This window comes from Myotis daubentonii, chromosome 12, assembly GCF_963259705.1.
Source record: "Myotis daubentonii chromosome 12, mMyoDau2.1, whole genome shotgun sequence".
Classification (NCBI taxonomy): domain Eukaryota; kingdom Metazoa; phylum Chordata; class Mammalia; order Chiroptera; family Vespertilionidae; genus Myotis; species Myotis daubentonii.
In genome coordinates, this window is record NC_081851.1 from 71,434,058 (window position 1) to 71,578,236 (window position 144,179).

Consider the following 144,179-nt stretch of genomic DNA (forward strand, 5'->3'; position numbering starts at 1 on the left):
AGACTGAAAGGTCCCAGATTCGATTCCGGTCAAGGGCATGTACCTTGGTTGCAGGCACATCCCCAGTAGCGGGTGTGCGGGAGGCAGCTGATCGATGCTTCTCTCTCATCGATGTTTCTAACTCTCTATCCCTCTCCCTTCCTCTCTGTAAAAAAGCAATAAAATATATATTTTTTTAAAAAAATGACCACAACACCAGATTTATATAGGCAAAAATCACAAAGGTATTGATTACATCTCAGGGTTAGGAATGAGGAACCTGGTTAACAGAAAAGCAGTTTGTTACAGAAGCTAGATTGAACCTATTAGTTATCTACAAAGATTAATTATAGTTTCTGGTCTTGAGACCACTAAGTTGACAAAAACACATTATCTGGAGCCATAGGGTCTTGGGACCACCGAGTCAACGGAAACACATTATCTGGAGCCACTGGGGTAATTTAGAGTAATTGTGCTGTCCTGGTCTCCAGGTCCAGAGGAATGTATTTTCTAAAACCAGTATGACCACAACCAATGGGGCATTCAAATTACAATCAATAGTGTATTCAATCAAATGGGATGATTTATATAATTCAGAAAATCAAAATAACTTTTCTATTATTTTAGCAAGCAAATGATGACAGAAGCCAAGTCAGCAGGGTTAAAATATTAAACAGCAATTCCCACCAAGCATGGTTGCCACCATGCTTCAGTATAAGTAGTCATTTCTGATGTTTTAAACCCTGAGATTGCAAAAGTCTTTAACATATTCATTAATATTCTTTCTTCTCGGGGAAAATCACCAGGGCTTAATACAGTTTAATTCTAATAAGCATATAATTTGGATTTTGGATATGCATGTCATTACACTTGATACTGATTAAAATACAAAGATGAGTAAGTTTTGGACCTTGCATCCTATGGACTGACTGTGTGTTTATGGGAATAGATGTGTTAAAAAAACATAAATCTGATACAAAGCAGAATGACCTTCATTCTCCAGAAGATATACATACCGTAGGCTGTGGACATTTCTAATTAAGAACAATTTTATGGACCAAGGGTGTCTGAGAAACTTCATGAAACAACTAGTATTAATGTACAGCTTAAAGAATTAGTGAGATACTTTGATTTGAGACAAGAAAAAGATAGAGAGATACACACAAACACATACACCCATCTATATTTATATATTGTCAACATAAAGAGATGTCCAGACTTGTAGAGTATTGTTATGAGTGTAGTTGAACTAAACTGTCAACATAAGTGGGGAAGCAAGATCTCAAATGCTCCAGAGAATAACAGTTTCTGCATTTGAAATTACTGAGAGAACCTAAGGAAGATTACATGAAGGTGAGAGAAAGCAACTCAGGGATTAGATTACAGGATAGTTAATAAGATTATGCTCTCTTTTGAGGGTTAATACTCCCTTCAAGCGGTCTTCCTTCTGGTATTTCAAAGGTGTGTTAACCTAAATACACAAGAACAAGGAACAGAGCTAGCTTAAAACCTTTCACTAAAGGACTTATATGCCTGGGGTGTGACTACCAACCATGACCTGCCTAGTTAGGAATTTATGATCAGATCACCCTGTGAGATTCCTTTCCATAGAACCCCTATTTTCATGCACAATAATCTGTATTTAATTTTATAGTCTACTTCAATTGCCAAGATATATATGTATGTATATACATACATACATACATACATACATACATACATACATACGTCAGAGACAGACAGATTCTTTGTGTAAGGAGAAATTGTTCTCTAGAATTGAGAATGAGCTTGATATGCCTCCTCCCTTGTCCTAAAATGACACAGTTATAGCCTGTGGCTGCAACACAGTGGTGATAAATGCATCAAAGGCTCATATTGCTTCTACTACATGTTCTCAGGTAGCCATGTCATCTCCATTATATTAAAAAAACAACAACATTTAGCATGGACCTGTAATGTAAATGATTGGCAACTCACTAAGTATTGAAGTGCATTTGGCAGAAAACTTCAAACTGCAATGATTCACAGCAGATTTGGAATCTAGTCAGAAACACTTAGTTAAATCAATGAGTGATTGCCTACCTCTGTTTTTCAGTAGCTTTAGTCATGCTATCCAGTGGATGTCTCTTCCTGGGGGGGGAGGGGAGAGGAGACCCTGTTAAATCAAAACCCAGCTCAAGACACATTCTTCTAATTGGTAAGAATAGTACAGGGTTGATTCAAGCAATTAATGTTGAGAACTCTACATAATGCACACTTGCTATATTTATTTTAAGATGGGATCCTATGCTTTGCTCATAGGTACCAGGATGTGTATACTCATTGACACTGTCTCACATTCACTCCCTACATAGCTTACTTGGTACCTTTTCTTCATACATACACTATGAATGGAAGTTCAGCAGAGACTGGCTAAATGTGGTTATGCTAATGAGGATAATCATAAGATTAATATCCAATGGCCCTTCATTCTTATGGGGTAAATGTTTTATGTGCCCTTCTCACAACATTGCAAAATATTCCCAGGTTAGTAACTGTGTCAAGTTCAGCTACATTTTTTGACTCCGGGTAATGAGAGGTTTGCTTTCTAAGACAGCCTTCTGTAACAATACCCATTCAATACTTTTGTATTCTTCTCACACAATTCAGAAAGAAATATAGAATGATAGAATATGGAAATATAATATCCATTTTGCAGTAGTCATCATTCACCATAAACCATTCTTCTCACATTAGAAAGAAATAAATGCTAACGATAAAGATGACATCTTAGATTAGTTTCCCCTACTCCACTGTATCCTACAATATCAGAAAGTATCTATACAAAATTTGTCAAATTAAATGATCTGCTTTTTACTCACAGCTGAAGAGCGACTCTAACTTTAAATAATTAAATACGTTATGATTGGTTATAAGAACAAGTACCATTTTGTTTTTACTGGCATCTGTAATTTCAGAAAAGGATTTTAAACCCCAAAATGCCATTAATGACAACAAAATACTTATTTTTACACCCCATATCCAGGAAGAGAACCTTTTATTTGATAAAGAAGAAAGGGCAATAGAGGAAAAGTCAGGGTCATTTGTTGAGGGACAAGGGAAAAGCAAAATCCTGAATCTGCTATTTTTCACTCCTCAAGCTCTGCCAGAGGTTTTGGCCCAGCAGGTTTCATGGAGACATCATGAGACGCATTCAGAGTTCAAGGCCTAGCCTTCCTCAGTTGCATTTCCCTTTCCAGCCTTGAACCTGCTGACTGCTGGAAGAGGGGCGTGGAGGGTAGTTTGCACATGGTATTCAGCAAGGTGTCACTGAGTGTACTAGGAAGTAAGAGCCCAGCCGCCAGATCCCAGTTAAGGAGGAATTTCTACTAGGTCCCAAGGCATGGCATGCACCAGGAATGGAGACCTTGGATTCAAGATTAGAAAAGACCATATGGCATAGTCCACTCCCTTCCGTTCCTTTTCTATATTAACTTACCCTGCACCTGGCTCTGTAGCACTTGTTTCCTCTTTCAAACTAGTGCAATAAGGCAGGGAGGATTTTATAATCATTAGGAAGAAAGTTTGAATTAAGCTTTTATTCTACATTTCTTTTGCTCTAAAGTCCAACCTTCTATGCAATTTGTCAATTCGAAAGACAAAGACAACTAATCCTTCTAAGAGAAATCATCAGGATTTCTTAAGCATAGAAATGACTGCGAGAGCGGAAAAAAGGGATTTTGCATGAAAGTTAATTTTATGAGATTGCAGCATAAATTGTGGCCTGGCAGTTCCTTCTGCCTTTAATGGAACTGGCAGCAGGCGCCAGGACGTAGGCAGACCCTGTATAATGAGCAGCAAAGACAAATCAGTGTGAAGGACAGGGAGAAGGGCAGTACCGCTTCCCTCCTGGAAGATTAAAAATAGTAAAATATTGCAACCAGAATTTATCTAAAGGGAGATATTATCACAGAAAAAGGAAAAAAAAAAAAAAGAAGAAGAAGAAGGTTTTAAGAGAAAACTACAGCCCAGTGTGTGATGAACAGAGCCAGAGAGCCTGGTGCTGCCATTTGATAAAAGTCTGTGAGGGTTGACCACTCTCCATCTTAAGACCTGGTGGCAGGTAGATTTTGACATTATAATTTTGAAATGGGACCATTTTCTAAAGCACAATTTCAGTAAAATGAGCACGTTGCTCCTCCTGCACTGTTAAATGCCAGCAAGAGACTCACATGGGCTGAATAAATGAACGTTTTTATTGTGAGAGGCCAAGAGCCAGATTGTGCAGTCAACCAAGCAGGTGACTTCCTCAGAAAGTGCTGTCCAGAGGGGCCAGGCATGGGAAGGGCCTGCTCGGAGCTCTCTATCCACAGGAGCCCTATCAGAGCAATTTCCAAAATTACACAGGGCCCGCAGCTCCTAATCTCCTGGTAGAACAGCCATATTATCCTGAGGACTCGCAATAACAGGAATTATATGCAATTTTCTGATAATGACTCCATTAATGTGAGTCACTGCTGACAATACAATTTGTTAAATATCGCTGGATTTCTAACTCTTACTTCCTGTCACTCTGAAATTCATCTTCCTCACCCCTGCCGTCATCGCAATGATTGCCATTGTCATCACCTTCTTCATCATCACATCAGCATCATTGTCATCATCATCATCATCATCATCATCATCATCATCGGAACAGCTATCGATGTGTTCAGGTTCACCAATATTACTTTTTCTTAATTTCATGAACATTTTGAAAGAAAGGAAAAAGCATGTCTATCTAGTCAAAGTATCAGTTTTGTAGTCAATGTGTTTGATTCTTTCTTTGGGAAACCAAGACCCCAAATTAATTAAATTTGGACCAAATATAGCTTCACTTTAAATTGTCTTTTATATCAAGGGAAACTCTCTTGACAATTAGGTGCTTCAAATGAGTTCCTGTAAATACCTGTTATTGGTCCATCCTAATACACCTGGATGTAGACCTGGACCTCCACAGCTCACGGTCTGATTTACTAATTGAGAGCAGCAACTGCACCTACTGCTTTGAAGCTGAATTAATTAACCCAAACAAATTAAATTGTTTTTGAGCCATTCAAGGGAGTGACACCAAAGGCAGATTTGGCTGAGGAAAGGGCTAGTTAACTTATTTTAACCCTAAAGGTCAGCTTTTCTATGAAGCAGATTATTAGAAAGTCTTCAAAGGTTGGAAGAAAGTAACAAAGCTGTCTTACCTTCCCACCCAAACATGTAATCTGTAACCTCTGCAATAAATATGTCATGTCTTCAACCAACTTTCCTTTGGTGATGAAAGCTTCTCCCAGGGCACACACCTCAGTCTAAAGAATTGCATTTTGACCTGTCAAATTTGCTCCACCCACAGGGTGTTTTGTTCTGTACATGAAACAACCTCTTGAGAGTCTCATTCCCTTATCACTGGTGACGCCACCCTGGTCCTTGTGACATTCCTGGATTATTCCACTTGTCTCCAGAGTGGACCAAGAGCCTGGACTTCTTCCTCCTTCTAGTTTAAGGTAGAGAATAAGCCAAACTAAGCCACACAAAGCATTTTCAAGTCGTTACTACCTGGCTCAAGAAAACACCAGGGCTCTCAGTGCCTGGTAACATCGTTCTACCCTCCTGCTCTTGCTCCTGGCTCTTTTGGAAGCTGGACTGAGAATCTCACAATTCGGTAGATCTTCCTCCAGGCTGGTGTGGACATGCTATCTTTGCTCCCATGAGATCAGGACCTCCCTGTCCTGCCTGCCATCTGGAATCTCTTTAGCTCTGTCCTGCCTTGTCTACCATATGAAATACACACAGAGAGAATGGTCCATTCCTACCTTTCTCCACAGGAAGCATTAGATACTTTGGAGACATAAAAGAATGAGGAACAAGGGAAGATTATCAAGCAGATAAATCATTCCTTTCTTTCTTAGGAGTTTGCTTCTTTTTAATTCTAAACCACCAATTGCCTTTCTGATAAATATCTGAATGAGAGAGAGTTAGCTCCTCACAGAAATGTATTTGGGAACTGGAGTTTAAAATTGTCTTCATTTTTTTTTCTTCTTTTTGAGATTCAGTTTGAGAAATGGCCCTCTAAAGAATATCTCCGGATATTTTTGTACAACGCCTATCAAAGGTTGATGTTCTTCATTAGCATTCATCTTTTTAAAAAACTTGTCATAATAAGTATCTCCCTTAATTTGTCGAAAAGTGTCTTTTGAAGACACTTTATTTTATTACTTAATATATTTTATTTGCTTTTTGTTTTTAGGTCAGAAAGTTTAGCTCAGATTTTATTTTCATTTTCAGTAGCTTCTAACCCACAGTTTTTAAGTTATCTCCAAACCCCACCCTATTTCTTTCATTACTTAGCTCTTTCTAGTATGCTGTGTTTGCATCCTTGTAATCCATCTGAAGTTGTTTCTTGAAGTCTCTATGAGGAAGCTAAATGATAAATACTTCCCCGTGCAGATGTTTATTATTTCTTCTTTCTTTTTGACTGCAGGTCAATATTGTTCTTGTTGAAAGAAGAAGAAACCCCGTGCAGGCTTCCTGAAAAGCCATTAAACAGTCGGGGATTCTTTGTAGTAAATGTGCTCTGGTTTCCAAGCCCTCCCACCTCCTCAGGACTTTGCCTGCTGTGGGTGGCCCTCTGCTCTGCTACCTGGACTCTCTCTTTCCTGGATCTGTTCCATTCCTATACCAATATGCACTGACCTCCTTACATATACAGATAAATGAAGCACTTCAGCTAGACTCACTCCCTGTCCAGTGACTGCCCACTTTCTCTCTGTTCCCTCTCAGGGTCCTGTTGGCTCTTACTGCATGCTTTGGGTCATGTTCTTCACTCCCAGGGCTATCAACTCCCTCTAATCTGGCTTCCACCACATCCTCCCTGAAACAGTTCTTGCACAGTCACTGGTACCTTCCATGCTGGAAGAGAGCTTTCCCCTCTCCACCTTACTCAACCTCTCATCCTCTCTTGAAAGATTCACCCATCTTAGCTCTTTTGACAAGCCTCTTCTGCTTTTTCTTCTGCTTCACTAATCCCTCCTTCTGGGCCTCTTTTGCTGGCACCCCCTCCTCTGTTTCTAAATGTTGGTGTCTTGAATTTTAGTCCTGGATAGGTCTTCATTTTCTGTACTCTCTCTTACATTATTTAAATCAGTGGTCCTCAACCTTCCTAATGCCACGACCCTTTAATACAGTTCCTCATGTTGTGGTGACCCCCAATTTCATTGTTACAAATTGAACATAATTAAAGCATAGTGATTAATCACAAAGACAATATGTAATTATATATGTGTTTTCCAATGGTCTTAGGCGACCCCTGTGAAAGGGTCATTCGACCCCCAAAGGGGTCGCAACCCACAGGTTGAGAACCGCTGATTTAAATTGTTATCATGTATGTATTTATCACTTATGCTGATACATTTCAAATGTATATCTTTATCTCAGATGGCAAGTTTGCATTTCTAACAACTATACTGTATTTAAGTATCTTTTTTAAATCACTCCCTCCTAGTTATCTCATAGATATCTTAAATTCAGCACCCAGCCCAGTGCTAGCAAGTTGATTACATTATTTTATGTAGTTTATTCAAAACTTCTGAGATATGATATTAAAATTTTTAGATGCAAAAATTTCCATTTCTTAGATGCAAAAAAATGAGACTTTGAGTAACAGAAATGCTCATCCACAGCTGGTAGGATTAAAAAAATTGTTTGACTTATTAAAAAGTTATTTTTTTCTCAGATACAGAATTTCAATTTATTTAAAAAAGTCAAGCATACATCTACCACATAGTCCATGCCGGGGTCCAACCCCAGCGGGTCCAGGGGTCCCCAAGGGTGTGGACGGAGTCGGCGAAGAAGGAATGACACAGAGACAGCGTTCAGTTGATCAGCAGCCTAGCCAGGATCTCCAGCCAGGATCTCCAGCCAAGTTCTGGTCTGGATCTTCAGAGAGGTTCTGGTTAGGATCTCCAGCCAGGTTCTGTACAGGTTCTCCAGCCAGGTTGAGTCACCGGGTTCTAGTCAGGCTCTCCTGCCAATCTCAGCAGTCAGGTTCAGTCCAGGATCTTTTGCCATGTTCTCCCGCTAGGCTCTGTCTCTCTTGGTCCTGTCTTCCAAGCCCTGTGTCCTTAGTTCTGAGTTCTGAGTTCTGTCTCTTTTTGTCTTGTTGCATCTGTATTTATACCAGTTGATTCTAATCCTGTCAATTTCTATTACAAAGGTTAGGGCGTTTCTTATCTCCATTCCAGGGAGAAAAGATTATGTAGTTTAAGCATGATTGTTTGTAGTTAAAGGGATTAATTACCCGCCTGGCACTTAGTTGAGGGGTTTTATTCCCTCCCTAACTTCAGGGGAAAATCCCTACCTGGGGATTCAACCTTTCTCGGAGAGGTGACCTTGGTTAAAACACAGCGCCAAGAAGGTGAGCAAACATATTAAGAACCGTATGCCATATATGCCAGGTCCCTTGAAACAGCAAGGATGGACCGGCTCCCGGCAAGTCCAGCCATTCCATTTGTAGATAATTACCCAAAAGATATGAGAAATCTATGCAAAAATTTATATATAAACATTTATAGAATCTTTATTCAGAACAACCCCAAACTGGAAACAACCCAAATGCCTGTCAATAGATAATGGATAAATCAAAATGTGTATTTGTAAAACACAATGCTACTCAAAAATAAAAAGGAAAGAAATATTGATACACAGTAACATTGATGAATCTCAAAATCAGTATGCTAAGTGAAGGTGCCTGATTTAAAAATATATACTATAAGATTCTATTTATTAACAATTCTAGCCCTGGACAGTTTGGCTCAGTGGATACAGCCTTGGTCCATTGACTGAGGGGTCCATGGTTCAATTCCAGTCAAGGCACCTACCTTGGTTGCAGGCTCGATCCCAGACACTAGTCAGAGTGAGTGAAGGAGGCAACCAGTTCATGTATCTCTCTCACATTGATGTTTTTCTCTCTGTGTCTCTTCCTCTCCTTTCCACTCTCTCTAAAAATCAATGGAGAAATATCCTTGGGTGAGGATTAACAATAATAATAATAATAATAATAACATTCTAGAAAATACAAACTAATCTGCAATTATTGAAAGTAGATCTGTGGTTGCTTAGAGCCAAAGGTGGAGAAAGGGATGGATTGAAAAGAAGCACAAAGAAATTTGGGAGGTAGAGGCAATGTTCTGCATCTTGTTTGTGACACTGCCTTCATTGCATATATATTTCAGTGGTTTCATGGAGATATATATATATATCTGTCAAAACTCATCAAAATTTAAACTCGTAATGGGTACAGTCTACTCTATATAAATCATATGTCAATAAAGTTGTTTAAAAGAAACCCTAAAGCTTTGAGAGTCTGAATAACTTGATTAAAGTTTCATAGCTTCATAACAGACTTAGAATCACAAAGCTCATGCTCTAAGCTACTCTGGATTACTGCCTTGAAATTATGAATTATGATGTAATTATTACTTTTCTCAAAAATGCTCTTGACTTTTTGACATAAGAAAATACTGGTATAAATTAACTGTAGACTTATTCAAAGCAATGTGAACATAAATCATATTTGTGTCTGAAGGCAACATACATATGCTAAAAGCATGGTAGATGCATGTATGTGTGTCATATGAATGCTGATTTCTAAACCATGTTCTTGACTAATTTATTAATGCCAAATGTTGTTATAATACCTTCCTATTCTACCTCTATTAAGAATTGACCTAATTTCCTGCCTCTTGACTCTGGGTGGATTTGTGACAGTTCCAACCCAAAGAGTGCAGTAGAAACAATGCTAGGTGACTTCTAAGGGTTCGTCGTAAGAGATGATGCAGCTTCTGCCTCATCTCATGGACTATTTATCTTTGGAGTTTCAACCTGCCATGGAAGAAGTCCGTTAGCAATGAGGTTGCTAGGTTATAAAGAAGGCAGGCCATATGGAGAGGCCATATGTAGACACACTGGCTGGCATTCCAGTGATTCAAGTCATCCCAGCCCCGGCACCAGTCATATAAGGAAACAGTCCTTCAGATGATTCTCATCCTCAGCTATAGTCTTCCCATCAGAGGCCACAGGTACCACGGAGAAGAGATCAGTCATTCTACTGAGCCTTGTTCTTCCTAATTTTTGATTTACAAAACCTGTGGCTATAAAAAATAAATATTTTAAGCTTCTAAGTTAATTAGGATAAACTTAGAGCTTGAATTTAGTACCATGAGTGGGGTTCTGCTGTTGTAAAAACTTAAAACATATGGTATTGGCTTTGGAACTTGGCACCCGGTATTAGATGAAAAGTCCTTTAATGTTAGTTATGCAAATTAGTATGTTAGTTAAATCAAGAAGGAACTTGAAAACTTTTCATAAACTCTACAAGGGTTTCAGAAAGTTTGGAAGTCAAGGCTGTCAGGACATGGAGGACATTGTCATTGGAGGATTGATTGTAAATAAAAGGACCTTTCTTCTGTAGTGACAGAAATTTTAGCAAAACTATCACCTGTGTTGATGTGAAAAATATAACATTTACCTGTATGAACTGATGGATCATGTAAGAAAATTTCCAGGCAGTTTTTGAAAGTAGCTACTGATGAACTGTGTATAAGAAGATACGTAGAGGAGAGAGAGGGATGAGCAAAAAAAGAAACTATTTAGTATTTTCAAGCAAAGTGTAGAGAAAATATAAAAAACTCAGGACGTGCTGGATTCAAAAACAAAACTATGTTAACTCCCTGTCTTTCTCAGCAAAAGCTTTTATGAATACTTTCCTTTTAAAAGCAGTTTTAAGTTCACAGCAATATTGAGTAGAAGGTATAAACATGCCCCAAATGCCTTATCCTCCCTCAGATCTATTGCCTCCCCGATTATCAGCATTCACCGCTGAGTGGGACATTTGTTACAACTGATGAGCCTACATTGATTTATCATTATCACCCAGAGTCCATAGTTTACATTAGGGTTCACTCTTGGTCTTATACAGTCTATAGATTTGGCCAAATGTAATGGGTTGTATCTATCATTATTGTGTCAGACACAGTAGTTTTTCAATATGTTAAGCTTTTTATTTGTTATTAGCACAGAGTAGTGAATTCCCAGCTTCTAACATGCCAGATCGAAAACAGGAGGTCTCTGGAGTCCAAAACTTTTGTGAGTTTTTTCAAAGTAAGAAAAAGAGCTCAGGGGAAAAGAAAACGCAGGGTGCTCTCAAAAACATGGCTTAGAATAAAGATGAAACAAGTGCGTAACTGTACAACCCTTTGTTAAAATCTCAGAAAGCTTTGAGAAAATGCTTCATAAACCCTTTCAACAAATTAAATGGACTTTCTAAGGGTCTTTAGGGCACCCCTTTGTTTACCTTCTTTTAATAATAGACATTTGAAGAACCATGGAGACATTATACCACAACTCACAGGAAGCCCGAGGCAAGAGAAGGACTTAATTGTGGCTATGAGTTTAATTTAATGGAGTGGATTATAAATTGATACACAGAAAATCCACATGATTTTTAAGGGTATTTTTCATTAGCCTGGACCAAAAGAGACAAAGACAGTACAAGATGCAAAAGAAGACTTTTGACACCACTGCTCTCAACCTTTTATAGACAAGAGGAAGGCAGAGGAACCCATTTATTCATAAACATAGGCTAGTTCTTTTTAAAATAAAAAATAAATGACCCAGAGGATAAAAGCAAGAGGCCTCAGAGGAAAAAGAAAACAAAAGGATCTAAGCTTTAGAACTGAGAGTCAGAGCAAATAGCTTCTTGCAGGTAGGAATGCACCTTAATCAAGGAACTGGGCAACGTGTGCCCAGCTGGGTTTCAGAATCGCTTTGAAAAAGTAACTGCTGTGTGCATCCATAGTGCCTATGGCAATTATCTAGGCCGAATCCTGCCACTGTATTTTTTATGTGAATGTGTAGGATAATTTTTTTAAAGTTTTTCAAATCAAGAGATATAGTTACCATATCCAAAACATCTTGTTGCACCTTGATCTTACTTAAATGACAAAATTCTTGATTTTGCAATAGGATGAGACTTCGGGATCTTGGAGGGAGGGTATCAAAAATAAACAAAGGCATACATTAGTTAACACTAGATTGCCCAAGGAAGTCATTTTGACTGCTTTTTAATTTCAATTAGAAAAACAATTGTGTATATAAGGACACAATGTCTTAGAATTTTGTGACTTTTTGTACAACATATAAATGCGTTTATTAATAATTGTAGTTACCACCCCCTCCTTCATTTCCGGTATATATATATGTGTTATACCTATATTGCCCAAAAGCAGTCATTTTGACTGCTTGGGAAATTTTAAATAATCAAATGACTCTTATTATTGAATTGAGTAAATTTCTTATATGACCAGTTCGGCTCTGTATTGAAATAACAGTTTTCATTTTTTTTTTCGATTACCATCACATGATAACATACAAGTACATGATAAGTTGTCGATACTTGATAAGTTGCAGTTGCTCAATAAGCTAAACTAGTACTTGTTATTCGAATCTTTATGCAGTGATACTTGTTCTAATAAGTTGTTTATTTTATTTCTTTTGCACCCTAAATCCATGAAAGAAATGTCGAATAGAAGTGAGTTATTGGAAAAGCTAAGGAGCATAAGTGAAGAGTGCTCCGATATTATTCTTTCACAATGCAGTCATTTTGACTGCTTTTGGGCAATATAGGTATATACTAAGTTTCAGTCTTTCTACTGTTAAAGGGGTTAAGACAGATTTTCATTCAGTTACTATTGGAATGAGGGGAAAGAGATGAGCTCCATTCCACTGTGGGCAGAGCTGACTGGGTGTTGTTAAACTCCCTGGCGGCCTCTGCTCTCTCAGGCAGGTGTCTCAGTGGAGGGCTGGGGTCATGGAGGGACTCAGCCGCATGCTGCTAGAAGCCAAGCTCCAGTGAGGTCTCTCTTGGTGCAGAGGTTTGAATGGGGTTGTGCTGCGCCGAGAGTCTATAGTTCTCAGGGGGTGAGTGTATTTTGTATGTGAGAGAAATATAAATAATTTATGGCCAGAGGTCAGACTGGCAACTTTAAAACATAGCCTGCAACTCCTCTGATCCTCATACTATCAAGAAAGGGTTCTAATCTAATTACCTTTCTCTGGAACCTGGGAGAGCTTGTGACTGTTTGACTAATAGAATATGGCAGAAGTGGTGCTATGGATGTCCATGACCAGCCCATAAAAGCCTTTGTTCATTGGGCCAGTCAAACTTGGAGATCTAATCTTCCGTGTTAGAAGAATGTGGACAGTAATTCCCAGAAGAAGGGAAGATTGGATAGATTAGAGATATGGAATGATTACTAGGTACCACTAAGGGACCAGCTGAGGTTCAACTAATATTGTTATAATGAATGAAAGCTGATTGAATAAATGAGTTAATGAGCGGGTCTCTTCATAGTAGATAAAGCTGTATCTAAATTGGAAAAGCATTAGAATAAAAATAAATTTAAATAATTTATGATCAATTCCTGCATAATAAATTTAAAACATGACAAGATAATGAATCTTAAGTTAGGGTAATTAATGGTCACGTGAGGAACTCTGAAGCTATTAAAATTTTTCTACTGAAAAGGAAAAAGGCCAATTGCCAGGAACAGAATAAAATTTGATTCGTGATCATTATTACCGCCCTTGAAGTATTTGTTGTGTGAATGGAAAGTTCACTGTAATTTAACATGCCTGTTTGGCAAGCCTTCTGAGGAGAGCACTTTCATGCAACATACGCCTAAATGTTAGATATTATTTAAAAGCCTATTATACAAATGAGAAAATTGGCCCAAGAAAAAGAATGTAGGTTTAAAACAGGTTTTCATACGTCTTTATGATTTTTAAAAAGTGTTTTCTGTCTAACCGCTTCACATTCTGTTTTTTACATGTAACAGTTATTTTAACAATTGATGAATTTAACTTTGGAAACTTACATCCTAAAAAGACAGTTGATTAAACTTTCCTCAGATAGTTCCACAGATTATACCCTGGACATTCTATGTCTTCACCCAAATATCACCTTCCCAATGCGATCCCCTTGGCTGCTCCATTCTTCCTGTATCCCTCATTCTGGGCATTCTTATTCTCCCTTAACCTGATGTAATTGTTTTTCAGAGCTCTGATCACCTTTTAACATACTGTATATTTTAGATGGTTTTTTTTTTTCTCTCCTGGATCCAGAAAATAAAGTTTTCAAATCAAGTGTGTTTACCTTATTTTGTTCACTGATGTGCCCCTGTAATTTCTAGAAAAGTACATGAGACACAGCAGGTGTTTGGGATGCATTTGCTGGAAGGATGCATGTGTGCATGGTTTGTGTGCCATGTGTACCATGGTGAACACGAGGATAGCGCCCCTGCTGGCAGGAAAATTACCCTGCAACAGGGGAAAAATAAGTAGAGGTGATTATGCCCTATGTTTCAGTAGGTTACTTAGCTCAGCTAACTCTTTCTCGGGTCTTTAGGAACTAGTCGCTGTTTGCTTCATCTCCGACTATTGCCTTGCTTTTCTCCAATGTTCCTATTTACTTGGCCTGATCTTTCACTCTTATCTCCTCCATAATATCTTAAAGAAAATATTAAGTAATTAAATTTGAAAGAAAAACCTCTCTTTTAATAAAGACAAAGCATAGAACAGGGAGTATCTGTCAGTATTTTTTTTCTCTCTGCACATTTGCAAACTCTTCATTTACCTTTGCAATCTAGTGCGGCTTAAATCCTCATTTACCAGAGCCATTCCCTTCCCCCTGGGCACTCAGCTACCTTCTACCTTCATCAGTCTTCAATGGGCCTGTTTACTCACGGGGACTTATGTCTGCACCCTGACCCCAAACACACTTTCACTGTTACAGTAATGTTTAGTGAGTAACACTGTTTTCAACTCTTAGATATCACCCTCAAACAGCAAAAAACATTGTAAAAAATCCAGAAAACTAGATATCTGCTTTACTCCAAATTTATAAATGCTTATTTACTATGGATCTAACTGCTCAGATGAACATTTGAGAGTACGTGAAGTTAATACAAGAGAATGTTCACTTGGGAAAATAAAATTGGAGATGGAGATCAGTTAGACTGAGGACATTTAAAGAAAAACAAGTAAAGCTTTCAATACAAATTATGACCTCAATTTCTGCAAGACCTTCAGAAATATAAAAGTTGATCGGAGTAAGAAGTTTTGTTAGTCAACCAGAATGTGCCAGACACATGGGTGCTTGTTCTCTCTCTCTCCCTTACACACACACACACACACACACACACACACACACACACACACATATCACAAAGAAAAAGACAGTACACATGTTACACACAATAGCAAGATTACAGAAGATACTTTTAAAAAATATATATATTTTATTTATTTTTTACAGAGAAGAAGGGAGAGGGATAGAGAGTTAGAAACATCAATGAGAGAGAAACATTGATCAGTTGCCTCCTGCACACTCCCTACTGGGGATGTGCCCGCAACCAAGGTACATGCCCTTGATTAGAATCGAACCTGGGACCCTTGAGTCTGCAGGCTGACACTCTATATCCACTGAGCCAAACAGGTTAGTTTACTCTATATCCACTGAGCCAAACAGGTTGTTTACTCTTTTTAAAAAAACCTTTATTGTGGGAAGTATTACAATGTCCCCTTATTTCTCCATTGATCCCTTCTAGCCTTCCCCTGCCCCAGGCTTCTATTGTCTGTGTTATGCATATAACTAAATCCCTTTAAGTGATAAAGACAGTGCCAAAAGTAAAACAAAACAAAAACAAATGAACAAACAAAAAAACGGTAACTCATAGCCTGGAGAGTTCTTTGGGTTGGTGGCACAGTTTCACAATAAGGTATTTTATTTTAATTTAATTGTATCATACTTCATTAATATAAATCTCTATTTTAGTTGTTAGTTATCTTATATTATACAGTTTTGATTCTAATTTCTCTCACTGTCATACTATTTTTGCATTTATATATTATCAACTTTTAGTTTGCATAATGCATTCTAGTATTTATTATATTTTTACAACATATGCTTAAAGGTGATTTTACCTTCCTTTATTCTCACATTCTCATTGATTATCTTTTTCAAATGAAAATAAAATTTTGTTTACCCACTTAAAACAAAATAAAAATCAGCAAGTAAAAAATACACGTAGTATTTTAATGGGACTGTGCTCAAGTTTTAAAATACTTCAAATCTAAATTAGAGAAATCTCCAATATAATAATAATTAGCCTAAACAAAATCACATCCCAGTGCAAAATCATTTGGTAAAATTTAACCACTATTGACAGCAAAAATTCATCTTGAAAATGCACATTACTTATATAAAGTGATAAAGTTGATGTACATTAAATCATGAATCTTTATCTTAACATATTGAATAAAATTCTAGACATTTCTATTTAAAATAGACACATAAAGATTATTTCTAGTCTCATAATTTTTATTTAGTTCTTGAAAATAATTTATTAGGATAAAACATGGAAATGAGGGTAAATATTTTAAAAAGGTTTTAAATAGCACAATATATCAAATTGATATAAAAATGAGCTAAAATGCATTGGGTTTTACAAGGAGTTAAATATGTCAGGAAATTCATAAGATACATATTCCAAATCAATGATCTGCTAGAAGCAAAATGAAATTGATATTTCTTTTATGTTAGCAACAATAATGTAAAAATACATAAAAGAAGTCTTAATAAGATACATGAGAATTATATAAGTGCAACTATAAAATAGCACTGCAAGTTACCAAAGGCCTAAGTACCTGATATAGTCATTTAATTTAATGGGGAAAAAAGCATATAATACCTTTACATTTTGCCTGAAATCCTTTGTGAAAATGAGGCAGAGAATACTTAAGTAATGTAATTATTATAATTAATTATGTATTTTTTGTCCTTTTAAAAAAGAATTTGTATTATTCACAGGTAGGACATTCATATTCTTTCCTCCATGAGTTAATGTTTGGAATTTTCCTTTCCTTATTCTTCCTGTTGTTTCTTTTCATTTCTTATTATACTTTTGATCCTTCCAATGATTCCCTGGTTTTAAAATGCATGGCCTTCTCTTGTTGAATAGTTCCAATCCCCTTTTGTTTCTTCAAACTGATGTTCAGGGCTCTCTACTGTCTTTTTGAATATAGTGTAGATAATCTTTTAGTGAAGTTTAGCTCTGATCCATTTTTTAATTGTTATTCTTCTGTGCTGCAAAATGTTTCCTTGTTCCCCAATTGTAATTGGCTTTAGTGTTAATTTGCACACGTTTCTTACAAACTCCGTTACTTGTGAATGTTTTAGTTTGTTTATATCAGGCGATGCTGGCCCTAGTGCAGTTCAATCACAATAGGCTGTTAATACTTCAGAAATCTTTTATTAATCTTTTCCAGATTTTTTTCGTGTCTTCTTCTAACCAAGGTAGCAGCCCTTTGGCAGCTAATTCAAGGCCATTGCTGAGACTATCGCTCAGGCTAGAGCCAAAATAACTATAAAGGATAAATAAATTCATTATTAGGTTCTTCAAATATAGTTGGACAATCACTACAAAATGAAGCTCCCGATAAAAAAGAGGCCATAAATAATTCATTAACCACATATACTTTAAACATTTATGCAAGTTAAAATTCAGGAGTATTTGAATGATAATGCTAGCAGAGAAAATTTGATGACAATCATTTTGTTAAAAAAGTGAATTCACATTAAGAGGAAAATAAGAAACAGAGATAGAATAAAAATAAGATTAAAACATAGCTTTTAGAGGTGCTAACAAAACCAAGCAAAAAGAACAAATAATAGCAAAACACAAAACCAGTTATCAGATCTGATGAATATAAAACTAGGAATCTTAGATATAAAAAAAAAAATATGGCTTTGAATGCAGGAATGGTGCCCTGAGAATACTAGCATGCCAATTAAGAAAACAACAAAACAAAAAAACCCACGAAACAACTCTTAGACACAGACAACACAGTATGCTGATTAGAAAGGGGGAGGGAGGTAGAAGAGGGTAAAGGCAGATAAATGGTAACTGAAGGAGCTTGACTTTGGAGGGTGAACACACAATACAATATACAGATGGTATATTACAGAATTGTACACCCAAAACCTATATAATCTTGTTAACCAATATCATCCTAATAAATTCAATAAGAAATCAATTAAAAAGAAACAAATACGTGCCATAAAAAACCAACTCTTAAAAAAGAGTTTCTGGAATGTGACCAAAATAAGACACCTAAGACCAAACGATTTGGAAGAGGAGAGAAGAGATGGTGATGCTGCCTGTGCATCATCAGAGCGTTCTGCAAATATAGTTTCTAGTTCGTATTTTTAAAGAAAATGGCCAAGATTTAGTGGGTGGTCTTTACAAGTATACTAACAAGGAATCCTAATTATAATATGCTATTTAATTTCATCAAAATCATTATTAATTTTGCCCTAATGCATGACTGTACTGAGCACAGATGGTTCCCTCAGAAACAGAGATAAAGAGGAATGAAATAAATCCACTTGTATAAACGTCATTCTTTAACTATATTACTAAGTAAAGTGAATGCATGCATAAATTAATAGATCACAGAGAGTTCTAAAGTGCCTGTCTTTCACGCATAGTTGTAGAATATATCATCATTAAGATTGTTACCGTCAACTTGTTTTAGAAATAAAAAAAAAATCTAAACAGCTTTTTCTGAAAGACCTATGGCAAAGGCCAAGAAAATAAAGGTGGCATGCTGGACTAGCCTAAAAAATAGAATAAATGGACAGTCTTAATGCTTCCGCTGGGAGACAGCCAGCAAAGCACCCTGTGATGCCTCCTCAGGACAATGTTTTCATTAGTAACAATGCAAGTATACCTGAGGGCAGCTACCTGGGGCATACAGCTCCAGAAGCCCTGGAAGTATTTCAACAAGTCTTAAAGGCAGGAGAAAAGAAGGAGAGGATGGACCATGACACTCACAGAATCCACAGGAAACCAAAGCACCCTGGGCCTAGTTTCCTCCACTGTGACGGAAGCTGCTGTTGGCGTAGAGACAGCATCTCCTCCACCTCGTGTCCCACTCCATGCCTAGCACAGTGTGTTGGTGGCAAAAGGGTAAGTGCGCCACACATGTTGACGGAACTCGCTAGGTGCTTTAGAATGACCGTGGTAATCTATGATGTGTGCTCCTCTAAGTTTTGTTGTAAATGCAAAGTAAATGAAATGCCAAGAGTTTTTAACACACTTGGTTCCAGGCCCTGAAATAAAATACAAAAGGTGGCAAGTTAAGCTGATTGAAACAAACATAAATCTTCAAAATGGCTTAGAAAAAAATCCAGTGCATGAACTATGCTGCCATAAACATTTTTAAAGAATGTTACATAAAATAATATAGATCCCAAGTAGTACATGCCCACTGAATATAACTTTAAAAATGATTTATATGAATATATCCAACAAAGACCAAAATAGAATTAAGAACTGAATATAACTTTAAAATGATTTATATGAGTATAATAACAAAGACCAAAATAGAATTAAGAGAAGTGGAAAGGAATCATTCACGCTTTGAGCAACTATGATGTGCCCGGCACTTTATATGTTACTAATAGTCTAGAATCAGGAAAGCCTAGGTTTGAGCCTTGGCTCTGCCATTACTAGCTGAACATTTCCTAAATGTCATGGCCTAAGGATGCACCAGTGAATAAGACTAACACAGTCCTGCCCCCTTTAGGTTTACAATTCCAAGAATTTAATCATACAACCCTAGCTGGTTTGGCTAGGTGGCTAGAGCATCAGCCTGCAGACCAAAGGGTCCTGGGTTTGATTCTGGTCAAGGGCACATACCTTAGTTGCAGGTTTCTCCCTGGTCTTGGTCCTGGTCAGGGCTCCTGCGGGAGGCAACTGATTGATGTGTTTCTCTCACATCGATATTTCTCTCTGTCTTTCCCTCTCTGTTCTACTCTCTCTAAAAATCAATGGAAAAATATCCTCGGGTGAAGATTAAAAAACATTTTAATCATAGAAAATATATTTGTTGCCCATCCATCATATGCCCAATACAATTTTACGCAATGATGTAACAGCAATGAATAAGAAAGGACAGGCTCATGTTCTCATGAGCTTACATTCTAGTGTAGGATAAAAGCTTATTTATATATTTCTTCTCATACCATCATTATCTATCATAGCACTATCATCTCTACTCTTTCTGGTTCTCTCTAGGATATTTAAAATTAAAAAAATTAATTACTTATTCTGATCTCTATGAGGAACTTAAATAAGTATCTGATACAAGATAAAGATTTCCTAAAAATGGAGATTATGCCATTATTTTACTTGCAGAAATATTTTGTCACTGTTATTCACTAATAAATTCAATGATAAGGTTTATGTCAGGCAGTATAGAGGAAAAATACCCTTTGGTTGAGCAGCAGTATATTGAGCATGTAATGTATATGGAACTGAAGGTTTTGTGGAATTTGTGGAACATAGTTTTAGTGATGAATATTATTCTCCATGTCCATTGCATACTTAGTTATTGAAATCCGCTCAAATCATTTAATAAATTGGTTGCTACAATTAGTACCAGTTCAAATTCCAGAAATAATTTGAAACAAAACTTAACATATTCTAGTAGAGATACAGTGAGCTCTAAGTAAATGAAGTTTAGGTGTATCAGATACTTGTCCCAGGTCCCTGGTATCTGATCTCTTCTGTATCATGCACACATTTCACTAATATTAGTTAATGAACACCTTCTTAAAGTTTAATGGGGAATGTAAGCAAGGCCACAGGCAATGACTATAGTGTGAACCTGCTCAGTCTCACAGGGGAGCAGGTCAATGTCAACATGACTTCTGGGGCCCATTGCCTTCCCAACATCTTGTCCATGTTCTTGCTCATGTTTAATTTCCATAGCTTCAGCAACTCTATAAATAATTTTGCCTGAATATGACCTGGAATTAAAAAAAACAAAACACTTTTTTTTTTAACAGACCAGCTTTTGGCTTTCTACACAATTTCCCTGGCATCCAACTCAGAATGTGTTCCTTGTTTTGACTTGACTCCTTTCACTTGGGAATTGTCAGTTTATGCTGTGTTCTCATACCTATTTATTTAGGCTTCACCATCATTCCTGGCCTAATGAACTTCTTATTTTTATATGTGCTTCCCTCCCCCTTATTTTTCCTTCAAGATTAGCCGAGTAGTTAACACTTCATAATTCTTATTATTTTCAAAAAACAGTATGTAGCCACTTCTCCAAAACTACTTAGTTAGTGCTAAAGATTTAGTTTTAATCATCATAGATAATAGTTTCACCATTTTATTGAACTATCTGATTTTTATTCAGGTGGTATGTACTAGTATTTTTTATGTTTGCTTTAAATGAGACATGAGACTTACAATGCTTTGAAGAGAGAATAAACAAATAAAAAACAAATAAATTAATGATTTTTAAGTTCCAATTATTTGAAGTTTTCAGCACATAACTTCAAAATAACATTGATTTTGTTAGGCCCTCTGAATTTTATAACTCTTATGTGGCTGCTTCATTAAAGAATTTTGAAGTTGGTATATCATGCACATCACAGAATTTTCTCTTCTGAAAAGGGGCAGAGAAGGAGAAATCAGAGGATGTTCAGTCCTTATAGGATGAGAGGGAAGTGTATTAAGGAGTGAAGGAGACACAGAACCCTGAGGTTGAAGAAAGTGAAGGACAGCTGTCAGGGGCTTCCCATTTCTGTGGAAGCTCAACACACATTAGGACTTGCCTTAAAATCAGAGTAGGCAAGCTGTACTTTTTCTTGAAAATTCCTCTTTCCCTTCTTTTTTTTTTTAATATATATTTTATTGATTTTTTACAGAGAGGAAGGGAGAGAGATAGAGAGCTAGAAACATCGATGAGAGAGACATCGATCAGCTGCCTCCTGCACATCCCCTACTGGGGATGTGCCCGCAACCCAGGCACATGCCCTTGACCGGAATCGAACCTGGGACCTTTCAGTCCGCAAGCCGACGCTCTATCCACTGAGCCAAACTCGTTTCGGCCTCTTTCCCTTCTTGCTTCAATCCTCTCCATGCTTAAAGAGCCTTTTTAAATATAACATGCTATTTAAATCCTCCTTGACTTCCCTTTCTCCTCCAAATAGGCTCAATCCTTCAACCAATTGAATGCAGTACAATGTTGTCAGTGTTTCCTGCCGTAGAGATAATGCTGTGTTTTATTCTGTTATATAAGTTTGTGCTTCTCCAACATAAGGGGATTTGGTAAACAGACTCATATCCATTGAACTCGTTAGCTATTGTGTACCATAACAGTCACATATTGCATAGTGCCCTCACAGAAGCCTGGTGGAGTATGTAAAAGACTTCCATTATGTTTCATGACACCCTGTTTTTCTTTTATAATAATTTGCAAAATCAGATTTAGTTGGGGATTATTTTAAATACCACTGTCCTCAGCTAAATTCCAAGAGAGCAGGCACTGTGTTTTGTTTACCTCCCCAGTATCCAGAGCAGGGCTAGTCCTACCAACCAGTCAATAAATATCTGCTGAAGGAATGCGTCGATCAATAAAAAAGTATTTTATGCCTAGTTTATAAGCGAGAAAACCCAGTTTCAGTAAAAGTAAATAACTCAAGGTCACTTAACAAGTAGTAGCAGGATTGTGACCAGACTCACAACTATTGATTCCCATTCCTATGAAATCTCAGCCAGATTTTATGGCCTTTAACAGTCTCCAGTGAGGGAGAGTCATGGAGTTCTTAAAACAGAAGAGGGTCAAGTCACACAGGTGTTATCTATTGAGTCTCATTGGGAAGACATTATTTCATCATTCACTTCTTCATTCAGAAATATTATTCATGCATTTAATTAACTGCTTCTCTGATTTTTATGGAGATCCCGTGGGCTGATGTTGGTCTAGTAATTCAGTGTGACGTCCCCATGACAACAGACATCTCCTTATCTCTCCTATTTCAGAAACTGTTCATTCTCCTTCAAATTGCTTCTCCTGACTGTCCACGAGATGTAATGTTGATTTTTCCAGGCTGCCTATGTGTTTACCGAAAACTGTATTTCCAAACATCCCTTGAATGTAGGGGTGGCCCTGAGACCGATTTTTGTGAATAAGATGTAAGTAGAAATGTTTCATGGGACAAAGGTAGAGAGAGGTGACCTGCTTTTCTTTTTCTCTTCATCTGTCCTGCCGGGATTCAGTTCTGAGTTCTAGTATCCATCCTGGATCGTGATCCTACTGCAAGCCTGGAGGTAGGCTGAGCCCATACTGGCAAACATGCAGTCCCTGGCTGCCTTGGAACTTCTTTTACTAAAGAGCAAAAATAATTGCTGTCTTATTTAAGCCATTAATCTACTGTTCTCTGTTTTTTGTTGTTGTTTTTTTTAAACTTATAACCAAATGTAATCCTAAAGGGTCCTTTTCTGAAGTAAAGGTTATTCAATATTAGCTGTTATTCTGGCATCAAGAGACATCAAAAGAGAAATTGCATATGCCAATAAAATTAGTCTTTCAGTTGAGTCGATTTTAAGGCAAGGATTGCTATAAATAAGTTATAATTCATAAAATAGAGCTCTGATAATAACAAATTTGATATATGGGAGTCTTTCATTCCCATTTAAGATCATTTATCCCATCTTTTAGTGTAGCATAAATTATCTATATAATAAAAGCCTAAGCAACCGTTACGGCAGAATAACTAGAACAACTGGTTGCTTGGGCCTAAGCCGGCAGGCAGACATCCCCTAAGGGGTCCTGGACTGTGAGAGGGTGCAGGCTGGGCTGAGGAACCCCACCCCCCAGTGCTTGAATTTTGTGCATTGGGCCTATAGTCTATATACATAAAAGCTTAAGCGACCAAATGACCGAACTACTGGTCGACTGGTTGCTATGATGTGCACTGGCCACCAGGGGGCAGATGCTCAACACAGGAGCTCCCCCTGATGGTCAGTGTGCTCCCACAGTGGAGCACGGATCAGCTGACCTCTGGGTGCCAGATGCTGTACTCATGGCTGGCGAGCGCCACTGCAGCAGCGTGAGCCTCTCCTGCCTCTGCAGCAGTGCTACTGAGTGGCAGCGGCAGCGCACACAATGGGGCCTGGATGAGAGCTGGCAGTGCTGTGCCTGGCCTGGGCACAGGCTCCTCCCTGGCCGCCTGCTGCTTCGCCCACTACTACATTCCTTTGGGTATGTCGGACTGCTGGTTTTGGCCCGATCCCCACAGTCCCACATCCCCTGAGGCGTCCTGGCTTGTGAGAGTACAGGCCAGGCTGAGGGACCCCACTGGTGCACCAATCCATGCACCAGGCCTCTAGTATATTATAAAAATGATCTCATAACTAAATATGCAAAGAAGAAAATTCAATTTTAAAAATGAAAGTAGAGAAAGTCCTATTAGATAATTATAAAGTAATATGGAGTGAAATAGTCTTTAAAAGGCAAGAGAATATGTCATCCAATTTTGAAGAATAAAGGCATGTGATTATAAATTCTCTTCTGTGCAAAATAAGTATGTCACATTGAAGATATCACAGGCAGTTAATAGTTGGGTCATGTTTACATTTCCTATTCTTATTGCCTCCAATTCAAAAGGTACCCTTAGTTGAGCCTGCGCTGGAAAGAAGTGCCCCCTCTACCACAGTTGTCTACAAGGCAGGCCTCAGATACTGGCTCCTTGGAACAGGCTGAGGTGCTCAGGGCCAATGATCCCAGAGCCATCTTTGGGGGCAACTTAAGGAGTGATATCCAAAAGGATCTGATTCTCCAGTTCTCCTGAGTTTGGTTACTTGCATTCTCCTGGTTTCAGAAACTACCCGCCTGCTTCCTATTCGCTGCCTGTGGACTCCTTTCCCTGTAGGCAGACTGTTACCTGACCTCCCCTCATCCCAGTGAGGAGGCCCTTCCTTCCTGGCCGCTGTTGTTCATGCTTCATATCCGCTTGGATAGTTCGGAAACATATGTGACATCTAACCCGGTTTCCTTTGCCAAATTACTTTCTTGGAGGGCTTGTTCTTAAAATGTGAGCTAAGTAGATTCAGAAGGTGCCTGTCAAGGGCCTATTCTGTGCCAGGTGCTGTACGAGGTGCTGTTGGGGTCTCTCAGGTCTGTTCAGTCTAAGCAGCTCAGAGGGGGGTGCAATCCTTTCCTAAAACCAATCAACCCAATGTTTACCTCCCTTCTAAGTGCTTGGAAATTATTTTTAAATAATGTGGGGGTTTTTATGCTGAAACCAGTTTGGCTCACTGGATAGAGTGTCGGCCTGCGGACTGAAGGGTCCCAGGTTCGATTCCAGTAAAGGGCATGTACCTGGGTTGCGGGCACATCCCCAGTAGGAGAAGTGCGGGAGGCAGCTGATGGATGTTTCTCTCTCATCGATGTTTCTAACTCTCTATCTCTCTCCCTTCCTCTCTGTAAAAAATCAATAAAATATATTAAAAAATAATAATAATAGCCGAAACCGGTTTGGCTCAGTGGATAGAGCGTCGGCCTGCGGACTGAAAGGTCCCAGGTTCGATTCCGGTCAAGGGCATGTACCTGGAAGGTGTGCAGGAGGCGGCTGATCGATGTTTCTCTCCCATCGATGTTTCTCTCTCATCGATGTTTCTGACTCTCTATCTCTCTCCCTTCCTCTCTGTAAAAAAATCAATAAAAATATGTTTTAAAAAATAATAATAATAATGTGTTTTTTAATAATTAAAATTATTTTTAAATAAGTAAAAAAATTAATTAATAATTAAAATATATTTTATTTTTTAATTTTTTTTAAAAATATATTTTATTGATTTTTCACAGAGCGGAAGGGAGAGGGATAGAGAGTTATAAACATCGATGAGAGAGGAACATCAATCAGCTGCCTCCTGCACACCTTCCACTGGGGATGTGCCCGCAACCAAGGTACATGCCCTTGGCCGGAATCGACCCTGGGGCCTTTCAGTCCGCAGGCCGACGCTCTTCCCACCGAGCCAAACTGGTTAGGGCTAAAATTTATTTTTAAATTAAAAAAAAAAACACCACAATATCAGGAGGAAATGCCTGTGATCGCCCCACCTATTGATGAGAGCTCAGCAACTGGCCATGGAAGCAGGGACTGACGCTAACACCGGTGCTGGCCACTGGTTACCTTGGTCAAGGCCTGATAGTGATTCCCAGTGAAGTAAGCACCTCTCTCGTCCTCTGAGAACAAGGAAATTTGTTTCTATTTCACTACAGGTTTTAAATATTCAAGGAAGAATAAAAGGATTAAACGTAAAGTCTTCCCACTCAGGAAAAAAGAAAAGACGTTTTTCCTACTTTTGTGAGTATAATAGTGCTTATTTTTAAGGCCTTAATTTGCTTTTTCATAATAATTAGTTAGTAATTAGTGAACAAAACAGTAATGTACTATGGGTATGATTTATAAAGGCTTAAATGACAAACTCTAACTAGGATAATTTCAATCCTGATGTGTTGTTAAATAACAATATATTCTAAATGAGTAAACTTGAAAGAAGTCAGCCATTGGGGAGTATTGGCCACCTGATAATTAAACTTGATCTGACATGGACATCAAAACCAATTATATGTACTAAACAGAAAGAGACAGGTCAACTCCGCAGAGAGATGAAATGAACTTGGACAGATGGACAAAATGCAAATCATGATGGGTTTCTTAATGAAAAAGAAATGCAATGCAGTTTAAAGCCCTATCAAAAATCTGGATAGCGATTCCTAGTGTACAAATTACTGGGGAAAAAATGGAAACAAGATGGATTGTCGTATTTCCAACAACCGGGAAAACCATTCCCCTAGAGAATTTAGAAGTTTCCTAGGCAATGAGGTTAAGGAGAAAATTACTTCTATAGTGTATTTATATTAGTTTGCTAGGGCTACCATATCTAAGTACCACAGACTGGGGCACTTAAACAACAGACATGTACTTCCTCAAAGTCCTGGAGACTGGGAAGTCGCCGCTAACATGTCCTCAGGGTTGGTTTCTTCTAAGACCTTTCTCTTGACTTGTACATGACAGTCTCCTTCTAGTACCCTCACTTGGCCTTTTCTCTGTGCATGCCTGGCGTCTCTTCATCTTCTTCCAAGGACCCAGTTATATTGATTAAGACCCCACCCACATGACCTCATTTACCTCTTTAAAGACCCTCTCTCCAAATGCACTCACATTCTGAGGTTCTGAGGGTTGAGACTTCCACATTCAAATTCTGATGGACACATTTCTCCCCATAACGATATTCAATGCACCGATTTGAGACTATTAAAGAGGAAAAAATATCAAGCAATAGAAACGGTTAGAGAGGAAATAAATTGAGTACCTTGCCAGAGGGGGGTCCTGATCTGCTGATGGTGACTGACCATCCAGGTGTGCCTGCTCTTAGCACTGAAAGTCCTATATCCTGGGAAAATCCTCAAACCAGCAGCCCTGGTAACCAGGGTCATGTGTTGGATACCCTGTGGCCACTGTTGATTGGTAAGGTTCTATTTAGTGACCTAGGAAGTATGGTGGTATAGTAAACAAGAGCAGTCTTGGGTTCTTAAAATTTTACCGGGAATATGAATTCCACTCAGGTAGGCAGGCAGGCCCCCATACACCATAAAATAGGAATTCAGGTCACGGGGCATTAAGAGATCTCTAGTTTGTAGTAAGAGGGACACATTCTTACTTGCCAGTAAACATCTCTCACTGATAAATTCCGTCACTCAAATGGAGTCTCCCTTTTTTCTTCTTATTTTTTTTAAATTAAGGGAGAACAGTATTCTTTTTCAAATTCTAAGGATGACCATAAGCCCTAATTTTTCTAGGACAGTAGTACCATTTTACCTGTGGATTCAGCAGAATTACTAGTAAGTACCCTTTCATCTTCAAAGGTTCCTATTCACAGGATAAAATACATAAAATACAACTTATATTGCTCAGATTTCTCCTGGCCTCGGCACGTCTTTGTTTTTCTTTTCATAGCACACCAGTTCCTGAGCTAGCCACTCACAGCCCATATGTCCCTTGTTTCTCTGGGTCGCTTTACTTCTATGTCTGACTAAAGCACTGAAGACAGGACTCACACAGTTTGTTCTGGACCCTTCTAATTAAGCAGATCTTATATTGTATTAAAAAAGGAGGAAGCATAATTTGTCCGTCATTTAAGAATCAGGACATAGGAGCTTGCGGTTTAAGTAGGGGGAAAATAGTGAATTTAAAATAATGCAAGTAAGTTACATATGCTGGCAAATGTGTTTAATAATCATGGAATCTTAAAGGGCTTCAGGAATCATCTACTGGAATCCTAAATCCTCTCTTTTTGTAGAAGGGTAAGCTGCGGCTTGGAGACAGGAAGTGATTTGCCATAGGGTCTAGGCCAGCCGTGGGCAAACTACAGCCCGCGGGCTGGATCCTGCCCGTTTGAAATGAATAAAACTAAAAAAAAAAAAAAAAAAAAAAAAAAGACCGTACCCTTTTATGTAATGATGTTTACTTTGAATTTATATTAGTTCACACAAACACTCCATCCATGCTTTTGTTCCGGCCCTCTGGTCCAGTTTAAGAACCCATTGTGGCCCTCAAGTCAGAAAGTTTGCCCACCCCTGGTTTAGGGTATAACCTAAATTGATCCAGTTAAAGATTCACAACCACCAATGAATTAGATATTTCCATTACCTAAGTCAGGCATTTTACCATTGATGATAACATATTTTTAATGCAAAATTATTTTGTGTACCTTTGAAAAATTATAAAGTAGATGTAAGTAAAAGAAATTGTAAAAAGTATAAGTCCATTTGCTTCCTGGAAATAATCACAGAATTATTTCCCTTATGATTCCTGTTTAAAGTATTTGAGCTGTGTGTGTGTGTGTGTGTGTGTGTGTGTGTGTGAATATGCGCATTTGTGTTTATGTGTGTATGCATAAAATTATACTTCCATTCGTGTATTCATGCAAATTGAGAGTACTTCATTTTATGATATATATTAGCAATAACCTTAAATATATATCATGAGCATTTAAGCATTTTCCCTGCAATGTTGTATTTAATAGTCACGTTATTTCATTATGTGATATGCCAACATTTATTCAACCATTATGATGTTACCATTGAAGATTTGATTGTTTTTCTTTTTTTTTTTCTATATAGGCAATGTTGCTAGAAAAACCCTTATGGTGGTATTTGTAAATTATTACTTATATTTTTATTACTGGTCCCTTGAAATATATATATATGTGTGTATATGAAATATATATAGCTGAGTGTGCACATTGTTAGTCTTTTCAAAAATGTGTCACATAGGGCCACTCAAGAAAGTTGTGCTGATTTATGTACCTGCGGTGGTATGTAGCATTTCTGGGTTCCTCCAAACCTTGACAACATTGGCAGTTATCTTTTCTTGGTCTTTGACAACTTGATAGAGAAAAGTAGTGCATTATGGTTTTAATTTGCATTCATTTTCCTATGATTGTAGTTGTGCAGTTTGTACAAGTTTATAGGTCTTTTTTGGAATGCCTGTTTCTATTTTTTAACCTTTTCCTCCTTTTGGGTTACTTATATATTTTAACACTTAGCAATAGATCTTTATAATAATACAAAAATGTATTAACATAATACCAGTTGAAAATATGCTGTGAGATTTTTTTTACATAGAAAATAATATTTTCCCACTTTATTTCAACTATCTGTTTCCCTTAATTTGAAGAACTTTCAGAAAGTGTTATTATATCGTTTATTATTTTATGTTGTTCACTACATCCTGAATATTATTGAAATACTCATCCTATACTGGTAAATGCATTGTTATTGATTGATTCATTCATTGTTGCATTTATATATTATTTCATCTATAAATTTACATGTGAATATGGTATGGGGTAGGGATGCTATTATATTCTAAACATTAGCTGTTTATGTCGATAATAATCGTTAGAATAATTCACCTTTTCTGTTATTTGAGATGACCATTTATCAATTACTTCAATTGCTAAAATACTACAATGTGTTTGAATATATTCTGCAACAATTTCAGTACCCTACACACTTTTCTTTAAAAAATTATTTCTATATTGTTTCATGCTCCTTCTTCCTGATGACATTTTTCATCACTTCATTATGTGCCAATACAAAAATTAAGCAGTTTTTAAAGACTTCTATTAATAGAAAAAATTAAGGTGGGAGAGGTAAAACCATTTCAAGGTTAAATCTTTATGCAAGGACACTCTATGCCACTCTGTTTGGAAAACATCTTTGTGTGTGTATATGGGTGTGCTCCTCAGTAAGCCAGTGAAGGGCTTACTGTTGTTAAGTAACCGATGCCTTCTATTTTTGTTATCTTACATCGGATAGATCATCAGTCATACCTATTAATATTGCATTGGTCTTTAATTGTTTATTATATTTCTATTTTTTTCACCTAGAAAACTTATAAAGTTATACAATAAAAGTTGGGTAGGAAACACTAGTGTCTTCCTATGGACTTCAATGTATGTGTCTCTATGGTGATATCGCTGTTGATATCAGTTATATATTCTTAATTATATTTAGGCCCTTCTGTTCTTACTAAGATAATTTTTAAGATTCAGAGATAAATTTTAACTTTTCTTAAATGTCTTTTAGTCTTTTTCAAGATGATATTATAGTTCTTATTCAATCAATTAGGGTAATAAAATATATTGAGTTTTTAAATAACTATGTACTATTCTTGTTTGGTATAAATTTTACATAGTTGTGTATTACATATATTCTGTAAAAATTTATTCACAAAGTTATTTATACACACATCATTGGGCTTTGGCAACTTCCAAAATTGACTGAGATATTTTCCCCAAACCTAGGTATTTTCCTTATTATTTAGAATTATCTGTTTATTGAAAGCTTAGTAGAACATGCTTGTAATATCAATCAAACTAGTGTCTATTTGATTGGTGGTTCTTGTACATACCTTTCCATATTAATCAGAGTTAGCTAATATACTCAAATGGCTCAACACAATATATTTAGTCATTCAAGTCACTACCTAATGCAGCATGTTGAGGTTGGGAGACCCTGGTCCCCTCAGTCCTTCTGAGTCCCATGTTCCTCCCATTCTGCTTTGCCGTCCTGTGGGTTCTCAGTGTCTGCTATGTTAAGCTAGGTCCTGGGAGACAGAGAGGTGCCTGTGGGAGGTTATTATGGGTCCTCTTGTAAGTGGTTCACACCCTTTCTGCTCATGTCTGTCTGTGTGATCATAAAATAGAGAGCATAGATATTCATAGGCACTGATGTTCTCTGTCAAATGACTTAATGTTAATCATCTATTTTAAGGAAATAATGCAAATCTTTAAAATGTTTAGAGGTATGAGCAAAGCGTTGTATGCATTTTTAAAACTTTATTTTTTGTCTAGGGTTAAGTCCTTTTAACTTCCTCAGTATTCTTCCCTTCCATGTTTCCTCCTATTACTCGTATATGAGTCCTTATTCACCCCCTCTTTTCTGATGTCTCCTTACTTTTTTTCTCTCCCAACACTTAAGAAGCAGATAATATGTCCACGGCTTCAGAAAGCAGCAAAGCTGATCTTATCACTTATGCCTACAGAGTGTGCGTCATTGTGCCCCTCTCAGTGTAAGCATTTACAAAATTGCAGAATTGCACTTAAATTGAATCAACCTTTTCTTGGGTTTCTCTAACTGCCTCACAATTATTCACTCTCTCTCCATTAATATCCTCAGTATCTGGCACACACTGTCAGATTCACATTCCCACAACACAGTCCTCATCATCTCTATCCTTCCGCATACAGATACTCAAACATTCCCCACTGCCTCTCAAATTAGATAAATGTAGCCATTTCCCTTACCAGTTCAAGGGTTCTCTATTCCAAGGTGATAAGCTATATATATATATATATATATATATATATATATATATATATATATATATATATATATATACTTGCTTTATGTTTTAACCAATCCTGCACCTCTTTTTAATACTCCACTTGCATTTGTGTTTTTCTTAAAATTTACAATGTGCTTTCATCTTCCTCCAGGAAATTACTTAGGTGGTCCCTTTACCTCAGGTTTACTTCTCATTCTGCCTCTTATTGGTTTATTCATTCTTTAAGGACTTACTATTTTCTCTCTGAAACCACAACTAGATAGACTACCCCTCCTCTTTTTCTCATAATGGTATGTGGCACATTAGAGCAGATTCTAATTAGAGAGAAAATTTACACTAATATCCTCTGTGCCCTAATCATTCAAAGAGGAAGCATAATAATTTTGGCAGCTCTCTCCGCTCTCTCTCTGCGTTTCATGTGTTTAGAATAAGCCTAAAGACCAAGCCAGAGCATCTATTTGGGGAACCATCGGGGCAGATGATGATGGAGAGATGGTTTTGCCAGACCCAAGATCACAGCTGAGTCCACAGGAGAGGTATTAAAAATAAAAACCTAGGATCTCATAATTCTTTCTGGGACTTCCAACTCTTAATTCCAAATTAAAAAAGAGAGAGTTTAAACTAACTTTTTGATAAAGAGTATCTATTTAACCCAGAAAAAAAAATTGTGGTGAGGAAGTCAGCATGGCCTTATACCTCCATAATTAAACAGTAATGTCCATTTCTAATAAAAGAGGTTTATATTTTATTTATACTTGATATTTCAGTAGATCTGACATAATTTCCATTTTAGATATGGAAAACTCACAATGTGCAGATTACAGATTAATGCCCGGGGTAAAAAGGGAAGGAATTCACCTTTTTACAATTCAATCAAATGCAGAATTGGAGCAGTTAATGATTGTAGAATCTGAATAATCAGATAAGACATTTTCTAGTGAAAACTCATAAATTTTATTTTGGGAGTATATTAACATTCAGTTAAATTTTAAAATCATAGCAGATCTTGAGCCACTGTTGAATAGTTGCTGCATCTATAGAAATCTATTTTAGAGATATGCAAGTACAAATTATGGAATGTCAGCATGCAATTTGATTTTATGTGCTTTTCTGCTAATATAAATAATGAAGCATGCTGAGAACATTCAGATACATTCAGCTGAGTATAATTAAAATACTGAGGTGTAACATGTTAAAAAAGAAAGAAAGAAAGAAATTAAGTACTAAAATGAAGGAGGTAGAAGTAGCAGCAATTCAAAGCAATAGCAATGTTGTGATTACAGTATTGTGAATAGGCAAAATCTAATATTTTGGGTTAAATGAAATCAGTGGTAACTGGAAAGTTAATATAGACAGCGCCTTCATATTTTCTGTGAATAATGGAGAGGCTTCATTGCAGGAGCACACATTTTCTCCCCCATCTCTGAAGATAAGTCTCCGTGGTATTCTGAACAAGCATTCTTGCCCAAATGGAACTAACTCTCTGATGGAATTGGCCACTGGGGCCTACAACAAATAATTAAAATGGGATTTGGAAATCAGTTAGTTTTTTGTGTCCAACACGCCCATTGGGTGAGCTGAATGAGGGCAGATCGGCTTCTTTAGACCATGAAAAACCACAATTGAACTTCCCGCTGATCACCGCTAATTACACAGTGGTTGTGACTGCCCACCGACACGAAAGGCAAACTTTCTCTTAAGTCTTGTTGCTGAGGCCCACCAGGGGACCAACTATTTATTTGTGCTTGTTGGGGCCAACTTAGAGAGTCATACGCACTTATATTGTGCTAACAAGGAGTGTTTCATTAACTTTGCTCAATTCTGTTTACATGGATTACTTACCTCAGCCCTTCTAGGTTGCAGTGATTCCCTAGGTACCTGTGTAATCTCCACTGTGCCCTCCCACCTCAGTCTCACCTTCTAATGGTCAATTGGGATTTATGAGAACTGATATACAGTATAAGAGATGGGTAAAAAGATGATCTTATTTTACAACTATCTACAAAGTAATAAATGTATGTAGTTTGGAGAAGAAAGGATTTGAGCCAGTGGCTCAATCCTCCCCAAAAGAGCTAATTTATTTTCTACCAACTCCAAATTTGGGGGTAAAATTCTAAATCTAGCTAGAATCTTAGTACTATAAATACAGGATTCTCTACATCATTTGACCTTGCTGGGTCCACTTATTCCTGAATCTAAAGTCTTCTTTATTGAGTAATCAATCCTTAGTTTTTCTCAGTAATGTGCTAAAGTAACTTCCTAAGAAAGGGTAATGGAATATATTCTTTATTGGAGATAAACAATGCAATCCCATTTTATTTCAATATATTGATTAAACTTCTCTATGGACTGATGCTTAACTCTTCCTTGTGTTAGAATTTTTTGAGCAGGTTCATCTTCCTTCTTGGAATTTTCATTCCGAATGATTCATACACAAAAGAAACAATGACACAAAACATAATTTAACAAAATGCCACCTGCAGAGGTAGATAGCATGAATTCTGCCAATTACAACCTGTGTGACTTTCTGTAAGATCCTTAATCTTTCTGAGTCTTAGTTTTATTTATTTATTTATTTATTTATTTATTTATTTATTTATTTATTTATTATTTGTTAAGCCTCACCTGGGGATATTTTTTCCAATGATTTTGAGGAAGAGAGAGGGAAAGATAGAGAAAAGCACCAATGTGAAAGAAACACATTGATTGGTTGCCTCTTGCACGTGCCCCGAGCAGGGCCAGGGCCAGGGCCAGGGAGGAGCCTGCAACCAAGGTACATGCCTTTGACCAGAATCAAACCTGGGACCTTTTGGTCCACAGGCCAATGCTCTATCCACTGAGCCAAACCAACTAGGGCAGGTTTTCATATAAAAACAGTGATAGGTAAACTATATAATTTTGTGTGTGACAACTCCACAAAATGCATGTCAAATGCCTCCAACAATGCCTGTCACAGAGCAGGCAGTCAGTAAGTGACGGTTTATGTTTTGTTATTCTGGTTTGGAATTGGTGAGAGAGGCATCAAACTTTTCTTAATATCATAACATTTTCACTATTCTCCTCTCTTATATATCTTCCCTTGGTTAAATGGAGCTGATCTTTTTAAATTCACTGAACATCTACTTACATTTAAAACAAAACCTTTACTCGTTAAAAAGTTTGAAAAACACCAAATACAGTACTGAGAAGCCCTGAATTAATCAAGTTTAACTTTATTTATCCAGTGCTTCCCAAACAGATTGACAAAGGAACCCCGTTTTGTGCATGTGCAACCTCTACTAACAAACTGCATATGGTATGTTAAACATAGTGGATATTACACATACAGAATCACTAGAGTCCACATGTCATGGGAGCCTAGTAATGAATGGATAAATCTGTACCTGAAAGAAACACACTTCTCTCCCCTTCATTCAAGGTTACAGATGCAGAATGTCTTCTACACTTTAACCACCCAAATCTCACCTATTCTCCTGCTCTGATTAATCGCTATATCTTTTCTTTCAGAGGAAGAAATCACTATTCCTTTGAATTACAGAATATACTACTGACACGCTGCATTTGGTTATATTCTGTCTTGTTTTGTTCCGTAATTGTTTGTGTATGAGTCATTCAAATGGCAGATCCTTGGAACAGACGAGCACATTTGTCATTGATTTTATCCCATGCTGACAAAGCCTGGCACAGAACAGAGAAAAATCTGCCATGGTGGGTTTGCACCTTCTATAAGCCCTGTACTTTCATCTTTGTACCTGGGGACGTATTGCCCAAAACAGTGCTCAAAGGCCCCTGGCATCAGCAGAAGAACAAAACAGGGAGCGAAATCACCGTTTCTGCAGAACTCATAAACATCCTGAATGTAGGTCACACTCATTGCCTGATGTGCTGTGTGTGTCATGTTCCAACAAAGCAGCTGCCACGAGTAGCCAAACTCCCGGAAAGCAGCACAGCCCCCAAAAGAGCAGTGATTTGGAAACACATTTTCATTGACAATTTGGGGAAGTTGGGCATTCACTTAAGAAAAAGCCATAATTCTGTAAGAAATGAGCAATTTATGCACATTATAATCAAATTTATTTCTATATCCAGCTACTCCTACACGTGGCATAACTCAGTCTGGGAAATCATGCTAATTAGTTAGAAATCCATTACATTGTAAGTCTTGTAGCAGATGCAAATTTTGTTTCTAGTGTTCTCACCTCTAGAATGCCTGTGCTTTTATTAGAATGCGTTCCCAGTGCGGGCAGTTCGTCAGTGAACCAGGCTCAAAAGTGCATTTGAGGGGAAAACACTCTCACAAAACCATAGGTAACATTTCTTTTTTGGGGGGTATTTTTTATGCAGCGTGCTTTAAAATATGAGGACAATTCCACTTGTCAGAAGATTGGTCGGAGCGGTGAACTTGGTGAACTTTCCAAGTCAAAATAATAATGATGAGAGTAAGAGTGCTGAGTTCTAATGGGCAACGAGATGTGCATCTTTGCAGAACTTGGCATTTGGGCATGCCCTTTGCAGGCAGTGGGCAAGAGGAATAAGCCCTGGACGAGGAGTAGAAAGACGAAGCTCTAAGGCAAGGACAGCTTGTGGGTCACCCTGGCCAAGTCCCGGACCTGTCAGATGCTGGGCTTCTTAAACAGTAACTGGAAATAATAGAACCCACGCGGTCTTTCTCGCGGAGTTGTTGTGAATTTAAGCTAAGATTACTATCTTGTTTTCAATTTAAAAATTTTTAAAAGCTTGGTTCTAATCATATAGCCTCTAATAAGGACTTCATAAGCTGTATATTAATTGTATTTTAAGATAAGTGATCTATAACAAGTTCTAATTGAGAAATTCTGCTGACCAAATACTATCTCATAAAAGATTTGTGATGAGTTGCGGTTTGGGGATCTAGAAGCTCATAGGCTGAAAGGATAAATTCACATTTTAGCTCCACATTTAAAAAAATAAATGAATAAATATATCTTATTAGTTAGAAATAAATATATCTTATTAGTTCTCTCTTAGCTTCCTAAATACTACCACCACCACCAAAATCCAAGTTCTCCACCCCCCAGTGATTGGCACCACCATCATCTAGTAGAAGCCATAAGCCAGAAACTTATATTGATCTTTGTCTATTCGTCTGCCTGTATCCCCTCTCCTGTGCCCTGTGCCTTATACTTTCTCGGGCCGCAGCCATATTTCCTCAGAAAGACAGTTATTACCTCCTCACTGGTCTCTGTGCCTCCTGGGCTTCTCCACTCACAACCACTCCCTTCCCGGACATCATTGGTCTTCTAAAATCCAATTTTGTTTTAAATGGTTACTTTTTTACATTTAAAATATTTAAATGGCTCCAAGGAGTCTCAAGATAAAGTTACTTCTGGTCTTGAACTACAGAATCTACCTGCCTAGCCAACACTCACTCACCTTGTCTGTAGAATAACCAGGGGCACACCGTACTCAGTGCTGAGCTAAGTGCAGAGCGGGCCATGAGAGAGGATGTGGAATGCAGATGCCTTCTGCCCTGTGGGGCTTGCAGTCTGAGTGCACGGCACTCTAGGAAACCAGACAGCGCAGAGAGACTAAATAATAACTTGTCTACTTCCCTACTCATTTATTAAACATATTTATTGAGACTCTTCTGAGTGGGAAGCACTCTACTGGGACCCCGTGTAGAACATGGACACAGATAGAAATGAAACATGGTCTCTTTTAAATGAGTGAGTGTTCAGTTTAGAAGGGAGATAAACTAGGAGAATACACACCAAAGGATAGAGATTGGGTGGCCTGTTGGTTAGGGAAGGATAGAAGAATGAGAGAGAGGTTTGAAATATGGGGATAATGAGCTTGTTCATCCTGCCTCTTTCTTGCTTACCACTTGGACTGCAAGGACTTGTGGATTGGGAAAGGTGGCCACTATTCTTCCAGATAAACCAATATCATCTCCTTTTCCCCCTAAAATGATAACATGGATGTTGTATAATTCTGTTTTATTTTTAATTCCTTCTTTGGTAATTCCTGAGTAGTTAATGTTTTGTTTTATGTTTTTACTCATACATTCATTTCTTCAAGTGTTAACTCTTTATCATGTTTTCAGCATGGGAAGATCAAGGATTTTGTATCATGTATTTGAAATCATGCTTTGCCATTTAGCTTTAGGGTTTGTGAGCATTAAATGAACTATTACCTTGTTTAAATTATGATGACGTTTTTGATGCACAATTTGAGGTCTGAAAGTTGTAGGCAAATTGGAATCTTACCATCTAAGGCATTCTAATCTATTTGGGACAACATAGGTGATTACTTACAATCATAGGGTTGAATGAAGGCTGGAGAGTATCAAGAGTGATGGTTATAGGTGATCATTACAGTACTATCATGAAGGACTTGGCCTCTGTCCATGGTAAATCAAACAAAACAAAATGGCAAAAGGAAAGAGAGAATGCGTGCCCACCCATCTCGGCAGATTCAAGTCTTAGAATGGTGTTTTCCATCATGGGTTTGTTTTTTTTTACTGTTGTTCTTGATTTAGATTTTAGATAACTTTAAGTTAGTTCAGACAAAGTTCATAAGCATTTCTTTTTCCACGCTGTGTAAGCCACCTCTTGGCATAGTGCAGATGGCCTGAGGCATTGAAAATGTCAGCCTTTTAATAACAACCACGCCCCTACACAAAAATGCCAAATGATTCTAATCTAGACAGAGGTGCTCTCAATCTGAGGAAGGTAATGTGGCTACTTTAAAGCTCCACACATAAAGAAAATATTATAAATCATCTATATCATTTTTCCTTGTCCTCCTCCTTCTATCTCTTTTCCCCTCCTCCTTTCTTTTCTCCCTATTCTTTAGCAAAAAATGGATTTTCCTTAAAGTCTGTGGAAATTCCAAAACCTGAAACATTTACATCAGATTTATTATGTTCTATACTGTTTGGGCACACCTTAAACAGAGACCTATTATAAAAATATTAACTCATGAAACACATGCATAAATAGGAGTCATTTGCATATCAGAATTATCCTTATATTTTCTAAGGAGAATCAGTCTCTCAGATTGCCTTTAATAAGGAGTTTCCCAGCACACTTAAACTGTGGGTTCCTTTTCAGTATTTCCAGGTGTCTCTTGAGGGAGACATTTGTTGTGAGAAACACATCACACCTGCATATTCAATTTCAAATGTCAATATAGTAAACACTTGTAAATTCCTGATGGTTAAAGAAATATATTCTAGGCCAGTGGTTGGCAAACTGCGGCTCGCGAGCCACATGCGGCTCTTTGGCCCCTTGAGTGTGGCTCTTCCACAAAATACCGACTTCTGTGCATGGGCCACGAAGTTTCAATCACATTGTACATGCACTCCCGCACTTGGTATTTTGTGGAAGAGCCACACTCAAGGGGCCAAAGAGCCGCATGTGGCTCACGAGCCACAGTTTGCCAATCACTGTTCTAAGCCATTAGGTTTCAGCCTTTCGTTTGCGTTATCAGAAAGATTTTTAAGAAAATGCCTTATACCTGATATCATTTCCCAAGTCACTTTCCGTTTGATTTACCAGGCAGGACACTTGCCTAGTTTTCAACTTAGGAGTAAATAATTTAGTGTATCTTGTACTCACCACAATTGTACATTATCATAAAACTATTCTTCAAATACCCCAGGCAGGGGTTCCTAACCTTCAACAAGTGCCATATACTTAACTACCATTTTTGACATCTTAAGGAATTAATCAAGTTTTTGTAGGTCTTTAAAGATGCACAGGAAAAAATGGTTTTTTAAAGTTTCTTTCTTTTTTCTTCTTTTAGTCAGTGAAGTAATTTGCTGACTCCTCACTTTTAATTTCCAAGAAAATTTGCAAACTGAACATTAAGTACGTGCCTTAAAGTCTACAGACTTATCTTAGAATATGAAATGGTTGCAAAAGAAGAAAGTAATTACTTCATGCAGATAACTCCATTGGATAATCCTAGGTGGTTGATCTGGACTTGTACTAAGATAGAAGAATTGGGCTCTGTTAGGGAAATTATAAAATGAGTTTAAGCAGGAATAATAAGAAAGGCTATTTTGCAGTTGAAAAATAATGAGTTTGATCTGAACATAAAGTTTTGGATATTGGAACTTGAATCCTTGAGGCATGATCGAGTCCATTAAATTTTGCCCCTGATGGAGTAATTTTGAGTAAAAATGACTTAAAACATCAGATTTCTCTTTGGCAACAGGCAGCATAGCATCTGTGAATCCCCACGACAACTATTTCATTTCCTTTGACCCTCAGCCTTCACACGTGATGCTTCTGGGCACCTGGAACACGCTTTCCTCTTCTCTTCACTTGCCACTTCTGTCTCTCCTTCCAGTTGTCTGGTTAAGTGGCTAGGGACACGTTTATGTCCCTTCCACCTCTAACCATGATGAGATTAAGTTTAGATAATGGGCCCCAGAGTATCCCATATGTCTCTTTGTCAGCCGGTTGTTCAATTGAAATAATCTAAGAATGTATTTGTAACCAATGCCATTGTTTTCAATACCTGTTCTTACTACTTTATGTATATCTGATAACTCAGCATCTAGCACCGTGCTGGGTGCCTCACAGAGATCTGTGAAATTTTGTTCTCTGTCCAGTGGAGGAAATCAGAATTAGTTAAATATATAACACACGCAAACTTATTTGAAAAGGGTGTATTTCAAGGTCAGTGACCTCTTAGCTTCTGAGCAATAATAGCCATCACAGAGAAAGTATTTATATACACTTAGTGTCCAGATTATTATGACCACCTGACATTTACAGGCAAATTAGCTATAATTTCATGCTGAAGTTGCTAGAGGGCCAGGCCATTATAAATAGGGAAGCAGGTTGTTTACCACGACAGTAGAAGTGATTTTTTTCTGAAGATATGGGTAAACAACGTGATTTAACAGCCTTTGAATGTGGGATAATATATATATTATGCAAAGTGTCCCCTCGGTAGATGGACTGGGAGACCAGTAGTTTGATGGCTCACTGCTCACTATGATGTGCACTGACCACCAGGGGGCAGCGTGGAACATAGTGGGTGACCGGTGGCAGGATCGAGGGAAGGAGGAGGTGGGGAGGCAGGGGGGAGTTATATCAAGAGATAATGTTCCCTAAATAGCAGCATAATCTGAGTATCACATACTTCTAATGGTATTACCCAAATTTACTCTTAAAAAAAAAAATCAGCAGCCCACATGATAGAATTGCCTTGGCTATTAGAATGTTTCTTTCTCTTGTTATGCTTTAGTAAATATTTAGTAATTCTATAAACCACTGTTCTTATTGATCCATGCTTGTTTTAAATCTGCTTTGAAAAAAATGGTTATTTTTCTTAAGCTAATTTTTATTTCCTTATTAATCAATTAGAGGCCTGGTGCACGAATTCGTGCACAGGTGGGGTCCCTTGGCCTGGGTGGTGATCAGGGCTGATGGGGGCGTATCAGCCAGTTGGGGGGAGGGACCATGGGAGGTTGGCCGACTATTGACTAATGAATATAAGTATCTCAATTTTGTGTATCTGATGTCCAGGAAGATGAACAAAATGCCCTGGAACTTGTCTCCTTCCCACTAACTTATCATTCTGATTAAATTCTTGCCTGTCTTTCTGAGGTTGGCCCTTACATGTTATCTCACCCACCCAGTTGGAAGCAACATTTTTGACCTGGATCTTTTCCATCCCTGATTTCATCTTCTTGGCCTTTCTCCTTCATCTACAGCACCAACACAGACACCTTTACCTTTCTTATCATCTGCTTTTTTCCTCTTTGCTATGTAAACGCTGACCTGGCTTTTCTGTAATTCAGGATTATATTGCCCACAAAACCAAAGGGCCACTCACTATTTCAAAGAGCTTATCATTTACTCCTGATAGAAATGTGTCTTGTTGAGCCCTGTCTCCCCCACTGTCCCCCCCATACCCTCTACAAACACAGAAGTCTTGTCTTCTAAATAATCAGAGACCTCCCCTCCCACAAGGTCAGAAGAAGGTGGAGGGAGACATTTCCAGGGCTAACCTGGTAAGCTTCAGAAAGGGAAGGAAGATTGGGCTGGCTGTAGAAAAAGACACAATGTTTTCCAAGAGATTTCCTCACATACCGGGGAGAGCATGCCTGTGAGGCTTCCAAAATGGAATTAATGAGTTAAAGGAAATTAATATTTTTCATGTTTTTTTTAAAATAGATATTGACAGATGTCTTTTCACTAGAGTTTTTAAAGTAATTTACATTCACATTTATGTTGGCATAAATATTCCTCTTTCAACTTCACCAACTGGTATTCCTCCGTGTATATTAAATTTAAGTCATTGCTAATGTGTTGGAATTAACAAATACATATTGTTACACTATTTATTTATGCATTTGGTTTTTCATGAGGGTAAACATTTTTTCTTTCTTTCAATGTATTTGTTAAAATGCTCTATTTCTATTGGGAGGGAGTTATTCTTTCCTATCCATTGCTCATTTATTTAGTAAAGTCTTTATATATTTGTTATTTCCTTTATAGAATTTAGCTCTTTATTGCATCTGGAGTGTATTCTGGGATACAGTCTAAGAGGAGGATCTATGATTTTAAAAATAGATTATTTTTATTACCCCAGCTCTATTTATTGTTCCTGTCTTTCTACACTGATTGGGGATGACTCATTTATTGCATAATAGCTTGCTTTATAACATCTTTAGAATGGCTTATTACCTGCATATAGCAGTATTCTTATGCTGGCAAGCAGAACACTTCTATTTAAAGCTCATAATGGCAAGTATAATCATATCTGAAAATATTTTTAAAATGGGCTTTAATTTTCAAAACTGGGTTTTACTTCTGTATTGCATTTTTCATGCATAGTAAATAATTGAAAAAATATTCTGCTTATTGATTTAAAAACTTGGCAAAAAAAGTTTAATGTATTTCACAGGAAAGTGAAGGAAAATAAATAAGTTATGACCACCCTTGTAGTGTGTTAAAGCAAAGAGTATATTAATCAAGTTCAAATGTAGGTTTTTGAATTTTTAGTGTTGATTAACAGAATTGGGTTCTCTGGGTTTGGATTCTTCACACTTCTGTTCATTCATTCACCAATTTAACAAGTGCAGCTCCCCAGAGTTTTCAGTAGTTAAAATATGGAATGGTGAATGTTCTCTTCCCTTGTGTTCCGCATTTTTAATTTATATTTTTTTTATTTTTTGTTTGTTGGTTGGTATGCCATTAACTAGGTGCCTAAAAGGAAATGGAGGCTGACTCATTATGATGAAAAGTTCAAATGTGCATAGGTGGAAAGAACTAACTTGCAGAAAGCATGAAGAGATTGCCAGTAAGTAGTGATTTAAAAGCTGCAAACAGCAACCTTTACTAAGCAGTGCAAAATGGGGCAATGAAACAGAACCAGAAATGGGCAAATGCCACATTCATAGTCAATAAGAGGAAGGAGGTGGAATAAGAAGCTGACTAACATGGGCTTTATACCAACTTATGACATTATTATAAAACTATAAATCAGTGACCCCTGAGCTCCTAAAAAAAACAAAATAAAACAATATCTCTAGGATCCAAAATGGGCTCACTAAGAAGTAGCCATGTCCAAACCAGAATCTGTTTCTGTGGAATTTTTTTTTAACTTACCAGTTCCAAGGCTAGCAATACAAGGAACATAACTCAAGTGTTCTGACATCCTTGTGGAGAGAGATACGTTTGATGGACACCAGGAAAATAAAGATTAGTATTACTGGTAGATGAAAAAAGTGTGTGAAAGTATGAATCTGGAGAGATTGCTGAGGCCACCAGGATGTGATCCAATACTTTTTCCATGTTGCCATTTATATCATTAACTTGAATAGCAACCTGAAAATTAACAGATTTAAATTGTTGGGTGATATTGTGTCTATTGTTCATTATCTAAATATTTACTAAAAAAGATCTAAATAGACTGGAGAGAAACAAATGTAAAGGTGTGAAATTAAGAGTAAATGTACAAATCCAAAATTAGATCTAAAAAACAAAACAATGGCATGAGTGCAGGATGGGAGAGGCAGGGTTAGGGTTAGGGTTAGAGTTGTCTATTACTATATAAAAATTTAGCCTGAAACTAGCAGCTTAAAACATGAAAATTTATTTTCTTGTGTATTTCCTGGTAGTGGAAATCCAGTCGAGGCTTAGTTGGATGTTCTGGTTTAGGATTTCTCATGAGGTGGCATTCAAGGCTTCATTGAGGCTGGAGGTTTTGCTTCTAAGATGACTCATTCACACTGCTGTAGGCGGAAGGACCTCAACCATTTGTATCTCTTTATATGGGGGTTTATGTCCTCATGGCAGTCCTTGCTTCCTCTGCGGCAAGGGAGTTAAGAGAGAGCAAGGCAGACATCAAAAATATATTTTATAACCTAGCCTCAGAAGTGACCTATTCCCACTTGTGCCATATTATACTGGTCACATAGGCAAGGCTTGATACAATGGATCAGGGGACTACAAGAGGGATGGAATGCCAGAAGGCAGGAATCACTAGGGCCACCTTGGAGACTGGCCACCACACAGCTTGCTGCAGTTCTCCAAAATTGACTTGGGAATTTTTTATTTAATAAACGTGTAAGTTATTAGTTATTATGGAGCCACCAAAAAGTTTATGTTATATTAGGTGGAATTAAATACACATATAAGCACTGTCTCCCTCTCACTCCCCTTTGTACATGCACATACAGACACACACACACACACACATACATGCATGCGTGCACACACACACACATCTACTCTGTATCAGTAAAAACATACCTGTGATTTTCTCTGCTATCAATTTAGCTTTCCATATGTTATGAGAAGTAGGTATATATAGGAATTTATTCAGAAAGAATAGTAGAGAAATTTGAAAGTCACATTATGAAATGGAAGAAAGACCGAATGTTTTAGCCTGCATAAAAGAACCTGTAGGGGGGATTTGAAGGCAATAACCCAAAAACTATGATGAAGAAAAAGAAGTTAGTGTTCTTTGTGTCATTTGTTTATAAGGAGCAGAGATACTCATTAATAAGAAGAATACTGCAGAACAAAGCACACAATCATATGAATAAGGGAAAACCTGTGTAATAAAATCTGTGTAAAAGTGGAAAACTACTGAGTTTTTAAATCACTTTTTTTCTGCTCAAGGAAAAATAGGAATAACACTTAGTTAAGATACCACTGGGTATATCTGAGAACGTTTAAGCATTGGATGGCTTATTCATACTTTTAGTGCTTGTTTCAGAGGAAAGTAATTGAGCATCCACAATAGGCTAAAAGCTATTTTTAATGTCCAGGTTGAGAGATTGGCGAATGAGCAGACAAGATCCAATTCTTACCAGGCTTCTATCAGGTTGCAGGAGATCTACAATGAACAAGAAAATAAACAAAAAAACTTGTTCATTCCAGTGAAATAAAACAAGCTGGGGTAACAGAGTGGGATGAGGAATTGTGGACAGACATGAACTAGAGTGATCAGAGAGCTCTCTCAGGGAAGAGACCTTTAAGACGGGGATCAGCATGGCAGAAAGACCTGGGGGAAGAGGATTTCTGGAAGGTCCCATTGACTCAGGTCAGCATAGCATGGTCTATCTGCAGGAAGGTGGCTCCTCTAACTAGACCATCACTAGTGATGGGGAAGGTGGAGGAGACGAAGCAAAAGAGCTAATAACATCAACGGCAAAGTATTGGCTTGCTGATAATAGTAATGAATTTATATTTTATTTTAGCATGTTCAGGAAAATATATAGGTTTTAAGTAGGGTCTGGAAACATAGTCTAGTTTATATTTTATAATTTTTAAATTTATTATTATTGTTATTATTATTATTATTACTACTAGAGGCCCAGTGCATGAAATTCGTGCACAAGTAGGGTCCCTAGGCCTGGCCGGCTGCCAGCTGGGGCCTTCCTACATTCTGCAACACCCCCTGGTGGTTAGCACATGTCATAGCGAGTGATAGAACTCCCAGTCTCCTGCTCGAAACCCCGTGGGGGCACGTTCATATTAGCCTTTATATATATATATATATATATATATATATATATATATATATATATATATAGAGAGAGAGAGAGAGAGAGAGAGAGAGAGAGAGAGAGAGAGAGAGAGAGAGAGAGAGATTATTGTTATTTTGCTTTGTGGTTAAATTAAGGGCCACCATTAGGTGTTAGTACAGAAAAGAATAGAAAGGGTATTGCTCTAGTTTGGGTGAGAAGAGATTCTGTCCAGTTATTATTGGCATATCCTCTGGGCCAGACATTGGCTGGCCCCTAGACATACAGAGACAGCAAATAAAATGTGTGCCTTTGAAGAGCACACTGCCGGCTGAGGGGTGAGGTGTGCACGGCTGCGATACAACTCCGGTTGTTGATGTTGTGATGAAGATAACGTGGCCAGAGCAGGAGCAGAGACCGAGCGAGAGGGTACCGTGCACCGTGCATTGGCCTGAAAGCTACACGATAACCTTTGAAATCCTTTCCAAACGTGGAATCCTATGATTCTGCTCCAGCTCTCAACAGACATTCTTTCAGCTCGTTCTGACTTTGACAGATGGGGGATCTGACATATTAGGATGCTTCTCCTCACCTATGGGCCCTGATAGTCCAGCCCCAAAGCTGAAAGAGGCCCCTGTAAGACCAGTGAGAGGTGGGTGCCCTAGCTGAGGCCCGTATTTCTGAACTTTTGATGACCTAATCCTTTTAACTCCTTTGAGTTATTTTTTTTTTCTTATCTGAAAAACAAATAAAAATCTCTGAGAACCTAATGCTGTTTCTACCCAGGTCACAAAAGTGTTGAGATGATTAAATTGTCATAATTGCAGAAAGGCTTTGAAACCTATTTGAAATCAAGGGAAAGGTGAATATCTAAGAGACTAGAAAAGTGAATGGCTATCCTAGAGACTGGTTTTACTTCATGTTCCATTAGAACAGGCCTGAGCTCTCGCTGGACACCATGTTTTTGGGGCACACACAAAGGGGAATGCCCTCCCGCGGAGGGTATTTTTTTGTTTGTGTGTTGTTGTTTTTTCAGTGCCCTCAGACAAGCACAAATCTCCCTGAGAGAGAAGCAGGATAAATGGAGCATGAATACAGAGTTCGTCTTGCTCGCACAGGTCACCAGTATTTCATTTTTGCAAGACCTTGAAATCATATGTTAATTTCATTTCTCTGCCTGCTCTGGGTATGCGCTGCTAGCCTCATTTTACAGTTCAGAAACCCAAAGATAGTGAAATTGAGTAACTTACACTTGGTTTCATAGCGAATAGTCAGGAAAAAACTCCTGGATCAGACTGTGGTTATGCAACCTGGGACCTACGGGTAGCTGAGATAGTGGACCCGATGTTCTCTCTTAATTGCTTATGAGTGCTTTTGACAGGGTAAGGCTTTCTAACCCTTGAACAGATTTAGTAGGAACAAATCTATTTACTTTCCTTCTTGTGGTTGCTTTTCCCCCATCGTTTTGTTCAGATTATCCAAATATAGAACTTGACTTTTTCACGCAACTGTACTCATGATGCCAGCTCACTAATTATTTCATTCACTTACCAACGAGGTATTGAGCAATACCTGGGGTCTCAGGGAAGATTCATAACATTGCACCTGTGAGGTGAACAGGAGTCAGCTGACTTATTTGACGTTTTTCTTTTGTTTTCTGAGGAGCATGAGGCAGGACTATGTTTCATAGATTAGTTGGGAAATAGTATGATGCAATATCTCCTGTCATGGCTACTTATGAACTTTGGCTAGTATTGATATCAGCTTGTGTATACCAATATGAAACTTTCCCTGAATTATAAAAACGGCTGAAACTGTTTTTATATAAACAATTTGTTTTCCTTCTGGGAATCAGATTTTGGTGAATTGTAGGTAGAAGGTGCCCATGTGACCAACCTCCTGTAACACCTTGGCGGTTGGGTCTCTAACAAGCATCCAGGGATAACACTTCCCATGAGTTGCCACAGCTCATTGTTGGGGAGCCTAGTTCTGTGTGGCTCTACTGGGAGAAGAACCTGGGGTGCTAGGGCTTGGTTTCCTCCAGACTTCACCCCATGTGTCTTTCTCTCCTTTTTTATTTCTGTATTTGCTTTGCATTATTTCACTCGTTACAAATCTTAGTTATGAGTACAACTCTAGGGCAGTTCTGTGAGCAGTCTTAGCAGATTCCTGGGTCTGGGGGTGGTCTTGGAGATCTCTGGCACAGGACCCCTCTCTGAACATCGAAGGACAAGGCTCCTCATGTTCTTTCCCTAAGATCACTTATTTTCCCCATGTGCACATTTTAGTTTATCTACTTAAAAAAAAAATTCCCGACCTGCAAAAATCAGTCTTATTTAGACATTTCCTCAAATTTCTAAACTCATCCGTGTGTTTCTCCTTCAAATCCTCTCACTTGAGGCATACATTTCATCTTTTATGGGAATCTGCAATAGAAGTGACAGAAGTTGCAAAATCCCATGAAAACCAGAGAGACAGAGAGATACATCGGAAGGAATTGTCATATCCTTAGAGTAATTTCAGCTCACTCGGGGGCAAAGCATTGTCAGGTCTCACAGGGATGCTTTTTATCCTGAGACATAAGGCCAGATTGGTTGATTACAAAAGTTTGAATCTCAGGGTGCTGGAAACAGACTTCTAAACCTTTCCCTTTTTTATTGGGTTTAAAAGTGAATTAGAGAGGTTTGAGGCTGGCTCTGGGGCCGGGCAAGCTTGCACAGAAATTGCGTGCTTGAGGCACTCTCAAACTGGCACCGAGCGCATGCCCACTGGTAAAGCCCTCACAACCCAGGGTCCTGTTCCTGGGAAGCGTCCTGAGTCCCAGCTTTGCTGCACAGAGCCCGGATGTAGGAAGATCCTACGCCCCAGTTCATGTGTGCCCCTTCCACTCTAACTGTTCAGCTCTCCATTGTCATTTGCGGTCTCGTCTTTGTGTTGTAGAAAATGCAGTGGAGCTAATGTCACCCTTTCTGTGGGCAGAGGAAAGGGTTGCCCATGCCTGCAGTGGACTTTGAGAGGTGAGATATTGAGAGCAGAGATCTCCCTGAAAGCAGGGACTTGCTGAGAGAGGAGTTCCTGCTGCCTCTTTGTTCTCTCACATAAACATACAGAACCTTCACTCTCCATGCTGGAGCGGTCCTGTTCGTCCAGTGTCCGTGGGTCCAGTTACAGGAGGCAGACTCTGTCCCAAAAGAACCCATTGTGCTTGCAACCCTTTGCTATCACTGAATGATATTTGTTATCCTATGCAAGTTGATCCGGTTATAAACATATAAAATAACTGTAACGTTTTAAAAAAGAAATGTGAATATTTTCCCCAAAAGGGATCTTATGTAATATGTTTAGAAATCTTATCAAGAGTCTTGACAGTTAAGCAAAATAATATCTCTGGGCATACTACTGGAGCAACAATTGGAATAATTCTGTTTTTCTTCTATTAACTCCTGTAACGAGCAGCTTTCTCCAGAAACCAAAGGAGTATATGAAACCTCACACTGTCCTTGAATTTTAAAAAGCTAAATATAACTTTATTTATACTAAAAATCATTACTTTTCACTGGTGATAAAAACAGAATCAATTGATTTTAGTACCAAAAGCAAAAACAACAAACAAAAAATGTTCTTTCCACCACTATAATTCCTACTCAGGATATAATGGCTTTGAACTCTGCTAAGCAATCAAAAATATTAAATCTACTCTTTGTAGTTGTTTTAAGATTTAAATTTTTTTAAATATATTTTATTGATTTTTTACAGAGAGGAAGAGAGAGAGATAGTTAGAAACATCGATGAGAGAGAAACATCGATCAGCTGCCTCCTGCACATCCCCCACTGGGGAAGTACCCACAACCCAGGTACATGCCCTTGACCGGAATTGAACCCGGGACCTTTCAGTCCGCAGGCCGACGCTCTATCCACTGAGCCAAATCGGTTTTGGCTAAGATTTAAATTTTTGTTTATTTAAAAATATTTCTTGTGTGATTATCTGACTAAAATATGGAGTATGAGTAGATGTTATGCCATGAAACATTTTTCTTCACATTTCAACAGTTTACTTAATTTATCTTTAATGCCTCATTACAAATCTCATCAAGACTAATTTATTGGGTATTTTGATGGGTTTATTTTTATAAATATGATGGATTGCAAAAACATTTATATATTGCAATTATTTCCAATTTTGCTTAGCATGTTACACTCAAAATGTATCTCCTTGTAGTAACCTGGGCATGTAGGCATCCTCCCTCCAATGCAGATGTTGATATGAAAATGAATGGCCCTGGCCGGTGTGGCTCAGGTGGTTGGGCATCATCCAAGGCACCAAAGGATTGCTGTTTTGATTCCTGGTCAGGGCACATCCCTGGGTTGTTGGCTTGATGCTTGTTAGAGGGCATGGAGGCAGCTGATTTATGTTTTGCTCTCACAGTGATGTTTCTCTCCCTCTCCCATCCTCTGTTTCTAAAAATCAATAAAAAAATCTTTTTAAAAAAGAAAAAAAAATTAAGGGGTCTCGGTAAGAGGCTCAAGGTAGACTTTCATCATACTTCTCACCTCTTTTTCTCTTCCCCCTGTTTTTCTGCATCTGACTTAAGCATCCGGGTATCCATGCCTCTTGAACATAATAAAGACAGTAGCCTTTGGGATATGTTGTGAATCAAGCAAACCATCTCATTTAATGAGAAATGTTAGTTTATGACCTGATTTGTCATTGAAAATTTATCCAAATAACCCTTTGAAGGAAAGAGCTGAGTCTGCTCTTTCGTGGAGTTTAAACTGGTCAGTCATCTTTGCCTCACCACATTTCTTCTACGTTAAACCCCAATTCACATCTATGCTGTGGGTGTTGGCCTGTGAGGGAATGGAGAACTATGTAGTAAATGAAGAAGAATGCTCTGGTTTATTCCTCCAATCCCTCTGAGGAGAGGCGTGGGGACCTGGCAGCTTATTCCATGGTAGAGAGTATTTTTATGGGTATTATGGGTATGACAATGTTCGCTAAAGAAGCAAGTGTGCTGAACAAAATAACTTCCTGGAAACGGCAACCTTTTGTTGACAAATGCTGCATGGTGAAGCTAAAGAAATCTAATTCCCGAACTAATCCAATTGTCATTGACTATGGGAGTGCTCTTCTGGAGAGCAATGACATTTATGATACCTTCACTAAACATTATGAAAACATTTAAGCTTTAAGACCAAACTATGGCCTCTGAGCAATGTCCTACTTCCTTAATAATATGTTAAATGTCATTTAAATCATTTTGATGGGGGAGTCTTTGGAAAATTATATTATAATAATCTACCAGTCGAGTAATCTTAACTAGGGCCGGGGAGGGGGGGGGGGCAAGAAAAAGCATAAGAAAGAGATAGCAAAGTCACAAAAGAGAGCAAATTAAGGAATGAGGGTAGACATTAATTGCTAAGAATACTGCACATCTGCATGTCTAAGCATTTGTGCAGAAGGCTGGAGCATTTTGCTGAATGTAGAGTGAGGACAATTGAAATAAGACCATTGAAATAATCACTCATTCAAAATAACACCTTGTGAAAAGTCATCCAGCCATCAGCTGAACTTCCACCAAATACCTCTGTGTTTGTAGAGCTTATAAAACCACTCCACTTCAAATTAGCACATCCTAAAGGTCAAATCTTTGTTTAGTCATCACATGTTTGATAAACATTCAGTTCTCCTCGTTTTCAAAGCGGTGCTATGGAAACAAAGATGGATATATTAAAATGCTTTACCTTGAAAAGTTCAGAGGTCGTTTGGGAAACTGACAACTAAGTATGGGTATTATGGGTATATGTTAGCGTGACCCAGTATGACAGAAGGTGGTTATATGAGTAGGAAGAGAGTTACTGCACTTGCTGAGAGGGGTTTCATGTAAGGGATCCTGGTGATGTGGGTGACTGATTATGAAGAATCTTATATGCCATGTTCCGGGGTAAGAATATCATCCAGAGAGCCATGGATGGAGTTGTCACAGTAGGGGAGAAAGATTGGGCTCAACTCGATATAGCAAGAACAAGTTGAGATTTATAGGCAAGCAGCAGGATGGAGGTAAGTGGAGGGAAAATTACTAAGGGGAAACATCAGGGTTGGGGGATTCTTGCTACATGCCCTGAACATGACTCTTGATGAAGGCAGGCCAGAGTAATACATTATCCAGAGTCGGGGATGAGGAATTCGATCAGATATAGAGGGCTAGGGATTCTCTCTAAACCAACTCAGCAGGATTCTTGCTACAACTGGACTAATCTAGCCCATAGCCCAGACCTGGTCAGAAGGAGGACGCAGAAAAGCCTTTGTCACGTTTGCTCAAGGATAGAGTATTTGTCAGTGCCCGCCACTAATTTTTGACAGTGGTGCATAAACTAGAGAGAGAAAGGCTTAAGGTTGAGACCAGGTAGGAACCTGAGAGGCAAGTCAGAAGGGTTTTGTCCAGGAAGGAGTAGGTAAGAACCCTAGACCATATCAAAAATAGTGGGTATCGGAACCAAAGAATTGATGTATAAAACATTGAGAAGGTTAAATGAATAAAGCTTGAATTTCTATATATTTGACAACTCACTCAGTGCCTGGCATATAATAGATAAACATATTTATTAAATTAAAAAAAAAATAGGCATGTTTACATTGTGGTTGTCTTTCCGACCTGGCAATTTCCAAATTAGTGAAGGTCTAGTTCTGATACCTATCATCAGATGCCAGATGGCATCGTAATTACCTACATTCCCAACTCTGTAACACATTTATCATCTCATGGCCAGTTGTAACTGGTATCTGAGAATGTTTCTATTGTATGTCCCAAGCCTTTCATCACAGCAAATATTTTGTATTTATTTCCCAGGGTACAAAGAAAGTAATTTCTTTTAAAATAATGTCATAGATCATTAGCAAGAAATATTTACACTGATAATCATTCAAAACTTTTATTCTAATCCTTGAGAAAAGAGACTAATAACCATGAACCGCTGAAAGAAAAATCTGGCTCTGTCATTTACTTGTTATGTGATTGTGAGCAAGTTACTAAACCTCAATTCCATCACCTGCAAAAGGACATAATTATATTTATTTTGCAGGGTTTGGGGGGAATTAAATGTTTTCTTATTCACAAAGTGCTTAGCAAGTACCTAAAAGAGAGTAGGTGTTCAAGAAATTAAAATGGCCCAGGCAGTGTTGCTCAGTGGTTGAGCATTGTCTATGAACCAGGAGGTCATGGTTCAATTCTCGGTCAGGGCACATGCCTGGGTTGTGGGCTCCATCCCCAGGAGGGGGCGTACAGGAGGCAGCCAGTTGATCAAGGATTCTCTCTCATCATTGATATTTCTATCTTTCTCCCTTCCACTATCTGAAATCAATGAAATACGTATTTTAAAAAAAGAGATTAAAACGTTATCCCATTTAAAGTTACCAACTAGTAATGATGACAAAGTAATTAGTGAGGCTTTCAGTTACCAGGTAAGTTTCCCTACTGAAATCAGGGAACCCTTAAATTCCTCTACATAGTGCAAAATGTAACAGTGCCTAGGGAAACATTCTTTGGGGTGTCTGAGAACTCAGCTGTTTCATTCATTATGAGACTCCTTCACTGCTGACACTTTCTGTGGAAAACAGAGACCTTCCAGAACCAGTGAAATACTATGGACCAATAATAAACTTTCATTCATGCAGAACAAGTCCAATACATACCACAATCTTTATCCTTCCATTCAGTCATTCAGTAATGATTTGTTGAGCATCTATCAGGTATCAGATACTGTCCTAACTACTCCTATTGCATAAGTTATTGAGATATACTCCCTCTTCTTAACTAATTCACAATCCAATAAGGGGCACTGAACATAAGCAGATGGTTATATTGCAAAGGAGTTGGAAGTTTGTACAAGAAACGATGAAAACCCAAAGGACCCTTTATTCAATTCTGGGTCATAGATCATTGGCAGGAAATATTTACACTGATAATGGGGTCATGGAAATTTTAATCCATGGGTTATCCTTCAGGATCTAGATCTCAGAGAAGGAATAGGAAGCATGAATAGCTGATAACAGCTGTAAGGAAAGAGCAATCTTTGATGTCTTAGTTTTTTAACATTGTTCACTTTCTGCTTATGTCATGCCATCCTCCCTGAAATTCACATGATTATGTAGTTACAGCACCCTATTGTTTTCCACTCACAGTGGCCCTTAGGCAGAATAAGCAGCAATGAGGGGCTCAGGACCCTTCCCTAGCTCTTTGCATCTGATCCTTTCACCCACATGTCCTAATAACCCAGGCTCACAGAACTCCTTTGCTCTAACCTTTAGAGAGCAATTTATGACTCATTCCTAAGTCGATTTTTTGTGTGCGTCTTTATGCAGTAGATGAGCACAGATTCTTGCAGAATGCAGACAGCAAATGGAAGATGGGATCATGTTTGTCCTGCATCATGAAGTGGGAGGTGGAAGGAGAGATGTTGTTATTGCCCATCAGGTGAGCTGAACATTCCTAAAATATGAAGAAAAAGTATGGCATTTCAGCTTGGTTCCATCATATGCATACCGGGTATTGGAAGGAGGGGAAGGAAGCTATGTGTAGGGGTCAAGATGGTCATTTCCTCATGTTTCTTGCAAGCTAGTTCAGTGTAGTGCCATGGACAGGGCTGAGGCCAGCAGTGATGCTGTAGGAAGCTCTGTCATAATCTTGTGGAATAAATGGGTTCAGCACATGTGAGACGCCAATAGGAAATGAAAGGAGCAGAGGAGTTGGAAGCTAGAAACATGGGCCAGTTTTGATTTTCTACTTCTGCTATTTATTTATTTATTTATTTATTTATTTATTTATTTATTTATTTCCTTATTTGGTGCAAGCTTCCTTTGGTTGTGACTTACTTCTTTGTTGCCATCTTTTCCAGTGAAGTGCTAAGACTCTGGGGCTAGGGGGCACGTTTTGTTCATTTTTGTACCTAGTCGCACCTTCCCACTCTCCCCTGCAAATAATATGACAACACAGTAGGATTTATAATTCAGCCTCTGGGAAGGTAGGGAATAATGGACCTGCAGAAGCTAGTGTCAGAAACTTGTGAGACCTGGACAAGCAGGGTGGGGACAGATTTGGATATGTGCAATGGGTGACGAGGAGGAGGCCCAAGGAGAAAGTGATAGGAAGGGAAGAGGAGTAAGATGTGAAAGGAGGGTGGCTAAGAGCTGGAGACAGTAGGCCAGGAAAATCAATTGGAGGTGAGAGCTGATCATGCAGACGGCGCACAGACAGCATCATAAGGAGTAGGATCCAGTCTAGGTTGAGAGGTGCTTAATGGAGAGAACCGACCTAAGATCACGGGCAGAGTACAGGGACCATTTCCCAGAATGATTGCTAAGAGCAAAGCCAGTTTCTGCAGTTAGAATGCTGGGGGTGGGAAGTCTCAAACTGAGAGAACCGAGGCAGATGGAGCTACATTATCAAAAGTGGAACTAAAAGAGATTAGGAGACCTTGGTCCACAAGGAATAGTGAAAAGATCTCTTCCTGAGATTAGAATTCAAGTCCAAAGCCAGGCTGACTTGGTACTAGTCTTTCCAGCTTCTAAACAGGGAACTCATCAGGACAGGATTGGCTCTCAGGCCAAGGAGAGCACTTTGCATGCTTGGGGGAACTCAGGGTGTCAATATGTGACTAAAGAGCTGTGGGAAAGACATTAGGTGTGCCCTATAGTACGGTGCTGATACCCATCTGGTAAGGACGATGGCAACAATAACCTTGATTTTCTGGCCAGACATCTGTCTTGGCTACTCAGTGGAGACAGTTTTACACTTAAACTCCAATTGCAGGATGAACCCAAACCACAAGAGACAGAGAGTCTGGGAACCCCAAGGCAATTTGCCCCTGAAGACTCATTCTCAGCTTGGGCAACTGGTCCCTGTGAAATGAAAGCCAACTCTAACCTGCCAGCTTTCTATAGACCTCATCATTCTATTGAAATTCTCTACCATTCCAAATAAGTCCTCTGCCTTTATTTCCATTTTAAAATTAAAAGCAGTGTCCTGGTTCAAGTTAGTCTTGGACTAAATCCTAGACTTTTTAGCACATCATACTCAGAGGTGTGCTGGCTCTAGCTCAGCTGTTTTTCTGAAAGTACCTGCTTGTGTTGACAAGTGTATTTGTAGAAGCTGCCCGGGCTGCTTGAAAAAGGTATAATTGGCTAATATACTTCAGAGCTCTACTTAATGGATATTACATTGGGGACTGCATTTTCTGCTGTTGTTTTCAATTTGTGACTAATCCTCATAACCAGGGTACTTGCTTCTCCCTCTGACACTCTGAAACTTTCTCCTATTCTCTTACAACAGATTCAACATAAAACAGCCCTGGAAGGACTTGCCCCCTTCTTTTAAATTTCCACAGAAGAGAGGAGTTCTCCGGTTTTTCATACTTCCACACACTCCCTCATTCCCCCCACCCCCCCCCCACCCGCCCAGATTCTTTACCCTCAGAATATAGACTCTAGTGCCAGTCAAAATTCTAATTTCAATATAAGATGTGATATTGAGCCAACTATTGCCCCATCTTTAATAAAAGGGCAAGACCTAGACCCTGAGAGTCTTTTCAATTGTACATAGGAAGAGGAAAAAAAACAATGAGAGGAGCAGGATTGATCCAATTAAAATGCTTCTAGTAGACATATAATAATAGAGTTATTTGTAAAAAGAAAAATAGTTCCGACCTCATTTTCTATGTATTGAGTGCTTATTGTAGGCAAGCTGTGCTACATTCTTTGTATATGTTATCTCATTCAATCTTTATAGCATCCATATGAAGTTGATATTTGTATCCTCAGGTTAGACTTGAAATAAAAAGAATGTGTGCAGGGTTGTCATACAAGAAAAAAAAAAAAACCACAGGTATCTAAGCTAAGTCTGACTTTAATGTCAAGTTCTTCTTAACTACTATGGCATACTTTAATTGGCTAAGGTGTTAAACTGCTTTTTACTGTGCCTGCAGATAGAAAAATAGACACTATGCCTTCACATAATGCCTTCAACACCTGTAGATTGTCACAATGGACCAGGAGAAAGCAAACTGGTAAAGAAAGACAAGAAAGTAGAAAAAAGTCAATCTGGTTGGAAGTTATGATTCTCAAGGAGAAATCCAAGAAACCATTTAGGGAGTCTGCTCATGTGGTCATAGGAGTTGTTAAAGGTTGTTGGGGAGGCAGGGTGTGGGAATGAGGCTAGAGGTGGCGTCTTAGGTCTGGCCAATCGAACTGCTATGACAGGACCTTCAGCAACAGCCAAAGTTACAGAGAGCATATTTCAATCTTTATGATGGAATTATGACGAGAAGGTGAAATATTAGCTAAATAATGCTAAATTGGCCATATGTTAAGGATACTGTGCTTTAATTCTCTATTGATTAATAGATGGTACAGCTAATCATAATGGGCAAGGTAAAGAAAGATGAGAAGAAATGGAATCCAGGAGTAAGTGAGGGTGAGATTTTGAAAGCAGAGATGGATGGCACTAAAGCTCTAAGTAGAGAAGTATCAGTGAAGTCCAAGAGTAGATGCATCAGGCTCAGTTGAGATAGTATTGAGTAACCATAATGTCTCTATGGGATCCCCAGCTTTTCTTATGCAAGCTGACAGAATAAGACAATCTTTCTGTGTTGAAGTGTATCCTCGGTTATATTAGCAACTACTTTGGGGAAACACTCTGGAACAGGCATCACGTATTCATAGTTCAAATGTTAAAAAATCTATCGGAGGCTCACCGTATCCTAAATTCCACAGAGGAGGAATAACTAATTCTAAGGCTTTATTTGATCTTCAGAGCACTTAAAAGTCTGAGAAATATTTGATAATAGAATTGTAAAATTGGAAGGGACGTTTACTAGTACTACATCCTTTTTATTTTAAAGATAAATTGACCGAGGCCTACCAATGTTAAGTAAAATACCTAGTAAGAAAGAGGATAAGCTAGGTTTAAAACTTCAGTCTCTGAACTCCAGTTCCAGTGTTCTTTCTATAGCAAACACAGTTCATCCTCAAATTTGCATTCTTGAACACATGTTTTTGCTGCCATCAAATACACATGCATGAATTCTTTCTGAACCTTCCAATTATCTAATCTACTCCCTTTACTCAGGATAAAGGCATGCTGGCAGAGGCTATGAAGAGCTCTTCAATAGTCATGTCAGTCATATCAGTAACTCCAGGTGTCTAAAACCTCCCAGTGACAATCTCTAACACAGCACCTTTCAAACATACCAGAGAAATGATGCGTAAAGGATGTAAACCTAAATGACAACCTGAAATTAAGGTTAATATTCAGTGACTATATATATTACAGTAAACCAGGGCTTTATTTTTTTAAATTTGTTGAATTTATTGGGGTGACATTGGTTAACAAAACCAACAAGTCTCTTGTCTAAGGAAGTTATATCCCAAAGAGAGGGAGACAGAAAATGGGGAAATAAAAGAAAGAAAATTTAGCATAATTATACATGCTCTGGAAAAGATTAAAAGTTATCTGAGAGTGTGGAAGTTGAGATGTATAAGAAAGCTTCTTCAAGTAAGTTACAGCTAGTTGCATGTTTTTCAGTGCATTGTTGAGCTGGTGGAAAAGTAAAGAAATTAAATATAAGAAAGCCCAAATCAGGATGAGAAAGCAAAAACTGGTATTGCTCTGGGAGATCCTGTTTATTCTTGATGACCGAACACATGGAAAGGTGGAATATAAATTTAAGTGTATTGAAGGTCAGCATTCTCAGTGGTAAAATAGAAAGCATAAATGCACCCTAAATTGGGCACTATGTTTAAGTGATTTTTTTTAAAGAAAATAATACCTAATGAGAATTCCAAAGCACAAACTGCTTTGCAGTTTTGAGGATTAGAATTCACACTCTCTGTACCTTCCAACTCACTTCACCCCAAAAGATGTTTATAGAAGCTCTAAATGGTAGTTCTATAGGTGTTTGTTAGAAGCAAATATTAACATATGCTAAACCTAGATCTAGTCTCAGCAACCTTTCACAGGTAGAGTTCCAAGGGACTGTGTTCACAATAAAAAGTTATTAAACAAATCACAGCACTAAGCACCATCAGCATGAGAAAACAGAAATAACTACATAGTCTGGGCATCAAAGGCTACCAGTTCGATGATTTCCATTAGATTTGATATTTCTGAAGAAATAAACAACTTTTGAATATATGATGAATAGGTAGATACTATTATAACCAGCAGGGGCATATTTGCAAAAGAAATGATTACAATTTAAAACACAGAGATTAAAATTAGTAATTGAATGGACAGAATAAGCATTTAATTAGACACAGTTGAAGAGGAAATTAGCAAACTAGACAATAGACCTGATATATTAGTTGACAATAGAATGAGGCCCAGAGAGATGAGTAGTAGGAAAGAGAAGTTAAAAGACAGAAGGTTGTGCACAGTTGGTGTCGCTCAGTGGCAGACCATAGACCTATGAGCCTCTAAAACTGCATTTATTCCTTCGAAATCTATCAGCATTGGTTCTATAGATATCCCAAATCAGAAAGAAGCAGTGGCTAACATTTGTGTTCAGGAAGGATGTGAGCATATGTGTGAAAAAGTTTATTTGTACTATCAGTGTAAAAACCTGGAACCTGTTACAGAAGGGCACTTAAATTTGGTTAAGGAGCTACTGCTACATCAGGCAAATAGGTAGAATTGTGGTTTTGGAGGAATATATTCACAATCACATAAGGACCCTTGAGGACACCGTGTGCCATTGACTGTCAGGATAATTGGCCCTGTGCATTCTGCCTACTTACAGCAGAAAAATATTATACAGGTATTAAAACAGACTTGAAGGAGAACAAACATCAGGAGTTAAAAGATATTTATAGAGAAGTCCATCCATCCTTATACCTTGGTCATGGTGGAAGTTAGAGCTGACTTCATATAATGAGCTTCAGCTCAAAGATTTTCTGGACTCATTTTTATGCTTTGTTTTGTTCATTTGCTTCTTTTATGACACTCATTATAGTCAGGCTAATTTCTTCTACTTCCCTTTGTTTATCATTGTTTCTCTTTTTTTCAGCTAAGTTCCCCCACATTATAGAGTCATGTTCTTTTATCGGTCCTTGGAATAATTAAATCCAGGTAGAAAATGTATCAATCCTATGCTGTTTTGTTTATTCTCTTCAAGTTAGTTGTGATTAAGTAACTCTATCTGGTAACCCGAATAGCTCATGCATTGCTGTTCCTGATTGCTTATTAAAAAAAATTCTGGATGAGTTCATAAAAGGACACCAATTTTGTTGGGCAAATTCAATCTTCGCTACTGAGCATTGAAAAATCTTGTTAGTGATGCCTTCAAAATCCCACTTTGATCAACACTATGGCCATTAGGAAGCAGGGATGTAATTATTCTACCTCTTATACACATGCCCTCAAAACTATTTTTTCACTTTTATCTCTAAACTTCAGTTTTCTTCTGTGTGGAGAATATTTTATTTCTCTTTCATAGCTATGTTGTATAAATTATTTTAAATATTACACCTAAAATTGCTTCCTAAAATTTCTGATAAATTTTAAATATTCTTTAAAGGATATTTTTTTATTTTTATTCCCAAGTATAGTCATTTTATACATCTATCTATTAATTAGCAAACACTTATTGATGCCTGAAAAGATACTGCCCTGGGTATTGGGGATAGCAGGAGAAAAATTTTGCACAAGGCCTGTGCCTAAGTTAGCTTGTAATCTAACTGAAGTAACGAATCACACATAAGTGGAGCTGCAGGCAATAGGAGTCAGAAGTACAGCATAGAAAGTCAAGTTCAGTGTATTTCAATCATGTGGGGCAACAGGAATGGGCAGAGGTCCCTAAAGACTGGATCTCAGATGAGGTAGGCCCTGAGGTTGGAGTTAAGTGTCATCTGAAGCTCTTTGTTAAGGGACATTAGCATACGTGGGTAGAGAGGGTGAGGACACACCCTGCTATCACTGGTTTTCTGTGTTCATTAATTCGTCAGACACTCTGCTTTATAAATTAGATTATGTATTGTAGTCTTTTTTTATTTTTATATTTGATCTTTATATATTGGTATTTTTGGTTCTGATTCAGGGTACATAGTTCATAAAAACCTTGGAATCTCTGGATGGATGAGTGTTATGCTAGTGAGATAACAGATGCTGTGAGCCCCTAAACAGCTTCAGGATGGGGGATGGTCACCAGAAAAAGCAAGGCATGGTTGGAGGGTTGGAACTTTCAGCTGTACCACCTCCAAACCTGCCTCCTCTCCTCCTAGTGCCACCGCTGGGGGGAGAGGGCCTGGAGGCTGAGTTTAATCATGAATAGCTAATAATTTAACCAATCATGCCTACATAATACAGTCTTTATAAAAACTCCTAAAGGATGGGGTTCTGAGAGCATGTGGGTTGGTGAACTCATTGAGGTGCTGGGAGGAGGGTGTGCCAGGAAAAGACATGGAAGCTCCATGCACTCTGCCCCCCTACCTTTCTCTATGCATTCTTCCATTTGGCCCTTCCTGAGTTGTATCCTTTATAATGAATGAGTAGCACTAAGTAAAGTGCTCTTCTGAGTTCTAGCAAATTATTGAACCTGAGGAGAGGTCATGGGAGCCCCTAAATTTACGCAGGTGACAAGCTGGGACTTGCAATTGGCACCTGTAGTGGGGTCAGTCTAGTAGGAATGAGCTCCTTTAACCTGTGGGATCAGATGTTGACTCCAGGTAGCCAGTGTCAGAATTTAATCAAATTGTAGGAAACCCATTTCGTACTCAGAGAGTTGAAGAATTGGTTGTTGGTGTCAGAAAACAGTGCGGACTGTGCTTGTTAATTTGGCAGACACCTTGCTTTATGAGTTACATTATTTCCCTAGTGGAAAGGAAGTTCTCAATAGTCGCTCACATATAAAGGTATGTCTCAGTGCACCCCAGGACTGGAGAGAGCCAAGTTCCCAGAAAGTTCGATTACAGGATCCATGTGGCTGATAGGAAGGGGGTTCGAAGAGATCCGTAGAAAAGTTTTTCAGAGTAGAAACCCAGCTGGAAGTGGGAGAGACCCTGGAGGTGGTATGATTGCGTAATCACAAAGCACGTTGTGGCGACAAAGCTAACAACTTCATCCTGTGGAATGTACCTAGCCCCAGAATTAAAAATTGAATGATCTCTTTATCATGAGATCATATTTTATCAGCCAAAGGGCTTTAAGCTAATGTTTGTGGAAAAGCCTCAGGAGTCAGACCATGCTTTCTGGCAGTGACATGCAAGTGACTCCGTATGATGGCTAGGATGCAGGAATCTAAAGAGCCTTATTTTAGATCTTGACCACACCTGCTGCATGGCCTGGAAAGCTGGATGCCTCATCCTGATGTGTTAAGGGGAAAATTACATATATACCTACATATACCTATATCTATCTCTATCTATCATCTATCTATCTATCTATCTATCTATCTATCTATCCATCCATCCATCTATCTATCTATCTATCTATCCATCCATCTATCTATCATCTATCTATCTATCTATCTATCTATCTATCTATCTATCTATCTATCTAGCTATCTATCATCTATTCCAGAACTTTGTAAGTAGATATGTATTACCTGAAAGAAGGAGGAGAGGTATCCATGCATGCAGAGGAATGGGAGATGATGACAGGGAGCCTGGGAACCAGAAGCAGATGGAAGAGAGCAGTGGGAGAGAACACATTTATTCCAAAAACAATTTACTCAGCCAGTCACTCTCAGCATTCTTCTGGCCATTACTGAGGCAGAGAAAGAAATATGATGCTGGAGGAGAACCCTCTTTATCTCTCTCTCTCAGCCAAACCTCCTGCTGACAGCCTCTGCCCAGAACCATTTTTCTCCAGCAATGATCTGTGACAGCTTCGGCAATGACCACAGGGCCTAGTTCCTGGGCAGCGGAGATGGACAGAGGATCCCTGTGCTTGGTCGAGTTGAGTTCCTGTTCCTCTGTACCTGATAGCAAGGGCAAGGGCAAAGACAGGGCACCCCCATAAGGCTGTGTTGCAAGTTCCATAGGAGGCAGTCATGCCCAAAGTGTGGCTGGGCTCCACAGATACTTTGTGGGGAAATCCTTGTTATTAGTGTTATATTCACCTGGGCCCTGCCCTCTGCAGATTCCAAATGCTGTACAAACATATTTAAAATAAGTACCCTGCTTTTGCTCATAAGTTCTCCCGGGGCCTAGTTTCATAGTATTGGGCTGTCTTTTGTTTGTTTGTTGTAAAAAGACAAATGGGGTATCAGCTATGAAGGTCAAGTCTAAGGTACCAGAATCAGTGATTCCAGTCAATCTGCCATTGACTGAACAAGAATCCACTTTAATGCCAAATCTCATCTCCCTGGTGTGTGTGGTAGGCTCTCAAGGACCCCGCTTTCCACGCAACAAAAATAACAGACCACCTCCTTCATTCTGTTCACCTTTTGAGTTCTTTATCAAAACATCTCTCTTATGGATTTCCCAATGATGCAGAGACTTGTATCTATAGTGCATTCGCTTACGGGTATAACATATTTTAAGAAATGCTTTCATTTTGTGTTATTTTTCAGTCATGTTTGGGATGGAGATTGAAGGAGACAGGAATACTGTGTTCCAAAGTAGAGGTAGGGGCCATGTGAATAAAGAGGAAGATGTGACTGAGAAATGTTGCTTGTATGATGTCAGTTCTGAAAGCCATTAGCAGAATCTGGATGACAATAATGTGTGAGAGTAATAGTCTTTAAACCCTGCTCCATTAGCAATGCCAAGCTTCTTGGTAATGTCTGACACATAGTGTGTACTGAATACACATTTATTGATTTAATGTGTACATGTATGCATGAGTGTGTGCTCACCCACATGCACACACACACACCACTCAATAACTCAAAATACTTTTAGTCCTGCAAGTTAGGGAATGCTGCGATGTAATCTCAGTTGGCCTCTCAAGTAGTCCTCCACTAGATGAAGCAGTTTCTCTATAGAGACTTTCCTAGAAATTTGGTTTGTTAAGTGACTATCTCTGTGTTTTGTTTTGTTGGTAAGCTAGCCAGTAGTTTTGCAATTAGACTTTGTTTTATACAGATTTTGCTTTTAAAAATCTACTGACTGTTTCCATATTCCTTGAAGGTTGACAGCAGAACTGGCAAAATGTCAAGAATGATTCACAAAAATGCCAATACAGGATATTCTTTAACAGAAGGAATACATCGTTAGAAGATTCTCTGTCTGGGTTAATTAGTGCTCTTTCTGAATCTTTCACAGAAATATCTGAGAGCTGCTTTATTAGTGGCTTTATCCATAGCATCCAAGCCCTGATTGGGCCTTCAGTCTGGCCTTAATACAGGGATATCTGTTCTGACAGTCCCTATGTCTGGGATCAGAAAGGGGATTTCAAAGAGTCATTATTAACCATTGTTATGAGAAATTGGCTCCTCAGTTGGAGTTTAGCCTTTGGACTGATTTTTCTCTAGTCCTAGGATATGGAGGAAAAAGTCCTATATTTGAGTCAAATGGAGTGTCAGCCCCAAACTCCACAGTGTGGAAGTTCTGTATTGACTTTCCTCTCTGTACTGCTCCCAAAACATTCCTCCATAGAAGGACTCATTGAATCTGGGTAAACTCTCTTCCCTGTCAAAATGCATCAGCTGGCATCCTGAGGATCTGAGTGAGGTTGAGACAGATTTTGGAATATGACCTCCAAATAGATGTCCTTTGGGAGTTGCTGATCCCTTCCCCCTTTGCCTGTTTCCACTCTGGATTCCTTGCTGTGAGTGGTAGGAGAGAAAAGAAGCAAAGAAGGGATACCCTTTCTATCTTGAAGAGCTGTGCTTCTTCAGTCATATGCTGTTTAAAGCCATTTTATCTGGGCAGGAGAAAAATAAAAAATAGTTTCTCCACATTGTTCTTTCTGTTCTCTCTTTGCCCTGGGAAACACAAGTCATGCTTAGTCTCTAAACAATAGTCCTTAGATGTATTACATTTTTGTTTCAATAATTGCAGAGCATATTTGTGTAATACATTTTTTTTTTATTTTTCAAAGCCCATTCTCAAACATCATTTCTTTTGATGGAGCAATGCAAGGTGGGAAGAAAAGGCAGCTTTTAAAACACTGTTTACAGTTTACATTGGGAAACCAGAGGAAGAGAGAAGTGAAGTGGCTTTGAAAAATCCAACAATGGCAGAGGAGTCAGAGCTATTGTCTCCTGATTTTCACTTTCACTGTCTCTGACACAAAGTCACAGAAAGTCTTCTGCCTCATAAACAGATAATAGCTCGCTGACACCTGCAGTATTTCACTTCATATCAAAGGCAGCATCATAGACCTTGGGAACATACAGGGAGAGTAAGACAGGATCAACCTGCTGGGTCAGAGGATGGATGGAGATGGAGAAATGCATCCATTTGACTCCACCGAATACTATGCTAATAATATGCTAAGGCTGCTCAACCACTCGCTATGATGTGCACTGACCACCAGGAGGCAGATGCTCTGACCGGTAGGTTAGCTTGCTGCTGGGGTCTGGCAGATCAGGACTGAGTGAGATGGACCAGACACACCCTGGAGCCCTCCTGTGGTCCCTCCCCACCCGATTATGCACTGGTGGGATCCCTCAGCCTGGCCTGCACCCTCTCGCAATCCAGGACCCCTCGGGGGATGTTATTGAGCTGGTTTCAACCCGATTCCACAGGCCACTCCTCTTGGGAGGGCGCCAGACACAGGGCTCATGGCTGGTGAGAGCTGCTGCAGCAGCGCCTCTCCCAATCAGGACTGATTGGGCGCTAGCCCACAGCAGGCACAGTGGGGTAGGGGTAAGCAGGAGCGGCAGGTAGGAGCTGCAGGTGGTATTGGACAGTGGGTTTCGGCCCTATCCCTGCAGGCCACCTAGAGTGACCCCGCCCGTGCATGAATTTGTGCACCGGGCCTCTAGTGACTATATAAAGTTGTAACAGAGAGAAAAGGAAAAGTTTGAAACAATAAACAAGTCTACCACATGGCCAACCACAACATGTAAAGAGACCTGTTATACTCATTTAAAATCATTCATGAGGTTATGACTTTATCCCACCCACCTCAATCACTCATCCTTTCCAGCCACTTGATTCTTATTTGTTTGGGTCCCATCCACCTCAATCGAGATGTGCTTCAACAGAGGGCTTGTGGCCACTGGGATGCATTCCGTGGTGGCAGCGTATCAGTTTCAAGCGTGGGTCTGAAGCCATATTTTCTGTTTCGGTTGGTCTGCTTGTGCTCCCGTGGTCCGCACATGCCTCAGGTGTCTGCTGCCCCAGAGGGAGGTGTTGGGAGTGATCTGAATCTGACTTGAGCCAAGCCTAGTTTATTCCAGTAAAGCTATAACTTAAACCCGTGGTCAGCAAACCACGGCTCGCGAGCCACATGCGGCTCTTTGGCCCCTTGAGTATGGCTCTTCCACAAAATACCGCGTGCGGGCGCACACGGATAGTGCGATTGAAACTTTGTGGCCCATGCACAGAAGTCGGTATTTTGTGGAAGAGCCACACTGAAGGGGCCAAAGAGCAGCATGTGGCTCGCGAGCTGCGGTTTGCCAAGCCGCAGTTTGCCGACCACTGGCTTAAACCAACAAAAGCAAGAGCAAGCTGTGTTTGCTATTGTAACCTGTTACAATCTTGAGGGTGGCTTGTCACACAAATTGTTGTGGCAATAATGGACTGACCCCCCCATGAGTGTGTTCGTACAATACTTGGCATGAGACACACACTGTTTAAGTAGGGGCATTACAGAAGAGGATTTGTTATTGAGCAAAGTCATGTCCATTAGGGAGAGGCAACAGTAGCCCAGTTAATGTCAGTGTGTCACAATCGACGTGAGGGGCCAAAATTCCAACTATAGTGGGGCCTTGGCTTACGAATGTCCCGACTAACAAGTTTTTCGAGATACGAGCCGTCTCTCGGCCAATTTTTTGCTTTGAGTTGCGAGCTAAAATTCGGGTTATGAGCCAGCTTCAGACACCCCACCACTAGTTGGCGCAGCGAACATCACAGTGAACACCACAACATCAGCCCAGCATCACGTGTCTCACTCGTTCACTTTAAGATTTGACATACGAGTAATTTGAATTACGAGCTCCGTCACGGAACAAATTAAACTCGTAAGTCAAGGCCCCACTGTATTTCATAACTAGCAGCAAGATTTGTTACCACATAATGCTTTCTGTGGTTACTGTAGTGCCTTGGTATGTCCATCATGCTGGGGTATCCATCAAGGCAGGTAGCAGGGGTTGAAGGAGAAGGGTTGGGGGCATTGGAGGTAAATTGTAAGTTTTGGACTGTGGACAGAGATGCACGGAGCCTGCTCTGGAGGGGTGTCTGCAAGAGGCCCTGCTGAGCCCCTCACAGCCTGGGCATATGCACCGGCTAGCAAACAAAGGCCGGGGCCCTAGTGAGGCTGAGCTTCTACAACAAACACAAATGACAAACAGACACAGAGAAACAAATCCCTGTCAGAAAAGTAAAATTCCCTACTGCACAAATGCCTGTCCTTACAGCTGTCCATCTCCTCCTCACTTACAAGTGGCATCCTTGTCTGGTAAAATAGAAATGCAGAGAATAGTACAGAGCAGCCAGACCATCATCAGTGGATGCTTAAGGGACATCTCCCTATTTTACTTGGCATTTCTGTGTGGCTGCCTGTGACCAAAGCAGCCTGGAGTGGGTCCTTGCCTGGTAACTTCATGAATTTCCGTGATGTGCATCCTAAAGTCCTTCCCATTGTAAGATTCAAACTCCCCTGCTGATCACCCAGATCTCCCATCTCTCCGGCCCCTGACCTTCTGTTTTGGAGAATTGGGGAGGTGCCATCTATGTATTGAATCTTGGTCTAGTGAGCAATTTTTTTTTTTCTTCCTAGTAATTCAAGCCTATCCGATATCTTGGGAAAACATTCTCACGATATTGAATATGTGAATAGCATCCTTCCCTGTTTGGTGGCACTGATTCCGTTTTCTAAAATATATGTATTTTTATATAACATTGTAAATATAAATGAAAATTCCATATGGTGTAGTCAAGTGTACAGGCTCTGTTTACCATCTTGAATGCATTTCCAGGATCTAAAGAACAGAATTGACCATGGATAATATATGGGAGCGATTTGAAGGGTTCGTTTTGTTTGGGAGCCCGAGAGATAAAATTATATAAGTCTCAAGCATATAGTGTATAGGGAGAAATGAGGAAAACTCTATGTAGCTCTCACATTGAAGGACCAAACAATGGAGAAAACTCCTCAAAAAAAAAAATTTCAATGGAATTCTCAAGGTTGCAAGGAGAAAAGTCAAGATAGTGCACAGTACTAAAAACACATGAAAATTAGTGGGTAACAGAAAGTAACAAATATTGGAAAATGGGCATGAGAAGGATTAAGCTGGTCATCAGATTGGAAGGTTTGGCTAGTCCTGGTGATCTTGAGGAGATCGGTATCAAGAAGGGACCCGCAACAGATTGCGGTATTAGGGTGGGAATAAGAAGAGTGTGGAGGCTGCGGAAGTCAACCGCCCTTGCGGGAAGTCAGTGGGGCAGCCATCTCTCTCTACTGTATTCTGATTGCTTGTTCACTGGACTGTGTTCCCCAAAGGGCAATGGTATCTTAAGAGCAGGACACATGACTATATTTAATGTTTGTATCAGCGTCATCTAGCAGAGTCAGGCACATGCTAAGCCTCCTCCAACTGTCCCTAGATGAATGAATGCGTCACCAGCTGGTAAGCACCATGTTGACCTGGCCTTTATCAAGGCGCCAGGAAAAGCATACTGTCCCTGGCGTGCGTGCCCCCAAAGCCTTAGCTAAGCTCTCCCGTGCAACCTGGAATAGATGCACCGCTGAAGCTAGAGTCTGCAGAAGCTGCAAGGGCAATTTCAGGTCATCAGGATGTCATTTTTCTAAATGGAATAACTAGTCCCTCGCTGGTTGGAAATCAAGTGTATTCTTGTCAGGGAGCCTTCAGTGTGGATGCTGGCAGTGGCCTTGCTGGTTTGCACTGAAGCTTTTAGCTCGCATCCTGTAAGTGCTGGATTTGGATGTACATTTAAAATGGAAAACGCTGTTTAAAATATCCGATGGTCCATTAAAGTCCATCATTCTGTCATCTCACCACCTCCTCTCAAAAGCAAGTGCGGGGCTGCGCTCCTTTCCCACTGACACGGTCCACACAAGCTGATTATCTCTTCCCCAAGGGCTGTGATCTCCCCATCTCCGAACAGGTCACTTTTCAGCAGGCGTTGTTCCAATCCAGCTACTTTCAGTCTGATAAGTTTTTTTTCGCCCAATCTTCTAAGAAAGCATTCATTTCCCAACTCTAAATTCTGTTCTAGTTTTTTTTTTTTTTTTATACTTCATCTCTCATTTAGTGGTTTTTTTTTTCCTTTTCCCCTTTTCAAACAGGTACTAGTGTAGTCATTTATCTGCATACATGCCTTTGAACATATATCTGTGTGTGTGGATGTGCATAATTAAGAATTTTTTATACATGGATATATTTTATCGTTAAGGAGATTGAAGGAAGTGGATGGAGATTTCTGTATCTTATTAGCAGGACTGCTGACCGAGTGTCTGTGGCACCCCAAAGGTAAGTGGGCTCGGTCGTCTCCATCTTCTTTCCCATTTGGAATGAACAGAGCAGAGATATTATCTGTAATTAAGGCTTCTCTGAGGTCTGGCTAACTTGCTACAAATCTCTTTCAAAGTCTGACATGAGGGTCCAGACTGATATTGCAGATAATGACCTCAGGGACAGAGGAGCACTTAAACTGGCAAAGTCCTGCATTGAAACAAATGATCTCCTCTCTCCCCTCCTTCCTCACTCTCATACCTTCCCACTGCCACTCCCTGAAGAATGGTTGAGTATCTGTTTCATTAAATATAGACTCAAAATTGCCACTATGATGCCTCTCACTGTCCAGTTCGCCAACTGTTCCTCCACAAGTCCCTGACCATTACATCCACGGGGCTCTCTCCTTCCTCTTTAGAGTGTATGAACTGCACTCTAATCATTTTAGAGTTGGGATGATATTTCCTTTTGGGTCCGTTTCTCCTTCAATCTTAGAGAACACTTGCACATAGGTGTTCCAGCAGCAGGCTTGGTGGCTCACTGGCAAGATCACTGTTTAGAATTCTAATTTTAAAATGTCTGATTGTGGTTTTCAATTTTGTGTGACCTTTAGAGACATGGCGCTTCTCCTAGGCAACCGGTTTGGGCTCATCCCTGAGGACCTTGTTCAAGAACAAATTTGTTTTATTTCAAATGGGCATACATTGGGGTGTAACTTTGATAGTCATTAAGACAGCATAAAACTGCTTTTCTGAAGGTCTCAAAATAAGCATGAGTATTTGTATAGGGGTTAATGATTTTGTGAAACATTTCGCTTATAAGACCTTACTTTATTTCACAAAATCGTCATTTGTAGCATGCAAGCCAAGCATCACTCAATAGGTGAGGTGCCTTACCTGGCTGAGCATCTCAAAGGCAGCCAAGAGCAGGCTGGAACCGAAGCCAAGTCTTCTGACCCCAAGACTAACCGGGCTCTGTTTGCTGCTTGTTTCCTTGCTTTCCCTCCTGAAGGTCCTCCCGGATGTTCACAAGTGTCATGTGCACCTTCACTTAGGTCCCTGGAAATTCTGGGAGTTTATTTCGTTTTTATTTAGTTTTGCATTCGAATGCAGTATCTCTGTTTTCTGTGGCGATATAAATGGTTTTCCCAGAGTAAATTGTTTTTTTCTTTAGCAAATTTGTAGCATGGTATTTTAAACAGAGTCCTTCAATGAAATTTTAAAAGGTTGGCATGTGGGGGCTGACCTTTACACAGAGTGATTCCAACTTGACATTTCCCACGGTTTAAGGTGAGGCTGCTCCCTGATTGCTTCCTCCCCCCCCCCCCGCCTTAATTATTCCTGATCTCTTCTACTGACACGTTGCTGAAGTGGACTCCATGGTACCTACCAGTAGCCTCTTGGAAGAGCAGGTCAGAAGCAATTTCCATTACAAAGTGATTGGCTTTTCGTTAGACGATCCAAGACTTATGAGGAGAGGACTTGTATTGCATTTCTGGGGCTGAGTCCATGCAGAAGGGGTCCCTGCAGAGCAAACTTGATAAATATAGTGTCATTGTCATCATCTGAGTCCTTGAAGTTTCCTAGCGGGAGGAAAACACACTAAACATCAAAAGCAGGATGGAAGTGCATCTCTGCCCCAGGTTGAATAAAGTCCTCCCCAGATTTAGGTCTAACCAAAACCTCAGCATATGGCGTTATTTGGGAATAGGGTCTTCGCAGATGTAATTGGTTAAGATGAGGTCAGAGTATTTCAGGCTGGGCCCTACGTTTTAAGTGGCTGGAGTCCTCATAAGAAGAGGAGAGGACACGCAGAGATAATGGCACAGAGGGAAGATGGCCATGTGAAAATGAAGGCAGAAATTGGAGTTATACAAAGGACAGAGACACCAGGGGGGTGAGGGCATGAGTGGGGATGGGGTGGGGGAGTAATGGGGGGATAAGGACACATATGTAATACCTTAATCATTAAAGAAACAAAAAGGAAATTGGAGTGATACAGCTACAGGCAAGAAGTTCCAAGGACTGCAGAGGCTAAGAGAAAGGCATGGGGCAGAGTCTCCCCTTGAGCCTTCAGAGAGAGTATGACTTTGCCGACACCTTGATGTTGAACTTTGAGCCTCTAGAACTTTGAAAGAATACATTTCTATTGTTTTGAGCTACCTGATTTCTGGTTATTTATTGCAGCACACCTAGGAAGCTAATATAAGCTTCTATCCTTGAAAGACTTATGCTTTCTTTGAAGGAATAGCATACCTACAAATCCTAGTGCTAAGGGATGGCTGCCTGGGTAGGTGAAGTGTGGCTGATCCAGTTCCTGAAGGAAGTCCACTGAACTGGTGTGGTCAGAGTGGTGACCATGGGAAGGTGGGACTTGATATGGACTTTACAAGTGAAGTGGAACTTAGAACATTTTAGAGAATGGAGGGGAGACACATTCAGGAAGATGACTCCAATGCTTCATATTAAATTTGCGATTGGATTGGGGATTGTGGAGCTCTCTAGACTAGGATTAGGTGAGGGTTTTGGATTTTACCTCTTTAGATGGGATGGGGATACTTAAGGTTTCTAAATCCTGAGGGACTTAGATTACGGATAAGATTACTTTTCCTCCCATGTATAATATATTAAAAGCTGTAGGGACGACTCTATTGCTTAGAAGGAAAAAAGAAGAAGCCCCCATTTTGATGTTTTCCACACTTTGTTATAAAGAATTACTGTCAGTTCTGGTTAGCCTGCTTTAATTTGACATAATCAATGAGAGACTAATGTCCTGTGGAATTGTTTCTCTGAGCCTGGAATGCCATGAGGTGGCCATCGAGAGTCATTATTCTGGCCTTTTGTTACTAGAAGGATGGTTTCCTGGAAGGCTGCCTGTTGAGGACCTTCCTACCATAGGTCAGGTCAACATGGAAGCGCTTCCCCTTTTTGGGGGGAAAATGGGGACATATGTAATATTTTCAACAATAAAGATTTAAAATCAATCAATCAATTAATTTTTTAAAAAGAAGAGAGAGTTTAGTCTGGCCAGTATGGCTCAGTGATTGAGCATTGACCTATGAACCAGGAGGTCACAGTTCAATTCCTGGTCAGGGCATATGCCCAGGTTGCAGGCTTGATCCCCTGTGTGAGACATGCAGGAGGCAGCTGATCAGTGATTCTTTTTGATCATAGATATTTCTGTCTCCCTCTTCTGAAAAGCTATATATATATATATATATATATATATATATATATATATATATATATATATATATATATATATATCTCCCTCTGAAAGTTTTATATATGGAGAGAGAGTTTATTATATTTTCCTCTCAGGAGGTTTCCCAAGTTGTAGAATTATCTATACTAATAAAAGCCTAGGTCGGCAAACTGCGGCTCCTTGAGTGTGGCTCTTCCACAAAATACCACATGCGGGTGCACACGTATAGTGCGATTGAAACTTCATGGCCACACTCAAGGGGCCAAAGAGCCACATGTGGCTCGCGAGCTGCAGTTTGCCAACCACTGGCCCAGGTGGTCCTCGCACCCTCATGCACGACGTCATCACAATATGGCCACCACAAGATGGCCGTGCACACAGAAGAGGCCAGTCCCAGTGTCTCCGCCTCCTCGCGTGGAGGAGGCTGGTCCCAGAGGAGGAAGCAGGTCGCAGCAGGGGAGGGCAGTTGGGGGCTATCAGGCTTCCAGGGGAGGTCATTTGGGGGTGATCAGGCCGGCAGGGGAGCAGTTAGGCATCAATCAGGCTGGCAGGGAAGCCATTAGGGGGTGATCAGGTTGGCAGGCAGGCGAACAGTTAGGAGCCAGCAGTCCCAGATTGTGAGAGAGAAGTCCGACTGCTGGTTTAGGCCCGATTCCATCCTGCAGTTGGACATCACCCGAAAGATCCCAGTTTGGAGAGGGTGCAGGCCGGGCTGAGGGACACCCTCTCCCCGTGCATGAATTTTGTGCACCGGGCCATAGTCTATATATATAAAAGCCTAAGCGATCGAATGAACAAACAACCAAATGACCAAACAACTGGTCGACCGGTCGCTATGATGTGCACTGACCACCAGGGGGCAGGTGCTCAATGTAAAAGCTGCCCCCTGGTGGTCAGTACACTCTCACAGCCAAACTCCTGCGGTCCACCAATCTCTGCAGTCCCTCCCCCAGGCACTGCCCCCCCCCCCCCCGCAACACCCCAACATCAGCCCCGATCACCAGCCAGGCCGAGGAACCCCACCCATGCAAGAATTCATGCACCAGGCCTCTAGTGTTAAATAACTGTAGTAGAAGCCATTCATCCTAGACTAATATATTTTGTGCATGCATGTGTGCCTGTGCAGGCATGTCAAACCTTGATAAGTTGAAATTTCCCTCAAATAACCTAAAGAAGGAAATGGCTGCACTTTGGTCCTCCTTTTACGTTTTTTTGCTGTGGAATATTGTTTTTTTAGAGCCAGTGATTATAACATCTCCCTATTTGTCATCAAGGAAAGTAATTATCTTTCTGTTTCACATGTAATCCGATCATTACTAAGAGTGTTAATGAAACTCAGCTGGTAATAGAGCTTTGGCACTCAATCTGAAGTTTTTCATTATCCCTGAAGCTCTGCATGCAGGCAGTCCAGGTACCTCCAGATGTAATAGATGCATCTCTACAAGGCATCACCTTGATTTTTGTCATGGCAAAGCTAAGAATTTTATCTGGTAGGCTGTGGGTGTAAACACAGTATCCATCATCAATTTTATTATTTGGCCACACCTAAAGGCTTTTTAAGTAGCTATATTTAACAAATTTTAATTTTTAGCCACTAAGTGTGACGAGTTGTTACACAGATACATATGCTGGTATTACATTGTTTAATTCCAACAGTAGCCCCATGAGATGTATATTATTATCTCAATTTTAAAGAGATGAAGAGATTAAACAAGTTGGTCAAGATCATAGTGCTAATAGATCACAAAAACTCTTTGTCTTTAATTGTTGTTTTGTTTCTTTTTTGCTGTCTTCTCTCCCTCTCCATATTTCTATCTCTACTCTCTTCATTTTAAATCACTCCCTTTCTCCTTTCTTTAACTCACTAACCCTCTCAACTATCTTCATCTCTCTCTCCTCATTCCCTTCTTTTCGCTGTTTTTGTCTCTGTACATCTCATTCTTTTTTCTTTGTCTTTTTCTTTTCATGTCCTTCTAATTCACCAACAGAGGAATAAATATATTGTGATTTATTTATACAAAAAGAATCTACACAGTAAGGAGAATTAATAAAATACAACTGTGTGCGACAATGTAGTGGACTTTCAAGTGAAATGTTGACTGAAAGATGAAAATTTAAAAAAAAATAATATCACAGGATTTCATTAATGTAATGTGTTAGAAGAGGCCAATGAATTGATAGTAATGGAAGACAGGATATCATTCTATTACCTCCTGGTGTGGCAGGTAGTGAATGTGAGAGACCATAATGGGGACTCTGTTTGTGCTAATAATGTGGTTTGTTTTTTTTTCTAGAGCTGGGTATATCGTTACACAGGGAGATTTGAATTCTAAAAATTCAACTGACTGCACACTTATGATTTGTGCATTATTCTGTATGTATATTATACCTCAATACAAACGTTAAAAAACGCTGTCTCATAAGTTGGCTTGGGATTCAGAATTGATGGAATTTTTTTCAGGAGGTTGTAATAACATTATGTTTATTAGAAATTCTATGCATGGGAAAGAGAAATTATGACCTGTTCCTAGTCAAGAAACAAGTTAGGAATAAGAAAAATGATGTGGACTTCATCTCAATGGAGAAGCATCAGGGAATTAAAGGAAGGAAAATGTGTATGGTATGTTTCTGGACCCAGGTATCAACAAGACTGACTGAACTCCAAGTTAAGGAGTTTATACTGAGTTTTGTACAATATATATTTTAAGAGAAAGAGAGGGATTGAGGTCCTCTCATGGGAGAAGACATGGTGGAAAGACAGAAAGATTGATGTGGAATCCAAAGCCCAACATGAAATTAAACCTGTATGGTTTTGTGAACCAATGGTACGCCAATAAAATTTTAAAAATATGACACATAAGAAAAAAGAAAGGGAGACAGAAGATAGAGCAAAAGATGGTGCAAAAAATATAGCCCTTGGATATGAAGTTACAGAAGCCTGTGATTTTATTTAATTTATTTACTTATTTATTTATTTTTACTTTCAACAATAAAGATAAATTTTATTTTTTTATTTTGTTTTATTTTGTTTTATTGCTTAAAGTATACAAAGAGTATTACATATGTCTCCTTTTTTCCCCCCTTGACTTTCCCCCGGCCTTCCATACCCCCAATGTCTTGTGTCCATTGGTTATGCTTATATGCATGCATACAAGTCCTTCAGTTGATCTCTGAAACACCCCCCCCCCCCGCTCCGAGCCCTCCCCGGCCTTCCCGCTGTAGTTTGACGGTCTGTTCGATGCTGCTCTGCCTTTATATCTATTTTTGTTCATCAGTTTATAATGGTCTTTATTATCCATAAATGAGTGAGATCATGTGGTATTTTTCTTTCATTGACTGGCTTATTTCACTTAGCATAATGCTCTCCAGCTCAGCTCCATCCATGCTGTTGCAAATGGTAAGAATTCCTTCTTTTTTACAGCAGCATAGTATTCCATCGTGTAGATGTACCACAGTTTTCTAATTTATTCATCTACTGATGGGCACTTAGGCTGTTTCCAGATCTTAGCTATGGTGAATTGTGCTGCTATGAACATAGGGATGCATATATCCTTTCTAATTGGTGTTTCTAGTTTCTTGGGATATATTCCTAGAAGTGGGATCACTGGGTCAAATGGGAGTTCCATTTTCAGTTTTTTGAGGAAACTCCATACTGTCTTCCATAGTGGCTGCACCAGTCTGCATTCCCACCAGCAGTGCACGAGTGCTCCTTCTTCTCTGCATCCTCTCCAGCACTTGATTTTATTTTTTATTAAACCAAACTTTTCTACATCATGACAGGAATTAAACTCAGCATTCATTCTGAGAGTTCTTGAAAAACTGGAACTTTATTACGAGTTTAGATATTTGTCCACATATTCCATATACGTATAATGGGTAAGGAATCAGAAATATTCTCACATTAATACGTGGCAAAACTGTAATTTTCGTTTTTGAAAGCATCGGGAAAAAACCTGGCGGTCTTCTCTTTCTTCCCAGCCAACATGCCGTAGTAGATCGCGCTCCATTTATGAACCAGCAGTACGGTAACTTGCAGCGTGGGTAGGATTACCATAAATTAAGGCAGAACTACAACGCTAAGCAAAAGAACAGAATGTGTTTGGCAAAAGGCTATCCTTGACTTTGTAATCATTTGTTTTAGTTCTAATCTGCACACCCCAGTAATCTGCCAGCCAAAGAGGCTGGTGAATTAGCAGGTTTAGCTGTTTATAAAACACATGCATAAAATATATGTGAGGGCTGTGTTTGCATACAGGCTGTACATTTATATATGCAGATGCATCTGTGTGGGAATGGGCACAGCTCCAGATGTCTTGGGAGGGGGGGGGTTGAATGTGTGGGTCTGTGTATCTGTGTGTTGAGTGGGTATGCATGTCAATATGTGAGGGGGAGTTGGAGGTGGTTGTGTGCACAGTTGTGCTGGCAAGAATTTGCTAACAAAGGATTGACACATCAGAGGTTTGTGTAATTGCTGCCTAGTCTATTTCACCACAGTAAATGTAATTGTGGAGCAGACAGTGTCATAGGGACGTGTTTTAGAAATGGTCATAGCGAGAAGAGATTACCTGCTCAGAGTTACATGGATGATAGAGACAGGGTATAAACTCCTCCTGAAAATAATTACAGAATGAATGAACTTTTAGTTTACTGACTAACACTTGTGCTGAGACTAGTCATGAGACTCAGAAGCCTACAGTTGAAGGTAGACTATTCCCATCCAGAGTACTCTCACTGTCACTTTCTTTATTTGCTTTGGGTGGTAAATGGTGGTCACCATGCAACCTACCAGAGCCTCTGGAGACTAAAGACTAAAAGACAGGGTGAGTGCAAGGGCACATTTTCCTGTTTACTGAACAGATCATGGTATCCGTGGGGTATGTACATGGCAGTGTACCTATATGTGTGTATACGGGGCTATCGGTGTACAGAGACTAGGTAGTGGGCTATACACTGTGAGATCAATAATGGCCTATCCTTCTGTGCTTCTTTATTCATTACGTTGGTTTAATAAGAGGAAATAGCTCTTTTCTCCATATGGCAGGGGGTCACAGTTTGGTCTCCTAGGAACCCTTCCCAAGAACAGGGCTGAAGACCAGAGAAGCAAGAGAGTGTAAAGGTAAGTAGGAATAGGGGGAGCACAAGAAAGAGAAGCAGGGTTCATTAGTTACATTTCACTGGTGCAGTTCGCTGAGCAGAGTGTGTGGTGTGTGTGTGTGTGTGTGTGTGTTGGGCATGCACACACATAAATACATATTGAATATATAAATTATCAGCACATTTTCTCTGTTGTGAAGTATTGAAGTGCCAGGATATAGGTGTTTCTTGGAAGTCCTTGCAGAACATATGCTGTGCTATTCCACCATCTGTATCTCAGGACTTTGGACAAGATTCTATTGCTTTGCTTTGGGGCAGAGAAAAAGGAAATCGAGCAGATTTCTCTCTCATTTATGACTCTTCTATCCCTTGATCTTGTGGCTTTAACACTTTCTGCGGTGCATTTGAAACTTTATATTTTACTGTTAAGAAATGCTGTGTTCTCACTTGTAAGGGGACAATATTATCCATGCAGACAATGCTGTAGAAGCAACTGTATTCAACAGTGTCTGTGTCCCAATTCTTGCAAGACCCAGCCATTTTTCTCTTCCTTTAGTGCTTCATAAATACCACTCCCACTGCAGTTGCCTTCCTTGCCTTGCTGGTGTGTCCTAGCTCAGGCTAGTCAGATCAATGTTTACCATAGCTTTTAGAACAAAATCTAAGCTCTTTATTTAGCTAGACAAACTGATCATGACCAGACTCTGCCTACCTTGCTGACTCCGGTCTCGCTGCTCATGTTCACATTCTGTTGTCCCTGCCACTTGGATGGATGTGTATGTGGAGTTACACCAATCTTCCACTTTCTAGGATGCCCAATATATTATTTATTCTGCCTGGGGGGATGAGGGGCAGTAGGCATATCTCCCCCAAACCCCTGTTCCACCAAGCCCTCCATCCCTGATGCCATCACCCAGCCCTCTTATAATACCCTGGAACTTTAAGCTTTCCTAGATGAGTCTTGAAAAGAGAGGTCTTTCCATTTGAACTCTGAAGATCAGTAGGAAAAATAGTGGAGTGTGGGGGGGGGGGATGATGAGGGAAAAAGAAAGAATGAAAAATATACAACAAAACATCGATTTAAAAAATTACAAAGGACTTAGCTACCTCAGTTTTCTCGCTCCGATCCTGCCTTGGCTGAACCAGAGAATAAATAGATTTCCTGAGACCTTGGCCAGCATTCTGCCGCTATCTTGGGAGGTTTTCTCTTGAGTTGCAGGGAACATTGCTGATTCATATTGCTTTGTTCTTGGAATTTGAAAAGGGCAATCAGATGTTATACTGCATAATTTTTCATCTCTGTGCTCGCACAGAGGGTTGCAATGAGGGCATTGAGTGAGATGACCTCCAGGATTCTCTCTCCCTGCATCTCTCTCCCTAGTGTCATCCCTGGCATCCCAGTCTGAACTTCTAGACCTTGCAGCTGAAACTTGCTTTTTACTCATCCTCAGGGTGATTCTGGCATGACCAAACTCGGAGCAGAGGAGACACACTCTGTAATTAATTACTATCCAGGACCTCTCCATGACGCAGTTTGTCAGATGAAAAGAGTGATGAGATGGGAGACCTGAAGCACCACTTGTGGGGTGATGAGATCCATTCTGTGCTTGGCTGGCTCTTGGTTGCCATGACAACATCCTTGTTATTGGGCTCTGTGACTGTGTGAGAGGTTGTGGGGTAAATTAGTGGCATCTTTTGGGAGTCAGTCTTGAAGCTGAAGGACCCCCTAGCCCGGGACAGTGCTTTCTCTGTTTTTATGAGTGAAGGGGGAGAATATGGCATTGCCATTTGGGAGCCATTGGTTTATGTGGTTCAAAGGCATACGTTAGTGCTGGGTTATGAGGAGCTGGGAAGCAAGATGGCAGAGCAGGGGGTCTCTGCTGCTGAGCACTGGCATTACTGCCAGTGAGGAGTGGTTTGGGCTCCAGGTGGTAAATAATCTTGTGAAGACTTCATGCACCAAGGAGGCATCCTCCTTCTCTGGAATGCTGGATGACTGAGTACAGCTGGCTCATTAACACTTTGCTTCCCCTTGCTGGTGGCTTTCAGAATGGTTCCTGTCTCTTTCTGCTTTCTCTATATCTTTATTAACTCCTTTCTTTTTTTTTTTTTCAGTCCATACGTTTCTTCACTGCATTCTAATTCCAAGCAGGGCCATAGTATCTGAGTTGGTATTTCTGTTTTTGAGCTTTATTGAGCTACACACGACAAAAAAAAATTGTGCATATTTAAGGTGTTCAACTTGATGTTTTAATATACATATATATTGTAAAATAAATTCTGGGAGCATATGCTGTAAGGCATGTGTGAGGTTGAGCACTTTGCCAGTTATGGGGTGGTCCCTGCATCTTGCTCCCAGTTCTTGTACACATTCTCCTTATGTAAGGTGCACATTAAAATGAATAGCAAACAGTTTATTTATCTTGGCATCTCTCTGGGAGAGAATTGTGAAAATTTGGGAAAAAATGAGCCAGGGGGTAGGGAGGCCGGGAGGTAGGAGAGGCTGGGGGAAGGTCAATTGGGGGTGGGGGGACATATGTACTACTATCTGTAATACTTTATACAATAAAATAAAATTAAAAATATATATATGGATAAGTGTTTTGAAAGGGAGGTGTTATTCAACAAAGGGCACACAAATAGTGAAAGATGGTCATGATATAGGTTTCCAAAAAGAGCAGAAACCGCTACTTAGAGGGCATGAGTTTCACTCAGTACTGTGAGATAAGGCGGGAACGAAGGTCAGGATTTGGACAGAGATGAATTACTCCACATACAGCAAAGAGGGGAGTTAGAATTCAGGGCAAATCCAGAGTTCAGGCAAGAGGAACTAGATAGCAATCTAGATGCTAGAAGCAGAGATGTGTGAGAGGTGGTTATAATCCTCCTCAATGCTTCTATAAGAATAGTACTGTGGCATGTTGCTCAGTGAACTTTTCCATAAGCTAAACAATAATGATATCATCTAAATGTGTGTGTAATGCAAAGTCATCCCTTCGCACTATCTCAATTACCCCTGGCAAGTCAGGGTGTATTTGCCTGTTTTCTAGATGAGAACAAATTGGGTACATTTTCTGAATAAAAACATCTAATTTTACCAAGTACTTTTTTTCCCCCTGGTATAATATTCTGTCTCTATGGAAAGTCTCAGACATAAAAAATTTAGTTTAATTTATGTATACATGTATTTAGTAACATATTCTTTAAAAAATGAATAAAAGTGCTTAAACTTAAAATTCAAGTTATAGGGTTATATCTATAGAAGTCAAGGGTCACCTTCCACGCAAGAATGAACTTCCAATCTAGTATCAAAATCTGTCTCTGGCTTCTCGTTCTGCACCCAAGAACTCTAAATTCTACCTCTTGTTCACTGTTAGTCTTTCCCCTGAAATTCTTATTCCTGGTCTCCACAATTCTCAATTAGTATTTTCCTACCCTATTTTAGTAAAAGGTGATATGTAGATTCCTACTATCGGAAATAGGATCTGATCTCATATAATAATTTATTACCCTTTTCAGAGTACATATTTGCTTCTTAGAAGAATTTTTGGGGAAATCACACTGGAGTCAGCTGGTTGCTGAGAGAATATAAGTCAGATTTTACAAAACCGCTCAACTTTTGTTGACTAGATGGTACAGCACCCAAGGAACTTACCCTAACCAACCCTTTTGATTTTATCATCAACTTAGAACTACTTTGCTTGCTGAAATTTTTGTAATTACAGACAGTACTTTTTCCTTCAAGTCCTCTGATTAGGTTACAAATAGGGAATCTCAAAATCTCTAATGGGCCACACAAATTCAAATGCCTTCAGAGTCCCTTCAAGTATTTTATGAAGAGGGCAAGTTGTAGTGAGGACCATGAGGACTGTGGCAAATGAGAATATGCATAATCCACATATAAGCATATATATATATATATATATATATATATATATATATCTCTTATTTAAAAATAAAATGGTACACCTTCCAAATAAACAAAGCAAATCTATAGCCCCAAGAGTCCAAAGGCCTTCAGTTAAAATCCTCTGAATGTTAGCTGGGGTAGAAAATAAATTCCAACATTGAAAAAGAAAAAAGAAATCAGAAAGGGCCACAGATGAGTAGTTGAGCTTGGTTTATTTAGTCTGCAATGAATCTTGTAGGGTGATGCTCAGTACATCCTGTGGAAGGTTTTTCATCCCCCTGAAGCTCTGCTGGGAACCTTGACTCATACAGAGTACAGAGCCACGGATTGGAAATAGGTGTCACAAGAAGACATTTTCTGTCCCTGAGCTCCTGGTCACCTGGAAGGAGGGGTGGCCTTGGGCAATGATGGTGAAGGCTCGAGGTCAGAGGAGCATCCATTTCCTAATCAGGTATTCTGTGTAGCGATACTTCATATTTGAGAGCAGACTCTTGGAAGCATGTTTTGTGTCTCATGATTGTCATACTAAGTGTTGTGTTAAAGGTGTTGATTATCTAGGTTATTTTGAACCATGGGATTTCTTTCTTTCTTTCTTTTTTTTTTTTTTACTTTTAGATTCATACCTTCAATAGGGAACATTGCAGCTTCAACCCAGATACTCTCAGATTCCACACTGGGAAGTTTGTTGAGATAAGAAGTTACCAAGTAAACAGTTAGCATCAGAAGGGAGTAGAGAAGGTGTTTTTCTAGCGGTGTTGCTTCAGGGCATCTATTTGTTAACACTTGGCTTTGGGGAGATGTGCACATGAAATTTTGGAGGTCTTGAGAGTACTTTTAAAGTTTAATTGCTGCAATCTCTTGTCTTCATGCTTTCCTATGAGATTAACACAGCCCTAAATGCTTTCCACTGTGAAAATTATTCTTTCCTGTATTGTTTTGCCTAAAAAAGTAGTGCTGAGTTATAGGAAAGAATAGCGTTCCTTCCCAGTTATCAGTGCAAGCGTATCAGTTTGTAAAGGCTGCCATCAGAAAGCACCACAGATGGGTTGGACCGAAGGATTAGTGGGATCCTTTAGAGCTATAAGTGCAGGATTCTGTGATTCTAGAACTTGCCTCTCCTATGACTTCAAGTGAACTCCCACAGAATGCTGGTTTTCTCTCTTTCATGCACACATTGGCCAGAGAACACCAGCTCTCCCAAGGGAACTTGAAGCATGACTTCCTGTTTTATGGCCTAAGTGTCTCACAACTCTCCCCATCATCCTGTTCACAGTCTGCTCTAATTCTTCTTGTCTTAATCAGAAAAAATACCAAGGAGGGATGATGCAAATACAAGTTGTTAAGGAGGGAGGACAGCCTGCCAAATCCGATTTTCTGTACCGGAGCTAAGTCTGTTGACACATTGCCATGAGAAATGATAGGCTGTATAGAGATGGAAGAGACATTTATAAGGTAAAATTCTAGTGCCTCAGCTTCTCATTAAATATGATATATGAAAAAGAGAAGCATGTAGAATGCCACTGTGAGTTCTGGTTCGTCTGCTTCTGTGGATGGTAGAGCAATTAACAAAGATTAAGTAGAGGAGGAGGAGGTTGTTTTAAAAGTTATCTGAAGGGGAAAAGTGCACAACACACACGCACAAGTAAATAAATAAACAAAAGTTCTCTGAAGGTATATATTCATAAATATACAGTCTGCATAATATACATGCACAATGCATATGTGCGATTATAGTAACATGCAGTACATATTAATATAGAAAACACACATATGTAGCATATATATAACAAATACATAAAACTATACCCTGACACATTTTAAACAATGCTAGCTAATTACAGTTTCTGCATTCTTTCAAGCCCTGTCACAGAGCTTGACTTTTTGAATAGTTAACATAAGCATAGCCCCAGGCTAAGGTGCCTAAGAGCATTTCGGTTTTAAAGGGAAAACGGATAAATGCAAGAACTCAACCATATGTAATGTGTTGAGAAAAGGAATCATAGAGTTGAGGCTCCAGACACATAGAATTAAATAGTATATGTATCCAATCAAAGGATTGCCAATCATGTGATATTCTAGCTCTCTTGTGCAATTCCTTTTTATCAAAAGATGACGCTCACTACTAATTAGTAACTAATTAACAATAAATAATCTGTGGAAAGGTGATGGAATAAAACATTCATAGCAAGCATTTCATTATGTGATTAAGGTCCATCAGCTGCATTAACTGCCTTAATGACTAATGCATTGTTAGTTTGCTGTTCGCACTCTGTCCAGGCACATTACCTAGAACACTGATCACTCTGGAGAGAAGATGTGTTGGCATAATAAGTGGACACATCAGGCTACTTTTAGAGAAATGGCAAACCTATGAGGTTCCCCTAATCTAAGATGATATCAACATTCCTTGATGAATTATTATTAAAAAGCCATCAATGTACGTTGACTATTGAATATTCAGATGTGATAGATGAAGGTACGTTGATCTTCTATTGCCCAAAAGATGAATCCAGCCATGTAAGATCAGTTTCTCTGCTAACCCCAACTATAATCCTGTTCTTCATTCTAAAGATGGAGTTCAGAGGTTAATACTATTAGGCTTCAATGTCAACAACTCCATAATTGTACCACCTAGAGCTATTATAAGCTTACATGTAGAATGTTCCATCTCTTCCAACACCTCTATAACATTTCTGTTTAGTTCAAGAGCCTGGGAAAATTTTTATTGTTGAAACATGGTGAAGCTGATAATTACCAAAGATGCCTGCCCAATCTCCATGTAACCAACTCATTAGAATAATTTAGTTCAGCACTCCATCTGTACACATCTGAACAGAGTCCAAGCACTCTTATCTCATGGCCACAGGCTGTTCATTGTATTCCTGTGCCTATCTGCTCCCACCACTGGTGGTCAGCTTATCATGAGCCAGTAACTATGTTTATGTCAGTTTTCCTTGCTTTTGTAGTTGCACAACTCAATCAAATATTATTTCAATCAATGAGCCATAGTTCAAAGAAAAAAATGTTTCAGATCATTTTTCTGGGAGGCTGAATTACTAAAAAATTGTAGTGGAATTAGGGCTGGTTAGACAATTATAAAAGACTAGAGGCCCGGCTCATGAATTCATACACAGGTGGGGTCCCTCGGGGTGGCCTGCAGAGATCGGGCCCCAGTTCTCGCCCCCAGCCTCTCAGCCCTGCAGCCCCACAGCCCCGCCTGGCACCCCACCTTGGCCTGGCACCTGCCCCCTTACCTGTTCCACCATCCCGCCTTCAGGACGATCAGTTGGGGCCAGGCCCCCCGCTAGGCTCCCTCAGTGCCTGGGAGCTGGGTGGCAGCCCCAGCAATCAGGCCCCTGCTCACACCTGCCTTGACCTGGCACTGCCCGCCCACCTGCTCCACCATCCCACCACCATGGTCCCACTCTTGTCAGAGCCCATCTGCCAGTTGCCAGCCATGTTTTGCACTGCCCCCTGGTGGTCAGCGCACATCAGAGTGCAGTGGAACTCCTGGTCAAATGACCACCTGAGGGGACAATTTACATATTAGACTTTTATTACATAGGACTAGAGGCCCGGTGCACAAAAATTTGTGCACTCGGGTGGGTCCCTCAGCCCACCCTGTGCCCTCTCGCAATCTGGGGCCCCTTGGGGGCCCCTTCCCCTGGCTGCTGGCACCAGTTTTCCTCCGGTGCCCAGAACCCAGGCCTTCGCTCTTCGCTGGGAGGGGCCCACACGGTGGGCGAGGGGCTTAGCTCTTTTAAAAATACTTCTGAATGTTTGGTAAATAACCCTGTAGGAATCTACTTTCTGAAACATGCTGGTTGTTAAGGGCTGATTTGGGTAATCAACAAAATGTATGTTAAAATCCTAATCCCCAGAACCTCAGAATGTACCTGTATATGGAGAGAAGATCTTTAAAGAGGGGATTACATTAAATTGTGGCAGTTCCAGTGGGACCCTTAGCCCATCTCACTGAAGTCCTTATAAGAAGAGGAATGTTGGGGTCCAGCCCCAGCAGGTCCAGGGGTTCCCAAAGAAGGAATGACACAGAGGCAGCATTCAGGTTATCATCATAGCCAGGTTCTCTTTTTATTGTCCTGTTACATCTATATTTATACTATTTGATCCTATAAACATGCCTCTATAAGCTTTTTTTTTTTTTTTGCATCGGGTCCGTTTATTGGGGGGTCAGTCAAAGGGGGAGCTGGCTAGGGTGGGGTAGGGCAGCAGCTTGTCTGGCCCCCGAGAAACCCAACTTAAGTCCAGAGCCTCGAGGGCTTAGAAGCCAAAGTCTTCCTCCACCTTTATCTGCACGGGGGCCAGCTCCGGAGTCAGCGGGACTCCTGCCCAGTGCCCTTCCTATGGCACTCGCCGCCTCTTCCAACTGCTGGGCCCCTCGCCAGGGGCCGGGCTGCTGGCTTCTGTGGGCGCTGGCGTCCTCCTGGGCGGGGACAGCCCCTCTTTCTCTGGAGGCTCGTTCTCAGCGTTGCCTGGGTTGGGGGCGTCTCTGCCCTGGCTGCCCTAGTCCTCCAGTAAGATGGTGAACTGGCTGGCCCGGTAGTTGTCACCGTAGGAGTCCAGCACCTTCATGAGGAACCTCCACTCCTGCTGGAGTCTCCATGTTATCCTCTATATCATCTGATGGAGCCTGTTCAGGACCCCCTCCTTCGCCTGCTCAATCTCCCTGCAGCGCCAATCCAGTGCCTGGTACTTCCTGCGATTGAGTTCCTGTTGGCGCCGCCCTTGCTGGCCTCAGGCTGCCTCCTCCTCTTCGTCTCTCTCCTGGAGGCTGGAGCTGCCCAGACCCCCAGACACGAACTCCACTTTGGTCTCAAGCTCGCTCTCCAGGATGTGACCACCTTCAGCGGAGGCAGCACCAGCTCTCAGCCGGGAGGTGCCGAGAACTCCTCAAAGCCCACAGCTGCCATGGACCCTTCTCTCTGCTCCAGCTCCATTTCTCCCTGGCTCCCGATGCAGAACTTCCAACCTTGCAAGCCTCTAGTTTAAAGTGGCTTGCGAAACTACAGCCCATCTGATTTCACAGCCAGGCACCCAGGCCCTGGCCGCTAAGCCTCCTGGGAGTTGTAGTTCTCTATTTCCGGCTTGCCTCCCTCGCCCCACCCCCACCCCAGTCCCAACTGAAAGGCCCTGCTGGCTGGTCTAACCCTGTGGCCAGGCATCTGAGTCACCTCGGGTCTTTATTCCTGTCCCGACACCACGCCATCTGACCATGGAGACTCTCCTCTTGCGAGGCCCCTGGGTCTCCTTCTGGGTCTCCTCAGCCCAGGTACTGGATCGCGTGCCCCAGCTGCGACGCAGCCCCGGGCCCTGGTTCTCCTCAGCCTGGGCACCGGATTGCTTGCCCCAGCGGCAAAAACAGCCCCGGCGCCTGGGTCTCCTTCTGGGTCTCCTCAGCCCAGGCACTGGATTGCGTACCACAGCTGCAACTCAGCCCCTGGCCCTGGCTCTCCTTCTGGGGCCTGGCTGCGTCGCCCCTGGGGGACCGGATCGCGTGCCCTAGCGGCAACACAGCCCCAGCACCTGGGTCACCTTCTGGGTCTCCTTCTGGGGCCTGGCTGCGTCGCCCCTGGGGTCCAGATGGTGTCCCCAGGCAGCTATGCAGCCTGGCCTCTGGCCCCGCCTCTGGGTGTTCTCCCATCACTGGTGATCAGTGATCTGAGAAGCCAGGCAGACATCCGCCTCTTCCCTGCCCCACCCAGCTTCTCCCATTACTGGCCCAGGGCCGGCAATGGCGGCCAGGTTCTCTTATCACAGAAGCCAGCAAAGGAGGCCTGGCTTCTCCGAGCAAAGGCAGCTCGGTTCTCTGGCTCTTGGCTGCCACCTGGGTTTCCGATTGCAGTCAGCGGCAGGCAGCTTCTTCCCTCCTTCCCCTTTCGCCTCCCAGCATTGCGCCTATGTTGGCAGTTAACCGCCATCTTGGCTGACAGTTAATTTGCATATAGCCCTGATTAGCCAATGAAAAGGGTATCGTCGTACGCCAATTACCATTTTTCTCTTTTATTAGATAGGATGGGGAAAGCTTTGTAAAATTGTGGCGTTCCAGAGACTCTGCATTCACATGCTCACTTTACAGATATGTTTTTAAAATTGAAATTGTAGATCATGAGTTATAAATGTGGCTTTTGTAAGAAAACTTCCTGAACTCTAATCAGAGGACCCAAACATAAAGACCAGATGTTGACCCTCCATCATTTACAGAGCCAATGAACACATTTAGAATCTTAAGTGAAGGTAATGTTTAAGTGATGAATGTATTTTTTAAATATATTTTATTGATTTTTTACAGAGAGGAAGGGAGAGAAGAAGGATAGAGCGTTAGAAGCAACAATGAGAGAGAAACATCAATTTAGCTGCCTCCTGCATACTCCCTACTGGGGCTGTGCCCGCAACCAAGGTACATGCCCTTGACCGGAATCGAACCTGGGACCCTTTAGTCCACAGGCCAATGTTCTATCCACTGAGCGAAACCAGTTAGGGCGATGAATGTGTTTTTAATGATTATCTGCTTTATGGATTTTTTTTTTTTTTTACCAAATTGTAAATGTCACATGAGCTTGTCCACATCAGCAAAAAGATAATACTTGATGCACAGCAAAAAGATTCAAAGGAAGTTCGCCAAAATATTTGCAGTGGTTGTTTCTGTGGGAACTTATGGGTGATTTTTTTGACCAAATTGTAAATCTTCTCTAATGAGCAGTAACTTGATTGTAAATTCCTTGAAGTCAAGGATTGAATCACCCTGTCACCACCCGGAGTCCCCAGAACACAGCATGGTGTCTGATCCATTTCTGTCACATGCGTAAAGGAGACATGTTTTTTATTAATTGGCCAGTTCCTGACTCCAACTATGCTGGAGAAAGAGCTTCTATTTTATATCAAGAGTGAAAACAAGCAGCGTAGAAAATATTTATTATGTAACCCAATTTTAAGAAAATATTCTATGCATGCAAGCATGTTTGTGTATCTACAGAATAAACGTCCATGACGATATTGCTTCATGTTGGGTGGTACGGTTATGCCATGTCTTTATTTTCATTGCTAACTTTTCCATATTAAAATTTCCTATAATCCTTCCCTGCTACTTTTATAATGAGATGATAAACCACTAGCTGCTACTTAATGCAGTTTTGCTTTTAGCTCCTCGGTCTCTGACTCTCTCCTCCTACCTCCATCCTGGTCACTGAGGGCAGGCTGCTCACCAACCCCCCAGGAGAGCAAGCCCAATAGGGCTGATCTGGGCTTCTCAGATGACATTAGAGGCTTCACTGGGGAAGGACCACTTTTCACGTGTCTTCATTCACTTGGTCTCTTTTCGGTTCCAGGGACAGTGCAGAGGTGGCCTCTGTGTCTCCCGGGACAAGAGTGCCCCCTTTCCTGTGTGTCAGGGGACCACCATCACCATGGTTTGGCTGGGTCATTGAGGCCATAGAAAATATATGCACTGTGAGTCTCAGCAAATGAATTTGACACTCATTTCAGATTGGGAATAGTTTACATAGCTTTTTCCCTTGCAGCCACATTCTGAAAAAAGTTTGACTTTCCTTGAACCTGTACTTTGAAACTATACATGTGGATTATTGTTTTAGTCATGGTTGAATAAGTAAGGGGTAGAAATGATTTATTTGTTTACTTCAGGATGACTAAACTGATAGGATAAACAGCTACAACTAATCCTCAGAGGAAAGAAAGCAAAACTTGTGCCAGAAGACTAAGAAGGTCTTAAAATGAGCTAACACAGCGATTTTTGCTCTCTTGAGCCAGTGAGTCATGCACCATAAAGCACACTGGGGTAACAGAGCCCCAAAGATAGCAAGCAAGGCACCCCAAATGTTGCCAATATGTTCTAAGAATTGACCTGGCATTGGTACCTGACGGGTGAAGAATATGCAGTTATTTTCAGAATGGCTTGTCTGGTTTACCTCTGATTTTATTGTTCTTCGGTTATATAAAATTTAGTTTAGTATTAATTATTCTATGATGTGTGGGCATGTTTCTTTTGTAGGGCACTGGTAGCATTTTTTCTGTATTACAAATCATCATGTGTTTGTGTCAGATTATTTTGCAGTCATAGAATTGATCAGCGAAAAGAAGAAGAGTGAAGGCAGGAGTTCAAGGCTACCTCTCAGTAATTTGCTCTGTGGTTCTTGAGTGCATTCAGTATCCACAGACTCCTCGCCATCTCAGTCTGAGCTGTAATCTGCCCCCTCAGTTGCTTGAGAATGAAGAAAAAGTAGTACTTAGTACTTAAGTATATTGAGAACATAAGTGATTTACCTATGTTCTCTTAGCATGATCCTCATATTAATAATAAGAGCTACTATCATTTGCATTGCAAAATTGAGATAATTGAGGGTTTGTGATTTTAAAATCAGTTGTCTTTTCATCAGATAGCTCAGGAAAGTCATAGCCAGGATTTGAACCTGATTCACTATAGAAAGTTCTAAGATACTAGCTGCACTTTTGCAGAGTCCTATAATGGGTGGATTCTGAATGTAGCGGGATTGCTAACAAGGTGCAGAGAGCACAGACAAGTCAACCACATACATCAATACTCAACTTATTTTTTAAAAAAATCTTTATTGTTGAAAGTACTATATAGGTTTTCCTTTTTCCCCATTAACCTCTCCTAGCCCGCTCCATGGGTTATGCATATATGCATACATGTTCATTGGTTGATCTCTTCCCACCCACCCCCGCCTTCCCTCTGAGGTTCAACAATCTGTTCTGATTTCACTTTCCATCTGTTCTACTCTTTCTTTCTTTCTTTCTTTCTTTCTTTCTTTCTTTCTTTCTTTCTTTCTTTCTTTCTTTCTTTCTTTCTTTCTTTCTTTCTTTCTCTTCTTGTTTACAGTGACCAATGAAATACATTATCTGGTAGGATTTATTATTTTTAGTTTTTGTTTAAAATAACTTTAAGCTATAATTTGCATACAAGAAAGTATACATATTTTAGGTGTACAGTTCAATGAGTTGTGGTGAATATAGAACCATTCAACCACTGTCCCAATGAAGCCATCAAACATTTCCATTGCCACAAAACAAGTCCTTCATGCCATTTTGTAGACAATTTTCACATTCCACATCCCCAGCCATCAGGCACCTGATGTCTATCTAGCAATTTAATATGATCTTGCCTAAAATAAATTTCAGTTCAACTAGAATCAGAGTATATACTTTTTTTTTTACTTATTTAACTCAATGTAATGTCTTTGAGATTCAGGAATGATGCTTTATTTATCATTTTTATCTTTGAGTAGTTTCCTACTATACAAATATACCTCAATTTGTTTATTTTTCTATCAATGGACATTTGGATTTTTAAATTTGGGCCTATTAGGAGCAAAGTTGCTATAAACATTCACATAGATGTCTTTTTGGGCATCTGTGATTTTGAATTTTGTTGGAAAATACCTAGGATAAAATTGTTAGGTCATGGGGAATGTATATTGTAAAATTTACAAGAAAATGCATGTTGTTTTCCAACATATTGTACCATTTTACATTCCCACAAGCAATGCATGAAGGTCCCAGTGCCAGATTCCTCACATTTACAACACTTAGTATTAGAACCTTTTTTTTCAATTGTAGACATTCCAGATGGGAGTGAAGAAGTAACTCATTGTATTTTTAATTAGCATTTCCCTGGTGTCTTATGCTATTGAGACGATTTTCATATTGTCATTGGCCGTTAATATACCCTCTTGTTGAGATTAAACTGTCTCTTCAAGTGTCACCCTAATTGAAAGGAAAACGATGAGTTGTAATATTATTGAGTTGTCAGAGTTCTTTATATATTTGGGATTTGAGTCCTTTGTCACATACATATACTGTGAACACTTCACCGAGCCTGTGTTTTGGGATGATTTTTAAGCACCCTCTTTCTCTTTAACTGCACTCTTTCCCTCCCCCATCCCACTGCTCGCCCACAGTGAGACTCTCACTCACACAGCCCCCTTTCACCCCTGAGGACTCCTCTGAGTATTGCATGCACTGGGGTAGCCTAGTAACACCTGGTAACACCCTCGGTGGAATCACTGATTCCAGGATACATCTGTGGCCATAGTCATGATCCCTCCTCTAGCATGTCCCTAGGACTCCCACCAGAGATAGCATACAGCCTTAAAATTAAATGTTGTGAAATATTTGGGATCCTCACTTCTTTCTCCCTCCATCCTATAATTTACTTCCACATGCCAAGGACCCAATGGTTGCCATTTTGAGGATTCTATGATAATCCTTTATTTTTTAATTACTATTCTGCCAATATGGTGTCTCATGCCAAATCAGAACCCGGGGCATATTCCTGCGAGAAGGGAGATGGAGCCTCAGAACTCAGGAACAATAATTTTAAATGCAGGAAGGATGGGTCCAGTGACTAGCATCAGATTTGCCTGTATTTTCAGAGGTGATATGAATGGTGCTATAAGTAAAAATTGCATTTTTAGCGGGAGGTTGGGGATTTTTGTTATGCCTGAAGAAAATGAAATTGTCAGTTTGAAGTAATATAAACAGTTTGAGGTTGAATGATCTATTTCACCAGTAGCAAATACCTTCTAGTAGAGGATACGTTACAATGTAAAACGTATTGTCATTTTTATCACAATACAGGAGCAGTGGCAACCTGCACAAACCTGTTTCAACCTGTCCTAGCGATTGCCAGGTTGCTCTGCTCATCTTCCCTCTGTTAAATTCCCCAGGAAAATAGGATAAGTTCCCATGTGGGCATCAGGACTTACAGGACTAGTCTTACTGATGGGGCAAGAATTCAGAGCTCACCTAATCCCAGGTGAACTCAGGTCATGAACCAGGATTTGGGATGTTAAAACAGAAAAGCTGCCCTAGCTGGTTTGGCTCAGTGGAAGGAGTGGTGGCCTGCAGACTGAAGGGTCCAGGGTTTGATTCCCGTCAAGGGCACATGCCTGGTTACAGATTGATCCCTGGTGTGGGACATGCAGGGGGCAGCCGATCAATGATTCTCTCTCATCATTGATGTTCTATCTCTCCCTCTCCCTTCTTCTCTGAAATCAATAAAAATATGTTTAAAAACAAAACAAAACAGAAAAGCTAAGCTTAGTACTCTTTCCAGTTCTTGGCTGTCCTTGTAACCTCATGAGGGCTCAGTGGGTCCAGAATGTATGGAGATTTCAGCTGAAGTCTTCATGGTGGAATCAGGCTTAACTGGAAACAAATAGAAATTTCCAAAATTTCTTGTAGAGAATTCTGAATTCAGTGGTAAGACGTGAAATGATGATGGGCCTCTAACCCAGAAAATACAGTCCATGGAGTTTTATCGTCTGGACAAAGGCTATCACTTCCCCCTCTATAGAGGGAAACTCAACTTAAAGAGCCAATAGTACATTGTGAGACAAAGAAAGAATAGAATCCCTTCCTAAAAGATGCAAACTTTCATTTGTATGCACCTATTTAAAATTGGACTACTTCTAATCTTAGGAAATTGTAATGCAGCCTGATGCTGAAAATATTAAAACCATTAGTTGTGATTGTTATACTTCATATACAAAAGGGCTGAAGAATCATGTGGAAGCAATGATGGATAGGGCATCACTGGCAGTGCAGAATTCCAGCTTTCACCTGAAACCGGGGTACTGATGCTTTTGTGCACAGTGGACTTGGGTCTGCATGAAGAATAGCCTAGGTTCAGCAATCCTGACATCTACAGCAGCCCTACAATATATATCCTGCAATTCTTTCTTGACTGATGGCCTCCATCCTTTTGTCACTGAGACAGAAGAATGCCACATTAACCTTCTGTTTCACTATGATAACTGTGTTTTGTGCAGAATCCAGTGCAGTTACATAAAACCAATAGTCTGTCCATAGGCTTGTTGTTGGTGGGGGCGGGCAGGTCATTGGGAGCTTTGGCTGCCATAATTATTGGATGACTCATCATCTTGAAACCATTATCGTGTTTCTCCTTTGATGTCAATACTGAGCAGCATGATCATGTTTTTCCTTAAATTGTGGAGGCCAGTCTAATGGCAGCAGCTGCCTTGTCACCCTCTAAGGAGAATGGACCTTCCAAACGTGGTGCTGTGTCTGAGAAAGCCAAAGAGTGGTGTCCTGGCTTCTGGGTCATACACACAAAATGCTATGCAGAAAGCCGATCCCTCTTCCCAGGTACACAGGAAGCATAGTACATAGGAATGAATCAAGGTACCGATGAGTCACCTTGATAGATGGAACCTTAATAATGACCTGTCTCACCCATTTCCCAGAGGTGCGGACATGGAGAACTGATGGGGGCCAGTCCTCTGGGTTCTTGTAGCCAGAAGGTCGGTTTTGAAAAATCTAGTCTCTTAAAGATAGATCTAACAACCATTTAAATTTAAAAAAAATCATGGATAGGAGGAGAGGATTAAACTATTTTAACAGAAGGTAAAATTCATTGCCTGAATTACAAGGTAGAATCTCAGGCTTTCAGAAGTGTTAAATTAAATGTCCTTGAATCTAGACTTAGTGTGCCTCCTCAAAGAAGAAGTTAATTATGTCTCTGAGAATAAAGATCTACCTCATCAGAAACACCGTAACACTCCCCACAACTTTTAGTTGTTTTGTCAGTTATAATGGGAAAGCCATGTTATTGTAACCTTCTTATTAAATTCCACATCTTTAAATAATGAAGCTTTCTGAAACTTCTCATTTACATATTAGTTTTATTTTAGTTCACCCAGAATGCCAAAAGTACTGAATCGGAACTATGGGTGCCCATGTGAGAAAGCTTGTTCATGCACCCTCTGGCTCAGATGTGGGGTAGGAAAGGCAGAGGCAGAGCAGGGCAGCCTGGCCAGGGAGCGTGGGGCTGAGGCCGCTCCCCTTCGGAGAAGGGGATGCATCTGTCAGGGGTGAACTCCTGGGACGGTGGGCAGGGGGATGCCAGGGAAGCCGGGCAGAAAGAAAACTAGCTCTGGAGTTGTCCACTTCCATTCAGTTCCACAAATGTGTCTGCACCAGAATCTATGTTAGATGCTTGGGATTCAAATAGCAATAAAACTTGATCTTTGTCCTCCTCAAGTTGCTCTGAGCATTTGATATGTGCGAAACTTACTGGCTACATTTTTCACTTTTCTTTTTCCTGAGATCTTATTTAATTTTAAAATATGTTATCTTTTTTAAAATGTCTTTATTGATTAAGGTATTACATATGTGTCATTATCCCCCCATTACCCATCCCCCAATCCTCCCTCCACTCATGCCCTCACCCCACCCTGTTGTCTGTCTCCACTGGTTAGGCTTATATGCATGCATTCAAGCCCTTTGGTTGATCTTTCCCCCTTACCCCTCCCCTCCCCTACCTTCCCTCTGAGGTTTGACGGTCTGATTGATGCTTCTATATGTGAAATATGTTATCTTTTATTTGCATAGGTAATAGATGGTTGTTGGAGAACATTTTGTATAACTCAAGGAAAATCTGTTGTTTGTTTGAATCTCGATTGCAAAGTTGCTGTGCCTTTTACAGAGTGCATTTATTAATATGGTGGTGGTGGTGGTGGTTTTCTCTTTACTCCCCCTTAGTGAGGAGAGCTCTTTACAGCCTTGCTGTTTGTTCTAGGTCTAGAGAAATGAGCTCTGTTTGGAGTGAGGCTTCCTCACTCACAGATTGAGATGGAGGCTGACTCACGTGCACAGCCCACAGGCAAGCTGTCAATACCTGCCCATTCATTACCTGGTGGACTCTGCAGGATCTAACAATAATTGTGATTATAGAGAGAATAATATGTATTATGCAGGGTGTGCTCAGGAGGACAGAAATTGGTGTAGATATTTTAATCAGGAAAGATTTAATGCAGGAAATGAGCTACTTATAAAATTTGGGGGAAGCTGGGGTAGACAAGGTCTAAGGCCTGTTCAAGCAGCTGATTTTGTGGAAACTGGGAAATGCACAGATTATATATGGTCTCAAAGACCAGGGCTCCATAGTGGATGGCTCATAGGAACCTTCTGTGAACCCCACTGTTACCTTCTTCCCCCTTCCTACCTGCCATTGGGAGATGAGAATTATTAATGGCTTCTGTTTCTCTTGTATCTTCCTAATTTTTATGTAGGTGACTTCCACTGATATAATATACTAGTACATCAGAACCTGGGAGTCTGAGAAAGGTACTTTTCAGGCTCCCCCACCTTGTGAAGCTTAGCTCTGTGTGTGTGTGTGTGTGTGTATGTGTGTGTGTGTGTCTATAATTTTTTGTGTGTGGAAGGTTGAGTATCAATAGATAAATTTTTCAGCATATAATCCTATATAATAAAAGGGTAATATGCAAATTGACCCTAATGGCGAACACCAACCAGGGGGAAGACACTCAATGCAAGAGCTGCCCCCTGGTGGTTAGTGCGCTCCCACAGGGGGAGCTCCGCTCAGCCACAAGCCAGGCTGAGAGCTAGGAGCACAGCGGTGGTAGCGGGAGCCTCTCCACCCCCTTGGCAGCGCTAAGCTGCCAGGTGGCCTTCCCCCGAGGACTCCTGGGCTGCGAGAGGGTACAGTCCAGGCTGAGGGACACCCCTGGGTGCACGAATTTTTGTGCACTGGGCCTCTAGTAACAATATAAATAATAAAACTGATATGTACTGAACTTCACCTTGATACATCTAATCACCATGATACGTATTCATATATGAGCTACATAAAGGTGTCACCAATATCATCCTCATTTCATAAAACAAAACCTGAATTTTAGAAATATTGAGTAACTTCATCAAATCCCCACCACTACTAAAGTAGGGTTGGCATGAAAATCCAGGTCTATTTTATTCCACTTAAAATTGCATATTGCTTCTACCTGTTTGACAACTGATGCTATGGAGAGAAGATGCCTATATTGAATAATTAGATACATTCTATAGTTATCCTCTTGCCATAAAGCAAAAATCAAAAAGCCCAGATTCAGAAAGTTCATTGGTGCATTCAGAAAGTTCAGATCTTCACATCTTCCCCTTTCATGTAGGCATCTCTACTTCCTCAAAACATTACCACTGCTTGGCTAGTAGGCATTCCCCAGGGTTTTGGCAGAATGGGGAGAAATTTCAAGTTTCTAATACTGTTTCAACTTGAATGTTTGTGTGTGTGTTTTCATAAATGTTACATCAGGGCCACAGCTGAGAGGCCTCCATGGTTCTTTTCAATAAAATATGTATCCATTAATAGAGATATACACTGGGTGCTGCAGAGAAGGAAGGAACATGGAATATGTATCTCCCCATTGTGCTGGCACAGCCTTTAAAAATGCCCCACACCCTGCCTTCCTATTCAAAGATCATCATCACTGTAAGCATGGACAGCAGAGAGAAGATGCGTAGATGGGGGAGCGAGGTCTCTGTCCTGATGTTGCCTGCCTAACAAACGTTCTGCGATCGGTGCTTCCAAATCTGGCCTGAAACCATCTTTTCATACTTGAGATTGTAGTTAAAGAACAAATACAACAGAATAATCATAAGAGGAGGATTATATACATTAATAAAACCTTTAAGAATTATAAAACTTGTTTACATTTATAATCTCACTTGATCTTTTTAAACCACCCCAAAAGTAGGTAAAATACACATTATGTCCTTATTTACAAATGACAACTTTCTAGTTTACAAGGATTGAGAAGGACCTGTGTTCGGTAAATGCTTGCCTAAATTTATCTCCCATGCAGTTAGCATTATGCTAGGATAAAGCCTGTTGCAGCCCCAGTTCTCAAGCCTTCAGCTTGGGGGCACAGAGCTGGTGCCTATAATCTGTGAAATACCAGTTAAATAAATGTTATGATGTCACAGGCTCTACATGCCTGGTGTCCTAATGGATTGTGCAGACACCCAGTGCTGGGAGAGCTTACAGAACAGAAAGCATTGTCAGGATAGCTCCCCTGAGGCTCTGGGCCTCGGATAGGAAGTGCATAGCTGAGATGTTGGCCTGAAAAAAAAAATCATGGGTGTGGCCCCCAGGCAGGAGCAAGAGGAGAGAAAAGAATTTTTGCTAAACTTCTACTGTGTTTGAGGAATTGTTCTAGTCATCAGACATACATTATTTTTTTTTTTCATTTTATCCACATCAGAGCCTCAGGAATTAGGTAAACTATCCCTTTAAAAAACAAATCAAGGGAATTCAGGACATAATATTGAAGTTACTATTCTGAAATCACACAGGTTTTAGGTGGCGAGGGTAAGATTTGAATGCAGTCTGTTTGACTTGGACTGGAAATCTAAATCTGAGACTTTCGCTTGTACCAAACCAGCCAATTATTGACTGTGGTGTCATAGAAATCTCATATTTTAGCACAGTACTTCCAGGGCTTACTCGGGGAATTTACCAAGAGCATGACCCGTTTTTACTTAATGGCACATAACAAAACACACCCAGATCACTAGGACCTCCTGCTCCCCGACCAATCGCATCTTCCCACACTTTCTAAAGTGGCGATGCTCTTCCTTCTCTGGTCTAGAGGCCCAAACCACAGGCCAGCAGCAGTTGAAATGACTTGGACGCGAAGTTAGGGCATAGAATACCATCTGTGTCAGGCATCTAGGGGACAGATCATGGGAGAGACAGTTTTCAAGATAGATGGTTCTTGGAAAACAGCATTTGGTTGCGGAATTACTAAGACAGCCCACCCGAGTCATTTCCCGTCCACCCCGTGTCCTTATGACAGGAGGGAAAAAAAAAAAAAGAGTGAAAACTAAGAAGTGTGCAATTTCCCTGGCCCGTGGGGTTTAGCTCAGGAATTGAGGCCCATGGCATGGCATCTGGAAAAGTCACCAGAAGACAAACATCGGCGTCCTGAGCCGTCAAGAAAGGCAAAGCGCTGGTGGGAAATGCAGCAGGCTGCCTCCGCGGCCCGAGCCCTGCCCTCTCACAGGGTGGGCTCAGCTTCCTCTGTGTCGAGGCTGGATTTCAAGCTTGGAGATTCCGCATTTTAGGAACCGGTTTCCCCAGTTACGGTTGGCAGAAGATCAAACAACTGAGGGTACCCAGTGCCCAATGTAGTGCTGAGATGAGCCATGTTAACTGCCCTTCCCTTCACGTTTGCACGCTTGCCTTTCGCAGAATCGCTGGGCTGAAAGACCTCGTTTCCTTGTTTGATTGTTCCCCCTGAGTTCATCTCCGCTGGTCCTCCTCATGCTCTTACACTGTGTTTCTGCTTCTCTCTGAATTCCCGAGCACGGCTTGACCTCTGTTTAAAATACAGAGACCCGAAGTGGAAATGGTATTGCAGATTCAAAACCTCAGGCACGCTGCAGCTCTTTCTTCCTGGGTCTTGGTTAGAGGAGCCTTTTTGTCCACAGCCCAAGCAGTTCCTGCACGTCTGCCCCCGTCTCCGCCTGGCAACGTCTTCATGATGAAGTGTCCACCTTCTCCAACCCTCGCCTCCCCTGCTGCTCTGCTTCCCATTAACCGTGTAGGTTTCCGCGCGTTCGTCTCCAGATGTATTCGTTAGCATTTTTCCAGTTGAATCTCATCCTGCTATTTTTTGCTCATATTGCTAACCTCTCCGGGGGCCCATATGCTTCCACAGCTCCTGTGCCAAAATCACAGAGCGTCTTAATACAAGCCTTCCTTGCACATCTTCACACCAGCCAAAATCACAGGCTCAGCGGACTGCCAGGCTGCTCGGCAACCGGCTCTGCTCCAGCCTCATAGGACAAGCAGCAGTTTGGGGTTATAGCCATCACCAGCATTTTCCACTTGTGTGACCTTGGGCGAGGCGGTTCAACCCTTGACCTCAGCTTGCTCATCTCCATTGGGAGAATGGTGACCACCTCGCCCAGTCAGAATATGAGATAGTGGTTGTTAAGCACGTTCCACATTTCCTGGCGCATAGCAGGCACTTCTCTGTCTCCTGGAAGAGCAGAGAAGTGCTGAGATTGTTGACGAGCACCCAAAGAAAAACAGCCTCGGTGCCATACCCAGACAAGGCAGGAGCATTCATGCATTGGCTTTCTTGAAAAAAAATAACTTGAACTGTTTGAAAAAAATGGTGAAAAACAGATGGGAGGAAATTGGCATTTGAGGCAGTGTCTTCCTTCATTGAGTAAGTTTTCATCTTGTTCATGGGCTTCTAGGTCAGTGCACACACACGCTATGTTTGTGCGCACCTGCGTGCTCAGGCAACATTCTCTTTCCATAGAATGCCCATCCCTTCCCATATCTTTTCCCACCTAACAAACTTCTGTTCAGCCTTCAAGAGTTGAGCCCAGCACCACCTCTTTCAGGAAGCTGCCTTGCCCCTTCAGCCCCTCAGGCTGATTCTGTGGATCCACATCAACACATTCCAATCTCTCAGAGCAGGAATCACATCACTGCGATGGACGTCCCTGTCTATTCCCAGTCTCGTCTGTGCACCTCTGCGAGGCAGGGGCCACATTCTACTTTCTCGGCTTTTCCAACGCCCAGAATTGTGTTTGAGACACTAAATAAATGCCCGATATAGGCATGTGTCAATGACTGAACAAACATAGCAATGGAAAAAAACCATCATTTACTTTTAACTTTGCTTAGTAGCAAGTCCAGAATGATGATTCTCAGACTTGTTTTTAGTGACAAGGAAGAACAAGCTCCATGGAAATGGCCTGTAGAATGGTGTTGACCTTGAACTGCCATCAGAAACGCCACTGCCAGGGTCAGAGGTAATCACACTGTTCTTCATCCACAAACTGTTTTTCTGAATGTTTTGTAAGAATGGGTCAGAAATTGAGGAAGGCAAGCAGCAAGGCAAGATCTGCTTGCTGTGATCATGTATTAAAGGAAATCCTGTCGATTGATATGGGAAAAGCTCAGAATAGGCCCTATAAGGGTACGGATCGAATGCCTCATTTCTCATACTCTTACATTTCCCTTCTTCTTCTGCTTTATTTAATAATTATTAAGCATTGACTACATGCCAGGCACTGATAGAGTCTTGGAGGGTCGGTGTGGTTAACCACAGAGAAATTAACTTAGGGGGAGGGGTACAGTGGAAAAGGGTCATGTTTAAAAAAGAACTACCTCTGAAATTGTGAGGTGGGGCAATAGCATACGGTAATGTATGAGTATATATTTTCCAGAGGTCTTGATTTTCCTGGAGATGGCGTTATGATAAGGCAAGGGCAAAGCTGCCATGTGCAGACATTTCTACCAGCATAATCCCTGGCCATCAGTATCCACGTGCCTCTTTGCCCAGGCTACCTCCTAGTCCATGGCCACATGTTTAACCTGAACTGAAGATGAGTCATGGCAAAAATCAGCAGTCAAGTTATGGATTCCTAATACATTTAACACGTATAGGTCTTGGTTGATAGGGTAATAAGGAGCTAATAGCTATTTACCACAATTGGCAGGGTTGTTGTTTTTTTTTTAACTTTTAAATGACATAAAGTCAGCATGTAGCCATGGAGGAATTAGTAACTCAAGCACTAATTACTCTTCTCATATCTGCTTTCCAAGAAGGCTTCTCCTCTCCAGAGGTTGGAAATCAGTGACTTGAGGAAGACACAGTGTTCTGTATTGGAATGGAACCTTGAGGCAGGAAGAATATAAGACTAAGAAGAAATGCACTTAAACCTGGGTAACATTTCACTGTCAGAAGCTTCTTAAACATCTGAGAGGTGGGACACAGAGGGCTGACAATCAAGTGCTATCACACCAGGCAGTGCCCATGCCAAACTCTAGTCCAATGAGGGAAAGGGGGTGGATCCTTCAATTCAGGTGATCTCAAAGGTCAGTGGAGTGAGTCCCAGACTCCTGCTATGGAAGATACCATCAGTGACAAGCATCATGAAGCATACTGTATACAAAATTTAAAACCTATATTTTAAGGATTGGACTCTCAGGATTGCCCCCAATATTTAAACTCAACCCAGAACCTTAAGAGAACCAAGGATAGAGACAACAATCCTTTGGAGAGAATAAGGGAAAAGATAAAGAACTACGTAGGGCTTTATTCACTCAACTGGCACTCACCAAGTGTCTACTTGGTGTCTGGTACTGTGATAGTCTCAAGAGTAAGGGACACTTAGGTGCTGATCTTCAGGGCTTGGCCAAGGGAGGAATGTAGAAAAATGATTGGCCAACAATGACATGTGACTGCATTTGTGTTAAACCTTTCTCTGAATTAGATTCAGGCAAGATATTTGCTATAAATCCAGATTTCTTGCCCTCACCTCTGCCTCAATGTATTGAAATAGAATCTCCCAGGTGGGACCCAGAATTCTGTATGAAAAACAAAAATCCCTTTACCGGTGATTTTGATGACCTAGTTCACAGACCTCCTTTGGGAAACACTACACAATGTAGGTACAAAGCACAGCAGATAAACCAAGAAGAGGTACTTTCTCAGCCTCCTGCTTCTTCCAAGGTCCTCCTTCAACACCTTTCACTCTGATTCTATAGGCTTCATAGGCTCCATGCTTAGGGAAGTTGCTTTATTTTATTTGCTATTTCCAGCAGCTATCCCTAACAGACTGCCTCCAGAAAGATGGCTCCTTTTGTCTGTGTAATATTAAAAAAATGACACTACGTATTACACAGCTATAGAAAAGTCTCCAACTTTTACGTACTACTGATTTCAGCTCATATTTTGAGCTTAATGGCAATGTGCTTTAACACCTGGTCTGTGATATAATTTGGAACGGATTCAGGAGTCTGCTACTTCCTATGCATAATTTAAAAATATAGGCACCATGTGTCATTTAATGGAGGAGAACACACCGACTGCGAACTGACCTTGCTTGCTCTTCCATTCAAGTGCTCTGCTAAGTTAATTGTTCTTAACTAAGAACAAAATAACATTTTAGGAGAGACCGTTCCCCGGGATCAGCTCCGAAGTCCTGATCTTTTCCCCTGCTAATTGACTTTGCCAAGACCTTTCTGATGAATATATTGTGTGAAACTGTCCAATTTTTCTTTTGAAAGCTGTTTGACTCTCAGGTTGAAAGTTTCAGCAGAAAGGAGTCAATTATGTGTCTGTCTCTCTCTCTCTCTCTCTCTCTCTCTCTCTCTCTCTCTCTCTCTCTCTCTCTCTCTCTCTGTCTCTCTCAAAACCAAGAAGCATTATATATAGAAAGAGCCAAAACTGCACTTGGAAGTTTGGTGACCTTGCTTTGCTCTTCATCTGGGAGAGAATTCGTGATCTAGAAGGGGCCCTATTTCTCCATCTATTAAGCATTAATTTCCTTCAAAGAAATTTGAAAATAATGGGGGGAAAAATAAAATGACATCAAATTAAATCTGCTGATTCTGACACCCTTGTCACTATCACTACCATCATAATTTGTTCCCACCTAATACTTTAGGATTTGCCAGTCTGGCCACATAGGCATCAATCCATTTCCTCTAAGACACCAAGCCTACCATTCAAGATACTACAAGTCTGTTGAAGGGATAAAGTTTATGTCCTACTTCTTGTTTTTCCTCTGCATAACACAGAGCTGCTATCTGCTTAGTAACTATGTAGCAGCCACTTAACAAATCTTACTTATATCGTGTGCTTGGTTCAAATACTTTAACTTTAAAAGGTATCACTCCTTTGTGTACAAACTCCACCTTCACACAATACCCCACTCCCTCAGGAGTTCTCACATGGAAGCAGATGTACCAGTAATAATAATAATAGTGTATGTTATTCACTGACTGTTTATGAGGCATTGCAGCAAAGAGGCAGGTACTAATAGACTCCAATTTTACAAAGGAGGAGATTGTGGCAAAAAAACTTGCCCAAGGTAAGATTACAAGCTCAGGAAATCAAACCCCACATGAAATCACTACCACTTCTGAATTGCAGGTATCATGTTTTCCAGTCACTTCTCTCATACCCCTAAAGCTGAATTAAATACTATACTATTAATTAAATACTATACTGAGTTTACTCATTTTATATATTGAGTTTTCACAGAATATTTCAAATAAGTAGAATGTTTAGTGGATAATTTCCTGGTGTATATAACAAAATCAAATGACCTATGTATGATAACAAATGCCCATTCTAGAACCTCTCTTGGCTTCATGGAATAGAGTATCATAAAGCTAATATTTTTATTAAAAATGATTTTTATTTAGAGGAAAATGCAAAGAAACACTAATACCTGGGCACATAATAACTTTCATTCATCATTTACTATACGCTAAGCAGTGTCTACACCATGGGGTTCCGAGTGATCTCCATTGATTAACCCTCTTTGATGAATACTAGTATACTGATGCTGTAAGTTCAGTAAGTGACATATGATGATACTATCATGTTTATTGAATGTAAGACACCATAGGCAGCACGATGCAACATTATTTTATGTACAATTAAGAAAAAAAAATACTATTGCTAAAGACAAGAATTTCATTTCAGACATATTAAAATGTGAAAAAATATACACTGTAGCATTAATTAAATATGACTACCTTCAATCCTTCTGTGAAGGTATTAGTCTTAAAATTCATCTTACTGAAAAGAAAAATAATTCAACCTCTGTATATAGAGTCCTGGCTAAGAAAATGAACTCTAGATTTGGACTTGACAAATTAGAATCCTGACTCCACCGCACACAAACTATATTACATTATACAGCTTCCTTTTTGTTATTTAATTTCATCATTTATAAATAGTAATGCATAATATTGTCTACCTCATGTCATTGTTAAGATGACAAAGGGTAATCACATAAAATTATTTAGCATATAATAAGAAGGTTGTTTGATACAAAGCAGATGTTATGTCTTTGTACTTTATAATCAGACATGAAAATATTAAGAAAGGTTGTGAATATTTTTTTCAAATGTACAAAATGACCCCAAATTCTTTGAAGTTCCTCCCATAAAATGGAGCTCTTCATTTCTATACCCCTTGAATACAAGCTTAATTATATACATTTATTGGCCAATGGGGGACCAACAAAAACAACACAAGCAGAAGCTTGAAAAATGTTATTTTTTGCTATCATGTAAATGAATTACTAGATGATGAAAGACAGTAGGCATCTCCCCATCTGGCATCAAGTAAACCATCAGACACATGACAGAAACACTACCCATATATCAACAGCTTGCCAAATGCCAGAAATGTATGTGAGGCCATTCAAGACACTCTAGCCCTCGACTGACCCACCATTTAACAAGAACTGGATAAATAAGTTTGGGGAATATAGCAGGAAAACTGCACAGCTGAGCACAGCCCAAGTTTCTGACCCATATAATGGGCAACTATTAAAGAATTGCTATGTTAAGCCACTATGTCTTGGGGTAGTTTGTTATGCGCAAAACTAACTGATGCAACCACAGAGGCACAGTATTTCCCTGTGGCTGTTTTTTAACTGTTTTTGAAATTAATATATATATTAAAATATATAGTCTTTTTGGTCTTATTTTTAAATGAAGATTGACATACGTAAAATCCTAGTTTTAGACTATTAAACACTTTAGCAAGATCTGAGAACCTTTCAGACTTTCTAGGTATATATTTTTTGGAGTAGAAACAAATTTTAATTCCTTCTGAGTTATAATTTTAAAATTTGAGCATTTTCAGTAGAGATTTTGAGTAGATGTATGCAGTAGTTTCTCTAAATTTCTGTTATGGAGTGTTATGAAAAGCATAATAAAAGCATGGGGCAAACAAGGAATCATCATGTTGACACTTCATAGCTTAAATATATCTTTGAGAAACTGCTTGTTTGGATTTTGTTAAAAGTAATAACAGGCCACCCAAGACTGGCCACATTAAACATAAATCCACAGGAGAACCTTGACATGCGGGCACAGTGCCAAGTCCCTGACGGTGTCTGAAAAGCAGCAAAATGAACATGCTATAAACACAGACCCTAGAAGTGTGCTTAAAATACTAACAGCTCTCAGAAGACACTGCTTGTCTGCCACCAACTTAAACAGCTCAATCCTTCATTGCCCTTGAAAAGTCAAATTGGTCTTTTCCTGAAGGTGCCGAGAGGGTGTGGAGGGCTGAAGAACCATAACCACGTGCCCCTCGTTTAGGGACGCCAGCCTCAGTGAACGGACACAATGATGCTCATTAATAACAATGTTCTTAAAGAATATCAAAACCCATTGGACAAGGCTAAACAAAAACAATAGCAAGACGACATTTGATGTGCTGTGTTTTGCTATTGGAAAAAAAAATTTCCATGAGATCCATTTTAGAAAAGCTACGCCAGCATTTGTGGAGTTTCCTTAATACAGAAATCTAGCCCCTGATATTAGGGACTGCCTCAAAAGTGTCTGCCTTGGTGAAAATTTTATCTCCTTCCAAATGTGCTACTTTATTTTAACACATAAAGCATGTTTATGTGGAGTTATCCTTACTGTGGACTATTCTCATCAAATTTGTATTATTATTGCTAACTAGAGGCCCAGTGCACGAAATTCGTGCATGGCGAGGCGTCTCTCAGTCTGGCCTGTGCCCTCTCGCAATCTGGGACCTCTCAGGTAGGGTCCCTAGGCCTGGCTGGCAATCAGAGCCTATCGGGGCTTTCCTTTCCCAGACTGCAGGCAGCTGGCCCCAACCCCGCCACTGCCACTGCTTGCCATCTGTGCGGTGCTGCCCCCCCTTCCACTGCCATTGGTTGCCTCCCTTTGCGATTGCTTGGGGTGCGATAGCTTGGCTGGCCTGGGCTTCCTCTTATGGGGTGATCACTGGCCAGCCCTGGACACCTGCCACAGAGTCACTGGCCAGTGGCCTGGGCCTCCCTCTGTGGGACAATTGATCGTGGGGCCCCCACACTGCAGAGGGAGGCCCCGCCCACCCACCACAGTGCTGCCAGCCTGGGTCTCCCTCTGTGGCCACTGGCCAGGTGGCCTGGGCCTCCCTCCTTGGAGTGATCAATTGTGGAGCACCCCATCGACTGCCCCGCAGAGGGTGGCATGGGCTTCCCTCTTCAGGGCGATTGTGGGGTGATGGCAGGGCCCCCCAATCAATAGCATCACACCTGCCTTGGCTGGCCTGGTGCCAGTTCGTGTCATAGCGTGGTCATCTGGAAGGTCGTTCGGACAGTTGTTCTTCTGTTCAGTCATTCGGTCAATTTACATATTATGCTGTTATTATTATAGACCGTTAAAAGTAATAACTTATATATAAAAGTAATCTATATAAGTTATAGATAGTGTCAGCAGCATAGGAAATTATTATTTATACAAGAGTTATTTTCTCTACTAGAGAATTATTTCATGGAGGGTCAAAGTTGTATCTTATATACTTTGCCTCTTTTTCATCTTCATGGCCAGTGCAGTGTTGAATCAACATAAAGAAGGTGGTTAATATAATAGACTGGCTTCGGGAACAACACATTCTCTGAGAATGATCATGCCGGCTAAGAAATGCTTTTTTTCTCTCCTGCACATTCTAGATTTTCACATGTGTACTGAATCAAAAAGAAAACCTCCTAGTATCAGATGACTAGGTTGAAAATTATTAATACTCTTTTAATGAAAAACTAATTTGGAAGATTCTGGATAACTTGGGAGGCAGAAATTGGAAATGCTCACACAATCCCTTTTGCCTTCTCCTGATGCCAAATGGAAATTAGCAAGGAATTTTCAGACTCACAGCTCATGATTATTTAATAATCAGGAAAGAAAAGAGATGAAAATCTATGAGAGTCTTCCAAGAAACCTCTCTGCTGGTCTGCGAACCATCTCACTACTTGCTTGTTTCTAAATTTTTACCACTGAAAAGGAAGATGTGTTTTCATGTTTTGCACACACAAAAAAATAGGTTAGACAGTTTCCATCATACTTATACATGTTTTTGCAAGATGTCATTAAGTATTTATATATTCATCTCTTCTACCCATCACTGAGTTATTCTAGAATGTATACTTCTACCTTTTATCTTTAGTGACTGCATAGAATCAGTTGCATAACGTTTCAATTATCTATTGCTGCATAACAAGATACCCCAAAACTTAGTAGCTGAAAATAACAGCAGTTTTGTTTCTTGTCATGATTCTCTGAGCTGATGGGTGGTCTTCTGCATTCAGATGGGAGCTGAGCTGGGTCTTGGAAGTCCAACATGGCCTCATCCACATGGCTGTCTGGCAGTGTTGGCTGGGCAACTCTGTTCTTCTCCACATGGTCTCCCTTCTTCCATTAGTCTAGAACAGTTTTCCTAGTGTGTGGAGACTGAGTTCCAGGAGAATGAAGCTCAAATTTTCAGGCTTCTGGACCCAGAACTGGCACACTGTCACATCTGCCACAGTCTGTTGCTCAAAAAAGCCACAAACCCAGCTCAGATTCGAGTGGAAGTGAAACAGAGGCCAACTTTGGAAAAGAGGGTGGAAGGAATAATTGGTGGTCATCTTTGAAGGCAATTTTAGTTGGTTAGATTTAATGAATACGTGAACAGTGGGGAAACCTAGTCTAGGTGACAACCATAACTGAGAGGGATCAAATACTGGAAGAGAACATCTATATTCCCTTTCCCTTCTCCTTCCCTTCCTCTTTTACACCTCTCTCTTTGTATCATTCATTCAGAATTTTTGAAAACTAAATCAGCGCTTTCCTGAAATACAAGTGACAGGCATTCCAGGTGGAGGGAATACCCTATGCAAAGAAGCAGAGCAATAAAATTACATGATGGGTTTGAGAAATTCATGCACTGGGGGGTGTCCCTCAGCCCAGCCTGCATCCTCTCCAATCTGGGACCCCTCAAGGGATGTCCAATTGCTGGTTTAGGATCGCGCCTAAACCAGCAGTCAGACATCCCTCTCACAATCTGGGACTGCTCGCTCCCACCTGCTCACCTGCCTGCCTGCCTGATAACCCCCTAACCACTCCCATGCCAGTCTGATCGATGCCTAACTGCTCCCCTGTCGTCCCTATTGCCCTCAACTGCCCTCCCCTGCCAGCCCAATCACCCCCAACTGCCCTCCCCTGCTGGCCTGGTAACCCCCAACTGCCCTCCTTTGCAGGCCCGGTCCCCACCAACTGCCTTCCCCTGCAGGCCCAGTCCCCCATAACTGCCCTCCCCTTCCAGCCTGGTCGCCCCTAACTGCCCTCCCCTGCTGACCTGGTTGCCCACAACTGCCCTCCCCTGCAGGCCCGGTCACCCCCAACTACCCTCCCCTGCTGGCCTGGTCACCCCTAACTGCTCTCCCCTGCTGGCCTTACTGCCCACAACTACCCTCCCCTGCTGGCCATCTTGTGGCAGCCATCTTTGACCACATCGAGGCAGCCATCTTTGACCACATGGGGTGGCCATCTTGTGTGAGTGTGTGAGGGTCAATTTGCATATTACCACTTTATTATATAGGATTGTTATAATTAAATATAAGTTACTTTTATACATTATCTTAACTATGTCATAAATATTTAACTTTTGGCATATTACTTAGTCACCTTATCTCTGTGACTTTTGTTCTACTTGATATAAAGACTCTCATTCTGTACTTTGCTTAGATCCTATTATAATTGGTAAGAAAAGAATGATGGCTAAGCTAACACTTACCTCTTCACATTTAAAGTCTTCTATTTGCAAAGCACTTTTGTGTAACATCCTTTTATTATAACATTGATCCCCGCAGCAACTATATGAGATAGATGGGATATTTGGTACTAGAATCCTTTTACAAATTCTTCCAAAGAGATGACATTTTGATCATTTAATTGAATGCTAGTAGCAAACCTATACCTTCATTCTGATTTCAGAGAAATGACTCCCAATGAACAATATAAGTGGAACCAAATAAAGCATAAATTCAATACAATTTGGAAGACTAATAAATTACTTCTTGTATCTGACATATGGGTTCTTTGCTCCATGAACCTTGACTTGCCAATTTCAAAGTTCTTATCAATTGCTTATTTAATAACATTGGGCTTAACACCTCCTGGGCATGCAAGACCAAGAGCAACAAGAAACACACATTTCCCCTTAAGAGTACCTATCCATCAGGGCCGTAGGCCAAGTCCAAATTCATATCTGTAATATACAGAGGTGCTTAGCACCACGCTTCACCATGTAGGGGCTCCAGAGATGTGCAGCTATCATTCTGGATCTGTCTTCAGAATCCTGAACGGCCTTTGCACTCAGGTTGGAGGGCAGACTCTGGATTCCTAACAGGCCTGTGTACACAGTTGCATCCCATTATTTTACAGACACACCAAAAAATCCCCCTGGATACTAGAGAAAATGTAAATTTGGCTCAGATGTCTTTATAGATTCTCACTTACCTAAATCAATAGAATGATTATACTTAGGGAAGCAGTGGTGAGGAAGATAAAATGATGATTTTAAAAAGTATATTGTCACTCCTCAATACAGAGTGCTTTGTAAGTGAGGAGTGAGGAGGGGAATTCCCCGAGTTTTATCAAGGGCATGGGGAGGGTATAAGCTCATATTGGCCCTTTCTATTATCATTCTTGCCTTCAGTCTCTTCCTCCTCCTCACCCTTCCCTAGTGTTCCCTTGCCCACCTCACATAGCCTTCGTTATCCTTTTTATTTTAATCATATGAATGTGCCACGGATTGTTTTATTTCAGTCTATTCAGACACAAAATCATTCCAGGAATACTACTGGGGGCCATTGGAATACATTAATCCTGGTGTTTTCCAGTTTTCCCTCTGCTTTTCTAGTATTAAGAATTTTGTTGCAGATGAACTCATGATCATATTTCTAAAGCTGTTAGTTGGTGGGCTGATCTAGTTGCTTACAGCTGTTAAGAGTACACACTGGGATATTCAATATCATGGTTGCATTGTCAGTACTGGCATTTAGATGTGGATTCACATTCTCCCCCACATACACACAGACACGTACACTGCTGTACACACAGAGAACTCATGCTGATTCCCCGCTCTCAGGTAATGTTGTGTCAGATTAGTGGTGATTGCTTCTCCCCACTCCTCTGGTTTCCACCAGGAGAGGTTTTCTTTATATACTCCAAGCTTCTTGCCCCTTTAATTCCCTCACTCATGCATTTCCAGCAGAAAGGAGTGTATGCTGATTAATACTTTTGGGAGCAGAAACTATCGATGTGAACTACTGATATTTCCCCTTTTCTCTTTGGGATATTCCTGCATACAGAGAGCTTAAGCTCTGGTCTTCCCTGTGTGTGGTGTGCTTTCTGGAAGGGAGGCCTATTGTTTCCTAGCAGGGCTTCTAATTGGATGGACAATGTAAATTCAAGGACGTAGCATTAACAGGCCCACCTACTTAATAGGTTTAACTCCATATTCTTCAAGGTAGCCTTTGAGAGCAATAGATGTGATATACTGTTCCTCCAAATTCATCCTTTTTCAATGTGATTAGAACTGGGTTTGAGAAGCAAAGGTGAGTTGATTAGCCCCCTTCTCACCAACAACTATGACTGGATTTTTCCTCTGTCACTTGTTCTTCGTTTCCTCTAAACGTCCTTCTGAGAGGATGAGCATGATCGCTCAGTATCCTCTTTTCCTTTCATTTGTGACTCATATCAATCCCTGCCACAGAAATAGAAAGAGACACACTTTGGCTAAGACATGCAGGATGACACCTAACCTACCATAATTGCTCACAAACATGAACAAGACTGGGGAAGCCCAGAAGCATTCAATTTATTTGTAAGTTCCCTACTAGACACTATTTTTTCTTGGATGAATGGGAAGTAGCAGAATATAGGAAGCTAGTTTCCTTTTTAAAATGTTTTTCAAGAGAATCCATTTGTTTGAAGACTTATTTTAGGGCAATATATAGAACAGCTAAAAATGATGCTGCCGTAGATAAAGTGGGATGAAAGTCCACAGCTGGGTACAAACTCTGCTCCCAGGATTCCCTTAGAACACATGGTTGAAACTCATTTTTCAGGCCAAAGAAGAAATATGACTGCACTGGAAGTCAAGCACATGAGACCTTACATCCAAAAGCGCCTCAATGAACAAAGAACATTTGAACTGGTCTATTCATTTTCTTATCTCCTGTTGGAGCCAGCTGGTCTCTTCAATGCCTTCTGGCTTGTAGAATCAAAGATAATAGTATTTCAAAAAGTGGAAGATGACCCAATTTCTAACTTCCTAGGATATCACATTCCAATGTTCCGTTCTTTAGTTTTCTACAGTGTCTAGAATAGTACATCGGCACAGGGCTGATAGTCAATGAATGTTTGATGACTGAATGAGTGAATGAATGAATAAATAGAAAAAGTTGATACTGTCCTTAACAGAAGCAGGATGTGAGAACCAGACATGCAATATGTAATACAGGATCTCATTCAGAAAGTTTCTCTACTGACTTTTCAAAGATCGGAAATCTATAGACCTAAAATTACCTTCTCCATCTTCAAAGTAAAGCTTCACAAAGAGAAAGCCCTGTCTGTTGAAATATGCCTCTCTCCTGCTGAAAACACCTGCACCTGATAAACCTGGCTTCTTTATCCTACAGAGGCAGTGTGAAGAGACTACCCGCAGGCTTTTCAGAACAAAAAGTTCAAGGAAATGCATTGTTTTATTTAGGTGGCAAGACTGCCTTTGGATGAGAAAAGTGCTTTGGGGGATGTATCCACATTTTTGTTTCAGCTACCTTTTTTTTCTCTCTCTAAAAAAATAAATACCATGAGCTTCAAAAAAATACATAATGTCTCACCACCCTCTTCCCTACCACTTCGCCACCTTCAAACCATGAATATTATAGAAGACTCTCTGAGAAAAGGAGAATGCTTTAGAATCCTTCTTTTATACCCATGGCTCCCAAAATGTGTGCTGGAGTGGCCCAGAATGTTACAGCGCATGGAAATGGCCACGGTGGGAGAGTCTGAATGTTTGCATGAAGCACGTTTGTTGGACACTGCCCCATACTATGACTTAAAAGTAATTCACAGTTTCAATATTAGATTGTGCTACTTCCTTTTAGATGGTGCCATGCCTTCACATGGCTGGGCTGCAGGGTTGCTCTGATAAAAAGACAACATAGTGTGAAATCATCCTGGGCCAGGCAATGAGGGCAATAGTGTCCAGTCTGATTCCAAGGTTGGAGAAGTTGTGCAGTATCCTCAGGGCACACAGCTCATTAGTGACTAATGCTAGTTGTTTATAAATGCAATGACAATTTTACTTGGTTTTTCTTTCAAGGTATGTATATACTTTTTAAATGGCTACTAAGTTGTTAATAAAGAATTATAGGTTATTTGGATCTAACTACTTAGGTCATTTGGTTTAGAGGCACTGCACTAATGATAGGGGATAGCCAGTGTTCAATTTCTAAAGGGCACTCTCAGGACCCAAACTGATGGTGCTTACACATCTATGGTTTATTTAGAAACAGCATTAAAATTAGGATATGCATTGCAGTCAAAGGCTGCCCCACAGTGAAGGGTCTGCAGAGACCTGGTGTGAGTACCAATTATCCTCTCTCCTCCAGGCTACCCTGGATACACTTCTTCTTTCAGATCAGGATCTACTAATTGTGTGCAAGGAACCCCTCAGAGCTCAGGAGCCCTAGCTGGATCTTGGCAAGGGCTTCTTAAACTCTCCACCTTGCTGTTATCAATAAATCATGCTGTGAAATTGACACAAACATCTACCCACCCATTGGTACAAAGTGACACTATTCCTCAGTACATTTCATGACTTGACCGAGGCTAAGTGATCTTGGTTCAGTCAAACAACATGGGCCAATGCCAGGCCAGCTGAAATTTGCCCCCACAGCTCTGACATTATATAAAAAGAGTGCAAGGCTAGTCATTTGCCAGAAAACCAATCTTGTAGACAAGGTTTTCAGCTTCATTCCTGAACAGAACATTTATCTTCAGAACAAGTAATAGCACAACAATTACCACACCTCTTTGTGAGAAAAAAAAAAGGCAAATAATAGAAAAAAATTTAATAGAAAAAGAATAAAAGCCATTAGGTCTGATAGTGAATCATGTAAAGTGGACAAAGAACACGGGACAGATACTTTTAGGATTATGTACTTGTCTAGCAAATATGTGCTATTGTTTCTTTTTGCTTTTCCTAAAGGTCCTGTCTTTGGTGCTCATCTCTTCTTACTCAAGCTTTGCGTAATTTTGCAACCTCACCCTTAATCTGATTTTAAACTACCATCTACATGCTGATGACTCAGATCTATGTCTTCAATTCTGCTTCCTCCTGGGATCCAGCTTAACACATCCAAGTTCAGGCCTTCTCTTTACAACCTACCACAGGTTTTTAAGGTCAACATTTCTTCAACATCCTTACGACTCTCCCTATTCTCCAACTTTACCATTGAACCTGCTTTTCTAGCTCACTTTCCTGTTTCGGTTAATGAAACCAACACCTTTTAAGTTGTACTACCTCAAAAACTGGCAACGATGCTACTCTTCTCCAATTGCCTATTTCCTTTTAGCATCTCTTTTTTTACTTCATAGCCAATGCTGCATTTTGGTATTTCTAAATCATAAATGATCACAGTTGTCTCCCAAAAGCTATTCTTCACTTTAGTATTTTTAAGTCCATTTCTTCTTCCTTATGTTTGTAGATCAGGGTAATCACTGAAGAGTTAAGACTGTTATATTTTTTAGGTTGAATGGGTTATTCACACCCTAATGTCTACCCAGGAAGCCATTGCTCCCAATGAGAGCACTCAAGGTTCTCTATGCTCTGGTCCTGCTCTCTCTCTAGCCACCCCACATTTCCCACTTCCCACTGGACTAAACAACTGGACTGACTCATATTCTGTGCTGTGCCCATGGGGTTCCCCTTCACCCAGAAGGGCTTTTCCGCCTTTCCTGTCTAGTTACTGTTTAAGTTCAAATTCAGGCTTTGTCTCCACGAGGAGTTACAGCAGGGGTCAAGCCCAAGAGGCTCTTTCTCAGGAACTGGTGAGCTAGTGTTTCCCAGGTAATCTAGTTCCAGTCATGTATGATCACAGCTAGGAGTGGTTGCAGAGGAGACTCACTAAGGAAAGATGTGATGCCCTGATATCTAGAAATTGGAGTGTGTGCCCCAGCTAGTGTCTGCTATTGAATCCATTAGAGGGAGGGGCTGCAGGGAAAGTATAAAAGGAAAAATCCTGGGGGGCATCATGCAAATTATGCACAAACAATGGTGCTTCAGAGGCAGTGGGGAAAATGCAACTCAGAGGTTTGAAAAGGACAGTGTTTCCTCCACAGGGTGAGGCGTGCAGGGAGCACAGTGTAGTTTGGCACTTCAATGGCCCGCAGGCTTGGCATCCTGGACAGGTAAGCAGAAGGCCCCATGGAGGGTCCCTTTGTCCATGTCCATGAGGAAGAAATCCCTTACTGAGTTTAGGAACAGTGAGCATCAATAGCAAAGCAGGATCCAAAGGAATAAAAGAGAAACGTATTAGGGGCAGTAAGAGACAACACCCGGAGCTCTCAGAAATACCTGAGGAGACTTCCTGTTACATTAGCAGGTTAGGATGATTAATATGTTAAGATGACTACATCTATATCCACAAACTTACGGGTATGGAAGTTGTTCTTTTTATATATTCCATTCCCAATAGAACATATTCCTTCATCGATTGTACTCATCTCTTTTCCTGTCATCTGTGCGGGGTGCAGAAGCAACACTTCAGTGACCCTTACATATCCATAGGCCCGTCTCCTTGACTGTAGTGTAAGTTCTTTGAAGGCAGCCTCCATGATCTTCCCTGTGTTTATCCTCACTGAATAGGGTAACAGGCAAAGAGTAGACATTTGCTAATGCTAATTAACTAGAACTGAATTGCCTCAGAGACCGTAGAGTGAATTGGATGACTGAACTATCATTTTCTAATTTACAACTAAGAAGCAAGCTTCCTCATATACAAAGAAGTAATAACTATCAAAGCACTATTAATCAAAATGTGTTCTATTTCCTACCAGGCTTTACTCATTAGGAAAATGAAGGAAGGGATTTCTGCACAGGCATAAATCAAGGTTCTTAATGCTGAAGAGTGTTGTGTATTGCTGGAACTAGACAAATGACCCCCAGTTTAAAAGAAACAAGACTTAAACCTCTGTGTGCATAGCATTCTTTCTGAGAACACTCAAGCCTTCTGTAACTATGGAAATGTTGAAATAAGATTTAACATCGAAGGAGATGGATTTACTTATACATCGAAGTATAGTGTCTTTTGTATCTAATTCTGGAATTAATTGGCTCATCTTCCCCATGTTACTGAATGTCTCTACAGATTATGCACATCAATAATAGAGCTATGAATTATGTTGGAACTATGGATAAAATTTCTATTGGTAGTTACAAATAACAAATATTTGTGTTGACTAAAACTTTACCATATTGAAGAAAGAAGCTAGGGTATCTAGATATAGAGAATTAGGCAAAAATCTACCCATGTCTGAGAATTGGGTATGAGTTTCACTTATCCTTAGGCACTCTGAGTGTTGGCTAGAACTGTGAACATAGTCCTGCCTTTGGTTTAGCAACTATAGCTAAAAAGGTTGAAACATATATTGGTTGAAACATGCTTTCTTGGGATAGAAATGAGGATTAACAATAGAAATGTAGCGAAAAACCCCTGATATGGAATATGTGACCTCCTACAGCCCTCATATTTTAAATTCTTCCCTATAAAACAGAAGGCAAAATAGAACTTTGCAGATGCCTTAGGAAGCCTAGATAATTCTTTTTTAAAAAATACATTTTTATTGATTTCAGAGAGGAAATCAATGATGAGAGAGTCATTGATCAGCTGCCTCCTGCATTACCCAAAACCCCCTATTGGGTATTGAGCCTACAACCCAGGCATGTGCTCTGACCAAGAATCAAACCATGACCTCCTGGTTTATAGGTCGATGCTCAACCATTGAGCAACACTGGCCAGGCACCTAGACAGTTCTTAAAGACCTTTTGGTGATGGTCCCAAACCCCACTAAACTATCTTTATAGTCTTAGATGTTCTTCAGGGCATTCTTGAGTTTCATTCTAGTTCCAATCAATGGGTGCTCATGAGATCCAGTCTAGAAACAGCATATTATTTATATAACACTTATATTTGCTATTTATATAAGTAATTAATTTAATTCTTAGAAAAGTCATATGTTATCACTATTTTCCATAAGGAACCTGAATCTTATGGAGTTTCAAGAATTTCTCCACAGTCATTTATGTGGTTAAGTGGCATAGCTAAATATTGAGTCACATATCCAAGAATGACCTTGAGTAACCAGTAATTACACTCTCTGGGCTGGACAAAGATATATTTTCTTTCAAGAATCTGCAAGTTTAGGGGGAAGAAACAGTTATAAGTGCCCATCTGTGAAAAACCATGAAAAATGCAGTAATAGAGATACACATAATGACATAAGAGCTCCCCAAAAAGAGAGATTCGCTTTGACTGAGAATATCTACTAATTTTACTTGACATACTAATTGAACTTGACATAGGGCTTGGGTTGAAGAACAGATTTTTGACAGTTAGAGATAGAAATACTAAATTTTCTAGGCAAAAGCACAGTATGAACAAAGGTGTGAAAGCAGTGATGATCTTTTAGCATAAGGTATCTTTGGTAAAGACTTAGGAATAGGGTATATAGAAAAGGAGGAGAAAGACAGACTGAAATATTAATAGATATAAAACAAAGAGTTTGATACTAGTCCTCCATTTTATTCAACATATCTTGGGTTTGTTAACATAAGATTTCACTGTCATTATTGAGACAGACACAGATCAGAATAACTGCATCTATATAAAGTCAAGAACTATATGATTTCACTTATATGTGGAACACAGTGAACAAAAGGAACATACCAACAAATCAGAGAGAGACTTATAGAGAACAGATTGACAGCTGTCACAGGAAGGGGATTTAGGAGCTGGGTAAAAAAAGTGAAAGGATTAAGAAAAAACCTCATAGACATAGTCAACAGCATGGGATTGCCAGAGGGAAAAGGAGGTGGGGGAAGTAGAAGAGGGCGAAGGGGAGATAAATGGTGATAAAAGGAGATTTGACGTGGGGTAGTAAATGCACAGTACAATATACAGAAGATGTATTATAGAATTGTGCACCTGAAACCTATATAACTTTATTAACCAATGTTGCCCCAATAAATTCAAAAACAACAAAAATAAAAGTCAAGGAAGAAAAAAGAAAACAAAAGAAAAGGAAGGAAATTGCATGTATATTTAAAAATAACATTTTATATGTATAAAAATAGAATGTGTCAGGAATATAAAAGGGAATAAATTTTTTAAGTGACTGAATAATCAAATCATTAATGGATATCTGGAATTTGTAATAAATATTCAAAATCACTAATTTCTGTTATTGTATAGACATATGAATTAAATTTTAATGAGGTTTCATTTAAAGTGGTCTAAATGTTTTCTCTATAGTAAAGTATGTTCTAATTATTACCAGAGTGGTTCATGTTTGGTAATGGCTAGCATTGCTGTTGGGTAGTCCATTAAGTCATGAAATGATTGATTTTCTTTTCCTTTTCTACTTTCAAGGGGATTATTTCTACCAAATATAATTGCCCTTTCGTGAACAGTGTTAGCTTGATGTACTGTGAACTTCCTTGGGGATGATCAGCCTCCGTGAATAGTAGCATTAATCTCGTACAGAAACATTAGTGGCTTGTAAGGATTAATTCTATTTTAAGAACCTTTTATGAACCTTGAGTGTACACATGCTCCATAATAACTTGTTTTCAATTTCTCAACTGTCACATCTTTAATTTGGTTATTCACATTGTTTTTTTCACAGTTGTTGATTCAAAAATCTGCCATACATTCTTTACATAATATTTCTTACTAACCCTGTCTTTCTGAGAGTAAAATAATGGTGACAGAAATGCCATTGGTATTTAAAGCGGGTGCATCAAAGGGAGAACCAGTCTTTCAAACCATCTTGCTTCGGCAGCAAATAAATAGCACAGGTTTCCTCCAGGTGCTGTTTCTTCCATGTTGTCAGCAGAAATTTAGTTTTAAATGTTAAAATTCAGGTTTCTAAAACAATGATCACTTCACCTGGGCATTCTAACAAGTTAATCAGTGGTTGAACTAAGATCATCATCAACTCATCAAACAATTGCACAGAGTACCTGCTCATTGAGCTCAAGTCCATTAATCCCTAGTGGAAGGAAGCTGTGGCAGATGGGGATGGAGTTAGGACCACTCATCATTGGTCCTAACTCATCAAGAAACGGGCAAGCTTTCCTCCTGGATCGTATAGTTGACTGCACTAAGACCCTATCATTTCCCTATTTAGCATGATGGATTATAAAACTCTCAGGACAAATATTTGCATTGTGTAATGACTATAGGTAGGAAATGGTTTTGCTAATAGAAGGTTGTTCAACTGCAAGCTGGGTGTGCCTACCTGTTTCTGGCAGGAGAAACATAGATGAGTAAAAGGGAAGCATAGTCTTATATTGTGCTTTGGATTAATTCTAATTGATCCTGGAGAATTTAGAACCTTTAGAAACGTTAGCAAGGGGAAGTAAAGCTCCTTAAAAATTCATGCCATTGCTATTGACAGTTATGGTGGCAATGACATCTCTGGGCAAACTAGCTTTTTTTTTTTTTTTTATCCAGAAAGATCCCCAAATTGAATGTGAGGATGGAGCAGAACTTCAGCTCATTATCATTTGTCACAATGCAGATCATGTGGGTAATGGTTAGTATTGTTTACGAGCACACCCGAGCGGCTCTGAGCGTTTAATAGAGTATACATGTCTTTTGGACATAGGGAAGCTTCCTTCAAAACCATCCACTGCTAAATGTTTTCTGGCTGAAGACCAACATACGCTAATATTCACTTGCTAAATTAATGAACCAATGATTTTATAATTAGTTGTATACTCGAGTAAATCTTATGTATGAAAGGCTTTCAAGGTGGGAGGAATCCACAGTTTAACTGAGAAATTTAGGGAAATGGACATACCAAAAAATTGTGGCTGAATTGATTCATTTTTTCACATTTGCAACTATGAAATAATTGTGGTTAAATATATTTCATATGTATAATGCTGTGAGAAACAGAAGTTTGAATGATAGAATTTCTTTATGCAATGAAGTTTAAGGCCATCACTCAGTGAACTGCAATGATCGCTTTAATGTTAGAAGGAGGAAGAAAAAAGAGGAATCAAGAATTGAATCATTCCTTAGTTGGTTTGGCTCAGTGCATAGAGTGTTGGCCTGTGGACCAAAGGGTCCTGGGTTTGATTCCAGTTAAGGGCATGTACCTAGGTTGCAGTCTCCTCCCTGGCCCAGGCCTTGGTCCAGGCTCATGCAGGAGGCAATTAATCGATGTGCCTCTCAGACATCGATATTTCTCTCTGTCTTTTCCTCTCTCTTCCACTCTAAAAAAAATAAATTAATCTCCATCAAAATAAGCACCATGTCATTTCTCACCCACTTCTCTGCCTAGCATAGTGCCAAGCATAATTCAGGCACCCCAAAATTCAAGGATAATTGTGATGCCAGGGTTATTGTGTTCTGGGCTTTCTATTCAGTGATCCCATGGTTCTCATGGTAATATGGAAGGAAGACTCTGGATGGCTTGAGGATTGTAATGCTCTTGTTTTAGTTGGTAAATGCTTTCTTAACAAACTGTTAGTTGATATTAGGGTGGGGCTAAATGCCCAATAGTTAATTTGAAGAAGTATAAATATTTGGAGCAAGCAAAAATGAACCATGTAATTCTTTGTATATTGCTAATTTCTAGGTCTTTGTTAAATGGCATTTAAATATATAAAATAAATATCAAAAATGTAAGTCTTTGTTTTACTATGGTTGCAAATATCAAAAAATTTCTATATGTGACACGACACCAGAGTTAAGTTAGGGTTTTTCAAAATGCTGACACGCCGAGCTCAAAAGGTTCTCCATCACTGCAGAAGGACATTCTTAAAGTTAACAGACATCATGTAGAATCTTAAAGTGATTCCATTTTTAAAGGCAAATCTGTTAAAAAACTATATCCATCTGATTAACATTCTGCTTTGTAATGTGCATAATCCATATTCAATCATTTAATGAGCTTTTGATTGTCACAATGTTCCCTGCATGTATTTGAAGGTGAATTGAAAACAAAAGTAGAAAAAAAAACTATAGTAAATATCTAAATACTATAGAAAGGCCATTCAATAAGTACTATTTGCTATATATAACATAGATAGTATATTTGCTTAATAACATAATATTTTATATATTAATTCTTGAAAAAAATATCTATATTGAAGAAGGATTCAGGGAAAAGTAGATAACATGGGTTTAAAGATTGAATGTTTATCTAACTCCCAGAACCAAACAGAGAAGAACGTGTGTATGCAGTTGTAAAGTACTGTAGTAGAGATTTCTCCCAAATCTTTAACACATTAACATATGCTTAAATAATTGACTCAGTTTTAGATGAATTGCAAGCACAGTCATCTATCATATAAAAGAAACTTAAGAATCCTCCAATGGACCATTCATACCATTATTTAAGCATTTAACACATTATATTAGGATTATATATTTTCATGTTTTTCTCCCTTATTAGACGTTTGGGTCTTACTCATTCCATTTCTATAGGCCCAAATCTTTGCATAGGGACTGTATAAAAAGCAACAAATATTTATTTGACACATTAATTTATTGAATATGAAAGGAATACATTACAAAACTTACCTTATTCTTCAAGTTATTACTATAAAGGAAAAAGAATGACAGAATATGGCATTAGTTTTAAAAACGACTAGACCAAAATTATGAAATTTATTTTGTCTATCATTCCCCAGCATTAACATGAGTAAACAATTGATTCTATCAAATATCTACTAGAAATTTATTACAGTGACTCATTCTGGAAAAAAAAAGAGACAGTCAAAATGTGCACATTCTACAAAAGCTATTCTGAGATGACAGTGACCTTGTTTTGAATATATATATATATATATATATATATATATATATATATACTCTTGTCCATCCATTACCCTATGATGAAGCATTGAGAGTTACATATTTGTGCAAGTTATAAAATTTAATGAGAGCAACTTTGAAAAAATAAAAGTCTTTCTGTGCATACATGGTAATAGGATGTCCTAATAACTAGCTAGAAAAAAATGTCTGACTCTTATTTGCATAGTTGAGCATTAGCTTCACCATATGGTCACCTTATTAGTTGAAGGCAGAATATCTACAAATATCTACAGTTCAGAATAGGTATTGAACTTATCTTGACTTGATGGTTATTGATTTTCCAAATATTTTCTAGTTATTTTTAGATATTCTATTTTAAATGTTGTTTTAGTATAAATAACCTCAAATTATCTTGAATGTACCCATAGCATATATTATGTCCATAAATTGCTCCTATCTGTTTATGACAAGATATATGTATTTATAATTATATCACTTATAATGATTGCATAATCATGTTATAATTATGTATTTTTTGCATAAATATCTAATCATGAAATATTTAGACTTTGGGAAATTTTCTTGAAATAGAAGAGATATCAGTGGAGCTTGAAATATGAGTGGGATTTAGATACACACATATTTACTTAGCATTTTAGGTGAGGTTCCCTGGATCCTCTCTTACTCATGGCAGAGGAGAATGGTCTGGAAGACTCTTTAGAGGAGATATAATAGAGAAAGCTGAAATATAATAGATAAAAGTTAAACACTTATGGACTAGAATAAATAGCCTTTAAAGCTAAATGTTCTATGGCATTTTCTTTTGAGGCTTTTCTCAGTTTGTGATAAATTATTCAGATACTTAAAATATGGTTAATCAGATAAAGACAAATATCACATGATTTCACTTATGTGTGAAATCTAAAGTACAACATAAGTGAACAATCAAAACTGAAATAGACTCTTAGATACAGAGAACAGACTGATGGTTGCCAGAGGGGTCTTCATAAAGATTTGAAGATAGAAAGCGATATCTCTTTTTTTGTACAGAGTGGAACTTGTCAATGCAATTATGTTTTTGTGTTGAGAAGAAACATTTGTTCCCCAAGTTCTCATATCAAGATGTAGAAGGTCTTCAGCTGAACTGATATGATACCTCTGGCTTTTCTTTCCATTCCCCCACCTCATCCTTGAAAGAGGAGTGTGTTATCTGTCTGATGAGTTTGGAAGAATAGATTCATCATGTTCAGCTCAGCCCATTACTTTCTTTACTTTTGGATCTCCTGTTAAAGATGGATGACACATTATGATCCGCTTTTATCATCCTGGTGTGGAACTCTGGGTTCTGGGGACATAACTTGGTTTTGTATAAATTTTTGTATAAATTCCTCAGAGTTAGCATTGGCCTTTTTGCTATATGTGCTGTGACAAACTGATTTTTTTATACTTTAATGTGAGAGGCATGTAAGAGACTTGATATTCTGGAAACAATGTGACTTAAGTGGTTCTGAAAACAATAATATTTTCAATGAAAGACAGCCTAGGCTCCAGTTGAATGCTTATATAATGGGAGTGGGAAATATAACAGAAAGCAATTATTTTCTGTTAGTGCAGCAAGGCCTTAGAATCAATGAATGTACTTTACCTAGCTCATTTCAAAGCATTCTGGTAAAAAAAAAAAATCTAAACTCCTCACCAGATATTCCAAAAACCACAAAATAGGATACTTGTTTTTGTGGGAGCATTCTCGTGGAGATGGAAGTAGGAAATGGTGCTATCTCTGTTGGTGACAGACATAATCTTTAAAATCAACAAGCTATGAGAATAGAAACCTGGGCAATACTAGGGAGATAGTACACTCCTTGGGTTTTCTTTTTATTTACACCCAAATTCCTTGCCTTGCAGGAGGTCCAAGTTATTTGATATTTTTTAAGAACTAGCTAAGCAGGCTCTGTTAAAGCTCACTCATTTTCTCTCTTTTCTTTGTGGAGAGAGTGAAATTGGCTTTGTAGTAATCCCATGTGGGGTACTTTCCCCTATATTGGAGGCTGGAATTAGTCTAGTTTTGCCAGGAAAGGATGAGTAAGTCTGTTTAATATAAGAGCTGCATTAGCAAGTCTTTTATTGGCAGATCTAAAGTTATATTGTACAGCTGTTTGGTATTTTTACCATAAATACAGTTAATGTTTTCATCTTTGTGTTTTCTGTCTTACATGTTGCACAATTGGTTCCAATGGCAGGGATCAAAGAAAAAGAAATGCGTACCAGCTTCTTACAGATGAGAAAAATGAAGTTAGATAGGAAGCAATCAATCTTAATCCATACTACAATGCCTATCTAGGGGATAAACAGAAGCAAATTAAAGGTGTCTATTACATGAACAAAAATTCTGGTTCATTTACAACAGTTGTAAAAAATTCCAATGTAATTAATATCTACACTGAGCCCCCATTGAGAGAAATTATCAATTCCTATTTTAAGTTTTTACTTTTCAACACTGTTCTGTATGAGCTTCAGATGTATACCATAGCAAAATGACCAGAAAACCATGTATTTTACAGCGTGGTCTTCCTACTTCCCCAAGCACCCACCTGGCCCCATACATAATGATCATGATATTATTGACTATATCCCTCAAGGGAGATCAATTATCTTTGATTAAGTTAGATTTATCTAGGAATATCCTTCTGATATGGATTGCAGGTATTACAGGGGGTTGTAGTGTATTGTATTATTATTCCCAACTGCCGGCTTACTTTCTCTATCACATCCACCATTGCAGGGTTTCTCCCATTGATTGCCAAGCTTGGCCCTCTGACCTGCTTTGGCCAATGGAATGCCAGCAGAAGTGAAATAGGCCACATCTGAGATGAAGTGTAGAGAACCACCCACTTATTCAACCACTGCTTCCTTCCCTCTGCCAGGAGAACACATGTCCCAGACACAGGTAGGCCATTGCTTCAGCCTGGATCCCAGCCAATGAAGGTAAGAAAAAACACCCATGTCTTCATAAGCCACTAAAATTGGGAGTTCTTTTTTAACAGGACAGAGCCTGCCATGATAACTAGTAGGGTCAACAGTAGCCATGCACACACATACTTCCTCACTTTCCTTTTTCAAGTCTATGTCCTTTATCATAATTTGAAAATATATATATATATATATATATATATATATTATTCCATGTCCTTTTCTCCTCCCTATTTTACTCTTTCTTTTAAATTTCTGATTTTCTGCTTGTTTGTGTTTGTTTAATCTCTTCAACCCACTTCTTTTTAAAAAGACTTCCAGAAATCTGGTTTTATCAAGTCAGCTTTCCCAAAATGACTCACCTGGAGAGGGGTTTCTATCAACTTATGTTTGAAAATGTCCACGAGAAACTTTCTGACATGCGAATTTTGGAAAATTTTGCATATATATGTTCTTCGCCTCAGCATTTTCATCTCCCCAATGGGAACGGGGGCTTGCCTGAGATTTATAACGCGACAGAGATATCTATGTTCTGTGTGCACTACATTCATATTTTCAGTTTAAGTCATTGAGTGATTGTTTTCTGAAAGAATTTTGTTTTTCTTGGGGGAGGCTGAAAATCATGGCTACGTGATGATTTATTAGGTGAATAAGTAAGTGAAAATGAACAGACTGGTACTGATTTTTACCATAGGCAGCAAATTATGAATAATGATTCTTCCATGCTTGAGCTCCTCTGCAGTGATTCTGCAAATAATTCCAGTTTTCTCGGGTTGTTTCGGCCAAATGGATTTGCATAGGCAGGAGAGGCTGAGAGACAGCAGGTTAGGCTTGAAGCACGATGTTGGGGGCACGTTCGACTTTTATGAGAAATATGCGCTTAGGTGCCATTAGGTGCCCTGCATTCGTCACTGTCATATGCTTGTGGATCTTTAAGTTAGAGGAGACTAGAAAACAGAATTCTGTAGCAAATTAAAAAAAATGGGCTCATAGGACTTTTAAAATACATCTTAAGACATCAAAGGGCTTATAATTAAACTGAAGAGGCTTAAGAAATTGTGGGGAACCATCACTCCCTGCCTTTATAAATACCGTTGGCTGGCATTTCTTGAGAGCAAAACGGTATGTTTCTTTTTCCCATGGTAGCATTTTGAATACATTAGACTTAACCATATGCCATTTCCTTTTATTAGGTCAAAAGCAGTTGACATTTTGCGATTTTCTATTGTACAAGAAAGTAGCTTAAACTTTGTTATTCCAGTACACTCCATGACAAAATGTGCATTTACAAATGTGCCTATCTGATCAACAAGCGAAATGTGCATTTATAGATGTATGATTATAACGATCAATTTCATTATTTCATAAATATTTTACAGTCTAAGTATGTTTGCTCCTAATTACCAGAACTTCTAAATTATGTTTTATTTGTTGATATGCCATAATTTATTACAATAGCTTAGTATTGCACACATGGTTTGCTTTCTTAATTTTGGTTTGTTTTTGTTGATGTCGATAGTGGTCACCGACTGAATTTTGTTTGCTTTTGTCTTAATAGGGTATATAAAACATCCATCCCCCAAAACATATCGTGCATACATATTACATATATTGCAGTTTCCTCTTATAAATGTCGGTCTGGTTTCTTTCTATTATGTCATGTTGCTTTCCCAAAGAACTAAGTTTAAAGAGTATTGCAGCTAGTTTATCATTTATCTTAAATAATTATACTATCTTTATCTTCATATGTCAATGTATGTACAACATTATCTCATTTGCTACCATTTGAATTTGCTGCATTACAAGTGAAACTGGATGTTTTGGGGTAAGTTATCTCTTAATATTTTAAGGTCATTTATTCTCTTGCAGTCTTTCATTGTTTCATGCCTCAATAATTTTGTCATATGCACATGCAAAGGTGTTTGATAAGCGTGAGAAGGGGAGGGGGCAAGGCAAGTCAATGAGCAAAGAGAAGCAAAGGTGACCCAGAGGAAGCCTCAGTGGGCAGGAGGAGAACATGATTCATAGTGCAGAGGTGACGTGAGGCCTCAAAGATGCAGCGTCAAGCCAAAGTGTGGGGATGTGTCTGTCTCTTCTTAGCGCTAATACTCTCCTCCCCTGGTCCCACCACTCCTCGAATTTGTATCTTTGAAAGGAAAAGGCAAAGAGTAGGAGGAAAAGGGCAGTTTCATCCTGCTCCATGACCATGGTATTAAAAGATCCCCCAAATGAGAAGAGATGTACAGGTACCTAGCAAAAAAAAAAAAAATGGGAGTTATAATTAGATATCTGAGACTGGCAAGATGCCCAAGATGGCAACACATTAGAAAGCAGATGTTCCTCTCACAAGGTCCTACAGGGGGTAATGGCAGATGGGGGTCTCTCTGTGCATGTCTAGCTAAATATGTCATCAAGTTGAAAGAGGCGGTAGGCAGCAGTGTGGTCAGAAGTGATGGCAAAATGTATGGTATGGAAGGTTTGGCAGTGGAACAGGGAGGGACCTGGCACAGGCTGGGCAAAAGCAGAAACAGTGAAGAGAGGCAGCCCCTTTCCTGGAGGCATGGCATCGCCTCTAGCAAGTTTTCTGCTTCTGAGTCCTTCAAAATCCCATCCAGAAATCTATGGAGACACAAGAAGGGAGAAACTCAAGGTCTTTCTAGAATATTCTTAACATTTTAAGCTATTCATAGTTGTGTGCGTATTTTTTTAATTTGGAGGCAATTTAATTCTGAATATCTCTTGATTCACATATGTTACCATTTAATGTATTTTACATCCTGAATACAGTGATATTTCTAAAGTATCCATGACTGCCTACATGTTACCCTGGAACCATTACATTATATGCATGAACATTGTCCAATTTGTACTACAAGTGAACATCTTTTTTAAAAAAAAGAGCTAGATAAAATTGAGATAATAATTATACATCATCAATTATTATAGCCTGTGATGGGAGCTAGTGCTCCATCGTAGCGGAAACATGAACTTTTATAAATATTGAATGATAATTAATCAAAATGAAATACTTTGCTCTTAGACATAAATTTTAGTTCTTTAGGAAATTAATTCCATTTAAAGTAGTATTTGTGTAGGTTTGGGCAGCTATTCATTAATATTGGGGGACATTTACAGTTGCACAACTTTCTGGACATTTCATAGAAATGCAGATTTGTAGATCTGGAAGGGAGATTGTCTGCGTCAAGTCTCACTCCACTAAGGGGGGGATCCAATGATCTGACCCAGTTGTTGCATTATTTGTCAGAGTGCTTAATGACATCATTTCAGTTTTTCACTGTAGCTTAGAATTGGAAGCCAAGAAATTTGGGTTGGGTTCCTGCAGGAATCCCTCACAGACTGTGTAAAAATAAGCTGGTTCTTTTATTTTTTTAAGTACTCATTTTCTTTACTATGAGATGAGGATAGAGATGATATAATAATAATACTCTAAGTATTTTATAGTGCTATTTGAAGTTTCAGTGACATTCTGTACTGGAAGGAAATTTTAAAACTCTAAAGCAAAATATAGCTTATTAATATTGGTCTTATTTGTATTGAATTTTGTCTACTATTCCCCACTATTGATTTTCTTTTTCTAGATGGATAAATTAGAAACTAAACTATGAAGCCTAGTCTTAGACAATTATTAAAATTTATTTTACATATACTCTCATTTAGATAAATTTTATATGTTTCATCAATTTTGTGACTACGTATGTACATATGCATCTGTTTATTTATGTTAAATACTGAATTTTGGATGCTTTAGTTTTGTTTGTTTAGTAGTGTGTATAGTACTGAGGGCAGAAGGAAATGTTTTTCTGCAGTTTAGACGGTCTTGACCCTTTCTCCTTATTATAGTTAATTTGAATTAAAAATATCCAAAGACAAAAATCATGGTCCCATACTCCATCGAATTAATTTTTATCACCTTTCTCTCAAATTTCAACTCATGTAGACCTATTGTACAAGTCAGGAAACTGGAAGCTATCTGAAACGTATCCCTCTTGTAACATTCTAAGTTCTAATTGGGAAACCTGTCCTGTTGAGCTTATTTTCTAAATAACCATTAAATCTGTCACTTTATCTGCATCTCACTTCCTGTACTGGCTAAGGATTTCATGATCTCTCCTCTACACCTTTACAATAGTCTCTTAACTCAGGTGACTAATTCAGATAACTCCTCCATATAATTCACACTTCCTCATCATTTTAAATTATATGAATACCATGTGACTTCTCTGCTTAAAACTGTTAAGCAGTTCTCTGTTTATAACATACAAATTAAAGACAAAATTTCATAGAAAGGATTCAGGGATCTTTCGGATATAGCCTTTGAGTATCTTTCCAACCTCATCTTTCTCTAGTTCCCCACATTCTATGTTTAACTTCCCAACTGAAATATATTTTTATAAATATTTATTCTATCTAGGATGTGTTATATGTTATTATTCTAATGTTTTCAATATCCAACTCCAATGGTACTCTTTGTCATTCCTTTAGACCAGGGCTGAGGAACAGTCAGCAGGCAGGCTGTATAAGGCTCATGGAATCATTTGGTCTGGCCCTGCCAAGACATTAGGGGTGAGTTAATTAAATGTTTGACCAAATATAGCACATTAATTTTTAAGTTGATAATTTTGTATGGCCCACAAATGAGGTTATACATATACAAATGGCCCTTGGCAGGAAAGGTTCCCCACACCTGCTTTAGACATCTATACTAATAAAAGGTAATATGTTAATTATACCAGACATCTTCTGGACGTCCTTCTGGACAAAGCCATGGTGGTGGGGCTGAGGCAGAGGCAGTTAGGAGTGATCAGGCCAGCGGGGGAGAGCAGTTGGGGGGATCAGGTCGGCAGAAGAGAGCAGGTAGGGGCGATCAGGCAGGCAGGCAGAGTGGTTAGGGGTGATCAGGCAAGTAGGCAGGTGAGCGGTTAGGAGGCAGCAGTCCCGGATTGTGAGAGGGATGTCTGACTGCTAGCAGTCGTACATCCCCCCAAGAGCTCCCTGATTGGAGAGGGTGCAGGCTGGGCTGAGGGATTCCCCCACCCCCATGCATGAATTTTGTGCACCGGGCCTCTAGTCTCTAATAATTTGCTATGGTAATGAAATGCATCACTAGGCTATAATGCACAATGTTATTCTACAAGGAATAATAGTCATCCACTTATTGGAATTTACTCATTAAAATTAAGTTGAAAGTGTAGATTAGCAGAGGATTCTCTTTGGTATATATTGCAATAATGGATCTTTTGTAATTAACAAATTTCTAGATCTATGGACATTTGTGTTTTTATTCATATTAGAGCTTGGTCAACTGTCTTTGCTCTTCAGAACATAAGTGAAAGAGATCAGTCATTATTTGGTAGGTTCCTTGGCCCAAACTCCCTTCCAATATAAAAGATTTTAAAAATTTGATAATAAAATTGAAATATTCTGTTCTAAAAACACTCATTTAAGTGTAGCTTAAGCATTTTTTCTATGATGTCTTCTCAGGGAAACTGGTCACTAGTGTTACCACAAGAATGTTGTTGTTAAGGTTGGAGCTGTTAATGAACTCTGTAAACACATTCAGCATCTGGCAGACATTCCAAGGTGAAAGCCAAGCAGATGGCTAATTTAATATAATCTAAGTGACTTTGGATCAGATAAAGCAATTGAATTAACAACACTTTATCTCCACATACATCAGTTCCCAGCCATTCCTACCATTTCATTCCAACAGGCACTTTTTCAGGATAAAAGTCAATGTTAATTGAAAGCTCATATGGTGATGTTTATGTCTGTAAAATGTGTGGCTAAATAGCATATTAAAAACATGTGGGCATGGATGTTGGGAATGGGAAATGGGTTTAATAAAGAATAAATCACAATACCCTTAGAGGTGTTTTATGGATTTTAAATCATAAATTGTATTTTATTCATTGTGTCTACTATGTTAATCTCAATTTCATTCAGACTCTGTCTGTTAGAACCACTGGGATGTATGGCTTACACAACGTGACTTTAAAGTTATTATCCTATAGGATAGGGCTGTGTGTGTGTGTGTGTGCGTGTGTGTATGTGTGTGTGTGTGTAGAAAGAGAGAGAGAGAGAGAGAGAGAAGAGTGATTTTATTTTGTTATTCCATAGTTCTTTTGTTTTAATACACTGTACATATACAGATGATATTTTAATCTTATGTTATACACAGATATGTATATGCAATAAGAAGTTGTAAATAATTAAACTCATATCACTTAACCAGTAGATAACAGAGTAATCCCCAAATCAGTGACTTTTACATGTATTGGAAGAATATGGGTATTGTGATTACAAAGATCAAGGTTTTCATTCTGGTTCTACAGTTAGCCAACTGTGTGACATAATATCATTAGTTGAACTTTTCTCAGTCTCTTGTTTACCACCAGTCAGGTAGAGCTAGTAAAACCTTATACTATGGCTATTGATAGGACTACATGATATGATGTTTATAATTAGTATGACAAGTACTCCATAAATATAAATCATTGTTATCATTATCTTCTCACCATTATCACCTATGGCATAATTGCCATCATTCTTTAATTGGCATATGCGATAAGCATTCATTTACTCTTTCCAGGGAGCTGTGCACAGCCATACTAAAAAATGGCAATCTATCCTATATAATAAAAGCCCAGCCACCAAACAGCGGTGCATGCACAGGAACACGACCAGAATAATTGGTTGACCAGTCCATATGACACACACTGACCACCAGGGGGCAGAAGCTCAACACAGGAGCTGCCCCCTGGTGGTCAGTGTGCTACCATAGTGCGAGTGCTGCTCAGCTGACTGGGATGAGCAGCTGTTCCCACTGCAAACTCTGGGCCCATTGCAGGAATCTGGGTTTGCAATCATCACCTCCAAGGCCCAGGCTCCTCCTCCTTGCTCCCTGCTGCCTCTTCCAGATGCCCACAGGCCATGCAGTGCTGCCATGGGGCTCACAGAACTGACCCCGGAGGATGGGAAGCGGGTGCGTGGCCACTGAGGGACTGAGGCCTACTCTGCCTCCTCTCAGTGCTATTGTCCCTGGGCTCGGCCCCAACTGGGTCCCCTGGAGCGGTGAGTGCTCTGCCTCCACAGAAGATGCTGTACCAGGGAGCAGCCACTCAGAGGGCAGGTCCACAGCCACTCGGCTGACCAGGATGAGTGGCACTCCCACCACGGGCCGATCCCCACAGGCCACGTCCCACCAGTGCACAAATCCCGTGCACTAATATATATATACATACTAGGGGCCCGGTGCACGAAATTCGTGCACTGGGTGGGGGGGGGGTGTCCCTCAGCCCAGCCTGCCCCCTCTCACATACTGGGAGCCCTCAGGCGTTGACCCCCATCACCCTCCAATCGCAGGATCGGCCCCTTGCCCAGGCCTGACGCCTCTGTCAGAGGCGTCAGGCCTGGGCAGGGGACCCTCCTTTCCCCCCATCACTGGTTCTGCCCCCAGCCCAGGCCTGATGCCTCTGGCCCAGGCGTCAGGCCTGGGCAGGGGACCCCCAGACCCCTCCGATTGCTGGCTCTGCCCCTTGCCCAGGCCTGATGCCTCGGCCAGAGGCGTAGACCCCCATCACCCTCCGATTGCCTGATCGGCCCCTTTCCCAGGCCTGACGCCTCCGCCAGAGGTTTCAGGCTTGGACAGGGAACCCCCATCTCCCCCCCGATCACTGGCTCTGGCCCCCGCCCAGGCCTGAGGCCTCTGGCCCAGGAATCATGCCTGGGCAGGGGACTCCCATCTCCCTCTGATCGCTTGCTCCACCCCCCGCCCAAGCCTGACGCCTCTGACCCAGGCTTCAGGCCTGGGCAAGGGGACCATCATATCCCCCCAATCCCCGGCACCACCCCCCGCCCAGGCCTGATGCCTCGGCCAGAGGAGTTGACCCTCATCACCCTCCGATCACCAATCACTGGATCGGCCCCTTGACCAGGCCTGAGGCCTCCGGCAGAGGTGTCAGACCTGGGCAGGGGACCCCCAGCTCCCCGCGGTTGCAGGCTCCGCCCCTGCCCAGGCCTAAAGCCTCTGGCCTAGGCATCTGGCCCAGGCAGCAGGGACCTGCAGTGGCAGCGGCCCCACGATCGTGGGCTCTGCTTTAGGCCCAGGCAAGGGACCCCTAGCTCCTGGGACTGCCAGCTTCGACCGTGCCCAGCTCCCATCGCTGGCTCCACCCCTACTTCCTGCTATCACTGGCCAGGGCAGAAATGGCACCTGATTCTCTGATCATGGCTGGGGGGCAGGGCAAAGGCGGCCCCAAGGCCGCCTTTGCCCTGCCCCCCAGCTCTTAGCTCCCCCCTGGGTTTCCAATCACTGTCAGTGGCAGGGGGCTTCTTCCTGCTTTCCCTTTCGCCTCCCTGCATTGTGCCTACATATGCAAATTAACCGCCATCTTGTTGGCAGTTAACTGCCAATCATAGTTGGCAGTTAATTTGCATATAGCCCTGATTAGCCAATGAAAAGGGTATCGTCGTACGCCAATTACCATTTTTCTCTTTTATTAGTGTTGAGATATATATATATATATATATATATATAAAAGCCTAAGCAACTAGCTGACCATTTGACTGTTCAACCGGTAGCTATGATGTGCACTGACCACCAGGGGGAAGACGCTCAATGCAGGAGCTGCCGAGCAGACATAAATTTTGCAGAGTGCCCTCTTGCACTCAGGAGATGTTGGACTGCTGGTTTTGGCCTGATCTCTGCAGGCTAGCAGGAGGGACCTCACTGGTGCACAAATGTGTGCACCAGGCCTCTAGTGTGAAAGGAAGAGGGATGATACAGTGACGTGAACAGGCATGTGGACTTAGTAGCTAAACTGGCTGGGTACAGATTCCAGCAGTACCACGTGCTAGTTCTGTGCCCTCGTGCGAGGCAGTTAAACTCCCTCTGCTTCAGTTTTTCCATGCTGAAAAGAAAGCAGTATTTGTATCTCCCTCATAGCATTGTTGCCTTAAGATGCTAGTACATGTCAAGAACTTTGAATGGTGTTTGGAATAGAGTAAGCGTTATGGAAATGTTCGGGAAGCATAGAATGGCAGCTGTGTGAGGAACGAGGTTGGTGTTGCTTTTTTCTTTTCTTTTTTTTTTTTTACTATTTTTGTACTACTTTCAAAAGTTATTAATACATGTTTAATAAATGAAAGATACAACCCTTTTCTTCTAGGAATACACAGTCTAGTAAAAATTTAATCTCCCAGATCACAATCAAAGTATCTTTTGCATGTATGCTAAATGGAGTTATACTTATACCCGGCCTCTGCCCTTTGAGATGGATTTGTGAGAAGCAAGCAAACATTAATGAAATGTGTGCCAGCACTTCATAATTGACTATTGTGCTGGAGGCATAGACTTTTGTCTTTGGATAAGTTGATGAGAAAAGAGACAGGTCTGCCTTTCAGAGTTTAATGAAACCTAATTGACGCCACATTCCCTCCTGGCAACATGGCCATAGGTGATGCCAGTTTGCACTCACAGTTTAAATTAGCTGATTTAAAAAACACCCCTCTGTCTCCCTTGCAGAACCCTTTCCAGTTTAACATGTCTTTTCCCATCACTGATGTTTCTCATCAAAGTAAGCACAAGGACATGTTATAGAGAAATGTAGGAGAGGGCCTACAAATATGACCTCGATTCTCCATTCACAGGTTATTTTATTCCTTTCTTGTAGAATCTTGGCATCTTGTGATATGCAGTACTTACCTTCTCAACATTAGAAATTGTCCAAGATGAGGAGTTATTAATCATTAAACTACCCTTGATGTTACTTTGATCATGTAAGTACACACATACATGCATGCATGCACAGGCACACCACACACACACACACACACACACACACACACATACACACACACACACACACACAAGAACAAAATTGCCTAAGAAGGCTTCATGTATAGGGAGAGATGGTCACAAGACAGGAATTGGCTGACCTATATACCCCACCAGCATGTATGTTATGAGAATGACTACTTCCAGATATGCCTGATCAGTAGCTTCCACTTTCAAACATCAGGATTTTATACTTTCTTGTCCATGTGTCTCTCCCAGAATCTCCAGGGGAATGCAGGGAGTGTTGTCTCCTCATATATTCCTCGCCATGGTCTGTGCTTTGGCCGTGCCTGCTCTTGCTGCTGCTGCCTGCTCCCACCTGTATATCTCCCTCATGGTAGCTATCCACCTGCAGAGGGCCACTGCGCTTTCCAGCGCCATTGTTACTTATGCAGTTCAGTTGTCCCGCTCCTAATGCCCAAGACCCCTTGAAGTACCTGCTTTATTTTCCATATTCTGTCTAATGGTGGAAATATTCTCTGCAAGTCTGTCTTTTTTTAAAAATATATATTTTATTGATTTTTTACAGAGAGGAAGGGAGAAAGATAGAGAGTTAGAAACATCGATGAGAGAGAAACATCGATCAGCCGCCTCCTGCACACCCCCTACTGGGGATGTGCCCGCAACCCAGGTACATGCCCTTGACCAGAATCGAACCTGGGACCCTTCAGTCCGCAGGCCGACGCTCTATCCACTGAGCCAAACCATTTCGGCTGCAAGTCTGTCTTTTTGAAGTATGGATCACATCGAGCCTCAGAAGATACAGTATTTTGTTCTGTATCACATCACCCTTTTTCTTCCCAAACTTTGGTATTTTTGTTGCCATGTTTAAATTGAAATTCTGCCAATTGCTTTATTCTTTCTCTATATCTTTCCACACTCTAGTGGAAAACAAGTTTCGATTTTTTCCTCCACAGTAACTCCAGTACCATGAAAATCAGAGAATGTGACAGTACACCTGTGTAAATGTATTTTACTGTAGTTATTGACTGGGAGGCATCAATGATTCCATGAGGCAACCTGCTAGGTAACTCCATGGGTCAGTGTACCGAGACTTGTTGCTGCAAATAAAAACAAAAGATAATGCATGCTAAAGTGACCAATAGAAGAACATGGTTTAAAATCCAAACAAATTTGGGCCCGGCCAGTGTGCCTCAGTGGTTGAGTGTCCAGTCAGGGCACATTTGGGGCTGGTAGGCTCAATCCCCAGTAGGGGGGGGGGTAGTGTGCAGGAGGCAGTTGATCAGTGATTCACATAATCGATGTTTCCATCCCACTCTTTCTCTCTCCCTCTCTCTGTGAAATCAATAAAAACATTAAAAATCAAATTTAGGAAAGGAATGTGAAAGGGTTTGGGCCATCCACATCAGGATCTTGCTTTGAAACGGAACATCCAGAATAGCTCATCCCAATTCCATTTAAACATTTCCTTTTCTAAGCACCCCTAGCATCACATGGGTATTAATATCATTAATGGATGAATGAATAATAAAATAGTGTGAGAAAGCAAGATTGTGAGTGAATTTTGTGACTGGATCTATAGCTTTAGATCCTATTTAAGTCAAGTCAACAACTATAATTGTTTGTAGTTTAACATGTTTTAAACGGCTCCACATTGCCTGGGTCCTCTCCACCTCTCCAAGCCGATCTTTCTCAGCACTTCTACCTTCTCTTTCAGTTCTAAACATACTGGCTTGCACTCTATCTCTCACCCGTTCTTCTCACCCCTCAGCCTTAATATACACCATTCCCATTCAAATCTTAGCTCAGTCATTGTCTTTTTGACCCGTACCATGTTTCCTAATCAAAGGCTCTCATATCTTGGTACATCCCACTGCTGTATTTGTCACCTTTGCCACTTTATATTTATCTTGAGGTAACTTGATTAATATCTCTATCTACCTGTAGACTGTGAGATTCATCCAAGATGCACTCCATCTGTTTTGTTCACTCTTTGTATTTTCAGCCCTGACCCGATGTCTGGCAAATAGTAGGCCTCCATTAATATGTTTTGAATGAATCACTGACATATTTTTTGCTAGTTTCTTCTTTATATTTTTAATATTTCTGAGCTGTAACTCCGTGGCCAAACATTTTTAAGTGCTGGGACATAAAAATTTCATTTTCTCATGTAATTATTTGGTGACTTTGAGATTTGCTTTCTGGTTAGTCAGAGCATTGGTAGTCTGAGGAGCAATGATTTTGGAAATCCCTTAATTGGAGAATCTTGGATCACAAGATTTTGCAAGAGTTTTAGAATAGATTCATGATAATCAGGAATTAAATAAATGGCCTTTTGGTGAGCAAAGAGAGGTTAGAGGAAAACCAGAAATCGTCACAACCCAGGGGGCCGTGGCCACTGCTGTGTGTCCTAGGGAGTGTGGACGTGAATATTTTGGATTAAATAAGCTTGTTCTTGGCCAAAAAATTAAAGTATCTGTCACTGCAGCTGGCCATGATGAATTAAGTGGAACCTGTTCTAAACAGGCCACCCTGCATATTAAACTTCTCAAATGCACTAACAAAGCACTTTTGGAAGAATTCTAACTAGGTCAGCATTACATTTGCCATATATCACGCGAATAATTCTAATGTAATTCATAAGTATCTAGGCTTATGGAAATTGATGTTTTCTGTAAATATTGGAGTGTGAACAACTCTCTCTGCCAGTCAAAGAAGAATTAAATTTGAGTCTGGGACATATCAAGGGAAATAATCGAGATTCATAGATTACAGGGTGAGAGGGGTCAAGTGCTATGTATTATCTGGTATAAACAGAAACTTTCAGAGCTGTAATGCTTTTTTTTCATAAAGTTATAGACAATCTGCTCTTCCTTTGAACTATGTTCCTAAGGCACTTCAGTGAGATTTCTCTGGAGTAAATGATTCTATTGCTTGCTTGAGCTTATTTGAAAAGATTCATCCTAATACATCCTCTCAGCATCTCTTTCAAATCATGGCCTTTCCCTGGCCTTCTTGAGTGCCTTGATTAACTTTTCCAGATTTTATCAGTATTACCTCTTCAGGAGCTTCAAAAATTTGATAGGGAATCATGCTAAAGTCTTCACTGACCTGGTAACAGTGGTTAACTCAGGGCAGCAACGTTCCACACACATGTATACACACACACACACACACACACACACACACACACACACACACACACATACACATATATATTTTCCCCAAAACTTCTACAATTAATATGTATCCATTTTATACTGTCACTCAATGATTTATTCATCCAGTATTGATTGAGTGCCTACTGTGTACCCTTCAGTCTTCTAGCTGATCAAGATACAGAGGAAATAATGATTGAGATAAATCAGCAGGGTGTCATGTGGGAAGATGTCAATAAGAGCTGTGCTGACTGTTACCATCACATTCTACACTATATCTTCCAGGACTGAAAGAGCAGAGTCTGGAGCAGGAGCCTCTGGCCTGCAACTTGGGGCAGGGAAAGATACAGCGGAGAGGGAAGGGCACTCTACCTTTTATTTTTTTGTTTGTCAATGTGAAGTCCTGAGTTTTCCTTTTAGAGTGAAGTTAAAATGACTTCGTGGAGGTAAACTAATTTCATCTTCTACATTTTTTGAGTTTCTTGTTGTGAGAAGCATCTAGTGACCTAATTCTCTGCAAGATTTTTGTCATCTGTAGGGATGGAAAGTAAAAGTAGAGATGTGTGCTCAGGAAAGAAAAGAAGAAAAAAGATGGTGAATCACCACAATCTCTTGTTTAAGAAAACAAACAAACAAAAATCTGTTAACTGCTAACTATGTTGATCTTGTGTCCAGGTGTTTGCTGAGGACTTGCCAATATAAAAGTGGTTTGATAAAAGTAGTTGAATTCATTAGGGCCAGAATGATGACTTGCCTGGCCAGTTTGGGCTCAGTGGTTGAGCGTCAACCTATGAACCAAATCAGGGCACGTGCCCTGGTTATGGGCTCTGATCCCCAGTGTGGAGTATGCAGGAGACAGCCGATCAATGATTCTCTCTCATCATTGATGTGTTTACCTCTTCACCCTTCCTCTCTTAAATCAATAAAACATATATATTTAAAAAAAGAATGATTACTTTTAAATATTTGATTTAATTAAATACATATTCAGCACAACTATGTGTTCACCAATGGACAACATGCCTATCATGCCCGTAGAAATTGTTCAGTTGTTTTTAATTTTTTATATGTGACAGGTAGCTAAGGCATAACATATAGCTGCCATTTCCATCGCTTGCCCTAGGCACCTGTCACTTTAAGAAGCACTGAGAGGAAACCTGAATTCCCATCCCTGGACTTCAGAAGGAACACAGGGCCTCAGGAAGGCTTTCATAGGATTCTTGTACTGACCCTACCCTTGATGGACAGCTCAGTGCTTTGAGCTGCCTGACTCAATAGGAGTTTAGCTGTTTTGTTCCATACGCCACTTCCTATGACTTACCTTGGGCGGACCGCCAGGGTTACACAGGAACATGTACATTCAGTGTTGAACTCTCTGGGACTGTTCTTTTGGGAAGTGGGACACATCTTGGGATCCCTTTGTATGCTGTGTCAACCATAGCCACTCACTGTGGCTCACATTCAGGTCCTGAACTGCGAGGGCTGGACAACAGAGAGGAACTGAGGGATATGTAGGCTGATTTTCATTAGGTGTGCATCTGTACTGTTCTCTCACCCACCCTTTTCTTGACACCCAACGTGATGGGATTCACTGTCACAGAAGTCAGGTGAGCATGCAAGTATGAGTTCTGCCTTGAGCTCTTCTTCTGTGGGTCTTGATTCTAGTGAGGCAGCTTTGTCAGCTGTGGTCTAAACCCATATTAAACACATTCTGCTCATTGTGTTTAAAAATAAAAAAGCAAGCCATCTACTAAGGGGGCTTTCTTCTACCTCTTCTGACCTATTGTTCATACTTAGAGAGAGTGATCTTTTTAAAATGCCTATGATATTATGGCAACCATCACTCTTCTCCTTAAAATTCTTTATTTTAAAGATTTAAACTGATTTCCCATTACCCTTGGGTTAAAATCTTCATTAAGGCCTTGGCATGCTCTACCTTTCCAACTTCATCTTACAGCTTCTGCTTCTTCCATTCTTGGCTTTGTTCACATGCATTTTCTCTCAGGACCTATAAAACTGCCTCTTAACTTATAATATCCCTGTGCTTTTGCACATGTTATTTGGTCTGCATGGTGAAAATCCTCTCTCCTTAGCCAACCCTACCCACCTTCTAACTCTTATTTGTGTCTCAGATATGCATCCTTTTCTGTGAGAAATTTTTCTCACCTCCAAAGCCATCCTGAGTCTTCATAGTCTACATGCCATATATCCCGGCAGATTGCCAACAAAGCACCAATTACACTAGCCCACCTAAGCCAAGTCAGTCTTTCTTGCTGGTTTATAAATTCGGCGAAGACAAGAATTCTGCATGTTTGACAAAACATAATTATAGATTGAACAAATTAAAGGCATAAATTTTTCTCTTGCTTTTGAGTCTTCCTTTATTTTTCTGATAAAGATAAAAAACAACATTGCTATATGTTCTACTTTACAGGAAGACATACTAACTGAGCACCTAAAGCATGTATTCACATTACAGACCAAAGGGTGTAACTTTTAATAGCATCTTTGTGATATTCTTTCCTAAAAGGGTTCATCTCCAATTATACTATGGAAGCAGAAGGGAAGTATGGTTCAGGAAATGAAATTCTGTTTTATGAATATTCTTCTTCAGAAAACCACAGCTCTTTAAAGAATATGGAATCATCCTCTTTCTAGAGTATAGTTTTTAAGGGTAAGAACAAAACAAAAATGGGTACAGAGAAAATCAGTTCATGGAGTATAGATGCCATTAGGGTGGGTTAGTCTAGCATTGCCCCTGTTTCAAGCAAGATTTGGAGTGAAGCAAGGGCGCTTGGGTCTCTTTTTCTTAAGTCAAACTGGCCCTTAAATCTTTGACAAATAATACTAGCTGATAATACTGCAGATTAAAACAACAACTAAAAATCACAGATGCCTACAAGGGACCCAGTCCTGCTCTTTCAGGACACAAGGGCAACGAGAAAACACTCCATCATCAGCATTTTACAGTTAAGTGTCTACCCAATTTCCCCAATTTTCTCCATCTGAGCAATCAGGAGTGTAATTGAACACAATGAGGTGTTGAAAGCTTTTGCAAAGTAATAAGGAATAAGATTAACTATTCAATTATCCCTTACAAACCTAGAATATCACTTCACTTGCTTCATAATTCTAAAACCTTGTGTTATAGATGGTTCTTTTGACTTTTTTGAGCTCCTTATTAGTTTATTACCCTATCATTATTGTCTGTCATTCTACTCATGTAACAGATGGGAAGACTAAAGTAGAGAACAATTTATCCTGCTGCATTGTAGCACCAATATAGTGCATCATGATGTGAAAAATAAGTCCAATGATTACACATTTACATCACTTTTATGCAAAACAAAGAATAATTGTGACAAAAATATTTTACAGCAATATCAGGCAGCACAGCAAGAGAGAGAGAATCATAAAAAGCAGATACGGGAGTTTAAAAACATAGCAGGCTGGGGTTATTTAATTTGGGGGAAAATATGTCCTTTATGACTTTCTGGTTTCTGGGTCATTGAAGAGTGACAGTCAGGATGATATTGTGTATTTAGCAAAATGACTCAGAGTCATCTAATCAATAGAAGTTATTTTTATTTTCTCAGGTTCAGGATTTAGAGAATTGTGTCATGCTTTTTTTTTAAGATTTCAACCTTAAAATTGAGGTATAAAAGTATATTATGGCTACTTTGTGCAGTCAATAAACACCGTGATTTCAGTGGTAAATTCTGTTTGACTCAGAAACCCTGACATGAGGAGCTGCTCCCCTGAGGCCCCACAGCATCGTGCAAAGACTTGTCAGATTCTACTGTAATTGGTTGCACATCTGTCTTCTCAATTAGGCTCTCACCCCAAAGAGCAAGGACTTAATTTTCTTCTGCACAATACACAACACCTGGTGCATAGTAGGCATGAATATTTCCTGGAGGAAGGATACCCACTCAGAATACTCCATGTCCAGTGTGCATTGGCCGAATGGATAAAGACTAAGCAGTACTGAACTCTGAGATTCTGCAAATCTCATCAGGCATGAAAACACCGCTATCTTTCTCCAGCATGTGGCCATCTTCATAGTTAGGTCGCTACAGAGGTACAGAATTGATAACTATTCAGAAATTCAGATTGTTAAGAAAAATTATCCCAAACATGGAAAGGATTAATCAAAGTTTCTTCAGCGTCCCTCTGGACTTGATCTAACAGCTCTGGCCAGGGAGCACCCAGTTCTCTTTTCTTGTACATTCCCTGTTTGACTTGCTAGTAATTATTATTTCAGGATATTTTACAGTTTTGCAAGGACAGCAATGTAGATGGCTCCAACCCAATAGCAATGAAAATTAATTGTTGGTGCACATTGCAAACATTTTTGATCATAGGGTATATGTTCATTGTTTTTTAAGTACATTAGATCATACAGACTGGCTTTCTCTGCTTTCTTCACATCTCTGAAGTTGCTGTATTTTCTTTCTTTCTTACTTACTTTCTTTCTTTTTTTATTGTGCAACTGTCCTTAGAACAAAATTTGCTTGGGGTATGGGGGGAAAAGAGTGGAATCTCCTCCATCTAATCACTGGGAACACTTAAAGTGCTCTTTAGATATTTTTCTCTATATATCCCTTGTGTTTATCCATACGCAAGCATGCTTTTAAGGAATTTTATCTCTAGTGTTAGTATATTTTTTTTATTCTTCTTGTTCATTTAATGTTCTTTCATAAATATTCTCATAATTATATGTTCATAACTATTTTATATTGCTGCATAAGATATGCATTTAGTATAGATTACTTACATGTTTATCTAATTTTAGGCATTTATTTAAAAATCACTTTATTGTTTTAAATAATTCTGCCTTAAATATATTAGTGAATGTCACTATGTTTTCATGATATAAATGACTATAAACCCTAAATTCTAAAACAAACATCTTTAATAACTTAACTATTCTAAAGTCAGGGTATGTTTTAAAGTTGATGTATATATTTTACATGGTTGTTAAATATTATTAACAAGCTATGTTAAATTGGTGGCATACCCAAGAATCATTATTAGTTTGGAATCTAAACAATTAAGTATTTTCTTAAAGAACATTTCTAAAATTGGTGATAATTATCATATAGAGGAATATAAAAGTAATAAAAATTTAATTGCTGCAATATCAACCTCTAGAAATGAGCTGCAAAAGAATGAGCTTTTCTTTTCAAATGCTCCTTAGTGTATACACACAAAGAAATAACAGTGAGCTACAAAATTTAGAAATATAACATTTATACAAGTGTCTTATTACCACTTTTAGCAGCAACAAAAATATAGGTAGTAACAATCAGAATAGAAACAAATAAAAGTAGAAAACTATCACAAGTAAATTTTCAAAAGACATCTTTTTAAATATTTCATATTCAGCTTGACAAATCAAGTACAAAAATCAGGAATTACAAATAGTATTCAGAAGTACTTAGTGAAAAAATACTAACATATATATTAAAATTATATATGTATTTATGTAATCTTACACAAATCATTTTGAAAATGTAGATCAAATATGATTTCAAGAAAAAAAATATGTTAAAAAAAGAATACATAGCCCAGCCAGTGTGGCTCAGTGATGGAGCACTGACCTATGAACCAGGAGATCATAGATTCCTGGTCAAGGCAAATGCCTGGTTTGCTGGCTCAATCCCCAGTAGGGTCGTGCAGGCGGCATCCAATCAGTGATTCTCTCTCATCATTGATGTTTCTATCTCCCCCTCTTACTTCCTCTCTGAAATCAATAAAAATATATATTTTTAAAAGGAATACATAGAAAATAAAGAACACAAAAATAAGCTAAAAAGGCTGATAATCATATGAAATTTTAAAATGGTTACTACACACAAAATGAAGGATTTAGACATATTCCAAGCAGGTTACATTAAATATTTAAATGACAAGTGATTTTTATACTCTCTGAACAATTTATGGCATTGAGAAAACATATATACATATATAATGTAATTTTCAAGTGCTATTTTTATAAAATGAAATTGGAATAACTCTAAAAGCAGATAAGCGTGAACTAAAGAACTAGAAACCAATTTATTTAGGAATATCAATGCAATTTCCAAATAAGTATTAGCAATTAAACTTAAAAATTAATTTAAAATATATTGCTTTCTGATTTAGTAAATAGTGTCTGAGAATCTATTATGTGTAAATTACTGTCCTGACTTCTAAAAACTGTAGATGTGAACTCAACAGGTAATAGACAAGGTCTTTGGAAAGCAAAGACTCGCTAGGGAGAAACAGACAGTAGCCAAATATATAAACCTACCAGTCATTTAGAGATTTGTGACACATGCGCTGAAATAACTATAAAGAAATACATGATGCAGAGTATTTTGGGGGTGTCACTTAAGCTAAAGTGGCAATAGATGCCTGTGTTAGATGAAAATGTACTAGGGTAAATATGTATATATGTATGCATATATGTGTGTGTGTATATATAAAGAGAGATATAACATAACATGATATTACACTTTATATATACTAATAATAGATAAATATGCAAATTGTCCAGGACACCATCACAGTAACAACCGAACAGCAGGCTGCGTAGGGCAACAAGGCCAGCAAGGGGATTAGTAAGGCACAACCAAACAACTGAACAGCAGGCTGTGTGGGGCGACCAGACCAGCAGGGGGGGGCAGTTGGGGGCAACCAGACTGGCAGGAGGGGCAGTAAGGGGCAACCAGGCCAATGGGGGGGGGCAGCTGGGGGCGAACAGATTGGCAGGGGGGATAGTTGGGGGTGACCAGGCTGGCAGGGGGGATAGTTAGGGGCGATCAGTCAGGCAGCAGGTGAGCAGTTAGGAGCCAGTGGTCCTGGATTTTGAGAGAGATGTCTGACAGCAGTCAGACATCCTCCTAGGG